At 37.6% G+C, this 144,179-nt stretch overlaps 6 protein-coding genes across 7 annotated transcripts; 5 read left to right on the forward strand and 1 right to left on the reverse strand.

Annotated features, from left to right (window-relative positions):
• The first annotated feature begins 24,616 nt into the window (after positions 1-24,616).
• Positions 24,617-41,293, forward strand: capn7 (calpain 7). The gene is made up of 21 exons (XM_056270844.1): positions 24,617-25,042; positions 25,260-25,368; positions 26,436-26,593; positions 27,349-27,416; positions 27,511-27,717; positions 28,149-28,235; positions 29,631-29,757; positions 29,931-30,016; positions 30,268-30,361; positions 30,489-30,635; positions 31,357-31,463; positions 32,923-33,043; positions 33,138-33,282; positions 34,218-34,317; positions 35,070-35,205; positions 35,295-35,370; positions 35,463-35,608; positions 35,695-35,757; positions 35,881-36,011; positions 37,086-37,178; positions 40,708-41,293. The coding sequence occupies exons 1-21, from the start codon at positions 24,941-24,943 to the stop codon at positions 40,850-40,852; spliced, it is 2,448 nt and encodes an 815-aa protein (XP_056126819.1). The 5' UTR covers positions 24,617-24,940; the 3' UTR covers positions 40,853-41,293.
• Positions 41,294-43,726: 2,433 nt separating this feature from the next.
• Positions 43,727-62,809, reverse strand: sh3bp5b (SH3-domain binding protein 5b (BTK-associated)). Its single transcript, XM_056270874.1, has 9 exons — positions 62,539-62,809; positions 61,725-61,787; positions 57,251-57,379; positions 50,349-50,513; positions 50,141-50,271; positions 48,683-48,725; positions 48,061-48,280; positions 47,026-47,331; positions 43,727-44,364 (listed from the first exon to the last, which is right to left on the reverse strand). The coding sequence occupies exons 1-9, from the start codon at positions 62,617-62,619 to the stop codon at positions 44,186-44,188; spliced, it is 1,317 nt and encodes a 438-aa protein (XP_056126849.1). The 5' UTR covers positions 62,620-62,809; the 3' UTR covers positions 43,727-44,185.
• Positions 62,810-71,807: 8,998 nt separating this feature from the next.
• mrps15 (mitochondrial ribosomal protein S15) lies at positions 71,808-76,250 on the forward strand. The gene is made up of 7 exons (XM_056270872.1): positions 71,808-71,949; positions 73,410-73,485; positions 73,668-73,716; positions 73,870-73,954; positions 74,066-74,124; positions 75,855-76,046; positions 76,133-76,250. Exons 1-7 carry the CDS (start codon positions 71,865-71,867, stop codon positions 76,223-76,225), a joined length of 639 nt encoding a protein of 212 aa, XP_056126847.1. The 5' UTR covers positions 71,808-71,864; the 3' UTR covers positions 76,226-76,250.
• Positions 76,251-76,823: 573 nt separating this feature from the next.
• LOC130104382 (cornifelin-like) lies at positions 76,824-78,448 on the forward strand. Its single transcript, XM_056270873.1, has 4 exons — positions 76,824-76,933; positions 77,703-77,871; positions 78,071-78,207; positions 78,325-78,448. The coding sequence occupies exons 2-4, from the start codon at positions 77,763-77,765 to the stop codon at positions 78,421-78,423; spliced, it is 345 nt and encodes a 114-aa protein (XP_056126848.1). The 5' UTR covers positions 76,824-76,933; positions 77,703-77,762; the 3' UTR covers positions 78,424-78,448.
• Positions 78,449-79,032: 584 nt separating this feature from the next.
• Positions 79,033-90,867, forward strand: oscp1b (organic solute carrier partner 1b). Its single transcript, XM_056270856.1, has 10 exons — positions 79,033-79,349; positions 84,502-84,656; positions 85,028-85,195; positions 85,498-85,578; positions 85,743-85,846; positions 86,648-86,776; positions 87,008-87,077; positions 88,474-88,613; positions 89,476-89,539; positions 89,769-90,867. The coding sequence occupies exons 1-10, from the start codon at positions 79,238-79,240 to the stop codon at positions 89,886-89,888; spliced, it is 1,143 nt and encodes a 380-aa protein (XP_056126831.1). The 5' UTR covers positions 79,033-79,237; the 3' UTR covers positions 89,889-90,867.
• Positions 90,868-93,510: 2,643 nt separating this feature from the next.
• Positions 93,511-112,744, forward strand: stk40 (serine/threonine kinase 40). 2 transcript variants are annotated; one of them, XM_056270832.1, is made up of 12 exons: positions 93,511-93,734; positions 94,744-94,776; positions 96,439-96,565; positions 96,929-97,014; positions 99,191-99,334; positions 100,556-100,780; positions 101,448-101,500; positions 105,549-105,664; positions 107,946-108,090; positions 111,171-111,290; positions 111,522-111,606; positions 112,126-112,744. In XM_056270832.1, the coding sequence occupies exons 2-12, from the start codon at positions 94,771-94,773 to the stop codon at positions 112,342-112,344; spliced, it is 1,326 nt and encodes a 441-aa protein (XP_056126807.1). In that variant the 5' UTR covers positions 93,511-93,734; positions 94,744-94,770; the 3' UTR covers positions 112,345-112,744. The 2 variants fall into 2 exon arrangements, with proteins under 2 accessions (XP_056126807.1, XP_056126808.1); XM_056270833.1 differs by lacking the exon at positions 94,744-94,776 and having other exon boundaries at positions 93,512-93,734.
• The last annotated feature ends 31,435 nt before the right edge of the window (positions 112,745-144,179 follow it).

A 144,179-nucleotide genomic window follows, 5' to 3' on the forward strand; every position in this document is an offset into this window, starting at 1 on the left:
ACTGACTCGTTTCTCAACATTTTAAAGGGGTGGTTGATTATGATTTCACTTTTCTAACTTTAGTGTGTAATGTTGCTGTTTGAGCATAAACAACATCTGCAAAGTTACAACGCTGAAAGTTCAAAGCAAAGGGAGATATTTTCTTTTAAAGAAATTGCTTTTTAAGGACTATACGGCTGGTAGGACACAAGCTTCCTCCCGGGCTAGTGACATCACTAACCCTAAAATGTACATACACCCTGCCCCTGAACACAAATAGATTATCAAGACAGAATTTGCTAATCAATGACTAGAAGATAACTTCACAACAGTTTTATTTTGTTGCTTTTGTGGCATGGAAAAACCATCTGGACAAACTAAGAATCTATAGTGGACAGTTTTTTTCACAAGCAATCTTAAAATAGATGTATATTGTATGTAGTTTACACAGTGACTGTGAGACATTTGATGCAGTTATTATTATTAATAGTTTATTTGTATAGGGACAGTACAAACAAAATATTAACTGAAAAAATACACAAAATACATGAGTGTACAAACACTGAACATACTTGGAAATAAATAACAATGATTAAACAAATTAAACCAAAAATGGTTTGTAAATAAGTGAAAATGAGGTACAGCTCTGGTTTCCTTTATGCCAGATCTTAACCATTGTCGTAGAAGATTTTAAATAATTTATTACATGTCAGGATTCAGACCGCATCATAGCACAGAAACTGTGCTAGTTAAAATTACAAATGATTTACTTTTACCTTCCGACCAAGGCTGTATCTCAATACTAGTTCTACTCGATCTTAGTGCTGCGTTCAACACTATAGATCATAAAATACTCTTGGATCGACTACAAAACTACACTGGTGTTCAGGGACAGGCATTAAGCTGGTTTAGATCGTACTTATCCGACCGTTACCATTTTGTCTGTTTAAATGGGGAAAAATCAAAGATAACGTCAGTAGACTATGGAGTGCCGCAAGGATCGGTGTTAGGCCCTCTGCTATTCTCAATATATATGCTGCCACTTGGTAATATTATAAGAAAACATGGAATTAATTTCCACTGTTATGCTGATGACAGTGACACTCAATTATATATTTCATCATGACCAGATGAAAACACTAACTTATCTAAATTGACAGAGTGTCTTAAAGATATAAAATGCTGGGTGACGTGTCTACTACCCACAAAACCTCTTACAATACAACTTTAATTTAGAAGGATGTCCTGTTACTTTATCCACTACAGTAAAAGACCTGGGTGTTATACTAGACCGCAACTTGTCTTTCGAAAATCATATGTAACGAGAACAGCCCTTTTCCACCTTAGAAACATTGCTAAGCTACGTAACATCATGCTATCTGTTTCTGATGCAGAAAAGTTAGTTCATGCATTCATGCGCTCGAGACTAGATTACTGCAATGCTTTATTAGCTGGTTGTCCTGCATCCTCAATAAACAAGCTACACTTAGTGCAAAATGCAGCTGCTATACTTACTAGATCAAGAAAATATGATCATATAACACCAATTTTATCATCTCTACACGGGTTACCTTTTAAGTTACGTATCAATTACAAAGTGTTACTACTGACCTATAAAGCCCTAAATGGTTTAGCTCCTGTGTATTTAATGGACCTTCTATCGCCCTACAATCCATCGCGTTCTTTACGGTCACTAAATTCGAGGCTTTCCTATATCTAAGTCCACTAAAGGAGGGAGGGCATTCTCACATTTAGCTCCTAGAATAGCCTTTCTGATATTGTTCGAGGCTCAGACTCGCTGTCCCAGTTTAAAACTAGATTAAAGACGCATCTCTTTAGCCAAGCATTCACATAATGCTTACCTTTTACACTACTGTTGAATCAGATCGAATGCATTAATATTATGAACAGCAGCTATGCTAATTATTTCCCATCTGCTTCTCTGCTGTTAGCGTCCCGAGGTAAATAGCGTTCGTCAGCTTCAGTTTGTATCCAGCCTCTCACGGAGACTTCAGATGCCCCAACACCTGCGATGAGATGACTAAACGCCTGTGAATAGACGACTCGACACCTGTGAAGAGACGACAACTCAACGGCGGCGATATGTTATGCCCTAAATTAATACATGATTTACTAACTGTATTTTTTCTATGTACATTTCTGAAATGCACTTTCTGTAAAGCTGCTTTGAAACAATATGTATTGTGAAAAGCGCTATACAAATAAATTTGAATTGAATTGAATTGAATTGAATACTTGGCTGTAGCAGTTTTAAAATAGACCCAAATGTCTGACAGCGGATTTCCTCTAGTTTCATAAAATGGGAATTGTAGCTCTCACACAGAGGTGGAAGGAACAAGATCCTAGAAGTATGTTTCTGATTTAGCAGTAAATGTCACTTTAAAAATAATGATTTACTGGACAAGTGTGATTAATATCATGCTTCGCCAGCTCCCTGCCATACAGCTTATAAACACATCACTCAAATTAAATGACTTGTGTCTTCCAGAGAAGATTTTCTCTGTCTGGCATGAGGCAAGGCGGTAAAGGGCCAGAATTAATAAGATGTCATAATAATGAAATATTATGAAAAATAATGCAGTGCACAATGCTAATTTATCTTACAGTAATATTTTTTTAATATATATATTTTCTCTGCTATTATAGTTTTGTTGTTCATTGTTATTAATGGTCTGCTTTCTTTCTCTGCCAATTCTTGCTGAGCAGTTCCTGGAAATTTACTCTTGAACTCCCTTATCAAATTGCAAAGTCCTTAACCCAGACAAAGTCCAAAATGTGTCTCAGTACATTGAATTTCTTGTTTGTCCTTTTGGCTTTAGCCCATAATTTATAGATTATCTTCAAGCCAACTGAATGACTTAATACTCTAAATGTGTCTTATTGGAGAACGTCTCAGGTTACGACTGCAACCCTAGTTCCCTGAGTAGGGAACGAGACACTGCGTCGATGACGCTTTGGGAACGCCCCTGCATGATTGCCTCTGAAGCACATCTGTCAACTAGTCCAATGGCGAGAATGAGCATCACTGGCGGGTGACGTCATGACCAGGAAAGCATAAAAGGACATCCGGTATGACCGGCGCTAGCTTCGATAAGGCCGAAGCAAGTCGATCACAGGGATGTAGGAAGCATGGCAAAGTGATGCAGCGTCTCGTTCCCTACTCAGGGAACTAGGGTTACAGTCGTAACCTGAGAAGTTCCCTTTCGAGGTAACTCGCGCTGCGTCGATGACGCTTTGGGAATGAGAATGTCCGAACACCATACGACCAAGAACCTGTCGTGTTAAAACTGTCACGACATGAGAACTCTAGACCCAGGGGTATCCATGTCTAAATCGTAGAATCTGACAAACGTGAGCGGAGAAGACCAGCCTGCTGCATCACAAACTTCTTGAAGGGAAACCCCAGAAATAAGGGCCTTGGAGGTCGCCATACCCCTAGAATGGGCTCTAGTGACCAAAGGTGAAGGCTGGTCTCCTCATAACCTCATACGCAAGTGAAATAGCCTCAACTATCCATTTGCTAACAGTCTGCTTGGATGCAGGAAGTCCTTTTTTAGGGGGCCCAAAGCAAACCAGCAGCTGATCAGACTTCTTCCACTGGGAAACTCTGTGGACATAAGTGTCCAGTGCTCTGACTGGACAAATGAGGTTTAATTTCTCCTGATCCTGATCTTTAAAAGGAGGAGGACAGAATGCCTGCAGTACAATAGGCAGTGGTACATTGGTTGGAACTTTAGGTACCAGGTTTAGGATAGAGGGACGCTTTGACCATCCCAGGTGCAAACTCAAGGCATGAAGGAGATACCGATAGGGCCTGAAGATCTACTAAGATCTACTAAGGGAACCAGCCTCTCGAGGCTGGCCTCTGATGACATAAGAGCAGTCACTTCGGTGACCTGAAGCAAACTGGCAGGAAATAACCGAATTGACTGACTTTCGACCCTCCTCAGAGGGTGCGAGTCCAACGCAGCGTCGTGGAGGCGCTGAGTCAGAAGCTCGCTGGAAACCGCTGCGCCCCGAGGCACAGAGGGTGGCGGGGTTGGCAGAACGGCCTCCTAAGGGCCTTGCGGTGGAACGGGCACCGTTCTCGAACCACGTCAGGCCCTGCCCCCTTGCTAGTCTCCAGGTCCCTCAGCAGATCAGCCTGGTATGCCTGTAATATAGCAATAGTGTGAAGGCATGCACCAGCCTGACCTGCTGCCATATATGCTTTACCCACTAACATAGATGATGTTTTTAACGGCTTAGTGGGCAGCATAGGGGACTTCAGGGACGATGCCGATGCCGATGCCGGGGATAAATAACTGGCTAGTGGCTGTTCAACTTTAGGCATCGTCCCATAACCATATTCTTTTAGCCCCCTTATATCAGAATAAACTTGCACCTGGGGGCTAAATACTCTGGCTGAATAAGGTTTGGTTTATTCCACGTCCTTGATATCTCTTTGTGAAGGTCGTGAAAAAATGGAAGTCCCCTCGGTGGAGGTACAGTGCTTGGTGTTAAAAAGTGCTCGTCTAACAGACTTTTGGGACGAGGGCCTTGTTTCTCGGCTGGCCATTCAATATTTAATTTATATATAGCGCGAGATAATACCTCAATCAGCTCTTCATACTCTGGGGAAGAAGCTGGCATTTCTTCTTCCCCCATTTCGATGCTCAGCACATCTAGTTCCTCGGAACTAGACAGCTGAAGCACCTGTGCCTCTTCCAGAGAGGAAGGAACCCGCGGGACACTTCCAACTTCGGAGAGAGAGCACTGGATCCCACGGGTAAAGGCTGAGAAAGGGCGGGGCCTGTCTCAAACCCTGCCGTGAGATCCATTTGCGATCCCCACGTCAAGAGCTTTCATGCTGCCTCGGCAGCAGCGGGGCCCGGGCCGCAGGGAACGCTCACTTGAACACCCTCCTCGAAGAGTGACAAGCGAGAGCGTCATCGATGTAGTGCGAGTTCCCTCGAAAGGGAACCAGAATGTTAATCATTCAAAGTCTGGAATGTGCAGCACTTCTCCCCTCTTAGAGTCTCCAGCCAAACTTGGCAGCTGAAGGATAACACTCCTTTTAACATCCTTGGCCTAGATTGTGCTGTTATTTTCTGTACTGTTAGAGTACAGTGGATACTACATCAGCAATAACCATCTCCGCACTGTTTCTTGTCATAAGATACTACAGAGGGCTTTCTTCTTCAAAGCTGGTCACGTTTTAATTATGTAAACTTGTGTCATATGGCCCAGCTGAGCGATTTCTTTGTAGATCACAGATGTTGTATGCTGTTAATGTTGCAATGTGGATTTCGCTGTGCAAATAAGATTTCTTGCCAGAGATCCAGGATTTGGACGTTTCGTAGAGAATAATTTTAAGTTAATCTCTTATATGCCAGTAATGTTTGTATGGATTTAATATGTCTGGGACTTTTTAGGTCTACACGTGAGGCCAGTAGCAAGTGAACCGGTGAACTGAATGAACAGTAATTAAATTTGATGGATAAATAATAGCTTGTTCAAAAATCTGAAAATTAGACAGAGCTAGAAAGACAACATTGACTCTAATACACATGTAGTCACTAAATATTAGTTTTTTTATTTCTGATGCTCATTTGAATGTGTTCTTGATCATGGTTCTCGATTGTTTTTGCATTCAAATGTAAACAGTTTATGTTGCCTTTATAGTTTGAATGTTTTGTTTCTAAATGTTTGTGTTGTTGTTTTTTTTACTTTTGATGGTGTCCTTCTCTTGGTCAGCAATAATTCACTGCACAAAACAAATGGACCACCATGTTTATTCTCATTGCAAATTATTCTGTATTTATGTAGTCTGCGTTGCATTTCTTTAAATGCAATGTTTTTAGAGAAGGACATGCATCATGATCATGCTGGTTGCATAACTTGCATTGTATAATTTGGCGAGCATTTTCCGATGGAAAAATTAATTTGTGCCAAAATACCATCAATAAAAGATGGGAAGTGTTTCCTTAGTGCATATAGTTCTGTAAGGGGTATACAGTCAAAGACCCAGAACCAGATATGAAGAATGAAGACCCGGAGTCAGAATTATAAAAAATTAAAGAAAAGTTTTACTGAAGATAGTTTGCATTTTCATCAGCAGAAGTCAGCTTCAAGACTCACACAGGAGTTCGTAGGCCGCCCCGCTTACAGTTACAAAGATCACAGCAGTTATACCATTTCCAAGGTCTAAGCTACGTCATTGCTTACAGGTTGAATGATTCTCATTGGCTAAGAAACATTAAGAGCCTAAACAATTTAACACATGTGAGGAGATAGGGGTGCCTATCGCCATTAGTAAAGATAGTTGTCGTCCACTCATTAGATTTAGGTCTGTGGTGGCCTCGCAGGTTAGAGAAGGGCGCCGGGGTGTCTGGTCCGAACGTCCAGAACCTACATAGAATGTCATACGCACACACACACAAATAACAGACACTAGCAAATAACAGCTCCCATCAAGGCTGAAGAGAGTCTGAGCTCCTTATTATCAGTTAAGTATACCAAAACATAATGCTAAAACATTCACTCATTTAGGAGAAAAACAGATCACTGGCATTTACTCCCAAGGAAGGAAATACACTGGAAAGAATACATTTTAATACAACAATTAAAGTTTGATAGTAACGCTCAATATAGCTTGACCATATGTCCAGCGAAGAATCATATGTGCCCACGCTGCCTTTAGGACCCTCTAACCTTTCTACTGATCCCAGAGAAAGAGACAAACGGCCTTGTGGGTTACGTGGCCTTCGTGTCCTGCGTGTACTACGTGCAATCTCAAAGTAAGATTGGGATGCACCTAAAAGAAACTGGTTACTTGCATCCATGCATTTAAGAAAATATAATTTCACAGGCACAAGAATATAAAAATTATTATGTGATAATGAATATATTTGATTATTGATTTTTATAAAGGAAGTATATAACCATTCAAAATGATATATGATTATATATGTATTTGAAGAGGCAAGGGATTTTGACCAACCCTTCAGTCCCCCGTTTTAGACCAATGTGGGGTCCAATACCGCCACGTCTGGTCTAACCAGTGAGGTCACTACGGAAGGGAGGAGTGGTGACGCATGCTCCCCTGATGGGTCACACTTGTCTCTTCACCTCGTCACGGACATGCTGGATACTAAAAATTCCAGTCCCCATTAAGAGGCTCTCCCACCTTCCACTCACAACAGGACATCAATGTCATTCTTCCTCAGTTTATCAGTCAGGTTAAAATTTTATAAAACACATAACTGATTACGAAACAAGTACATATTTTTTTCTTTGGAAGCCAGGCTAAATAAGCAAGCACTATTGCTGTATTCCTAGCATGGGCTAGATCCACAGTCACTACTCAGATCCTAAATAAAGACATTGTCTGTAATCATGAGTACCAGAATATATGCACTAGTTTTTTTTTTATTTATAAAATTATGATTTCCAAATCCTTTTATTATAAACAAAGTTGGATGGTTAATCCATTATTTTCACTACCCCTTTTATAGACCCTTTAGGTTTAAAACACAATGGTTGTCTAACTAAAAATAAACAACAAACAATAAAATATTAATAATTAAGACCCATAATAATCGATGTAAGCACTTTAAGTCTTTACTGAAATCATCCTTCAGTTTACAGTCACATAGCATGTACCATTTTAATTGTATAACATCTTATACCCTTTTTTGTTTGTTTCAAAAATAGAAATAAAATAAAACAAATTCACATCATCATTTCAGTCATTATTTTACCACTAAAATATAGGATCGTTCCCCATTCTGCTTAATAAAGCTTTTGTTCATTCCTTATCCTTATATAACTTGAATCCCTGTCAATCATACAATGTCTAACCCTAACCTTTTTCATACCATTTAAACTTAATTTGACTTCCATAAATCCTATCAGAAATTGTATTTTCATAACATACATTTTTTTCTACTATATTTCTTCCATCTTGCCCTACATGCCAGTTCCTTCTGCATCCGAGTCTCTCACCACTGTCAGCCTAGTGACACTTAAAGTTCCCTCGTTAGGGGAAATCATGGTATTTTATTAATTCTTCAAAAGGGTTCATGTGTCAGCCTCAACGGCTCCAACTTACTACACGCCCTTGAAGCAGTGTGTGTCCCATTCAGGAATGTAAACAGAGCCACTGATAAGCAGTTCTCTGTATTCTTTTTACAGTCCACCAATGGTGGATTCAATCATAATAGCCCAATCATAATCTTCATCATTATTATTGGCAGAACATTAATTTTCATAAGCTGCAAAATATTCTAAGTTGTTTTCACAAAGTGTCTGTTTAACTTTAGTCGCTTGTCCAGGGAAATTATCCCTGACCCAGAATTTCTTTCACTTGCTTCTTGTAATCATCGTAAGCAATACGAGGCTAAACATTTTAATTTTTCTGTTTCTTTGTTTGTTTGTAGCCAGTCAAGTTGTTTAAATTTCCAATCAGAATCAAAATCCTGACTACCATTTACTTAATCATTTCTGCAAATTTATTTAAAGTGAGGGCTTTAGAGCACAGCTGCTTACAGCGTTTGCTTTTCCTGTCTCACTATTTGTTTCAGGACTCTTCAGGTTACTGATTAAGTTATTACATTTTTTTTTTTTTATCTTAATCATAGTTCATACTCACCTGAAGTTATTGCAGAAATGGAGGCGGCGATCTTTGAACAACACAGCTTGGCTTCTGCGTGATGAAACTGCAAAGTATACTCCAAAATCACAGTTACATATACTGGTCCATGCCAATTTGGGTCACAACTTTTTAAATTTTTCTCTCGGAATTGTTCCTGATGCATCCCTGGCAAACAACCCTATTATTGTTAGTATCCCTAACTGCCTGATTCACTTCACTAAGTTCGGGGATCCCCTATCTGAGATGGAAGAGATTGAGCAGGTTTACGGTGCCACTGGACCTCTAGCCCAGGGACGTGCTCTGCTGGGGTGGTGCTACACCAGTAATGCCCAGCGGGGCCCCCACAGAGCACGCTTCGCTTGCGCTGTCTGCTGCCGTTACCCTTAACGACGCTCTCAGCGACTTCTTATACTCTCAGCAGTATAATTAACTTACTCCTTCACTCGCCTCATCGGAGTGAAGCTTCACTCGCCTCATCGGAGTGAAGCTCTCCCGCTCTCCTTCAAAATCTCTTCCAGTCAGACAGCCCTAACAATTAACAAAAGCTTACTACCTTGTTTGTTGATTTGCCAGGGGTGTCACCGAGAATAATTGCCCGCATTCTCCACCATAACTGTAAGGGGTATACAGTCAAAGACCCAGAACCAGATATGAAGAATGAAGACCCGGAGTCAGAATTATAAAAAATTAAAGAAAAGTTTTACTGAAGATAGTTTGCATTTTCATCAGCAGAAGTCAGCTTCAAGACTCACACAGGAGTTCGTAGGCCGCCCCGCTTACAGTTACAAAGATCACAGCAGTTATACCATTTCCAAGGTCTAAGCTACGTCATTGCTTACAGGTTGAATGATTCTCATTGGCTAAGAAACATTAAGAGCCTAAACAATTTAACACATGTGAGGAGATAGGGGTGCCTATCGCCATTAGTAAAGATAGTTGTCGTCCACTCATTAGATTTAGGTCTGTGGTGGCCTCGCAGGTTAGAGAAGGGCGCCGGGGTGTCTGGTCCGAACGTCCAGAACCTACATAGAATGTCATACGCACACACACACAAATAACAGACACTAGCAAATAACAGCTCCCATCAAGGCTGAAGAGAGTCTGAGCTCCTTATTATCAGTTAAGTATACCAAAACATAATGCTAAAACATTCACTCATTTAGGAGAAAAACAGATCACTGGCATTTACTCCCAAGGAAGGAAATACACTGGAAAGAATACATTTTAATACAACAATTAAAGTTTGATAGTAACGCTCAATATAGCTTGACCATATGTCCAGCGAAGAATCATATGTGCCCACGCTGCCTTTAGGACCCTCTAACCTTTCTACTGATCCCAGAGAAAGAGACAAACGGCCTTGTGGGTTACGTGGCCTTCGTGTCCTGCGTGTACTACGTGCAATCTCAAAGTAAGATTGGGATGCACCTAAAAGAAACTGGTTACTTGCATCCATGCATTTAAGAAAATATAATTTCACAGGCACAAGAATATAAAAATTATTATGTGATAATGAATATATTTGATTATTGATTTTTATAAAGGAAGTATATAACCATTCAAAATGATATATGATTATATATGTATTTGAAGAGGCAAGGGATTTTGACCAACCCTTCAGTTCTAAAGCAGCTTTACAAAAAAAATCACGTTTTACTAATATGTCTTTGGGACCTAATGACCAGAAAAAAGCATTAAATCAAGAAAACTCTCTTTGAGCCCCAATGAGCAGCTACAGGTGACTGTGTCAAGGAAAAAAAACTTTGTGGTGAGGTGTTAGACAAATCTGGGGCCCATATAGCAACAAAATAATGTCATATAACATTTTCATCAGAGATTATTATGAGGTGCATTTTATGAAAGCTTGGCTAACGAGATGTGTCTTTAGACTCAGAGTTAGGATCTCTATCTCCTATCATGGATTTCGATAATTAATGTTCTCTCTCAATATAGTTTTTTCTATCAAATGGGAGTTGCATTTTTTTATTTACATTTTTGGCCAGGCTTAACCTATTTGAGAACCACTGTTCTAGATTATTAAACATGATGTCACGGTGCCTTGGAAGCCTGTCTAAAACCAATTAAGAGGGACCTTTACAAAACGCTCCCCGTGAAGTCACTAATTGCAGAACTGTGATTGTTGCCTTTAAGTACCATGGTGGAGGAACAACAATTTATGTTTTAAAGAGTGATGTTAAATTACCACTGTAGCAAAACTTTTTTTACACCATCATCTGTTTCAAAACGTATGTGTTGTGTTCAGAGAGCACTAGGGGGGTATTCCAGATAATGTAAGTCAAGTCGAGTCACCTTCATTTATATAGCGCTTTTTACATTACAGATTGTTTCAAGCAGCTTTAAAGTGATAATAGGAAATTAACGCAACAAAGATTATTTTGGCTGTACAGCAGCTCTAGAAAAAAGTTGTTGTCATAAGTTTTTGATTGTTTCATTTTCGTAGTCAAAATCATTAGTTCTTTATTCTTCTTTTGTTTTATTGAGATTTACATTGCCACCTACGGGGCAATTGCACAATCATTTTTTAATCTTATCTTTTAATCTTAAATCAGTTTTTTATTACTGTGAACAAGAATTATAATATTTGAATATTTTATGCTAATTGTAAATGCTTGCAAATATAATATGACTGTAAAAGTTTATTTTTTGTTTAGCCATTTTGTTTCCACGTTTCTTACTGTAAGGTGAGATGTACATGAATTTTTATTACAAATACAATATAAAACGCCTTGTTACAGCAAAAAAACCTTTTGAGTGCGATGTGTGAGATGAGAATAATATATATACATAAAGTTATCATACATAAAGTTACCTAAGGTTTTGTAACCGAGTAAACTTACAAACAAAGTTTGCGTTCTCAGGCCACTAACGCCGTTGTCGTGTAAATGAACGGCCAGAACGCATTACAAGTTTTCTGTTTTCAGTCAGGCCTAAGTTAATAAGTATGATTTACTTAAAGTAACACTATGTAGTTTTTCAACCTTCATAATATATTTCCAAGACCCTTGTGATGGTATGTTCATGGTACCCTCGTATCGTTCATGACTCCTTATTTTACTTTTTAAAAAGTGTCTAATGTCCATAATAGCTACCACCAGAAGCCACAAACAACAATGACAGTCAAGGCCTAAAGCTGTAAGTTAACCGATGGCTGTTTCAGGCTCTCTCTCCTCTGGTGCGCACTCTAAATGCAAGCATGCTGTAACCATAGTAACCATATAACTTTGATCTGCTTGAACACACGTCAATTTTTTTTAAATAAATACAAAATTATTTAAAAATAATAACAATTATCAATAAATTCAATTTTTTGAGATCCGGGGCTATAAAAAAAACATCCGGGGCTTCAACTATTGCGCCTGTGTGACAGTAAGTTAACCTTGTTTTCTGGAATACCCCCCAGAAGGGAAGAAATATTGAAATGAATGTCTCTTTAGTTGAATCTTGTTACAGTTGCTTCTGGTTACTGTTCCATAATACTTTTATCTCTTGCATGCAAACGGAGTCTTGTTCCATTTATTTACTTTTCTCACACAACTGTGACTCCGAGTCCTTTGTATAATAACATCCATGCCAACAGAACAGTGAGGGATGAATCAGTGGCCAGCATCTGTGATTCTTCAGAATTTTGCTAATGCACCATCTGGCCCTCACCATCACTCATATGATTTTGTTTTACACTCAAAAACATTTCTTGAAATATCTTATTTTATGCTCCACAGGGGAAATAATGTCATACAGATTTGAAATGACATGAGGAATGATATGAATTTACATTTCTGTATGAACTAACCTATTAACTTATTTTAAAAAGTCAACATAAGATTCCATAGTCTCTGTACACATGAATTAAGACTAAGTGTTGCTTTAACGAAGGTGGCTTATGGGTCTTTAGTCTATTACTGTAGGCTAAATAAAATAATATATTACTTTGAGGGATATTTCCTGAATATGTTTCTGACACAAAACCCTTGGCTAAAGCTTAGAACATTGCTTTGACAAGATGATAATACCCAAAGATCTTTTGATTAAAGTTTGCTTAATTACATCAATTATGTGGAAATGAGTTTCCTTTGTTTACTGCCAATGCGGGATAAACACTGAAAAGGGCATGAAACGTCCCTTTATTTACATTTGCAGTTTACAGCGAATAGACTAAAGACTTAAATGTTTTCAGGCTGAAGTTCTACCAAATCCATCATGTTTGAGAGCTCTGAAGGATTAGGGAGACAGACATCACGATCTCGAAACCTTACTCTCTTTCTTAAAATACTCAAGTCTTGAAACTCGACTTAGACATTTAATCTTATTCAAAGTCATAAAGTCGGTATTGCTTTAAAAGGAGCAATTCTTTTAGCAATGAATGTTCTCTGATTACAGCAACTGTTGATCTTGGCTTTTGTTTTTGGACAGTGCAGTAACATTGTGTCAGTTAGACCGATGAAATCTGATGCTCGTGTTGAAAATAAGTTAGGTTTAGAGTTTTTTAACCTGAACTTGTGGTTACCTGAAGTTGAGGTCTTGCATTTAATTTATGTCTACTCTTTGTTTTGCTTTCACAGTTTAGTGAGTCAGAGTTGTGACATAAGAAAACAATTTTACATTATTTATTTGTGTATTCCTCACAGTCTACAGAGGGTTGGACGTTTTCTGTGTTCTACGGTCTTGACATGGACCTCTATCAAAAGGGTAATGAACAGGCTTTTTTCTTTTAAAAACAAAGTATTTCAACATGGAATGGTTTTGTGTTGTTTATAATGTTTTATGCCTTTATTCTTCTCATTTAAACCAAATGATTTGGTTATAAAGTTAAATATAACCTTATAACCACAATATAAACTTGGTACAAACTAAGCACCAAAACTGAAATCAGAGTATTCCAAAAAAAAAGGGTCAGCCAACTAGTTTTAGAACAAACAGATTAATAGGTACAACAGAACAGATTTACAATCTGGCCAAAAACAACAGAAAAAGTATCAAAAGTACAGATGAAAGAGGGATAAGGCCAAAAATGTAAGTTAAAATGTAATTTATTCATGTGATTTCCAGCCGAATTTTAGGCAGCCATGTCTCAGCATTTTAAACAGCATTTAAAAAAATATATATATATATATATATAGTCATTTTGGTCCCTTTTGATCAATTTAATGCATCCTTGCTAAATAAAAGTACTGATTTATTTCAGGATTTTTCATTGAAAAATTTTAATTTAACTTTTTTTCGTTGGGCCTAGGTGTCCACTTTTTATATTTGAACTGATTTTCACTCTTGTTAAATGAATGATGTGTATTTCTAACATACTTAAAGGCCACCCAGAAATGATCCAAGATGTCGACCATATGGTGCTGTAAACTGTTCTAGATTAGGGGAGACACTGACTGGAGATAATCCTCCCTGTCTCAGTCACTCTTTATCTTTCTGTTTTTACTGAGAAAGTCACCCAGTGGGTTGCCAAAGTGATTTTCATGCCTAACCAACAAGCTGTGATTTATGTGGTGCAAACAACTAACTTAAGGCAATGATGTTTCTCACACAGTTAAATATAGTTTTTTGTTTTGCGGCCATTTTTAAGGATACACAGACCAAAACAGCATATTTTTACCAAATGCACAATGGATTGTGAAAAATTTAATTTCATGTTTATGTAAAGCGGGCAACTTTTTTCTTAAAAAAAAATCTGGATGTTTTGACATTTAAAACATGTCAAATCATTGTTATGTCTAAGTCAGAGGAAAAATTTATACAAACCATTTTTCTCAGTGACATGTTTACAGTCTTAGGACAGACACTTTTTACTGTCTGCATTTAATGCACTGTAGACTTTAATAGCCAGCTCTAATGGTCAACTAATGTCTTATCTGAAATAGACATCAGGTGATAAGTGAGTCCATCTGCAGTGGATGTTATACTGTGCCCTGCGAAAGAAAAAAAATGGAACAAAAAATATCTGACACTTCCCTTCAATCAGCAGGATATTCAAAAATCAAGAGATATTCATTTTTACGTGTTAGTGTTATCTGGAAAAGTATTTTGGTTATGTTAATAGTTTCCTTTTGTTTTTGTCCTATAAGCAATAAAGTCAAACAGTCCTTATGTTTTTTTTTCTTTCTCATAAAATCATGAAAGGCTCATGGAGGGAGGAGTATTAAGTAACACTTTTTGTAACACTAGGGGTCAGGGTTTACAAGTTTACTTCCTATTAAACAACATTTTATTGACAACAGCACCTTCATATCCAAGCCCGTAGGCAGGGGGGGTTCGGGTGGTTCGAACGAACCCCCCTTCACTGCCAAAGGTCCAGAATTTAAGTCGTTTTTTTTTTTTTTTTGTGATTATTGTCATTATTGTTTTAATCAATGCTTGTGACAAATATTCTGTGTTGCTGTTTCAAATTAATATGATTATTGTAGCTTGACGTGTGTGTGTGTGTGTGTGTGTGTGTGTGCGCGCGCGCGCGCCGCGCGTGCAGTTCAGAGAGCGTTCTCGCAATACACTTTTCAAAGCAACGGTGAAGAAGCATCGCATCTGAATGATAGGGCTGGGGATCGAGTCCAAAAAGAATCGATTCCTCGATTCCGAGGCGTTGGGAATTGAGAGTCGATTCCAAAGGTTCAAAATGCAATGGTTGGAATCGATTCCGGGGAATGATCTTACTCGTTGTAGTTTAGGTCAGGACAAGTAATACATCTGATTTATGAAATCAATCGACAAAAACAATCAAAATCATTAAGTCATTAAATTCAAGTTCACGTAAACGTTTCCCTCCGCTGCGGCTGTCAGTCATTCTCCATTCAGCGTTCAAACAGCGCGTCGCGTTCGGTTACGACAGTCAACATGATGAAACTCTCTCCAAGATGATTCACTGTTACTATTATTGTACTTGATCTGTAGATAAAGCTCTATGGTTTCGCATAAAATGACTATATTGCTGGACTGTATTGCTGTATCTTAACCATGTTCCTTTCTACCGTGTGTCTGTTAGAACACAGGAGAGCACTATCATTCTTCACGCGCACTGTAACTGAAATTTAAAACTGTTAAAAGAAAAGGCTCAATAAACTATTGTATAGATAGATGGCAAAAAATGCATCTCAAAATGCATCAGATTGATGCTTTAAAATATGGAATATTTAAAATTTTCTCACGGGGGAGCATGCCCCCGGACCCCCCTAGAGGGGTAATAATACTACTCACCTGGGGGAGGAGTTATTTTATATATGTACATATATATATATGTGTGTGTGTGTGTGTGTGTGTGTGTGTGTGTTTATTTATTTATTTTTTAATTAAAAGGATTTCTATATTTTATCCACTCAATAGACTACAATATAATAGCCATATAAACGTAGTGTAATTATAATAATAAAATATTTTAATATCGTTAACCAGCAGACAAGCTAATCCAGCACAAATTAGTGCATAAAAGGTCACCAAAATGAAGTATTTGAACCTCATAATTAAATACAAAAGGAGGAAAAAAACGGCAAAAAGGTCCACTTTTTGAAAAAAAGAACCCCCCCTTTAATAGGCTGGCTACGGACCTGATATCAGGTTCAAAGTACACAGCGTTAGATGAGTTTGTTATGTGGGTATGTAGGATGTGCTCACAGGTGAACACAGTAAAACCAGGTGTAAACTGGGTCTAAATCTCACATCATTGCAGACCTATTTGGAGCAGTAACGTGCGGTGAAGTCTTGTCATGGGTAGGCTGTGACCTATCAATGTGGCATATTCACAGGGGCGTAATTTGCCGCTGCGATCGGTGGCGCGGTTACAGTGTATATCTCGTGGCTCACGCAGTCTTCACATGCACGCGCGGAGACTTTTTGTTCGTTTCGGTGAAATCACAAAACAAAAATGTACACAAACGTGTCCCTGCTTAATATAATACAACCACTGATGAACATATTCGGTTTTGATGAAAAAAAAAAAAAAAAACTATACGAGTGCGGATTAGAACCCCGAACCTCTGACATGCTCGGCAAAAGTTCTACCACTGGACCATTAAAGGACTCACTTCAAGTACAATTATTCACGGCATTCATTCATTTATACACACATCCGCGCACACACATACACCTGTCCCACCCACTTTTTAAAACAAAGTTAAGCCACTGTATATTCATTCAGGTAACTTAGCAACCCAAGTTAATATCAGGCATCATCACATCGCTGCCTGCATACAGAGCAAAGTCAGAATCGCGGATTGAGTGAGAGCGAGTGGATCACGTGATATGAAGCAGTCAATTCAATTCAATTCAGAAAGCTTTATTGGCATGACAAAAAAATACATTTTGTATTGCCAAAGCATCAAAACAACATAGAAAATGATTTAGAACATTTAGTACACAAAATAATAATACTGATAACATAAAACCATAATAATAAAATAAACAAAGATTAATAAATAAAATATAAAGGATTTAGAAAACATCTCTGTACAAAACAAAAACAAGCAAAAAACAAACGAACACTGAACTTGGAATTGAACATATACATGTGTGTAGGTCTTAGGCTGTGAGTGTGTGTGTGTACTGTGTAGGTCTTAGGCTGTGAGTGTGTGTTTATTGGATGTTTGCTGGTCTCTGGTCGTCCCTCAGGATATGGCAGGATGCTACAAATTTTGCAGCTATATTTGAGCATTTGGCTTCTTCGCCAAGAATGAAACGGAGTTTTTGGGTTGGGTTACAGGTGTTAAATTGAGGAAATATTTGATTAATTTTGGGGTAATAGTGGTCTCTGATATGTTCATATTTTGGGCATTCTGTGAGGAAGTGCAGCTCGGTCTCCGTCACTCCCAGGGTGCAGTGCGGGCAGAGTCTGTCCTCACGGGAGAGCCAGGTCTGTCTGCGCCGGCCCGTCTCTATGGCCAGGCTGTGCTCGCTGAGTCTGTACATCGTCAGGGTTCTCCTGAGTCTCACATCACTCACTGTGCTCAGGTAGTTCGCAACAGTGTACTCTCGATTTAGTGCCGAATAACATTCCAGTTTGTGTTGGTTTTTAATGGAAGTCTCGGTCTCGGTCTCAGTCTCGGTCTCTAGCCGTTTCTCAATGTCAAGGAAGTATCCTTGACATTGAGAAACACCTTCTGCCTCAATGTTGATAATTCAAAACAGCATGAGAACTGACTGCGCATGCGCAAACCTCCGTAAACTACGTTCTATGGACCAAAGAGGCACTGCGAACCTCTGCCTCAATGACCATGGCCTTGAATTTCCTGCATGAAACAATGGTTTTTAGGAGCAAACTATGGCAAAAGGAGTATTATATAAGTATTCCTGATTATTTTTGTTACAAAAATTAATATTTGGAATAAAATAAATGCAATTAATAATGTGGTGAATTAATAAAGCTCTTGGGATTAATAAATGTAATGTCAGCATTTCCTTTGGTGAGGCACTGCCTACCCTGACCGCACGTCCCTGATTTGGAGAGTTATAACACAATATTATTTTGTAAACTTAAAAATAAATATAGCCTATATTTATATAGCCTATATAGGATGTGTGTACCGCTACCATAAATCATGGCATTTGTTATGTTCAAAAACATTTTCGTCCAGATTACATTTTGTTTGGAGCTGGAGGCATCATCTAACAAATAAACACCGTACACAGAATTTGGTTTGTAGTATGGGGCATAATTAAATGACTTGCACGTATGCTTGTGTACAGTTATTATTCAACAGCTACTACAACATGAGCGTAATATTTCCGTTCACGGGGAAATTTTTAATAGTTACGAGAATAATTCCAGCAGATTTTACTCATTTCTGGGCAAGAGTGGTGGATTTTCCCACACACTGCTTCGCGAATCAGGATGATGTTCGATTCGTAAAAGAATTGTTCTTTGTATCGGATCTTTTCGGTGGATTTAGAAAAGCAGTTAGAACAATTTGTTCACGAATCGGACTGAACGTTTTGTTCACAAGTCTGAATGTAGTGGTCTTCTCGAATTAACAAACAACTCGTTGAACTAACAATCATTTTCTGTCAAACATATATGTCCTTTTCGTTAGAAGCAAATTAAGCGACAAATGAGCTGGACCATAAGTTAATGAAAGCGTCGAGTGAACCGAGGATAATTAAACCGGTTTTGAGACTATTGTTTATTATAAATATTATAAATTATATTTATTTTCAAAATGACTTTCTTTTTCAAAAAGTGTCTGTGTCCCGGTCTCGGGAAAATCGCCTGTTTTTGTTTTTTTTATCGTAGCCTACTGGTGTCACCAGAACGATTGAAATTGAAAGAAAACGTCTCCGGTTACTATCGTAACCTCGGTTCCCTGAGAGGCGGGAACGAGACATTACGTCATACTGACGTATATGGGAACTCCTCCCTTCTCCATTTTCACTGAAATCTTATAGGATAACGCCAGCTGGAGACAGCTGGCCAATTGACGCAAAACATGCAAATGCTGACCGGTCCGCGGGCAGTATAAAATGGCATGGGCGCGACAATTACGTCAGAATCAAGACTGAACGCTAGCACAGCTGATCAAACGGCGAGCACGTCGGTTGACGTAATGTCTCGTTCCCGCCTCTCAGGGAACCGAGGTTACGATAGTAACCGGAGACGTTCCCTTTCAAGGCGGTCACTTCGACATTACGTCATACTGACGTATATGGGAACTGTATAGAATCCCGCCGTGAGCGCAGTGAAGATAAGCCCTGAACGGGGTCAAGCTACACTCCCACAGGAACAACAGTTCTAAGCCAGCAGCGCCGCTAGGAGCACTCAAAACTGATAGGCGAAACTAGACCAACGTCTGCTCCGGCTTACCAAGTTGCGCATCCACTGCAATGAGGCGAAGGCTGCACTGGACAGGGCAGCAGAATACCATAAGCACTCGAGCACAAGAGCTAACACAGTGTCGACGGCATAGCGGTGACAGCTGCATAACCTTAAGCCACACACAGAGTTAACAGTACGTTGGAACTACTGCGTAATGTGGAAACAGCTATGTAACCTTATAGTCATAACACAGAGTTAGCAGCAATGGTAACTCTGCAATACAGACTACTGCACAGCTGGTGGTAACAGTTTCATGAGTACATTGATAAAACTCACCGAACCCACGACGCTAAGGTGGTGCATCAAACTTGGAACCCTGGCGAATGTGTTCTGAGAAGACAGCCAGCATACCTAAATCCCGTAGGCATTAAGCAACCATATAAGCATCGAATTCAGAGAGAAGTCTCTGTATAAAACAGCACGTCCCTAGTACCATCCACCAAGCACACAACAGCTGGTAGACTGCTGCCAAGTGATCCACGTACATCCACAAATCCCTTACAGGGCCAACATCACTCTGAGCATCGGCATCATGCGAGGCTGAAACTCAGCAGATAAGGCGGGCAGGGATCAACCTGTGCTCTGAACGGTGTAAGCGACTTCGGAACGTAGCTTGGTATCGGACTGGGAGTGACGCTGCAGTCATCAGGTCCGAGACAATGCGACAACATTCACTAGAATGAGCGTTAGTCTCCAAGTGCTTCGCTGGGGCGAGAGCCGGTGGTAAGGCCATCTTAGGGAGAGCTCCGTTTCTCAGCACTTGTCAGTGTGAAGTGTCTTGCTCAACTAAGGACCCAGCAGCGGACACACAAGAAGGTTCCACAGCTTGGGGCTGGGGTGCCACCTTGCAGAACATAGCCGATGTTCTATAGCCAATGTACAGAAGTGCAAATCAACACATAACTGAATGTACATAAACACAGTGCCAGTGGCCGTAGCGACGACAACTGTGAATATACGCAGTTAGAAAATAGCCCCATAATAGCATAGCACCTCAGTAAGCAAACAAACAGTCATAACTGTAGCTACAACTGTGAATATATGAGTTTGCACAGAATAACCAGTTGCCCTGATAGGAACGGGGCAATATAACAGCGTAGCACATGCACGTACAGCATTTTACAGAAACTTAAGATGCATAGTTAGATTAGGATGGCTAGCAGCACTGAAGGAAACAGGGCAGCATTACTAGCATAACACATCCGTTTACGTACATACATCCAGAACTGTGAATATGCACGGTTAGATAGGATAGCTAGTTTTGCACTGAAGGAAACAGGGCAACAAAATAGCAAAAACACGTCCTTGTACGTGCCGTGTAGTCGCCATAGCGACAGAACTGAATATGCAGTTAGAAAGCAATGATAGCTGGATGTTGCACTGAAGGATAGAGGGCAACATAACAGCATTACCCATCAGTGTGCACATATCAAACATCTGAGTGTATAATGCGGTGCAAGTCGATGAAGCGACCGAGACTGCATGAATATGCACAGTTCACATAATGGTCAGTTATGTTAGCAACATAACTGCATAACGCTTCAGTGTGGACACAGATGCAGCGCAAGTCGCCGCAGCGACACACTGTGACTATGCACAGTTAGATAGGATAGCTAGGTGCACTGAAGGATACAGGGCAACGCGATAGCATAGTCACATTAGTGTGTACAAAAACACAGCGTCAGAGGCATCGCGACATCGACTGTGAATACATAGTAAGTCAGAATAGCCGGTTGCACTGATGATACAGGGCAATATTTGGCGGCGTAAACATAGCACATCAGTGCGTAGCGTGTACACAGCGTCAGTTGCACCGCACAACAACTGTGTACGTAATCAGAATAGCCATTTGCACTGAAGGATACAGGGCAATGTACAACGGCATAAGCATAACACATACAGTGTGTAGAGTGTACATAGACACGGCGTCAGTTGCATACAAGACAACTGTGAATATGCACTGCGTAGTGATCAGAATAGCCATTTGCACTGAAAGAAACAGGGCAATATATAATGGCATAAATCATACACATAACAGTGAGTTGTATGTACGTAACACAGTGTCAGTTGCATCGCACCACACTGTGAATACGTAGTAATCAGAATAGTTATTTGCACTGAAGGATACAGGGCAAAATACAAAGGCAAAATTCATAACACATAGTGTGTAGTGTGTACATAAACACAGCGTCAGTTGCATCGCACAACAACTGTGAATACGTACTGCATAGTAATCAGAATAGCCATTTGCACTGAAAATTACAGGGCAACATATAATGGCATAAATCCCCACACATAACGCTGTGTAGTGTGTACGTAACACAGCGTCAGTTGCATCGCACAACAACTGTGAATACGTAGCAATCAGAATAGCCATTTGCACTGAAGGATACAGGGCAACAACGGCAAAATTCATAACGCAGTGTACGGTGTGTACGTAACACAGCGTCAGTTGCATCGCAAGACTGTGAATACGTAGTAATCGGAATAGCCATTTGCACTGAAGGATAAGGAACAGGGCAATATATAATGGCGTAAATCATACACATAACAGTGCGTAGTGTGTACTTAACACAGCGTCCGTTGCAACGCAACAACTGTGAATACGTAGTAATCAGAATAGCCAGTTGCACTGAAGGGTACAGGGCAATATCGTGGCATAAGCATAACACACACATATCAGTGTACATAAACACAGCGTCAGTGGCATCGCACAACTGTGAATCAGAATAGCCAGTTGCACTGAAGGATACAGGGCAATTTATACCGGCATGAATCATGAACACATATCAGTGTGTAGAGTGCACGTAAACACAGCGTCATTTCATCGCACAACAACTGTGAATACGTGGTAATCAGAATAGCCATTTGCACTGAAGAAACAGGGCAGCATATAACGGCGCAAATCTTAGCACATATCAGTGTGCAGTGTGAACAAACACAGCGTCAGTGGCGTAGCGACAACAACTGTGATTACGTGGTTAAATCAGAATGGCCAGTTGCACTGAGGGATACAGGGCAAAATATAAGGGCATAACAGTTAAATCATAGCACATTTCAGTGTGCAGTGTGTACATAAACACAGCGTCAGTGGCGTAGCGACAACAACTGTGATTATGTGGTTAATAGAATAGCCAATTGCACTGAGGGATACAGGGCAATATATAAGGATATAACAGTTAAACCATAGCACATATCAGTGTGCAGTGTGTACATAAACACAGCGTCAGTGGCGTAGCGACAACAACTGTGATTACGTGGTTAAATCAGAATGGCCAGTTGCACTGAGGGATACAGGGCAATATATAAGGATATAACAGTTAAACCATAGCACATATCAGTGTGCAGTGTGTACATAAACACAGCGTCAGTGGCGTAGCGACAACAACTGTGATTACGTGGTTAATAGAATAGCCAGTTGCACTGAGGGATACAGGGCAAAATATAAGGGCATAACAGTTAAATCATAGCACAAATCAGTGTGCAGTGTGTACATAAACACAGCGTCAGTGGCGTAGCGACAACAACTGTGATTACGTGGTTAAATCAGAATAGCCAGTTGCACTGAGGGATACAGGGCAATATATAAGGATATAACAGTTAAACCATAGCACATATCAGTGTGCAGTGTGTACATAAACACAGCGTCAGTGGCATAGCGACAACAACTGTGGATACGTGGTAATCAGAATAGCCATTCGCACTGAAAGAAACAGGGCAATATATGACGGCACAAATCATAGCACATATCAGTGTGTAGTCTGAACATAAACACAGCGTCAGTGGCGTAGCGACAACAACTGTGGATACGTGGTTAAATCAGAATGGCCAGTTGCACTGAAGGATACAGGGCAGCCTGACGACATAAGCTGTAAGCTGTGCATCTCCATTACCAGAGCGGGGCGTCCTGACGCGGCGCTCTCCGTGGCCTGTGTCGCCACATTCCCGGTCCCGCCCTCTGCCAACGGTGAAGATCCGGTTCGTTACGGGTTCGAACCGTTTTGGCGGATGTAGCCGAATTAGGCGGGACGAGGTGCCGACGAAGAGAGACATCGAGGAAGGCTGGACGTATAGAGATCAAAAGTTTCGGTTTAATGTCTGGCCGCGGCGCGACTAGATTTTATCTGCTGTGAGAGCTGGGATCGAACACGGGTCTCCCGTGCGACGGCTTTGGGGTTCGCCACTGAGCCACAGGGGGAAACAACCAATTTCACGCCTTTAGACACAGAGCCATCGCCTTGCCTCGTCTCTCTGGATGCGTCTTCGCATGACTTACCATAGGACGTCGTGAAGACGGAATCTTTCTTGCAGTAGCCTGGCTGTTAGATACCGGGCTAAGTAAAATAATAAAAGTATCCTTCCGACGAAGCCTATCGCGTCGAGTCCGTCTAGCGAGCCCGCGAAAAGGACCGGAGAGGCGACGGGCAGGTTAAAAATGTATCTGCTGCGAGAGCCGGGATCGAACACGGGTCTCTTGCGCGAAGGCTTCAGGTTCCGCCACTGGGCCACAGGGGACAACGACTGTCAACTCTTCTTTGGGCGTTAGAGGGCCCACCAGCTGCCGCTGGCGGCAGTGGGCCTCATCCCTGCTGATGCCCGGAGTTTATGAGGGCGCGCACTGGTAGACCAGCACGTATGCCAGTCGTCCGTGAGTGCGGCCTCGGTAGATCCTTGTTTGGGTAGAGCGAGTCAATACCGCACATATCTGGCATGTAGCAGCCATCGGATGCGGGGAGGAAACATGGTGAGTAACCTCTATTGCAACTTCCACGATGACTTCAGATAAGACTTCTAGCGTGAAGAAAGAGATTCTGACGTAATTGTCGCGCCCATGCTATTTTATACTGCCCGCGGACCGGTCAGCATTTGCATGTTTTGCGTCAATTGGCCAGCTGTCTCCAGCTGGCGTTATCCTATAAGATTTCAGTGAAAATGGAGAAGGGAGGAGTTCCCATATACGTCAGTATGACGTAATGTCGAAGTGACCGCCTTGAAAGGGAACTCGATAAGATGTGTTTTAGACTAGATATTAGTGGTAGAGGATGTCAGGTACCGCTTATGAATGAAATAAGAATTGTTTTTCGAACCGGTTCTTTGAAATGAACTATTTGGAGGAACCGATTCGCGGAAATGAATCGGACGGCGGCCGGGCTGAAAGCGAATGACGTGTCGTGACAAAAGCAGGACACGCCCATCGCATCCGGAAGTACTGCGGGCTTAAGCATTTGTTTTGCTGTCATAATAGCAAGTTAAAGCGTTATGTGTTCACCCCTTAATAAGAGTAACTAAGTTTGAAAGCTCCTTAAAATCAATAATTTTCAGTCTTTCCTCATTTTATTTCGGAGTTGGAGGTTGGGAAGTTCACGTAACGAGAACAACTCAAGAAAGGAACGCAAATTCTCGGAGGAACAACAGCACCCTATAATGAAGAACAGGATAAAATGATTTGTCATATAACGTTATCCGTTTAACGTCTTTAAACGTCAATCATGGATTGTACAGCTCTTGAACTCGATGCTGTTAAATTTGCTAAATCAGCTGTACTGAATGATCAGCAGGGGAAATACAATGAAGCTGTCTTCTACTATAAGGTAAGCTTCAAGCTCTCCTTTTTTGACATTGCAAGCTGATTTAATATAATATTTACCTTAACCTTTCTGAAAAGGCTCCATTCTTTAATGTAAATGTTAACGCATTCCACACTATGGCAATAAAAGCTGTCATTAAACAATTTTTACTTTGAGCTGGATATACATTTTTGGATAAAACTCATAATTGATCATATTTTGTATTTTGGGTTCTGATTAGGAGGCTGCCCAGGCTCTCATCTATGCAGGCATGGCTGGATCCAAACTAGAGAATATTCAAGACAAGGTGAACGAGTACATGGACAGAGTACAGGCTCTACTCAGTGCCGGTCAGTTTACATCATCTAATACAAATATGACCTTATCAAAAAGCTGTTTTCCTCTATTAATACTCAGTGTCAAGATTTACACCTTTTAAGTTGATCCTCTAGGGCTGAATTTTGTTTGCTGTTCTCTGTGGTCAACAAGAAAGTGAAACCTACTCCTCCTCCCTATTGCAGAAAGAACAAATGATGCTCATATTTTCCACAGCCCAACCTTTAGAAAGCTTACATACCTTATTTGAAAGTGGCATGACTAACGCAGCAATTGGGAATCACAAATGAATGCGTAATTCACAGCTAAAAGTAATTTGCTTCCTTGTTCTGTTGTGTTATGTAATTTGAGAACAACATAATGTTTTTCTACATTAATGTTCTGTCATTACTCACCTTTAGGATGTTCCAAAACCCTGACTTTCTTCAATGGAACAAAAAAGGAGGAATTGTACCGGTGCTCTTTTCCAGTTTATGAATGATGAATGGGCACTGGAGCTTTCAAGCTTCAAAATGGGTGCAAAATCATCATAAAAGTGTCATGAAAGTGACCTAAACAACATATGCTCTGTATTCCAAGAAACCATCTGTTTTGAATTTTAGGATTTGATTGATTTGATTTGATTTGATTTGATAGGATTAATCTTCACTTCAAGTGAACTGTTAACCATTGCAACAGAATCATTGAGTCTGAGTTGAATTTGAGAACTCAGACCAGTTTTGTAAACTGCATCAATGGATTCCTAAAAAAGATCAATAATTAATGCTAAAATGCTTAAGTTATCGTATGACTTCAGAAGGTTTGGAATATAGTACACAAGTCTTATGAATCACTTTTATTGTACTTTTGAAGTTTGCAAGCTTAAGTCTCCATTTGTTGTAATTGCTTTGAAAAGAACGACCAGCACAGTTCTTTCTCCTTTAGTGTTCTGTTTTAGTGTTCTTGTACAGAAAGGAACTCACATTGGCTTGTAACAACATGAGGTTGAGTAAATAAAGGCACTGATTTTTGGATGAACTATTCCTGTAAGGCCTATCTCTGTTGGAAGCCCTCAGTTAACTGACTGAATCTCTGTGATCAGTTCAAGCACAGAGCAGTGACCCTCTGAAGAGTAAGCACCAGTTGGATCTGGAGAGGGCGTACTTTCTGGTGACACAGGCTTTTGAAGAGGATGAGAAGGAAAATGCGGATGAGGCCATTGAACTCTACACTCAAGCTGTGGAATTGTGCATTCAAGCGGTGAGTCGCCACATAAGGAGAAAACGCTTACATTAGTGTTCAAAAGTTTGAAAACTAAAGAAATTAATACTTTTATTCAGCAAGGACACATTCATTTGTTAAAAATTGGCAGTAAAGACATTTATAATGCTACAAAATATTTTTATTCCAAATAAATGTCCTTTTGAACTTCCCATTCTTTAAGTGAATGATCACAGCTTCAAAAATATTGAAAATTATAAGGGGAAAAAACAACTGTTTTTAACATGGATAAAAGGTTTCTTGAGTACCATATCAGCATATTAGAATCATTTATGAAGGGTCATGTGACACTGAAGACTGAAGTAATGATGCTGAAAATTGAGCTTTGACGTCACAAGAATAAATTACATTTTAAAATATATTCAAATAAAAAAGTTATTTAAAATTGTAATAATATAGTATTAATAGTATTACTGATTTGCTGTTTTTTTGATCAACTAAACACAGTCTTGGTGAGCATAAGAGACAGTGAACATTAAAAACATTAAAAAATATTAAAGAAATCGTACCCCAAACTTTTGAATAGTTGTATAAAAATTATATAAGTATACAGTGTTGACTCAGATACTAGCAGCAGTTCTAACGTAACAGTAGTTAGTCTTTGCAACAGGTGGTGGTGTTAAGTTGGTTGTTTTGGTTTCATATCTCTGACTGGTGCTTATATGGTCTCCTCTGGTAATTAGAAACGGAGCCGCAGCCCTGTAATCTTTGAACTCTTTCTCTCTCCCACACAGTCCAATGAGACGTCAGATCAGGCACTACAGGGGAAACTGAAGCAGCTGGCTCGCCAGGCTCTGGACAGGTGCTTCACACATTTGGAAATAAAATGATGTACAATCAGTATGATATACATTTGACCTATAATCCTTTGTTTTCATCTCTTTTTCCTCATCCAGGGCAGAGGGACTGAAAGACTCTGTTAGTAAATCAGCAAACCAGGACAAGCCCGTCTCCTCTGCATCCAAAGGCCCTGCTCAGGTGAGGCAGTTCTTCCCGCTAGGCCCAGACTTCTCCCTCCATGACAAATCTCAGCCGGTCCGAGCAGTGCAGTCCAGCGAGCCTCAGGGTCAGCGTTACACAGCGGAGGAGATCGAGGTGCTCAGGTAGGCTCAGAGCAAACATGATGTCAGATGCTCATTTCCCCATCACCTTTACGTGGCATCTAACTAAAACTCACTAAAGTTAATCTTACTGAAGCACTACAAATGTAATTACACTGTTAAATGAATAAATGAATATCTGTTTGTTTTTTTCATACTGTACATTTATAGTGTTGTGATGGCTAAATTCACTTGTGGCATTTAGAATTATTTATTTTAGTTTTATTTGGACAAAGTAGTATAGAAATTGTAATATTGGTTTTTATTTATTGGTTATCAGTCATAACATGAAAAATTATTATTGGCTTATTAATATTAGCCACTTTTTTTTAGAATGATTTCAACATAATGCATGTAGAAAAAAATACATTTGTTGACATTTTTTTAATTATAATCAGTTCTTTATTTTTCATTTTTGTGTGTGTGTATTTTAGAAAGACCTCCAAGATAAATGGAATTGAATATGTTCCATTCATGAGTGTTGACCTTAGGGAACGTTTTGCTTTTCCTGTTCCGTTCTCGTGAGTATTTATTTATATTCTTTGAGTGTAATTTCTAAATAATAAGTGCAGCTGCTTCACTCACACACCCTGCAACAGCTGTATTTTCCTTTGCACTAACACTTACACTATGGCTCAAAAATTTGGGGTCAGTAAGATTATTTATTTATTTATTTTTAAAGAAATTAATACGTTTATTTGGCAAGGACACGTTAACCCTTTGGTGCTGTTTGGTCATGTTTTGTTAGAAGTTTTTACTTCATCGGAATGGTATGAAACTTGGTAAAGGTTTTGGCACTTGCTATGTGAACACAAAAAAATCATGGACATGATTCGAAAAGGTTAAATGGTTCATAAAAAAATAGTCACACTTGTATTGTTCGTGGTCAAAAATGACCGTATTTGAAATTAATAGGAGAATTTCATTTATTGGAAAAGTTTGGTAGTGCGCCAAAACAAAGTCTTACTGAAAGCATTTTTTGAGATGTCAACCTCAAATTTGGAACACAGCTTTATGGGTTTTAGAGTAAAATGTGTTTTTGAAAGTTTGTAGTTCATATAATAATTGAAATGGTATTTTTTTGTATTTTTCATAACATTAAATGTAAAATTGTATAACTTTTTTCAAGTCCACTTTTGAAAAACATTTTCACTTCAGCAATAATCTGCCATTTGTCGTCTTTAAAAAGAGACCAAGCTTACGTGTATGCTCCAAAGCATTCAAGATTTATGACAGTTTAGGTCCATGCTCAAAAAGTAAATAAATGGATTATAACTACTGTACTGTACTTGTACCATAAAATTCCCTAAAAATACAAAAAATTCAATAAAAAACATTATCGAACTAAAATATAGTACAATCATTTAATTTCATTTAAATACAAAAAACAATCTGTAATTTTTGACCGACACACTCAAAAGTGTCAGTAAAGACATTCATAAATCATAATGTTACAGAAGATTTCTATCTCAAATAAATGCTGTTCTTTTGAACCTTCAATTCATCAAAGAATGCTATAAAAATGTATCACAGTTTCCACAAAGATAATAAGCAGCACAACTATTTTCAACATTGATAATACATAATAATTAATGTTTCTTGAACACCAAAACAGCATATTAGTATGATTTCTAAAGGATCATGTGACACTGAATACTGGAGTAATGATGCTGAAAACTCAGCTTTGCCAGGAATAAATTACATTTTAAAATATATTCAAATATAAAACAGCTTGTAGTAATTACTATTTTTACTGTATTTTCGATCAAATAAATGCAGCCTTGGTGAGAATAAGAGACTTAAAAAATGTTACTGATCCCAACTTTTGAGCGTTAGTGTTTTTAAGAGCAGTAGTCCGACAACACTGAGTGAAATGTGGAATAGTTAAAAGATGGCATGATTGTGTTTACACATAGGGACAAATGCGGGAAACTGGCTCTGTCGCCGAAGCAAAAAGCCATATTCTCACGCTGGGTTCGTCCTGATGACATCTGCAATAACCCCACCATGATCTTCACTGTGTCCAGCTTCAGCATCAAGCAGGTCTCACTTTATGCGTCATTGACTAAGTTTGCTTCTCAGTAAAACTTTGCTAATCTGTTAACTGGAAACAAATTAAACCGTGATGGTTTTGCCTATTGTTTAAAGCAATACCGGTAATTGTTTTTTGTAACTTTTTGCTTGCGTAATGTTGTTTTGTTTGCTCATGCTTGCAGACGGTTGTGTCAGACTGTTCCTTCGTTGCCTCATTGGCCATCAGTGCAGCATATGAGAGACGCTACAGCAAAAAGTTAATCACAAGGTACAGCGATGTTACACTAATAGTGTGACTCATGTGTTACTGTAATCCTTGGATTATCAGGCTGTTTTTTGGATGGCTCATGGACTGAATCAAGCTTGTGAATGTCTGGTGTCCTTAGGCTGAAATGTAAAAAATGTCCTGAACAAGCACCTTTAATGTCCTGTAATTTTAATTAATTATAACAAGTATATAATTCAATGGGAGGTACTACCCATAATGATATAAAAATGTCTATTTGTGTTTGTATGTAGCATCATCTTCCCACAGAACAGGAAAGGAGAGCCAGAGTATAACCCCTGTGGGAAGTACATGGTGAAGCTGCACATTAACGGCGTCCCGAGAAAGGTACTCAACCTCTCTAAGCCCCGCCTCCTCAAATAGACTACCTTTAATCTGTTGCCTTCATCATTGTTTGAAGATGAACAAGTTCTTGAGACTATTGTAATAGTTCAGGTGCGTGTTTCTCTATCAGGTGATCATTGATGATTTCCTACCCGTGGACCGCAGCGGTGAGCTGCTTTGTTCCTATTCCAGTAATCGCAACGAACTTTGGGTGTCGCTCATTGAGAAGGCCTACATGAAGGTCATGGGAGGATATGATTTCCCAGGCTCCAACTCTGTGAGTTGCACTTCAGATTTAGATGCTGCTCTAAACAAAACCTTCTGTGACCAAGTCTATATTACTCACCAAGGCTGCTTTTATCTTATCAAAAATACTGTTAAAACAGTAAATATTTTGAAATATTATTCCAACTTAAAATAAATATATACTATTTTCATATATTTTAAAAAGTAATTTATTCATGTTATAGCAATGCTGAATTTTCAGCATCATTACTCCAGTCTTCAGTGTCACATGATCCTTCAGAAATCATTTCAAAAATGCTGATTTTGTGCTCAAGAATAATTTCTTATTGTCAATGTTGAAAACAGTTGTGCTGCTTAATATTTTTGTGAAAAACCCTGATGCATTTTTTTCAGGATTCTATGATGAATAAAAGGTTAAAAAGAACAGCATTTATTTGAAATAGAAATCTTTTGTATTATTCTAAATGTCTTTACTGTCACTTTTGATGTTTAATGCATCCTTGCTGATTAAAAGTGTTTATTTCTGTCAAAACAAATCATACTGACCCGAAACTTTTGAACGGTGGTGTATACTGTTTTGTATAATTAAACACTAACAACACTAATTTACACTAAAATCAATCCTTTTACATGCTACACGTGAATTTAGGCAGCACAAGTTTTTTTAAATTATATTCTGCATTATTCTGAATGATACTGCTTGGTGACACGTGTTTTTTGTTTGTTTGTTTGTGTATGTTTTTTATTTGTAGAATATCGATTTGCACGCTCTCACTGGCTGGATCCCAGAACGTATTGCTATGCACTCAGACAATCAGTCCTTTAACAAAGATGATACTTTCCGCATGCTCTACCAGAGGTAAGCGCACACACTCACAGTACACACGTCCACTGGTGTGGATTGATTTTTAGCCACTGTAAGGTTATATGTAGCTACTTCAGTACTTTACTGGAATTATTCAACTTGCCTGTCTTGATTCTGTGCATAAATAGTTTGCATGTTGCAGTGTTGTTTTCATATTATTTATATATTAATATAGTATATATTCATATTTTGAATTAGCTTTTTATTTTATTTTTTTTTATTTTATTTTTTTTATGTCTATTTAAAGGTACAATATGTAAGAATTTTGTATCAAGATATCCAAAAACCAGTGTTTATATATCCAGTAACAGTGTTTATATATTTTTTTCAATTGTGTAATTCCATTATCCAAAATGTTTCCAAGAATTTGTAAATTAAGAGAAATTCACAATTTTAAAAAGTGCCCGTCCCTGTTCACTTGTCACCTGTCAGTGACGTAATATCCGCGTTATCCCTGGTTTCCGCTTGTACTGCCATAGTAACCATGGCGACAGACGTGGACAACTGCGTAGTGCGTAACGTCTAGCGGCATGCTGTTGTTGTTTCGTTCAAACATTATGGATCATGGCAAGCAGACTTTGGGACAAAAGGAGAACTAAAACGGGGATCAATACCAGTGTGGCGTTTTCGAGATGCCTAGAGCTCCACGTCCGCGACTAACTTGAACTTGACAGAGCTCTTACATGTACTTTATTAGACAGGTGAGCAATTGTACATAAAACTAAACAATGTTACATAGCTCAACATATGTTCAGTATGTTATTCTTATGTTGATCTAGCTTACTGCTAGTCTCATATAGCAATCAAACTAACACATAGAATAACATTATAACTTTCAACACACTCAAATGCTGTTTAGTATGATAGTGTAACGTTAGACCAAATGAAACAGCGCTACGTTACCTCACAAGTTTAATTTGTCAAATAAACTGACCTGTGTGAGTAGTAATTCAGCACTTGCGGGTAGTTCGGTAGAATTAAATTCCTTTATATCCGCGGGACTCGTGTGTGGCGCTGATATCTGTCTCTAAGTAATCGTGACCTGCTTCATACCACAGTCATGTTAAAAAAACATGAATCTTTTCACTCATCCATAAACATTATTCGATCCATCAGCTTGACAGCAAGTCCCATCATTCCGCTTATCACTGCGTCATCAACCTACGCTACACCTTTGTTTATTTTAAGAGGTTAGCGACCCCTGGCGGCAAAAAAAATGGCATATTGTAGCTTTAACTTGATCTTTATTTCAGTTTTAGTTTAAATAATTTTTACTTATTTTATTTCAGTTAGTTGTCAATGCAACATTTCTCTTTTCGTTTTTTTAAGTTAGGTTTTCATCTAATATTTTTTCCGCTTATGCTTTTCTGCTTTATTTCACTCACTGAATTATTATTTTTTTTAAATAGTTTCAGTTTTAGTTAACAATAATAATACTGATCTATTCTGGCAGGTTTCACAGAGGAGATGTTCTCGTCACCACGGCGACTGGGGTCATGACTGAGGAGGAGGGGGAGAAGTGGGGTTTAGTGCCCACACATGCTTACGCTGTTCTAGACATCAGGGAATATAAGGTGACACCCATGACCCCTGGTCAGTGTTAAATATCTTCTGCTTAGAGAGGTTTTATGACTGCAAAACATCATCATCTCCTCCTTGTTCTCACAGGGTAAACGCTTCCTCCAGCTGAAGAACCCATGGAGCCATCTCAGGTGGAAAGGTCGCTATTGTGAACGTGACGAAAAGAACTGGACACCAGATCTTCTCAAATACCTAAATTTTGACCCCAAAACCGCACAGAAGTTTGACAATGGTAAGCCAGTGCTTATCCAACAATTGCCAAGTTTCCATCCACTTCGAACTATCTGAAGTTCGGTAAAAAAAACTCATGCGAAGCTGATGAAAGTGTGTTTCCATCCAACGGCTTTAAAGCGAATAAAAACCTGTGCGTAATGACGTCACATGCTGTTTTGCGATCAAATTGGTATATCGAATTGATTTGAGACATTTTAAGGTGTTTCCATTCATTTTCGCACTGAATTGCCCAACATTCAAGCAAACATTTGCGAACAAAGTTTTGCTAGACAAAATGGATCGCGCCATCTACCAAAAAATGATCAATATTGCACAAGTTGTAATAGTGCTTATGTGCCAGCTGATAGCGACATATCAAGCTATAATAAGAAAACAACGACGCTATCAACACATTGCTATGATGATGCAGATGCACGTAAATGCCCGACGACAACGGAGGATTTTAGATTTAGAATTTTTAGATTTTAGATCAAAAACTTAGATTTTTGCTTTCTAAAATAGCCGTTCTATTTTTCTGGTAAATTAAATTAAAAAAGTATCTCGTCTCCTCGTTTGTCCGACACCCGCCATGTGTGCGCAAACAGAGCGGAAATACTGGGTGGAAATTAACTAAAACAATTTCTTCTATGTTTTGTGGCGGGTTGCAACCATAAAATAATCTAAAACTTAATCGCAATTCATTCTTTATTCGGCAAATAACGTTTCCATCAGCGTTGATCACATAAGCCGTATATCGATCAAGATAAAATCCGATGAGACCGAACGTATTTTGGAGTCGATATATATGAAATTCAATCGAATTTTACTTTTTCCATAAGGCATTTTTCATTCGATATCACTTAATTCGGATAAAAACGTGTGGATGGAAACATAGCTATGACACAGAGACAAATGTTGTAAAAGTTCTTATTCACCTGTGTGTTTTTCTTTAAGGGGTGTTTTGGATCATCTGGGAAGACTTGTGCCAGTATTACGATGTCATCTACTTGAGCTGGAATCCAGCACTGTTCAAAGAATCCTCATGTATACAAAGGTCCGACTCCTTTTACATCATCAATAGTATTCTGTCAAAGTCTTTGGTGATAGGCTATGTTTAGACTGGGAAAAAGTGGCCCACATTTTTTTGCTCAAATGTGACTCCGGGACAGTGAAGTGAAGTATTATTTCAGCAGTTCTATACAAGCAAATCTTGAGGAATTGTATTGTAAATATTTAAATATGATCTTTTTCTTCATCTCAATCGTCTGTGCACGAATCGCTGGCTTCCACGGCACATCAGCTTAGAAATTAAGGCATAAACACTATTCAGTGGCCTTCCATATGACAGCGTGTCATTTTGTTATTGTTCTTTGTGTGTATGCAAGTCAGTTTAGGACCGTGATCAGTTCACTCTCAAATCTATGGAAGCTTGTTTCCGCTACAAAATAAAAAGTGTAATTGCGAATTTTATCTCTTTTTTAAAATCTCAGACTTGTGACCTTATATTTCTCAATTCGGACTTTATAACTCCCATATGCAAGTTTATATCTCACAATTGCGAGAAAAAAGGCAGAATTGTGATTGTGCAAGTTTATATTCCACAATTCTGACTTTCTTTTCTCAGAATAGTAAGATATAAACTTGCAATTGCAAGAAAAAGTCGCAATTACCTTTTTTTTTTATTGATGGAAAGGCAGAAACAAGCTTACATACAAATCTGATATTGACCACATTTAAAAGATAATGTGAACAGCCAAACAACAAAAAAACTAGATCTGAGAATATATGTGCATTATGCTATTGCAGTAGCTGGGATTGCAAACAGGGACCTGTGAAGGACGTCTACAGTTTGGCCAATAACCCTCAGTACAAGCTGGAGGTGCAGTGTCCTCAAGGGGGCGCTGCAGTATGGGTGCTACTCACCAGACACATCACTGACAAGGTAAAACCACAGATTAAAGTGCAGTGCACTACAATCAGATTGAGAGTACTAGTTCTTACAATGTTCTTACTTTCTCATTCGCTCTCAAGGATGACTTTGCTCAAAATCGGGAGTTTATTACTTTAGTAGTTTACAAGACCGATGGAAAGAAAGTCTATTATCCAGGTAAAATTAGACACTGAAGAAATTGTGTATATCTGATTTCTTTATAGTTCATTACTTACATTTTGTGTGCCCTGGTTTGTGTTTTTCTGAAGCTGAACCTCCTCCCTACATTGATGGCATCAGGATCAACAGCCCTCACTACTTAACCAAGATCAAACTGACTAGTCCTGGAACTCACACCTTTACACTGGTGGTCTCTCAGTATGAGAAACAAAACACCATCAACTACACACTAAGGGTAAGACACATTCAAGTGTGATGGTTTTTATTTTCATACTAATTGAATCCTATTATTAAATGCTGTCATGAATATGCCCTTTCCAGGTGTACTCGGTATGCAAGTTTAATTTCTTCAAAATCCCAACACCCTTCACCCACACCAAAAGAGTGAGTTCAAACTTCTACTATCACTTTTTATAGTGTTTGTGGTGGTGGTGGTGGTGGTTATTGTTGGAAGCTATTTCCAGATTGTTTTTAACATCTCTCTCTCTTTTTTGCTGTTATGTATAGATAAATGGCCAGTGGAAGGGGGCCAGTGCAGGAGGTTGTGGAAACTACAAAGATAGCTTCAAGAACAACCCCATATACCAGTTCAACATAGAGAAAACAGGCCCTCTGCTCATCGAACTCCGTGGCTCAAGGTCAGACTGCTTGTTATTTTACTCCACACCACCAGAGGACACATTTCCCTTTGTTTCATTACATTTCAAAGTAACAGTGGTACCCCTAAAATAATCGTGATAAACACCTGAACATCAAAATATGATCTGAAGGCCTTTATCATGTAAGAAAAATTTGTATTTTTAAATATGTAATTTTCTTCATTTCCATAAAGGTTTGCTTTGATTAGGTGTATTTTGCATAGGTTATGTTAGCTTAGATAACTAAGCAAGCTGAACACTCAAAGACAAAGATTGTGATTCTGTTTTAGAATGTCATATTTTTGTATTCAAAATTTCCATTCAAAATTTTGGGGTCAGTAAGAGTTTAATACTTTTATTCAGCAATGATGCATTAAATTGATCGAAAGCGACAGTATAATGTTTCAAATAAATGCTGTTCTTTTGAACTTTCTTTTAATCAAAGAATCCACAAAAATATTAAGTAGCACAACTGTTTTCAACATTGAAAATAATAAGAAATGTTTTTGAGCATCAGATGGCATATTAGGATGATTTCTGAAGGGTCATGTGACACTGAAGACTGGAGTAATGACTCCAGAATGAAAATTCAGCTTTACCATCACATGAATAAATTACATTTTAAAATATATTCAAACATATCTAAATTGTAATTATATTTCACAATATTACTCTTTTTACTGTATTTTTGATTAAATAAATGCAGCCTTGGTGAGCATCAGAGACTTCTTTCAAAAACATTAAGAAAATCGTACTGACCCCAAACTTTTTAACGCATAGTGTGTATGTGATAATATAAAAGTTATTAATTGCTGTATTTTGTTAAATAAGATGACTATAAATATAAATTGCTATAACATGCATGCCCCAAAAAAGTTATTTTAGCCGTAAGATTTCCCTTGACACCAGGATTGACGGGGCCGTCCTCTGTAATCACTCCTTCATGGAAGAAACACCTACGCATATTCAGAACCCTTCTGTCGTTGAGTGTGAGAGTGTGTTCTCAGTGATGTGAGGATGTATGATGTAGCGTGATGTCTGTGAATATAAACGAGTTTGGCTTTCTCACTCCAGGCAGTACAGTGTGGGCTTTGAGGTGGTGACCGTTTCGACTGCAGGGGATTCTGGATCATCAGGCTCTCAAAAGAGGGGCAGTGGAGATTACCGGTAAAGAAATACTCTCTTTGTGATGAAGAAAACTAGATGCCTATTTTATTGCTTTGAAGATAATTACATTGTCTGAAATCCTGTGTCCATTTCCATTCTCCCATATTAGGCACATTGGCTATGTTTGGGATGGAATGCCAGTGTACTGCTTTTTGCATTAGTGTGAAACAATGGGCATTATGCAATAAATTTCAATCAGTAGACTATGCTTTTTCAGATAATACCTTAGTTTGTATGTAGTGTGTAGTATAGCTGTTTGTGAATGGTAAAGGTCTGCAAAGTTTCAACGATCAAAGTTCTCCCAATAGAAAGAACAGATTCTGAAATTCCTGAAACGAGTCATCAGTAATTCCAGTCTTACTTCCTCACGAACCTACGTAGGTGTGTAACAAATTTGAATAATGGCTACCCGCGAACTACATCTTCTTTGACCCTCAAACACTGCAGCTGAGGCCTGGAAGAGTTTGATTTGTGTTGTCGGAGATGAAATTCAGATGTTCAGATGTGGTAGTAGCCGTTTCATTTCCGGCACACTCTGAAAGCGGTAGACCAATCAGAGCAGAGTAGGCTCTCGGAAAGGTGGGGTTTAGAGAGACTGAATCTTAGTTGTTCTTAGTTGTATAATACAGATTTTAGATGCCAAGGCCCCCAAATATGATGATTCCCTTTTGAGGAACCTCCCTTAAAATTTATCATTTTAAAATTTGAAGTTGGTACGATTTTTTTAATGTTTTTGAAAGAAGTTTCTTATGCTCACCAAGGCTGTGTTTATTTAATACAAAAATACAGTAAAAACAGGAATATTGTGAAATATTATTATAATAATACACTTATATAATATAATATCTGTGATGGCAAAAGCTGAATTTTCAGCAGCCATTACTCCAGTGTCACATGATCATTCAGAAATCCTGATTTTAGGATTCTTTGATCAATTAAAAGAACAGTTTTTTTTTAATAAATATAACTTTTTGTAACAATGTAAAAGTCTTGTATTCTTGTCGAATAAAAGTATTAATATCTTAAATAAATAAAAAAATCTTACTGACCCCAAACTTTTGAATGGTAATTTATACATTTTTCCATACCCTCATAAGACCCTTGACCCAGTTGCCACTCCCTTGGTATATTTTGGTATATATGCATTAGCTACTGCAGAAATAGCATGCTATTATGAATACAGGCTGGTATATATTTATTTCAGTATACTAACAGGCAGCTGGCCTGTTTATATCCCCTTACGTGCATAGATCGTTCCACTTTAGCATCAGCATGCAAATGCTTGAAAAGCACAGCCTTGTCTCACAAAGAAATCTAGGTCAGACATTCAGTACAGTAGTTGATCATTTGTAAAATAGTCTTGTGACTGAGGAAAATGTTTAATGGTTTATCCACCATCTCATCTTGATAGCAGGAGCATGGTTGTTAGCTTTGTTGATGGTCTGCATAAGTGGTTCAAAGTAGGGCTGTCAAAATTGCTCAAAAATGACGTTCGAATATTCCCTCTAAAAAAAACCCATATATTCGAACTATTCGAATATCTGGTTGCGCATTTTGTCAATGACGCGCATTACGTCAATAACAGGACAAATTAATACAAAGAGACACAACTACTTGTATAGGTAGTTTATTTAAGTTTAAACATATTTGACAACGTATTAACTTACACAAAACCAAGTAAATCAACTAATGGCCAAGACCGCAGACCTTACTCTCGCTCGCACTCGCAGGCACTCTCTCACTCTCTCTCTCTCTCTCTCTCTCTCTCTCTCTCTCTCTCTCTCTCTCTCTCTCTCTCTCTCTCTCTCTCTCTCTCTCTCTCTCTCTCTCTCTCTCGCCCTCACGCTCTCTGCGCATAACGGTTTAAATGAACAACAATAAACAAATGTTGAGTGCTGATCAAGAGTTTTGTGCAAGCAATTTAAGGTCGCGACTCTTGTCCTAAATATAGCAGGCTTCATTCGGTGATTGAAACAAATATTATTAACATTAATTGAAGTTTTACAGTATATAGAACCGACATTGAACGCTCCGAGCGAGCTGTGCTGTGGTAAACTCATGGGTAAACTGCTGCTAGCTAGCCTGCTACTATGGCTATTTCGAGGGCGTCTGGCCACGCCCCCTTGGCGGGCTCTGACGTGTCTGATGTAATGCTAGCTCAGTCCCTCCAGAAAAACGCGATTATGCGATCGCTGAATTCAATGCAAAATCAGCCAAAGTCCGCACATTTTTGCGGGGGCCGCATTTTTTCAAATACGCCGCAATTTCGCCGCATAAATTGCTGATTTCCGCGCAAAATATGCGGGGCTTGCATGATTTCATAATCCCCGCATTTTCGTCGCAAAAAAAAAAAGAAGCTGTAAAACAGGAGCACACTTTATTTTTAAATATTTCATTTATTAATTTTTACTGAAGTTGTAGTATATTCCTCTAGTAAAGCTACAGAACTTGTTTGACTCAGCAATGTTTTGTAAGTTTGATGTGTTTATTAAGGTCTTGTAACGCGTTGTGTCGGGAAGAAAAATAGGGATATCTCACAGCTGAAGTTATTGCAGAGGCCAGACAGACTCACGGAGGCGCACTTTATTCCCAAATCGCACTTTATTCCCAAATCGAACTCGTAACTGTCTGTCACACGTTCTACCATCCACATCGTTACTTAAACAAAATAAGATAAAAGTAGCATCAAACAGAAATTACCCGCACACATGGGGTGTTCGAGGCGCATGGCACATACATTATAATAACGTTACTGCAGACAGTTAGACAGGGAGCAGCGCGCAGCTCTTAAAGGGCCACACCTTATTTCCACTCGTTACAGTCTGAAATAAAACAAGATGAGAAACTAAATATTTCCAGCACTTTCTGTGATGTAGTATGCTTGCTTATCATAGGAAGTAATAAGAAAGGACTCTTTACATTAAGGTAGGAGCCTAGTGAGAACAGGGCGTTGGGGAATCACTTTTTTTTCTCTTTTTCATCAAACCGCAGTTTTTGCAAGTTCCCGCAATTTTTGCAAGTTCCCGCAATTTCATCGCAAAAAATTGCATAAGTATCCCGCATATTCCATCGCATTTTTAAAGAAAACGGGCCGCGTAATCAAGGATTTTTGCCCGCAACAATCACAAAAAAACTCCGCGTTTTTCTGGAAGGACTGCTCATTGGCGCACACGTTGGAGGCGCCCGTGCCATTGGATGTGCAGTTGCCGCAGCACAGCCAATGAGTGAGCCAGACACTCACTGTGTCTGTGCAGCTGGAAAATGCGTTTTACATTTTAAGCTTCAGAATTTTGCCACTCGCAAAGCAGACAGCCCCGCCTCTGCTACCGCGCGCGTGTTTTTCCACATGATTCGAATATTATTTTTCACCTTCGAATTTCTGTTTTTTAAAACTATTCGAATATATATTCGAATTTAGAATATTCGTTGACAGCCCTAGTTCAAAGATTAAGGCGCATTTATAATGTGTACTCAAAAAACGGTTCATTATCCTACCTTATATAACAGAATCTGATCTCTTTATCCTCAGATGCGGTTTCTGTTATATGGATGTTGAGAACTTCCCTGCTGGGATTTACAATGTCATCCCCACTACCTTCCTGCCCAAGCAAGAAGGCCCATTCTTCCTGGACTTCAGCAGTGTCATTCCACTGCGCGTATCTCAGCTGCAATAATGGCTCGAGATTATCGGCCCACCGGATTGTTCTGCAGACTGAACAACAGACACTGAAGATGCTTTAGCCAGTGCTTATTGCTCCCGACGGCACAAACACTCTCGCTTACCAAAATAAATAATCCCCACCCACAGATGGTACCTGACATAGTGCCATGTTTGTCATGTTAGTGTGTGATTGATAGCGTAGGACTGCTCATGACAGTGCCATGCTCAGAGGAAGTGTGTTCAATCAGCCAAAAATACACTCCTCTTACAGTAGTTCTGCAGTCCAAAGTTTCATTCAAAAACAATGTGTGCACTTGAACTGAAATGACTGTTTTTCACTCAGGAGACTTGCATTAAAGCAAGGCTGTATATTAATGATGTCTGATGATAGATCAGAGGGATATGTTTTGTGTTCATACTAAGGGCTCTTCCTCTGGTCTGTTTGCTCATGTCAAGGTAGAAAGACTCAGTTGCAGGGCTTCTCTCTTTAGTGGGCAGAGAAGGAGTGCACTTTTATCAAAAAAAGGAAGAAAGAGAGCGAGATATGCATCTTATATAAAGCATAATTTTTGGGGGTTTTTTAGCTTCCCCCACCGCCCATCATGCGCATCAATTGTCAACTTGAATTGTTTATCAGTCACTATCTACCAGCACAGTACTGAATGTTTACAGAACATTATTACAATGACCTGGATGTTCTTACATCATAAAGGGACATGCATGATTGAGGATGATGTTCCGTATTGGGTATTGTACAAAAGTTCTTCTGTCTAACATGCTTTTTGATTTATGTTCATCTGCTCTGATGTATTTATTTGCAGAGATTAAAATTGTGTACATGTCATCAGACATCCCACTTTTTATAACAGAATTACCTTGGTGACTCTACAAAAACAAGTTTTTATTATATAACAACTACTTTTTACAGCATTTATTCCTCATGGTTAATTTTTAGATATTTACATTCTGTGTCTAAAACCTTTTGCCACGCCTTCCAATGGCTGGTGACTTAAGACAATTTATAAATATTTTTTTACCAGCCATTAAACTACTTTTGCAAAAACATGCAGTTAGACACCAACATTTGATATACCCTACCGGTGAACATTCATAATTCTCTATTCATATTTCGATACCACAGCTAAACCTACTAGCCTAACTAATAATACATTTAAAACAAGTAAATACAAGTAATTTAAGTTTTCAGGTAGAGACATTGAATAAATAATCAAATGTAAAATAACACTGGACAGTCTTCACTGAATAAATTAAACAGATGAATCCTTATAAATGTTACAAAAGTTATTCAGTCAAGAGCAGTGAATTTGTTTTCTTTGCCCTTATTAGGCTGCTGTCACTTTAAGACCTAATGCACTGATCCAATACACTGATACTGACTCATCTTTCAATTCTGTCTACGTTCACCGATGTTTCACAACGTTGCATTGTTAGAATTCATAAAAATGATACCGGTCAACTGGCGATTGACACAGTTTCATATATTCGCCAGGGCCTATTTTTACTCACATTTGACACTGGGCAAGTTTTATATTGTTCAAGGTTTATATATCGGTTTTACCTGTGTTCTCTGGGAATTAAACCCATGAGCTTGGTAGCGCCATTCTCTACCATAGGCCTATATTTCTATATATTTATTTATATTTACACATACATACAATACCATTCAAAAGATTGGGGTTAGTACGTGGTTTTTTTTTTGGGAAAGAAAATAATGTTTTTTCTGCATGTATGCATTAAATGGATCAAAAGTAATCAGTAAAGACATTTATAAAATTACAAATTGTTTATATTTTTTTAAATGCTGCTCTTTTTAACTTTTTTATTCTTAAAAAAAAAAACAGAAAAAATGTGGCACTGTGTCTTTAAAAAATATTAAGCAGCACAGCTGTTCATCATTGGTAATGTTTCTAGAGCAATAAATCAGCATATTAGAATGATTTCTGAAGGATCATATGACACTGAAGACTACCCAATATGTTTTATTAAGTAGAGAGCACAAAAAGAATCCAAGCCGGTACTCAAACTGAGGCCGGAGTGGCATTGCACACAGGTTTATCGACTCAGACACGGAAAATGGTTTACGGCAGTAAGCTAACAGTGATTTTTTGACTTACTTGACTAATAATTGTGCTGTAGGTATCATTTTATTTCAGTCTGAAAACAATTACACAAGCTTTGTAAACAACAAAAGACTAGACACCATAAATCACTTAAATACTGCTACAGGGTTTCTTTTCTTACCATCGTTTCTCAAAACGGCAACAGATCAAAAGAACTAACATTTGAGAAGAAATAAAAAATAAAAAATGAGACGAGGTCACACAAAAACACAAAGCCTAATGACTAGACCTGAAGCTGTGCCATCAGTGTCGAAATCAGTGCCTACTGCACCACACAAGCTGGATGAAACGCTCCGTAATAGTCTTCTTCATCAGTGCTGAACGTCCCCCACCGAGACCCATCAAAGGATTCCCATAAGCCTTCTGCCCCCTTCAGAACAGTACAAATCCAGCTTTTTACACTACTTTCTGAACCATTCTTCCACAAAACTATTGTGAATCTGTTTCTATTGCTTTTTTTCTATTTATATTGAAAATGAAGATTGTTCTTTACGTAGAGAGACAAAAATGGAGCGGCATGCACACTGTCCACCCGTGTAGGGAAGCTCACACTTTTGGCTTGTGAAGGAAGGTGAAAGTGACCTGTACGGATCAGCCTGTAGCTGCTGCAGGTCTCCGGATGACATCCTGTGATGCAGTCACTTCCTCAAGAGTCACCGATGCAGCGCAGAGGTTCCTCAGATGATTTTGAGTCCTTTTTTAAGAGTTTATGAAGGACATGCAGGTTCAGGCGCAGATTGTTTAACATTATACTGCCACACAAATCTGACTCTGTATATTTTCCATGACAGTTACACAGATTTTAAAAAGACAACAAGTGGCATAAATCTACAGCATAACTAATCTCTTATGCATCTTAATTAACAAGTGCTAACGTCATCCATAAGTGTCTTCAGACTCTTTAGATCTTAACTGGAACGTGTGGGAACGTTGATCTCACAATTGATGTATTTTATAGAGATTTGTTGTCTTTTCAAAGCTTAACCCAGTTCCATTCCCCTTCTAATGGGATATTTGCCTCCTCAGCACATCGTGTCCTTGGTTGCTTTTCTCACACCTGTGAGATCGAGTGAAAGTTCAGTCTGAAAGTTGGCGGAACGGGAATGGGCTGGGATGACACTAAAGTGAAGGACGAGTGGCTGCCAGTGCCTTTCCATAGCACACAGAATGTGGATGAATACATCAACGCCGTGGGAATGTTGCAGTCACATCCCATCGAGGAGGATTGTGGATTTCTGAGCGTTTTTTCTGCTTTCATTTCGGCTAAGTTTTAGAGAAAGCAGGCGGAAACGGCTATCCAGGCCAAAGGTTGTTTTAGTGTTGCTTATACGATTGTTATTGAGAACGTTGTCCAGTACGGTCTCGGCACCTTCTGCTCTGTCACCTGTACACAATGAAGCTGATTAAATCAACCACAGTAATTAAAGAGCAAAATATTAGTATTATTATAATTAACTTTTACGTATTTGTCGCTTTTATCCAAAGCGAACTACATTGCATTCAAAGTATAGATTTTATCAGTTGATGCATTTCCTGGAAAAATAACTCTTGACCTTGGTGTTGCTAGCATACAAGTAATAAATGAAGAAAAAAATAAAGAAAAATACACACTGTATATATATACACTCACCTAAAGGATTATTAGGAACACCATACTAATACTGTGTTTGACCCCCTTTCGCCTTCAGAACTGCCTTAATTCTACGTGGCATTGATTCAACAAGGTGCTGAAAGCATTCTTTAGAAATGTTGGCCCATATTGATAGGATAGCATCTTGCAGTTGATGGAGATTTGTGGGATGCACATCCAGGGCACGAAGCTCCCGTTCCACCACATCCCAAAGATGCTCTATTGGGTTGAGATCTGGTGACTGTGGGGGCCATTTTAGTACAGTGAACTCATTGTCATGTTCAAGAAACCAATTTGAAATGATTCGAGCTTTGTGACATGGTGCATTATCCTGCTGGAAGTAGCCATCAGAGGATGGGTACATGGTGGCCATAAAGGGATGGACATGGTCAGAAACAATGCTCAGGTAGACCGTGGCATTTAAACAATGCCCAATTGGCACTAAGGGGCCTGAAGTGTGCCAAGTAAACATCCCCACACCATTACACCACCACCACCACCACCAGCCTGCACAGTGGTAACAAGGCATGGTGGATCCAGGTTCTCATTCTGTTTACGCCAAATTCTGACTCTACCATCTGAATGTCTAAACAGAAATCGAGACTCATCAGACCAGGCAACATTTTCCAGTCTTCAACTGTCCAATTTTGTTGAGCTCTTGCAAATTGTAGCCTCTTTTTCCTATTTGTAGTGGAGATGAGTGGTACCCGGTGGAGTCTTCTGCTGTTGTAGCCCATCCGCCTCAAGGTTGTGCGTGTTGTGGCTTCACAAATGCTTTGCTGCATACCTCGGTTGTAACGAGCGGTTATTTCAGTCAAAGTTGCTCTTCTATCAGCTTGAATCAGTCGGCCCATTCTCCTCTGACCTCTAGCATCAACAAGGCATTTTCGCCCACAGGACTGCCGCATACTGGATGTTTTTCCCTTTTCACACCATTCTTTGTAAACCCTAGAAATGGTTGTGCGTGAAAATCCCAGTAACTGAGCAGATTGTGAAATACTCAGACCGGCCCGTCTGGCACCAACAACCATGCCACGCTCAAAATTGCTTAAATCACCTTTCTTTCCCATTCTGACATTCAGTTTGGAGTTCAGGAGATTGTCTTGACCAGGACCACACCCCTAAATGCATTGAAGCAACTGCCATGTGATTGGTTGATTAGATAATTGTATTAATGAGAAATTGAACAGGTGTTCCTAATAATCCTTTAGGTGAGTGTATATATATATACACACACACACACGTATATATTACTATACCTATACATACATAAAATGTTTTAATATAAAATCGATGTTTTGTTTGTAATATTATATTTTACTACTAACCCTGTTATAATTCTGTTATTGTATTGTAAATTATTATAATGCAATATAATATTTTACAAAATTTTATTATATATATATATATATACACACAAACACACACACACAGTACAATGTATACAATACATACAGTACAATACATATATACATATATAGAGAGAGAGAAATTGTACTGTTTATTTAATAGCATAATATATTACATAATAATTTATATATAATAAACAATAATAAAATGTTAATTATAAAATATAATAATGATAAGGATATTATATATTTTTCAATAATTTTACTAAATGTACTCGTGTATTAAATTATTATTATAATAAAATGTTAATTATAGAAATTATAATAATGATAAGGATATATTTATTTTTTTTACAATAATTGTACTCGTGATATAAATGTAAAAATAATAGGGCTGTCAAATGATTAATCACGATTAATCACATCCAAAATAAAAGTTTTTTTTACATAATATATGTGGGTGCACTGTGTATAATTATTTTGTATATATATATATAAATACACACACATGCATGTATATTTAAGAAAAAAAATATTTATATATAAAATATTTATATTTATATATAATATAAATTATATATAAATCTATATACAAGTATATACATGAAAATATTTCTTAAATATATACAAGCATGTGTGTGTATTTATATATATAAAATAATTATACACAGTGCACCCACATATATTATGTAAACTTTTATTTTGGATGTGATTAATCACGATTAATCATTTGACAGCCCTAAAAAATAAATATTATAATGTCATTTTATAATTATTCTAGATATTTATATTCATGTGTAAATTAACAGCCCTGCTTTAAAAACATCACATTTTAGCAGATACATTTGTGTTGGACTTATTTAGGCGCTGAAAAGCCACGCAGTTATCCATCAGTGAGATTAATGAACCCCCCTAGAGGACACAGGTGCAAGCAGGCCGAAAACAAAGAAAAATGGCATCGTCTCACAGGAGAAACAAGAACAAGCCTTAATTCAATCCCTCACGTGCTAGTGCAGCGTTATTTGGGTCCCATCCGTCAACGTAAACGCATCTAAGAATATCTCACCTCTCTCTAGGTCGCACTCGGGGGAGGATGCGCCGCTGCATTCGCTGCGTGGGCCGAGGATGGGGGACATCAGGCTAAAATCAGACAAAGAGACGGTGCTGGGCAGGTCCAGACTACAGGGGCGAGAGGAGGGGGAGGTGGAGGTTGGAGAGGCAGAGGAAAAGGAGGATGAGGAGGAGAAAGGGTAAGGCAAGTCCAGAGGGCTGTTCGTCCCAGAACTGAAGCTACTGTTGGACTGAGTCTCAGAGTCTTCCTCTGACATGGCACTCGTGCTGCAGTTTTCATCCTCGTAGGACCCAGACGCCACTGCAGGAAGACAAAGGACAAATCTGATTCTGGAACATGTAGATGGTCAGGTCATGGTTTTGAATTTTTATATAAATAGACATTTTATGTAGACATTTATACTTTTTTACTAAATGTACTATAATAGACACAGAAATAAAACCTTTATATCCAAAGGTTTTTAAAATCAATGAACCACATGATCTTAATCAGGTCTTAATCTGAATCAGGTTTCAGAACGACATGAGAGTGAGCAAATAATAAAATAAGACAAAAATGGATCTCATTCAACAGTTTTGATCTATTCAACTAAAGAGTTGTTTAAAGTTAATAGCTTAAGGAGTGCTTAAGAGTAAGGACAAACATTTAAAGGGTAGAAAAGACCTAGAATACTGAATTTACCTGAATAAAACAAAAGAACTGTCACATCCCAGTCACAATTAATGCATTCCATCAACAAATATATATATATATATATATATATATGCTATTAATATTATATTAAATAAAACAACTATTTAGTGAAAATATCCATTTGAAATTAAACTGAAACATTTTTATCATTGCTTTTCAGTATAAGATATAATCAAAATTTCTTTGTTGCGAAGCATTCTGGGAACGGGGCCTTATAATTGCCCACAATGATTTTTAAAAGGCAGCCTAATTTTGCTGCCTAGCATCTATGCATCTATGATGAGCATCTATGATGCCTAGAGTGCTGTTTAGAGACAGTATGTTGCATGGACTCACTTGATATTCCATCAGACTCCATCTTAAAGCCAGACAGGTCTTCACCAATGACACCGTCCCCCTCTGCACCCACACCTCTCTCCCGCGGGCCTATGACTGAAGAACGTCTGCGCTCATGGATCTCATCTGAGATCATCTCCAGGTTCCTGAGGGCTGACTTATATTCCCCTTTAGCCTGCGTCAGCTTGGCCTGGAGGTCATCCACATTCTTCTTCAGTTGCTTAAGAGGGAAGGACAAAAAACTGAGTTGACATTAAACAAGATATGAAAAAGGAACATGGACAAAAAATCGAAAAAGTAAGGGCCAACACATACAGGTAAATAGATTAAATTATAAAAAAACAATTAAACAATTAAAAATATGTATTTTTAATTTCTGTATTAAATATTTGAGAAGATTGTTTTTGGAGAATATGCTAAATTAGCTTTCGAACTCCAATGGCAAAGTTTTTTCTTGTCTTAAGCAAAACTAAAAAAAAATTTTTAAATGTTAATGTTAAATGTTAAGTAAATCTTTAATAGCTTTTTAGATTTTGAAATTATAATAAAATCACTAAAAATGTTTTATGCATTTAAAAAATGATTTATCATGTAGCACTTATCATGAAACATCCATAAGTACCTCAAGCTGCAAGTAATACTTTGCCTTCATTTCAAAGTAGGGCCTGAAAAAGAGAGTGAGAAAAAGTGATTAGAGCTACTGTAAAGGCCTATAAATATAATCGTACATATCACCATGGCAACCGTTCACATGCTGACACATTAATCTAATGATGAGTGAGAGGATTAATAAGGTTCTGGAGCCTGCCGAGTCACCATCACGTGTGAGAAACCCCCCTAAAACTGATAGTTAAGGGTTTAACATGAGCCTAGTCTCACAGACACAGATGGCTGAACTCTCAGCATAAACTAATTATGGACAAAAACTGCCTACGTAGAACAATAACAATGCAAAAAAAGTACGGTGGTGCATTACAAATTGCGTTGTAACATATTTCATACTGACTTGTGTAGGAATTGTTTCGGACCTTGGAGTGGGTAAATCTGGAATCGCTAGTAAATTAAAGGTGCATTGCGCAACTTTTCATGTTAAAAATACCTGTTTTTCTATCCTATACATGCTTAAAGAACTGCCTGATGGGCTGAATGAGCCCTTCTCTGCGCACTGAGATTGCCTCTATAATCCTGTACAGTAAAATATATAAGAGGGATTCGGGCTCGAATTTGAGACTGGGCGTGACATCATGCGCGTTCACGCTCACCAGGCTATGTCTCGCAGGTTTGTGTATTCGCCGGCGCCGCCATTCTCAGCATCAGCGAAGACAACTCGTGCGTCAAAGGTAGAAGATGGATTCAAAGAGACCGGCTTGTAGTCCATTCCAAACCCCAACGCAAACTCCACGTAAAGTAAAGAAAAGAAAAATTTTGTCTAGTGCCACCAAAAGGTCCAAATTGGAGTCAGACAGGCGTCGGAGTAAGACGAGAGTCAACCTCGGGAAGGCATTCAACAAATGGAGAGATCTCCGGTCTGCTCTTGGTCTCAAATGGGATCCTCAGTTGGCTTTTTTCTTGATAAAACGGTAAGATATAGCCCAGTCTCTAATGTTTGATACGGCCAATCTATGTATGACAACAAACGACGATGCGTAAAATGTGTAATGCTTTAGCGTAAGCTAGATACATGTACAATCAGAATTGGTTTTTCTACCATTGTTAGTGAACAGTTTCATAAACTAGGAATTGTGTTCGGAAGAATAGTACAACATGAAACATAAAACATATCCAATAAAAGATGCGTGTGGTCCATGAGCGTGCACAACTCTGGTTGCAGTTTTGCTTGTCGCCAGAGGGGGCGTAGTTCTGCAAAAACTCAGAGACTTGCGTTTTGCACCTTTAACTATAACAACAAAGTAAAACTTACAGTCCCCATAAACATACAACATAGCAACCATCCATTGGCTGTTTAAGGATCCTCATGCCATTTTTGTGTGCAATATGCATCAGACATGATAAGCGAAGACTACTAGCCAAAATGGTTTCACTGAATGCTTGTGCGTTTAACAAATTAATCGGTGCATACTTAGACTTGTTGATGGTGCGTTTGAGCTTCTTCTCCAGCTGTTTCATTCGGCTCATGGCGGCAGTGTATTTGGCAGCGGTCTCCTTGTGCAGAAGCTCACTGCGTGTTTTTATCTGCTCTGCCTCCATCACCTATAAACCAAAACAGGGATGTTAGAGTACTTCCTGGTTCACCTCATCCTACCATCCCACAACTTTGCATCACTCACTCGCTGTGTTGCGTGGTTGAGCATCTCCTGCCAGGCCGAGTCAAACTGCTTCTTGTCGTCCTCCAGCAGCCTCTCTTCAGCCAGGGCGATGGTCTCTTTGGCCGCCCGCAGTACCTCCGTGGCCCTGTGGAAGTCTTGCGTGGATCTCTGTGCTTCCAGCTGAGTCTAGGAAACAGGCAGAAGGCATTTACATAAACAGAGTCCAATGCCACAGTAAACAACAATGTGGATAATCCATGAAGCAATCAGTGCAAGAGATGGAGAAACTTTACAAATGCACAGAACTTCCTGTATGGTGACATATTAAAAGTCACCCTTGAACTTCCTTTATGGTGAATTAAAGCAAGCCATGCTAAAGTCGTGCAAAAAACGTAATCCTTTCCTATTCCATTACTTTTTAACTCTAATCTCCACGTAACTCCCACTGACAGAAAACCTCAGTGGAAACCTCTTACCGACATAGCCAAACAAAACAGGATAGGTTTTTAAACCAACCAATGGCAATGAGGCAGTTTCACACCAAGTTTGAAGAGATGTAAAGCATAGAGAGAGATCATATAAACCAACTCAGAAATTTGGAGAATATGCCAGTAATTCATTCAAAGTTTATTATCTGCATTACGCATTAATATTACTTACTATCTACATATCTATCTACACACACAAGCACAAACAAGTGTAAAACATTATATGGTTATTTTTGAAATGACAGTTACATTTATTATACAGGTAAAGAGCAGTGTGAACATTCACAATAAAACAACATTCTTGTTATGTCTGTCACCCAGGGAAAGTGATACATATCTCTACTATAAGACCTTGAATTCTATGAGATTCAAAACTGAATGTGCACTGTATCAAACACTGGCAGTCCAATGGATACGCAATAATCCCAGGGATAATCTCTACCTTTCATCCAATCTGTCCTATTATAGCCTTTCATTCTTCATTTGAGACAGCTCAATTCATTTACTTTTTCTTTCCCTTTTCCTCCATCCCTTCTTCACTCACACACAGGCTATTTTTAGCTCAGGCTTTACAGTTGACATGATGCTGCCGCATTGCCACAGAGAGCTGACAACAGGCGATCGCTGCAGATGGCAGGACAGATCTCCAGTCCACCCAGGAAAGGACAAGATCGAAGGGCTGGTGTAGAAAGTTGTGAAATGAAATAAAATAAAATGCATCAAAGCCACAGCTAAATGTGATATTTATTATAAAGCCTAATAAATGTTAAAATTCAAAATTGCAATGTTGAAGGGCTACAATTAATTGCTAAATTTGAGAAAAAGAATCAATTTCATTAAGACATCAGTAGCAGCATTGGTATCTGAGACACTGGCCTTCATTTGTAAAAAAATAAAAAATGGCATTAAACAAATATTTAAAATATACGATCATTATGTTGTTTCAACATTCATTTGGAAATGTGAAATGATTACAATATAAATAATATATTAAAAACCAGTGATCGTGATTAATTACAGAAAAATGTTGATTAATTAGTAACTTTTTTAAATCGATTGACAGCACTAGTGTGTGAACAACATAACCATAAAAAGACAACAATCAAGCTACAAAGTCTTTAAAATGGCCAGTACTCTTAAGAATTCAGCAGATGCCAAAACTTTAGAAGCTTTCGTATTTATGCAGGGAAAAACTTGTTAAAATATTCATTCAAATTGCGCTCAGAGGTACTCTTGAGGTCTAAAGTTATTTCCAGAGGAGTAGCGTGTTAATACTAACTGCTTCAAATCAGTTTCGCAGCAAAGAGAGGCATTGCAATAAATCACATCTAATATTTAACAAGCAGCACAAAAATAATTTGATTTCATTCCAGGAAACAGAGAGAGACGACGATGATTATTAACTTTACTGCAATTAAATGGACAGAAAAAGTACTTCTCTTTGTTTATGGAAAAGTCTTAGGCTATTACATCAAAGCTTTATCCTCCTCCAAAAATTACACAGAGACGACGGCCTCATAATGAGATGTTCTGGGTCGATGGTGACCCAGTTGACATGCTGTTTTGATGTCATTATGCCAGAACCAGGACAATTGGTTAAAGTCGTTTGCAATGCTTTTGTACATCTCATTTGACTGGCATAAAAACAAGATCATTTGTGGCTCTTTTTGACCTGGAGATCACCCCTCTCAAGACTAATGCTTTCATTGCTTCAACGCACACTGGCCTACTGGGACTTCGAGCTTAAACATGAGACTATAGAGTTCATCTTATCAAACTTTTCTGTAGCAGAAAATAAACCATGAGCTGATTTGGGGCCAAAAGGGGTTTCTACACAATACATTCTCATTAAAAAAACCAAGTGTAGCTGTGATAAATATAGCCATTATGAAATTCTCCAACTTATTCTTTAAAGCTTATTGACTGAAGGCGGAAGGCAGCAGAGGGGTTATGACTCATAAACTGATTGCAATAAAACTGCTTTGGTGCCATGCAGTCACCATTAAACAGCTATAGCAATTTACCACCAAGAAAGCATAATGTTTGCAAAATATAATATTCCCATAACCAAAAAAGTTTAAAACTTAAAAAAATAAAAAAATAACGTTTCATAACTTAATGGGAATATTAGCAAACCGTTCTAAGAACATATTTTTTGTGAGCTGGGAATGCTTCACAATATTACAATATGTCTTATAGCGTTTGAGGAAAAATTCTTATCGTAATGCTTTTGACTTACCGAGCAACATTGGCCTTTGTGTACTATTAGTCTAATTGTATCCAACTCAATCATCAAATGTATGCGTCATAGTAATAATAACTGCTAATTTGCTATGAACGTCAACAATATTTAAGGGTAAATGTCAAAGCTGTAAACCAAGCATTTTCTTAACAAATGAACCACATTATTTTTAATTATCCCATCATGGCGATTGCGATACATGAAACATTGCGATAATCCAGGCCTTAGGAAAACACAAGTTCACATTTAGGACATCTGAGGTAGTCATAAAGCGAAAGAATTTATATTCAAGCTACTCATATTTTTATGAGAAGACTGCAGTGGCGTTCTGAGAGAGTTTCATGACACCCACACATAGCTGCAGGTGTTTTAGCTCTGCTGGCGGGACATCTGACAAGAGCGGGACCCGCTTCTCAAACTGAAGTGCTGAGTGAGACCATTGAAACCATCATTGGACATGACAAATCGGCAGGAGAATGGTCCTTCCCTGTGTTCAAGTGTGCTCCGAGGACACATCACGGCAAAATGATTTCCCTTGCTCTTCTAAAACAGAGCAGTTCAGTGTTGTATCTAGACAGAGTCTAACGTTCACAGCACTTAAGCATTGGCACTCATTTCCACACTCTACATTGTGGTTATATACTGATTAGCTAAACACATGGCTAGCAAATCATTATGCAAGTTATTTACATTCAGAAGTCTCAAAGGTACAACAGCAAACACAGCCTGTTTAAATCAGAGAAATAAACAGACTTGCTTTTCGATATTTACTTGCTTTTATTGGGCAAGTATGCATTAAATTTGAAAACGGACATTAAAGACTTTTATATTGTTACACAATAAAAACGCTATTCTATTGAACTTTCTATTCATCAAAGAATCCTAATCCTGGTTTCCATAAAATATGAAGCAGCACAACTGTTTTCAATATTGAGCACCAAATCAGCATATTTGAATGATTTGAGAAGGATCGTGTGACACTGAAGACTGAAGTAATGATGCTGAAAATTCAGCTTTAACATCAGAGGAATAAATTACATTTTAAAATGTATTCAAATAGAAAATAGCTCTTTTAAATTGTAATAATATTTCACAATAGAACTGTTTTTTACTGTATTGTTTATCAAATAAATGCATTCTTGGTGAGCATAAAAGACTTCTTTCATACATTTTAAGAAAATCGTACGTACTAGCAGTGTAAATGGCCAAAACAACATTGGACCAAATTGACTTTCACAAAATATCTTCTTTTGTATCCTGCAGAAGAGAGATTTGGCATGACATGATGGTGAATCAATTATGAAAATGTTCCTTTCTGTGTGAACTATCCCTTTAATGCTACCAAAATAATTGCGTCAAAATATGCAACTTCGTTAATTTAATTCGCCTTTAAAATATATTTCACGGCTCTTGGCAATGAATGCTGATGTTGAAGTCTTCACAAATCCATCCCAGCAAAATCATTTTTTACAAGCATACTGGAAGTACAGTAGCCGGAAAACCAATGTATATATGAGAATGAGTATGTGTGTGCATTATTCAGAGGAGCTCTTAATGAGAAATGTGTTCTGAATTATTAATATGAGAACAGTTCTGAAAAAACTTCAATCCACGAATCAGCAGACCGGTCATACGTGGTGCTTATACGGTTTCCTGCATTCATTATACCTCATCACTGATTCCATCTAAACTCAAGAGTCTTCAACTGCCATCAGAGCTAAAAGATTCTGACAACTGCCGCTGAAGCCTCGTGAGCCATGCATATTTACAAAGGATTGTGATGGACACTTGACGATTGTATAAGTGTAAACTAGACTTTGAAGTGGGCCACTCTAAATACAGATTGCGAATAAGAAATCACATTTGTATGAGAAAATATACGGCTAGATGAACAAGCTGTTAACTTTTGATCAAGAGCTTCTTACAGTATAGCAAACTGACCCCTTTTGAAAACGAGACAAGGCCTTTTATTTAGAGAGACATTGGAATGCATCAGATCTGCGATATGCTGTAGTCTAAAACAGCCAGCTGCTTCTCTGAATATAGCACATATACATATATAAAGAAAAAGGATGTTGTCTATTGCAGAAGTAATTTCAAACCAAGAACAAGCTCGACGTAGGCGGGATGTAGCTCTAAATAAGGTAACAATTGAATTAGGGGGGATTTCCACTGATGCTTGCGATAAATAAAACTGGCAGAAGAGGTCATAAGTGGTTGTTTGAAATTCTTTTCTAAATATATTGATGGAAATTCAGGGGGAGATGTTCAGACAGAGACAGTGGTGGGGGGAGAGAGACATGGCAAACTGCAGAGACACGAAACAGTTAAAGCTTCACTGCAGTCAAGTGTTCACTGCAGAGAGACAGCACAGAGGAGAGAGAGAGAGAGAGAGAGAGAGACTGATCATGCAGTGTAAATCCTGACATATCTGTTACACATATGAAAACCATAAATGTTACGGTCTCACTCTTCTGGGAATTTGGGTCAGAATATCCTGTCCACATAGACAAAAACAGATATTACATAAAAATGGTATATCAAGCAAAGATAAATTATAAATATTTGTGGTATTATTACTACTAATAATAATGATCATATTCATCATCAAATGGCATAAAAATTGTACAGCAAGCAAATATTATTTATAAAGAATTTTAAAGATGATTCTTATTATTATTATTTCAGTAATAATAAATAGCATAATTGTGCATCAAGCAAATATTAATTTAAGATAATTATGATAATGAATATTATTATTTCAATAATAAGTGGCATATTTGTGTATCAAGCAAAGATTAATAATAATGAATAATAAATGACATGGTTGTAAATAAAGCTAAGATTCATTATAAATATTAATATTATTTTTATATGTGTAGTACTATAGTAGTAGTAAGTAATAGTAAAAAAAAATTAAACAAAAGGGTCAGTTCATCCCAAAATTTTAAATCATCTTCGAGCCTAAATTAAACCTGTTCATTATATAAAGTGAACGAATCCCTTGAGAAAATTTGGTCTAAATGTCTCAATTAATATGGATTCGTTTTACGATCTCTTTATGAACTTTTTGAAGCGTCAAAGTGGTAGTTGCGTAGCTGTCAATGAAGAGTACAGAAAGCTCTCAGATTTCATCAAAAAGATTTGTGTTCCGAAGATGAACGAAAGTCTTACGGGTGTGGAATGACATGAGGGTGAGTAATTAATGACATAATTTTCATTTTTGGGTGAACTAACTCTTTAATAATAATAATAATCATCATCATCATCATCTCTCACCCATTTGTTTGTGCAATTTTGAGGGGTTTTCTCCCCAACAGAAGAAGTTTATCATTGACAATGTAGCATAATGCAAGACATAACACTTCTCGCTAAAAGGCAACTGGTGTTTCAAATTAGAATAACCTGTCAGTATAAAAGCTCATCCTTCAGAAGAGCGAAGAAAAATTTAAACCAGTTTAAATGAATCATCTCCACATTTTTCACTATAAAGGAGCTTGACAACCCAAACGGGACTGTTTCCATAAAAACACTTCTGTTTGTCCCTGAGGAAAATAACTTCAAAGGGCACATCGCTCTCCTTCACCACCAAGGAAACTGAAGAAAATCAGGTGCTTTGTCAGTGAAATTAAATAGGCCACCAAAAATTCTTCCTTCATGGAGTGAAAAGCATAACACTATCTTGCCCCAGTTTCAGGACTCTTTTCAGGACTCTTTTCAGTTGTTACTGATTCAGTCACATAAAGTTCACCAAATGTTGTATACTATAAAATCAGAGGAAGTTTGCTTTTACAAGTCAAAGCAAATGAGAAATTTTACAGCCCCTTCTCCCCCCTTCAACACCCCAGCTGCAATTCACTAACCGAGATAAACTGATAATCTGCTCTTAGAATAGCACAGGCCTTTGAGAAAAGGGAACTGAGAATTGAGCATTTAAAAATTCTCTCTCTCTCTCTCTGCAAAGTCTTTTACGCCTTGTTGAATGAAGCCAACCACCTGTGACAGATCTAGAGTTAATGCTACTGTGCCATCCAGCTCAGATAACAAGCTGATAGCACAATCTCCAGAGAGGGATAAAAGAAAACACACCGCAGACAAAATGGTGGAGTGCCAACTAAAAACAGACGCTGTGTGGGTGAAGTTGGCTTTAGGAAGATAATATTGGGTTCTTGTTTTGATTTTCTTGGCCTCACCTGCCGTGCCACCCGCCGGGCCTCCCAGTACGGCTTCGATTCCTCCACCGCTTTTCCAATCTTCTTCACCAGCTCGTCCAGCTTTAAAGTGGCTTCCACCAGCACAGAACGAAACTTCTGCCTGGCATCCTAGACACGTACCAAAACATGAACAATCAAATGGCTATGTTTAGGGATGCACAATATATCGATACCAGCAAATATTAGAGACTTTTTTTACTTATCGAATCTGTCGGTATTGTACATTTAATTGTAATTTGCTTATTTTCTCTATTTGTGTATTTTGAATACTTTTGCTGTCATCTAATGCTCACTTAGGAGGTGTTTACAATTTCAACCATAAACAGAAAACTTTTTATCCGTTTTGACCGTTCATTTACAGTACAACAGCGTTTTGGGGGCCTGAAAACTGAAACTTTTGAAAACGTGCAAGTTTTTTAAAAACGATACTGTTATCTTCTCTGTAAACTACAAAAACGAATTTGAGAAAACTGTGACGGAATGCACATGCGTATTCATGTTCAGGCTATAGTCGCGTAGTTTCTTTACAAAGTCACATCGCCATCTACTGGTCTGGCAACATAATACAGCGTATTAGTCATTTTCGCTGATCTGTGACAGGGATCGTTTTGACAACGTTGTCGTCTGTGAAAAACGTCAAGTAAAAACTTTTCTATTACATCATCGTCGTTTAAACGCAAACTCAACGTTAATCTTAAAAAAAAAAGAATTATATTTATTATTAATGATGATATCAAATGGCATAAAAATTTTACATCAAGCAACACAAAAAACATAATTTAATAACACCATTAAAAAAAAACTAGCAAATCTCAAAATGAATTACCATTTTTTAATTTGTAGCATTTCATTTTATTTAATTAATTGCATATTTATTTAATTTATTTATTTTAAGTTATTTAAACAAAATATATAATTTTAATATTGGCCATTACATGAAAATAAATATGAGCTAATTTAGCTTACTGGTATCAACCATAATTATAATTTTAATACAGTTATGTAAAGTTTTGAGTTATTTCTTTTATGAACATAGTTCTGGATCAAAGGTGATGCATTGTACACATCATACCAACCAAAACAAACATGCAGAGTTGAGATGGCACAAACAAACTTTATAGAAATTACCACATTGATTTATGCTGACAACATCTGAAATCAATTGAGTACTTGGAAACACAAGGAATGCTACGTATAATTATATTATGTATATAATAAACATTAAAAACAAGAATTATACAGTGAAATGACTTGTGCCATTTGGATACTTTTAAGATTTCAACTTGTCATGGCATTATGGTCAACTACTTTGCACATGAAAGGTGCTATACATAAAAAGGGAGTAAAATGAGTTTATCTGTAATCAGATTTTCAAGAAGATTTGTGAAGATGTCTGAAGGACATGGAAAAAATATGCTTTTCGCTTGAGTTGTAAACAAGCTTTTTCCATGTAGTTAAATCATTATTTTCCATTTATTGCCCAAGGCAAAGCAATTAGATTAAATCCCATAAATCCCCCATCAACACAGATCGATTATTTGCAGCACTTGCATTCCAGGAAAAAGAGAACACCAAGAGTTAAATCTTTAGTCCCCTTTGAAGTGCAACATGGCCAGTGATGCAAAAGCAACACTAATTTGGTTGACAGACAAATAGCTCAATTAGGCTATATATGGGATTCTCAGAACAATCATCAGAGTTGGACTGGGTCATGAAAGTCTGCATAAACAGTGACAACTATACTGAACTTTCTTAACTTTCTGTGTGTATAAAATAGGTACAGACTATTCATTAATGCTCTGCTATGACGCTTTAAGCTTGACGTCGAATAGTCGCGCTGATCATGTGAGTTCTATTAACTTATTAAAGGGGTCATATAATGGTACATGCACTTTTACAAGTTGATTGTACTGAAATGTGTGTTGGCAGTGCCTGTACACAACCATCATATAATAATAAAAATCCATCCAGTGGTTTTGTTTTAATCTCCTTATATGTTTTCCACGGCCTCAAATCGAGCCGTTCGAGCCTGTGACGTCACAAGCTCGCACGCCCCTCCCACGATTGTTGATTGACAGGAGCGTTTCAACACAGACCCGCCCTCGCTCATGAGGGAGCTGTCAATCATAGTCTGCGCGGCGCGGACCGGCGCGGTCATTGTTGATATGCTGGAGCACTGTCTATGAGCAGAATGGCGTCTAAGCGATTGTGGTGTTCTGTTCTTGGGTGTAATAACGAACACAGCAGTCATTTTAATGTTACTAAATCCGAACCGCTGAAGAAGCAGTGGCTGAGTTTGTTTTCGAAGGGAATATTCCCCACGAGCAACGTCAATGCTCTCATGTTTGCGCGAATCATTTCTCACCAGACTGCTTTATAAACGAGGGTCAGTATAAAGCTGGATTTGCTAAGAAGCTGCTCATGAAAAAAGGATCGGTACCAGATATTCGTGTTCCTGCTGAATCTCCAGAAGAACGGAAGTGAGTGTAACGTTTTATTAAACTTTATATTAATATATTAATCTTTGCAAATCGCTAGCTGGACGCTTCACAATGAATGCGTCTAAGGTTTACACTCAGGGTACATTACGGCATGTTTGACGTTCTCAATATAATTCATAATCCCACGTTTATACTGAACAACACGTTATGGTTATTGTGTTATTGAGTTACAAATGGTGTATGCACAGCACAGAGAGGCGGGGTGAGCAAAGCTCATTATCATTTAAAGTCATATGCACTGAAACGGCGTGCTGAAAACAGAGCTGTTTTTGACCAGGTAAAATAAGTGTTTTCTTACAATACTAATGAGAATTTTAAAGTATATTACAAACTTTTAATTTAGACCCTAAAGAATCATATTAGCTTGTACAAAAATGGCATTATATGACCCCTTTAAGCAATGTAATGTAGTTGTGTGTTATAATGACCACTAGGAGGTGCTCGAGGCACGACAATTTTCCTCGTTTGGCCAAGCTTTGCAAAAGATTCTTGGCTGTCCCAGCTACCCAAGCGAGAAAATTCTCTCACTGGCTAGGAATAGCTATCATCAGCCGACAGCGGGCGAGCCTCCATCCAGCCCACATCGATCCCCTCATCTTCTTACATGCAAACCAGGGTCGAAAAGCAAAAACTGTGACTGAGCAGGACTGTGACAGCGAGTAGGCTTATATTTTGCATAAATGTCATTATGTTATGCCGACATTGTGCATCAATAATCTTTTACACTAAAACGCATTGCATTGTTGCCGTTAACTTTCAACATGTTATGAGCTGTCTGTCAGCATCTGTATAATTTTGTGCTTATAAATTGCAAATTGTGGCATGTTGCAAAGTATTCCATTCCCTTGTGTTTTTATTAATTACGTCATCAACGATTAGTCGACGTCGACTCGACTTTTTCAGATAACAGTCGACTTCAAAAAACAAAACAAGCCAGAAGCTTTCCATTATGTTTTAAGAAGTTTAGAGATATCCTAATCAATAAAGATCTATAAAAATCTTCACGGCGCTCTTCCAACTCTAATATTACTATACAGTTAGCATGTGCCCTACTTCATTTTTATCTGCAGGAAACAACTTGCTAATGCTATGTTCAGAGTGTTTTTGCTTCCGGAGCTGGGCTGCCAGAGAAATCGGCAAACAGGCGATTTTAAGACATTTTGAGAAAGTATTTCTCTTTCGGCCTCTTTTTGACTCACAATCAGACTACAGACTAGCTAAGTCATTTTATTAAATTATTACATTAGGACATGCCTAAACAATGAACTCAGTGGCATCGGGACAATTCAGTGCGACCAAAGTGACCACATGACTGATTCTGAACAGCTGAGTGTGTTTTTGTCTAAACATGTCCTTGTTTACGGCATGCTGCATCTCTGAGATCTGTGCTGGACTCTTAAATAATGGTCTGCATAAAAAATGTAAAGGATATGAATGCCAAATATCAACAAAAATAGGCCTATCATATTCCTTGTCATTTTATTTTTTTGGCTTTTGATCTTTCATCAACTTTTTGTAAGTTTACTTTTTACAGTGAGTGAAGCACAGAATTCATTACTGGATACAAGATTCCAGTCATTTATGGTGCTCAAGGAACACGATCTATTGCATAATCCTGATATTATAACACATTCTGTTCCTTGGTGTGCCATGGTACAAAATCCAAACTTAAGACAGGTGACTTCTATTAACAATTTGCCAACTGATACATTTTAAGAAGCGAGAATATGGCATTATCATATTAGAAAAGTAATAATTGAAATTCCTGGCAAAAAGAAAATACATTATATATAGTGTGTGTGTATGCACACAAATGAAAAAAAATACCACCACCAATAAGCAGTCCAAATGGGCTTTCATTCATTAATTAAATAAAATGATATCTATTCTAGAAATATTATTTGACCATTCATTTAGTCCAAACTTTTGGATGTTGGATCGTGCAATCATACCTCAAGCTCAGTTTCACATCTATTGATGTCATCTGTGGACTGATTCAGCTTCTCAAGCTCGCCCTGTAAAGAAAACTCAAGAGTCAGAAATCTAAAATAGAGACATATCCCATTGAGGGATTCACTTTCATTTGGATCTCATTGACTGCAGTAGCGCAAACAAAGGAGAGAAAGAAAACTTGGTTGATGCTATGCCTATATGCACATATTTAGACCGGCTAATCATAATCAACAATACAAATCAAAGTCGATCAAATATGGACAGTCTCGGATTGCAATTATTATTATTATTTCATAACTGCGAGTCGTGACATCCATAGCATAAAGAAGCATGATCAAGAGTAATAGCCTAGCAGTTGTCAATTTATTCGCTATAGTTTCCACCCGTTTTCTTGACTTTTCCCGGTGATTCTCCAAATGCATTTCAGGTCTATGCTAGTAGGCCTACATCAAATCAAATGGATCTGGATATTCTCTTTGCTATAGAAAAATAAAAAACCTGGCTTCTCGCTTCTTTCACGCGTATTTGTGTGTTTTGTCAGATCAGGTGGCTTGTTTTTCCAGCGGGATCTGGCAACACTGAATCGAGGCACCAGTGCACTCAGTATCGCAGACGAGCCGACAATAAAAAGCAAGTTGCGGCGAATTAATCAATAATTCCCCCTCAGTGTCAAGAAGTCAATAACATGCAGTGTCACCGATAAGCAAAATATGATATGAAACCAATCAATTAGGCTTCCTCAATGTGTAATAAGTGTGTTTGAAATCATCACTCTTTTCATCTCGTCAAGCACAAAAATCAATGACAATCTACCTGAATTCTCGGGTCTACCTCTTCTTCTTCGGGTGATTCAAATTCTTCATCCGACCTGTTCTCCTTGTCTGAGCTGTCCATTTTATTTGATTATCTTGCAAAAAAAAACAGAAAAGAAAGAAAGAGATTCCCTCCAGTGAGGTGATTATGCGCCCGTTAGAGACTATTACACACCAATCGCCGATATCAATCCCCGACACTGTCCGGATTCCTCATTTAAAGAGACCCACACGCGTGTCTGGATCCCCACACACACACACAGCTGTGCTGAATGGGAGCCGTGAAGTCTATGGTGAAGACAAGGTGAAGTCTGTCCCCGCCCCCATCGCTTTCCCACTGACTCTCTCTCTCTCTCCAGCTCAACACTTATCGGCAATGAGTGTCAAATTGTTGGCAATGACAAAAACGCTTTGTCTAAAGAAAGAGCATAGGCTTCCTCTGTTGGACCTGATAAGTACAGGTGCAGGTGTCATTCCACGAAATATGTTACCTGTTGTGTAGGCCTACATCATGAATATAAAACCAGTAGGCCTATAAAAATTAATAGCCCAGCTGACCAAACTTTAAGGCTGTGTGTTTTATAGCCAGTTTTCCGCAAGTTAGCAAAAAATCCAACTTTACTGTGTTTGTTTTCTTTCTTCATAAGGATGTCCAGGAGATGCACGTTTTGATAAAAACAAAACAATTCATCATATTCCATTTAATTTTATTATATTTTAATTATTGTTGTCTCCATGTTATCATCATAACTCCATGTTATTAAAATGATCAACAATTCCATAAATAAAAAAAGTATCATAATGACATTATCTTATAAGATAATGTCATTATGATATTTTTTTTATTTATAGGCATAAAACATTTCCTATTTTTTCACTCTATCTTGTTCGTCAGTCTGGGATCTTAAACTGTTACCAAGATTTTGTACAGTAAACATGTAGTCTATCCTTGAGCAAAGCTAAATGTCAATCTTGTTAGTTTTTTAAGGCATCTATATCCATACAAATTATTAAGTGCACTTGAAGTCCTTAAGGCCTTTAAAAACATATAGGCACCCATGTTTGGAAGGATTTGAGAAAGTTTTCCAAAAACATTCATCATTATCTTAATTGTATTATCATATCTCCAATGCCAAAATGTTCTCAAGGCTGTGGGTTAAATTGAGATAACATGTGCCAGACAGATCTTTTAACCTTCCAAAAACTGACATTAATGACATCAAAACATAGGCCTATATCATTAAAAAGGCACAGGATGGTTTGACTTGTGATTAAAGGTCAACTGAACTTTATTAGAACAACTCTTCAGGTCTTGATATAATGTGATTTGATATCACTTATGCCGTTTTGTGACATGAAATTTGTGACATGAAACTGTTTTACACCACAAGAGGGCGGCTGATGATGAGATATAATATCCCATATAGGCTTCATTTGTGCTGACATATCATATTATAATAAAATCATTAGAATAATTACACTGGACTGCATATTGATTGCTTATTTTGGCTAAGGAAATCACAAGTTTGTTTTCCTGAAATTTTTGGCTTCTGCCAAAGATTTGTTGTTCAAAAATGGACTAATGTTGTTGAGACAGACAGATGTTGATGTGCGTGTTTACATCTGTAAGACGTATTTTTTTAGAATGTTTGCTCATCTGCAATGCGTCTATAGGACGTTTCCTGTCAGATGTCAAATAGATGTTCAGAAAAGGTCTTCAAGATGTTTATGATTTAGAATGTAAAACTGAAATCTTAAATACGCCTATCAGATGTTAGTAAACAGAATGCTTTCCAGATGAAGTGATCTTTAACTGACATCTTGCAGACGTACGTGTGCTATCTGCTATCATATTGTCATGATAAAGCCTCCATCATATCTATCTATAATGTATTTTTGCTATAGGGTCAAATTACCTCAGAAACCTTACAAACAAATTTACTATCCAAACGATGATCTTCAGAAATGTGAACAAAGTTAAAGTTATATAGAATAGACTTCTTAAATAGATTTTGAAAAGGCAATATACAGCAAAAAAGGAAATTACAACAGAACATTATAAGGTTGAAAAATGATCACTATTTTAACTTCTGTGAATGATCTCTGAAAGACAAGTGGGGTGTCATGCATGGCCTTCAAATGACAGAAGGCCAGATAATAGTAGATAATGATAGAACAGTACAATCGTTGTTCTATTCTCTTTTTTATGTCATAAACAAAACGTATCTTCATAAGATGTTCACAATGCAATGTCATAGGAAGGAAACAAAGGCTACATCGATTCAATCGTCGCTCGATTGCTTTTATTTACATTACATTTTCTGCGTAGATTACTAATGTCTGTTTAAAGATGGCGACTTACTTGAACTGAAGGGGCAAATGCGTTCTGCAAGAGCATATACAAACTTAAGTCGATTTGTTTGTATATACGGGAATCATAATGGTTTTAAAAAATGTTTTTCGAACTACGGCGTTGGGTTTACAGACATGGAGTGTATTCTCAGGCGCGAGGCAGGCCAGTATTGCCGTACCCGCTGCCCTCAGGCAGTCTACATGCAGCTCTTTTTCGAACTGGACGTTAACCCGTAACGTTAATTTTAAAGGTAAGTATGTTTTTGACATCAGAGATCCGAGTCAACGACTAATGCACGGCTTCAACATGCTGTCATATATGCATTCACAAACACTTGAGAGACTGTTACAATAATTTAGATATCGATTGGTAATCAATTTATCCGTTTTTTATTTTTTAAGTTGGACACATTATTAAGCATTTCGTGCCACTTTGAGGTGGAGTTTTCTTTATGTTAGCCAGGCTGGGTGTCAGTTACTATGGTTGTATGTTTGATTTTGTACATTTTGGTTTAGAAACGTTTTATTGACAGCATATGCAGTTAGAGTATTAACCTCTAGGGGGCTCTAAAATCTCAGTCACTGCATTTTCTTATTAAATGGGCATCACATCGTTAGCGTTTTGTTCAATATGACCTTGATGTTTAGTCAAGTCCACATACTTTTAAGATCTAGATCTGTATCCTATAATACCTATTTTCAGTTTGCTTCATCGTTGCAAATAGCAATCCTTGTTATTTGGAAAAGGCTAATTTTACTTTACTAACTCATATAATCACTTTTTATATACTATTTGTGACTGTGGCTTGTGATATATCACTATTTATAAATAAATAAATAAAGCAAGCCACCTCTCTTGAGGGTCACACTGGTGGTCATCGGCAGTAAAAAAAACCAGAAGACTATAACAGTAACGTTTTCTTTTCTTTTTTTAATCAAATGAATATTATATTTTTGTTCAATGTATTTTTTAAAAATATTATTTTACCACGTGATGTAAAAGAAAACGACTCATTGGACCAAGCAACCTTCTTCCATTGGTCCAATTGCGTCACTCGTTTGCCTATTGTTGGTGCTTTCAACAGAAGACTGGTCATAGGCACTCTGATTGGTCTGCGGCTACTCATCCCCATACGCAGCATGTGTTGTAACACATTTCTCCTATAACAGTCATTAAAATTTTGTGACTTGTGCCACCTTCTGTTGGCTCGGACCAGACGGGATAGCCTTCGTTGCCCTTGTGCATCAATGAGCCTTGGAGGACATGTCGCCGGTTTGTCCCCCCTCGGACCACTGTTGGTAAATTCTCTTCACTGCTGTGCTGACTGGGAGCAACCCACAAGCCTTGCCATTTCAGAGATACTCTGACTCAGTCGCTTTGCGATAATAATTTGGCCCTTGTCAAAGTCACTTTATTCCTTCCCATTTCTCCTGCATCCAACACGTTGATTACGAGAACTGATTGTTTGCTATCTAATCTACCCAGACCTTAATATGTGGCCTTGTCACGAGATGATCAATGATATTAACTTTATCTGTGACTGGTCAATATGTTTTGGCTTATCAGTGTATATATACAGGGTTGTGCAATCCCTAGTTCCTGACAGTGTTTTTAGACATAATTACCTACCCTTATTAGGTTTTGCATTTGGATTCAGACATTTAGACCTTGTCAAAGACTGTTTTGAATCTTTCTATGTAGTTTCGTATTCCCTATTAATTTCTTATGGCGGACAATGTTGACTGTGAAGAACATAAGTGTGACTATTTTTTTACAACCAAATAGCCTTTTCAATTCAAATCATGTCCATTTTTGCTCTGTGTGTTGACTGTTCACATAGCAGGTGTCACAAAAGTCACCAAGTGTCATAAGTTCAAGTTCAATTTTATTTATATAGCACATTTACAACAGCCACTTGGCTGACCAAAGTGCTTTACAGAACAACAAGATTAAAAGAAGATATAACATGCATAACAATAAACAAAACAAAAAATAAGAGCAACATAGCTAAGAGTAACCATAAAACAGGAGTAGCAAAACAGTATCAGACTCAAATATAAATTAGTAAAACCAACCGGAAAAAAAAAATCAATATTCTAAAGAGAACAGGTAGGTTTCTTAAAAGAGACTTGAAAGCAGACAGATAATGGGCCGTTCTAATCTCAAGAGTTTCAGAGTCGTGGCCCTGCCACCGCAAATGCACGCTCCCCTCTACGCTTGAGTCTAAAGCGAGGGACTAGCAGCAGAGCCCGGTCGCAGGATCTTAGGCCTCATAACATTCAATGAAGTGAAACATTTTAAAATTTCTAAACATTTTTTTTTTTTTTTTTGAAATGACTGAAGACCACCAGAGGGTTAATACAATAAAATGGTGACTAAGACAAAGATAGTGAGGTGAGAAAAAGAGAAAAAGATGGTCATGTATGTGCCTGCGAGTACCGATATGACTAAGTGTCAATTGTCAAGTCCCAGCAATGTGTGAAAATTAATGGTTGTGGGTCTAATTTGATGTTGCAGACTTCTTAGGGGGGCTGGTGTAAATTTGCTTTCTGAGTTAAGGTTTGAATCCTCCCCCACATTAATATTATCACAATCTGCTACTAAAACAACTGTTTCTCTTTTCTTAAAGCTGGAGTCCGTAGCTTTTTTGGGGTTAAAAATGATCCAATATAAATTTTTGAGCAAATACATAACCAGCCAGTGTTCAAAACTATCTGATTGCCTTAGCTTAATTCAAAACGGTATGCTTGTAATAATGTTTTTAATTCCAGTGGTACTGGTGGATTTCCGTGGGAAATTCTTTGTCTTTGGGTCATTACTTCACATCTGTACACATAAAGAAGGAGTCTCGGCTAGTATAAGCTATATTGAGAGTGAGGATGTTGGAGGTGGAGATTTATAGCCTTTTCTCACAGCACTTGATAGTTGATATAATTAAACTTATCAATTTGATGGCGGATTCAGAAAGGTTCAAATGACAATCACCAGTGACAACTGGAGAGTCACCCGATGTAAAATGCGAAAGACTTCGGAGTGGCTACAGAAAAAAGAGACTGCAACCAGACCCATGCGAAAACAAGGATAATATCGGAAGGGCATTAAATGTAGTCACGCTAGGGCTGGGCGATATGGCCTAAAAAAAAATCCCCGATTTTTTTCACAAAAAATCCGATTTACGATTTAAATCGATTTTTTTCTCTCCCTACTTAAAATCAATCTGTAGATGACAAAGAAATTGTTCAAAACAAGTTTTAACTTTATTTTGTTTTGATATTCCCTTCTGGGATATTATCTGGATTAAAGTGCAATCAGAAACATCAAGCCAAAAAGACAGGGCAGGCCCTGTCATTGTAAATAGTGTAAATGTAACATAACATAACATTAAATGGGTGGATTGGGATTGGGGGGACGTGTAAAAAAAATTATTTGGTAACTAAACATAATTTTATCAAGTTTATTAACTATGTAAACACAATGTTTACATGGTACAAAGACTGGTATGCTACTGTTTTTATTATTGCTTAACACAAATTTCACAATTTCAATTCAATTCTTGTGATTTGATTCGGATACTGATTCAATATCAATTCCTTTGGGTAAATATTAGGTACAGTAGATAGCCTACCTTAATGTGTTATGTTAATTGTTCTCCAAAAATAAATCACCTAATGCTGTAAACATACAGAGAGACCCTGTCAGCTGGTATTATTAAAGTTTAAAACTAACTCAAATTAAATGTGTTTTTATAATAACAAACAACGTTATAATATTTTAATGATATAGGTAAAAATATAATAAATGTGTAATATAGTTATCATATTTAGCTAAATACTCCTCTCTATAGCAATTATTTTAAGTCCAACTAACATGCGTGCTATGGCAATTAAAAGGCATTCCTGAGGTAAATGTAATGTTACGTGACATGTTGTTCTCCAGCTGTTTTATGGACATCTTTCCGCGGTTGAAAAACACTGATCGATCAATTTTATTACATTTCGGTAAGTTAGTAGTGAAGAGTAACAGATGATCGGCTCACGTGCCCCTTGAACTGAGATCTGTCAGCAATCTTTCACGTCACATTTACAAGCGCCAAAACGCTTGAATTTCGTAATAAAATTGACAGAATCTGAGAGCTGAGAATCTGTTTCATATCAATAGTAACCTGCTCTGTCTAGTCTGTCGGTGTCAGTGTGCTCTTTGCTGCGCGATTTTTCTCTGCGTGAGAAAATGGATGTGTGCGTGAGAGCGTGCAAAAAGCGACAATTGCGTCTCTCACAGTGAACTCGTGAGAGTTGACAGCCCTGCAGATTCAGTTTGTAAATGTTTTCGGCGGGTGTGCTTCTGCTGCCGCGGTCTTGATCATTTGCCATGTTGTTTTGTGTATCTCTATCATGGCAAGCGCTGAGCCCGGTCGGAACTACGGGAGCCCAGATGGGCGCGTCTGCGGTTGTTAAAGAGAAAACCGATTTTCATTAAAAAAAATCGGCGTAAACTACACATTCGAGTTAATCGATTTATCGCCCAGCCCTCAGTCACGCAATGCTGATATTGTTAACATTAACAATTTGAGAATAAAGTATAATTTGCATGGTTTGACGTGATATGATAAGCAACCGTTAGATTTAATCATTGCGATTTACTGCAATGCTTTTTTCCCCTTAGTTGGTCAGAACAAAAGTGGATGTTACTTACTTGTTCAGATGACATTTTCCGGTGAAAATTATTATGTTGGTCATACTTCCAAAAAGTAAAATCTGTGAATCCGAATGACAGTATCCACACCGGCGCGGCGACTGACAGCCGCACATTCTCCTCAAAACATTGGATTCATCCGCGCTGTGCCGTGCCGAGGCACAAACCCACGTAAAGTTGATAATTCTGCGAATGACTGCAATTGCAGATTTCGAAACAGAGATGGCGACAAAGAGGAAAAACTACGGACTGCAGCTTTAATACTGTGAAACTGTGATATTTTTTGAGATGGTTATCATACCGTAAAAATCTCATACCGTTACAACCATGGTTAAGTGCTAGTACTTATTTGCTGACTTAGGTACTGGTAGTTCTTGTCTCAAAAAGATTACATACTGTACACTTTACTGTACATACTTTAAGGCAGCATATTGTGTAGGATGCCAGACAGGTTATGAAGTAGCCATACTATAGATTGTGATCTATGTAGGCCTATCCGTTGTAGGTTGTTACTATTAATTGTCCTTTTGCTGATGCTTTCTTATTCAAAGTGTCTGACAGTACGCTTACTACAGGGAAAGTCCCTCTGGAGTAAACAGGGGTCACTAAGGAGTGATGTTTCATACATTTTTCTTCTCCTCCTGTGATTTGAACGTACATCATGTTACAGAGATAGATATTTTTACACAATAAAAAAATTCTATTCCATTGATAATACGAAATGTTTCTTGAGCACCATTCAAACCATATAATTAGAATGATTTCTGAAGGATCATGTGACACTGAAGACCGGAGTAATGATGCTGAAAATTCAGCTTTGATCAGGAATGATTTTAAATTACATTTTAAAATATATTAAAATAAAAAGTAATTTAAAACTGTAATAATATTTTACAGTATTACTTTTTCTACTTTATTTTTGATCAAATAAATGCAGCCTTGAGCATAAGAGGCTTCTTACATGAGTAAATTCTTAACGACCCCAAACTTTGGAACGGTTGTTGTAAGTTATTAATCAGATGCTTTTATCAAAGCAGCTTGTAGTACAGGGACAGTCCCTCAGAATGTGGTGGTAAGTTGTTCATGGCCCGTTTTGTGTTGCTGTCAAACTGGCAACCTTCCGACCTGAGCCTTACGAGACGCCCTTACTTTTTTATTTGCAGCTCTGTTCTTGCTCATGTTTTCTTGGGGCAAAAAAATAATGTGTGGGGGAAAAGAGTTGAATTACTAGTTCCCGCAAGGCTTGTGAACTATGAAAGAGTGGGTGTATAGGTTATTTAAAAAGAAAATGTATGGCTTATTTGTAAAGCCATACTTTTACGATTTTCTCAAATGCTCACATTTGCATAGTAATACAACAGAGATGTCTTAAGCATCAGCAAAATGCCTACCAGTTTTCTGGAAGTCTTTTACTAAGTAATCAGAAATAACTAGGTCACTGGTTTAGCCATCTTTGGCACATTTCCTTCAGATAACCAGTACGATGCTTAATGGGATAGTTTACCCAACTCCTCCCACCCCCCCAAAAAATGAAGATTCTGTTATTTACTCACCAAGTAAGATTTGTTGTTCCAAACCTGTATGACTTTTTTTCAATGGTAACCAAAACAGTTTGGTTACCAACATTCTACAAAAATATCTTCATTTGTGTTCCACAGAAGAAAGTCATCCAGGTTTTAACGACTTAAGGGTGAGTAAATGATGACAGAATTTTTATTTTTGAAACCTTTTTTCAGGTTAACCTCAAATTTATTTGCTTAAAATCTTAATTAAATGTAAAATTTTGCGCCCAGTATCCAGTGTTTGACATTCTAAAGTTAAATGATATGACAATGCAACAGCTCAAAGTAAATGGCGTAAAAACACTTTACAAATTTGTCTCAAGTTACCTGGCTGTGATGACGGCTCTTTTTCATGACAGTCTCACAGACGTGTCTTTTCCTTGAGTGGGTGTGCGGGAAGGATGTGGCCAACCAAATCACCCCCACCCTAAGTGACACTTTATCACCATTGACGTGTCTCAAATAGTCTTTCTTGAGCTTCAGAGGAGAGTAAAAAGATTTGTGACTTACAAATGCTTTGAAATGCCTCCTAATTAAAGGGGTTTGCATCATGAATACTTACAATCATTAAAGTAGACTTGAAGTGATACAACAGACACCAAAACCAAATAAAAACAGTCTTCTCCTACATGTTTTTTTTTAAAGAAATCTGTAGTTTCTGCAATTGTGCATTATACATTTTTTTTAGTAAGCAATTTTAAATTGACTTAGGCAATATATATGACTTTACGGTTTGTTTCAGGTGATGAAACGCTTCCAAACCAACCAGTGAGGCAGTATGCTCGGCCCTCTAGAAAGAAACAAGGTAAGAGAAAACAATTGTGCCAAAACCCAGATTTACTAACAGCTTGCGCCAGCGCAAACCCTCTTACTCTTACTAAAGACATGCAGTGTTGAAATGAGAAATGAGCGTTGAAAAGGCGTGGTCACAGTTGTTTTTACGCCTGACCTTATTTCATATGCAATTGTAGGAGAGTATTTAAGTGATTCATGGAACTATATTTATTTTGTCAATCTAGTGGTATTTGCGCCATTATTTCAGGCCCAAAAGCATGTCTTTACCGATTTTGCACCTGACATGACACTGTGAATTGCCGCATTCTCAGTAGATCACCCGCAGAACTTTCCTCTACCATTGACACTTTTATTAGATTGTGGCTCCACACTAATTTGTCGTTTAGTAAATCTGGCCCCAAGTGTAAAGGCCCAGACACACCAAGGACGATAACTATAACGCGGGCAGTAAAGATATCGTTCTAAAAAAAAAAATCTAAATATAAAAGAATAGCAGAGTCAACACCACAATTATAATAAGAACTGCAAAGAGGAACTATATTGTTGGAATCACTTTCAGAAAAATGTTTTTGAGCTGATGAACAACAAAAACACACAGCCAATCAGAATCCATCCTGCTTTAAGAGCTCGAGCATTTAAAGTGGCAGACGACAAAACTGCAGTGCATGCCTATAATAAACAGTAAGACATTGTGCGTTGGTATGGACAATAATATAGTTATCGTTCTTAGTGTGAATGGACCTTAAAGGGTTAGTTCACCCCAAAATGAAAATTCTGTCAGTAATTACTCACCCTCATGTTGTTGCAACCCCGTAAGACTTTCGTTCATCTTCGGAACACTAATTAAGATATTTTTGATTAAATCTGAGAGCTGGATCATTCTTCCATAGGCTTCTAAGGGATCGAAACTGGCCGGCCCAAAAGTTATTAAAGACATCGTTAAAATAGTCCGAGTGACTACAGTGGCTCAATCTTAAGTTTATCAAGTGACGAGAATACTTTTTGTGCGCAAAAAACAAACAAAAATAACTACTTTATTCAACTATTCATTTCCTTCTCTGTGGGCCTCGAGATAGTTCATGTAGTGTAACTGCGCAGCGCTTCTAGGTTATACGTCACACCACACGCATCACACACATGACCAGCATCGGCCAATAGTGGGCCTACGTGTGGCATACAACACAGAAGCGCTGCGCAGTTACACTACGTGAACTATCTCGAGGCCTAACTATCTCAGATTTAATCAAAAATATCTTAATTTGTGTTCCGAAGACGAACGAAAGTCTTACGGGGTTGGAACAACATCAGGGTGAGTAATTACTGACAGAATTTTCATTTTGGGGTGAACTAACCCTTTAATATTGACGGGCCTTGAATTTAAATTAAATTATGCAAGTCAATTATATAGCCTGCCAGTTTGATATCAGTTTTGATAGGAGTCATTGGCTCTTTGCTTTATTTTCTTCCCAGAATTCCCAAGTCAGCTTCAAGACCTGCATCCATCCATGCTGAAGCATGAATATGCATCTGTCCCACTTGCACAATCGTACGTTTTTTTTTTGTACTCTCCATTGTTGCATTAATCCGCTCATTATTGTATAAACACTATGATTGTATATTTATTATACATTGTATATGATTGCATGTATAAAAAGTACATGATTACTTCAGACTACCTTTATGTTCTTGAATGCAGAACGGTTGCAGTATTATGTCATATCTTTGCAGGGTTGACGATGTGGTGAAGAAACTGCTTACGCTGGAGTTTGCAAATCATGTGCGGGTTTTTATTTCCTTTTAGTTCTTTATTGAATATTTTCCAATTTAAAAATATTATGGAGTGGGACTACAAGGAACTATAAAAGGGTGTTGAATCAAATTTTAACTCAAATATCTGTGCGTCTATATATATATATATGTCTTTCTTTAGAGTGAAAAACTGCGTTTGAAAGAGGAACAGCTCATTGCCAAGGTTCAGAGGGATGAGAATGACCGCAGCTCAACAGAAGTCAAGGGCAAGTTCTCTTTTTTTCTTTCTTTAAACACTTGACTAAGCCACTGCTTTAACCAAACTGGAATCTCAGAACATGACTCAATCATGCGAAATGTCCTTGTTTGCGTTACAGTGGCGATTATGACAGCGCGTATTCGCAACTTCCAGGAGCACTTGCACAAACACCCCAAGGTAAACAAAAAGCTTCAGTAGCGTGACTTTTTTTCAGCCTTCAGTAAAGGTGTCAGAACATTTGTTCCCACTCCATTTGATTAACACCCACAGAGAAACAGGAAATCCTGTGCATACGCTCATGTGTTCAGTAGTAATGAAACCATATACACTACCATTTGAAAGTTTGGGATGAAATGAATACATTTATTTAGCAAGGATACATTAAATTGTTCAAAAGTTACATTAAATACTTGTTATTGTTCTAAAGATATATATTTTTTACTTTATTTGAAAGATATATTTTTTGGAACAATATATATCAATATATATTTAGAACAATAACAATGAATGAATGAATGAAAAAACTGTTCATTCATTCATTCATTCATTTTTATTGTTCTAAATATATATTGATATATATTGTTACAAAAAATATATCTTTCAAATAAATGCTTTTGAATCTTTTATTCATCAAAGAATCCTTAAATGGGTTTCACAGTTTCCACAAAATTATTAAGCTGCACAACAGCTTTTTTGTTGGTTTAAAGTTTTTTTTATAAAGATAAAAATGATTTGGACTCTTTCTGATTGTCTATTTTTAGTGAAAATGTTCTTAGTTAAAGTGATGAACTGCCCCTGTGGTTTAACTGTGGACTTGAGAGGAAATTACTTCATACCTCTGGAAAAAAATCTACTTTTTACTGGGTGGTTAAACGTTATTGCAAAAAAGCCTGAAATAAGGAAGTTAGTTGTGGGAGAAACTCTAGAATAATTTTCGTCTGATGTCACTTGATTTGATGATATGTACATATGTATGAATTATTTTATATGCTAGTTTCTAATCATTTTAAACATTTATATAATTAAGCATAGTTTTCTGTACCTAGTTCTGTTATTTAAAGCGTTAGTTCACCCAAAAATGGAAGTTCTCTCATCATTTACTCACCTTCATGTTGTTCCAAACCCTTAATACGTTTGTTCATCTTCAAAGTACAAATGAAGATATTTTTTATATATTTAATATATTTTAATACGTTCAGAAGACTTGCATTAAACTGTTTGATTCATGAAAATGTTGGTTGTGTGGACTTTCAATGGATCGACAAACAATAAGAGAATATTAAAAATATCTTTATTTGAGCTCCAAAGATGAACGAAAGTCTTAATTATTGGTTTGGAACAACATGAGGGTGAGTAATTAATGACAGAATTTTCATTTTGGGTGAACTATGCCTTTAAGAAAATGTGGAAACAATTGATGCATCCCAATTCGCATACTATCCGTCCTAAATAGTATTCGAAATTAGAATTAGTTTGTCCCAAATCGTAGTGTGTTGAAATGAGTATTCCGAAGATACCTGGATAGTCTTCTAATTCCGGTTTGAATCTGAAGTGCAGATCTTGCACACTCTAATGGCTAATATTGCCCATTGCGCATTGGACAAGGATTCGATTAGAACTACAAACACGAATAAAAAGTGCTTAAAACTACAAACATGGCGGATATGCGAGAAGTTAAGTAGAGAGCTTTAGATAAAGGGGATTAATAATCAGTATCTAACCTAATGAAAAGATATTTATTCAACATTATATTTCATCTGCAACAACATTGTGAAAAGATATGTTTGGTCATTTACAAAAACAGTACATACTTTTAAAGCATAGTATGAGTAGGCGAATTAGGATGCAGCAAATAAGTGAAATTAGTGTACAACATCATCAAAACCTCTTTTGTCATATTACATTAGGATAAAGCCAACAAAAGATGGATGCTCATGACCATCGACAGCAGGAAGAAAAAGTTGAAGTTTCTGAGAAGAACCCGTTATGAATCCTTTGTGAAGGTGTGTCAAGAGCTCGGAATCACGTACACATTCCCTCCTGAATTCTATCGGCGGGTCACCCGACGTTGGCTTGCCAAAAAGGCCTTCTGCAATAAGGTAAGTTCTCAGCTCTTACTAAAATGTCCCAATGTTCTTTGTAGAGTTCAGGGTTTGTGTTTGACCTGTGGTTTTCTTCCTCTCAGGTCTTTAAAGAGGTCCAGAAACAAAAAGCAGAGCAGAGAGAGAAACAAAAAGCAACGGAGGCTAAAGAAAAGGAGCTAACGTCCTCCAAATAACCACAAAGAACTGCAGTGTAGAGACCTTCAGCCGGCCATGAACTGTGTGCTGACAAGTTCAGAAGAACAATCTGATATGTCCTCTTTTGGTTCATGTGACGTTCAAAGAAAAACCAAACAGAAACATGATTGGCATCAAATTATCTGTATGCTGTCATTTATTTCTCAATGGTAAAACATACAAATTCCTCTGAAGTCTATTCTAGCTGCACCAAATAAAAGATCTTAAAATGTATTGTTTGGTTATCATTCCTCAAAGTACTGATGATTATATCAGAATAACTTCATAGAAATCCTTTGACATGTTAGTTTCGCACACTCAAGAGTTTTGGATCAGCAGCTGATGAAGACCTGTGTCATATGCAAGACTGATGCATTGTGGTTGTGTGGCTAGTGCAAATGGTTTGGCTCCTCTCAGTTCCCTGAACTCTATAATTTTACAAGAAATGCATGACACTGATCAGGTACATGATCTGAGGTCAAACTATCAATGCTTTACTCGTGTGAGATTATCCATTGATTGTAAAGAATTCTTGTTGGTCACATTTCCTATTACAACTCAGACCTCCCCCTGTGATCTGCTTTGTGTAAAGCTTATATGCGTGAATCGGAAACGATGCATACGAGAGTAGCAAGCGTGGTGTGTTGGTTTGTGTCACAACTTCCTTTTCAGCTGCAAGCTGATCAAGAGGCTCAGAAGAACACGAGGTACTTTTTTGTAGTCTACAACTTGCTTTATATTATAGAACTTTTTTTATCGATTTAAAATTAAAATAATTTTATAGCCTTAAACTCAAAGCTATTTGTTTCTAATTATATAAATTATTTCATTTTATTTGTTTAATATTGGTGGGATATAGATGAAAAATGTACAAATTTAGCAGTGTAATAAGAGCTGGTCCAGATTTATTTGCTTTCTATAGTCATTTCTTGCGTATCAAAATGTGTGTGTTTGAATGTAAAATATTATATCCTGTAAAACAGTGTTAAATGATCGTTCACCCTCATCTCCAAACCTATAAGACTTATATCAGACTTTTATCATTTACTAACCCTCAACCATCCTTTATGACTTTTCAGTGCAACACAAAAGATGATATTTTGAGAAGCTTTTCAATTGTTTTTGCCCATACAATGGAAGTCAATGGGGTTCAAAATAGCATTTCATTGTATTGACAAAAAAGAAAGAACATAAGTATTTTTTATAAATATCTTCTCATGTCACACAAAAGAAATATCATCATACAAATTTGGAATGACATGAGGGTGAGTAAATAATGACAGGAATTTCATTTTGGGGTGAACTATCCTTTTAATAGCACAAATCGCTCAAAAATTAAATGGAAAATTATATGAAGTCAATATTTTTCTTTCTAAAATGGTGTTTATTTCGTAATTAGGAAGTGGTAATTAGTATTTTTTTTTTTCCTAAGAATTGATGGATATAATTTAGTCACTCTTTTTACAAATTACCTAGGAAGAAAACATCTCGAGCCATTCTCTCGGCTTCCTTGCTGGACTGCTCGTTTTGATTGACATGTCAAACCCAGTCATCACTCAGCCTGGTGCTGGCTCTTATGGTACAAATGTGCAGACTGGAGAGTGGAGCACTGGTCTTTGTTCTTGCTGCAGTGACCTACTTGTCTGTAAGTTTTGAGATCAGCTGGCAAACCATCCAAATTATATTCAAACTAAAGATTTTATTGGTATATTTTAGGTGGTTTAATATTTAGCCAATGAGAACTCTGTGTTAGTCACTTTACTGCTTTTATCAGTGGCACATTGTTAACAAAATGCATGATCTTTGAGCAATTGTCTGCTTTTTTCTTTCTTTTCATTGTCTAGGTGCTCTTGGCTGTGTCTGTCCAATAGCCCTCAGCTGTTACACAGCACACAAGTATGGTGAGAATGTATGTCTCTCATGTGTACCTGGAGGAATGGCTGCAATGAGGACACACATGCGTCTAACCTATGGAATACAGGTATGCTGAAGATTAAGGATCAGATTTCCCACATAAGAATTCTTATCCATGGATTTATTTCTGTCCACTTGTATGTGTTACTCAACGGCCATTCTTTATTTTATTTTTTCCCTGCAGGGCACAATATGCAATGATGCTTTGATGACCTGTTGCTGTGGAATATTTGAAACATGTCGAATGACCAGAGAAATTCGTATCAGGAATGGAGAGACCTAGTGACTGTCATTACTGTTTCAGTTTTCAAATTATTTTATATTTTTGAAAGCATTCAAGTCATATCCAAATCACCAAATCATCCTATGAGGCAGGATAATTAAAACAATGATAGAATCCATAAAAACATTTTTTTGGAAATAAAAAAGGTGACCAATTCTGTTTACTTGATAAGCAAAGTAAATTGTGTTACAATATATTATTGGAGTTAAGTCTTGAATATGAGTGAATTTAATATTGTGTGAATGCTTGCAATATTCATTAATACATTGTACGTGGTGACAAATTTGCTATAATGCTTAAAATGTGCCAACCTGCAGCATTAATGTTACTGTACAGGAGCTGTCTCATATTTAATATTCACCTCAAACACAGTACAGTGCAATCGCCTATTCGTATGAAATAAAAAATAAATAAAAAAACAACAGTATTTTCACATTTATTTACAATTTGAACTGTTGCTGTTGATTCTAATACTTTTTATCTTTATTTTTTGCTTCACAAACGACCATACAAATTATACATATAACTTCACGTCAACGCATAAATTATATAAATGTAGCCCTACAAAATTGTTTTTGTATTAGGCCTACCTGCTTTTCATGGAGAGACGTATTGCGTCATCATCGCACAGCAGTACGAGCGCCTCTGATTGGCTGTTGTTGGCGGTGACCTGGCAACCGAGAGAGGGTTTACAGACGCTTATTATTCTGCAGGATCTTCAGCTACAAACACGCAGAGCGCAGGTCGCGACTTTTTATTGACAGCCAGTGATTGCTTACCGATACTAGCTGCTCTTTATCCATCTTCAGTGGGGATGTCGACGCGAACGTTGCCTCTTCTCTTCATTAATCTGGGTGGAGAAATGCTGTACATCCTGGATCAGCGCCTGCGGGCTCAGAATATCCCAGCAGATAAAGCGAAGAAAGGTAACGTTAGATGGCAGCTAATATGCCAGGGAGTTAATAAAGCAAGTCTGTTCTGGAGTCCCGGGTTATGATGTAAACGTTGTATTTATGATCATCGTTTGTGACCTTTCTATAAGAAAGTAGTTGTTGGATCTTCTGCTATTGCTGTACATAATTAGCCAGTTAGCCTGTTTTTGAATACAGTGATCCCTTCATTTAACTTACATGCAGGAAACATGTCATTTTTGCATTGGTATGCCATCCCTTGTAAAATTTTAATGAAAGGGGGGAAAAACCCATTTTAATTATGCAAATTAAAAGATTGTCCATGGAAACATGCAGTGGTAGTGGCCCCTAAAAATGTGATCGTCATTGCATTAGAAAACAAATATAATGTCACACTTTTCTGACAAAACATTACAAAAGTAATATTGTGTATTAAACTAATAAAATAATATTATTCAATTTACAATAGATATAGGCTACTATAGATATCCATGTTTTTTGCGGCCCGCAAAAATCAAGAATGTTAATCAGAAGTTTTGATAATTGGAGGTAATGACGTATGTTTTAAGTTGATTTATTTATTTATTTTTAAATGCGTTACTTTCTGTTGCATGCAACACTGTCGCTCAATTACATTTGCTCAACAACAGCTTATGCCAGTGTCATGGTTTCCTGTCTAATTTATGTTCCTGTATCAGGGTTTCCTCTCATTTTGCATTCTTAAATATTAATAATGAAATTTGTAGTTGTTTTCCGACATTGCCTTTGGTATCAAAATGTGCCACAGAGGTCACAAAACAGTGTGAATAAGTTGCTTGTTGCTTGCATGTGATGTATAGGCCTATATACACAATAAATGTAGCCGATGCCGTACCTGGTACTTAGTTAACTTCCTTAGAGGATAATTTTAAATATGTCCTTTTGATTTGCAATCTTTGTAGCCACTGTAGCAGATTGGCTAGAGGAGGACAGAAAAAGAGGTATTGTTAACATTCTGCTTGCTTTGCTGCTGGCCATAGAGCAAAGTAGTGCCGGCTCTTATAGGCACTTGCTGTGTAGCGGGAGATGGGTTTTTTGTGCTACTTTAAAGGGTTAGTTCACCCAAAAAATGAAAATTATCCCGTACTTAACTCACCCTCAAGCCATCCTAGCTTTATAATGGGATTGAATGGTTCCTTCGATTTTGAAGGCCCATAAAAGCCCATATCCAAATTTTATTTAATTTATAAAGCACATTTAAAAGTGCTGTAGGGCCTACATGAAAGAAAAAACACAAAAAGCTAAAATGGATAGAAAAATTAAAATTAAAATGCAGAAAAAGAAACGCAGTAGAATTACAAAGAATTGAAAGCACAAGAGAAAAGATGACTTTTAAGCAAAATCCAGCTAATGTAGAAGCAGTTCTGACATGTAGTGGCAGGTTATTCCACAATTTAGGGCCAACCACTGCAAAAGCTCGATCACCTCTGCATTGTAAGCGAGATCGAGGGACAGACAGAAGATGTTGATCTCTTGACCTAAGTGATCTGGATGGATTGTGAGTGACAAAGTCAGAGAGATATTTAGGGGCTTGATTACAACGAGCTTTGTAGGTGAAAGTTAAGATTTTAAAGTCAATTCGATATCGAACTGGCAGCCAGTGTAGAGAGCACAGAATTGGGGTTATATATGATCATGTTTACGGCTACCGGTGAGCAAACGGGCAGCCGCATTTTGGACCATTTGAATACGAGAAATTGCAGTGAGAGGAAGCCTGACATATAGTGACTAAATAAAAAGCGAGAGGGAAGAATATCTTGGGGAGAGAAGGTGGACTTTAATTTCAAAGTTATTTCCCTGCATGTCTGGAGGGAAACTATGGAAGCTTATGTGCAGCAATATTCAATTTGAAATGTAATATGCAAAATGATAATTAAATATGTAAAATGACAATGCAATATGTAAAATGGCAATGCATTTCTGTATTTAAATTTACATTTTCCATTACATTTGTGCAACGTTTGGTGCAAAATGAAAATGATAATTCAATTATATAATTTACATTTGCCATTTCATACATATGTTTTAATATGTAAATTGAATACACATTTTAACGCTTTATAAGTTGCGAAATTAAAATGAAAATTTATTAAAGAAATTTTTAGATCTGTTTAAAATGTTCAAGCAAAAACTGTAGCAAAATGATCATTTAAATGTTATTTTTCTTAATTGCATTTACACTCTCAGTTAAGACACTTGCGATTGCATTTTCATTAAATGTCCCGCAATGAATGTAGCAAAATTCAATGTGCAAATTGAAAATGCATTCCGAGCCGATCACGCCCCTGCCCCGCCCCCTCCCTCCCGCTCGCTCTTGTCAATCACTGCGTCAAGGCGGGGCTCGGCAACATTTTGAGGTGTTGGAAGGAAACATGGCGGCGGCAGAGCTGATACGAGCGTAAATTTACTGGCAGATGAAGGGAAGCGTGAACAGAGAAATTGTAGTGTTTCCGAGGATTATTACGCGTTTGCAGGTGATACCAGTGCATTGTTGGACCGTGTGGGAGAATGTTCTGCCTTATCAGTATCACCCGTTTGATGTCAACATTATGCTGCGCTGTTGTTGTCTGATGCAGGACTCTGTTAATGATTGTTTCGTTTTGTATTAAATATTCTCATTGTCTGATACACATATGCTTAACTTTATTCTTATTACTATTAACTATAATTACCCAATAATGTTGGAGATCCTACAGGTTTTCTTTACAAATGCACCTACTCTGAGATCACAGAATATGATGGGTCAAATTCAGCTCTTCCAAAAAATTTGACCGCTCTTTATTTCTTCATAACTGACTGTAATGTTCAATAAAGTGTCTCATGTGATGTTTAACCATCTCCCTTTTCTATTTTATAAAGCATATTGATCAGATATTTATAAATACTGTATATAGGGTCATCACGGAATCTGACGGGTTTTGATGCCATCGTCTATAATTGGTCTAATATTTTAAAAACCGAAGCCGCACAACCGGCACAAACGAACGAGACTATTTTATTTGGAGGATGTGGGGGGCTGGGTGACCTCAGAATGACCTATAAATATTCTTTAAATATCTTAAAAATCGAAGCAGAACAAACAATAAAGCAAAGTAACAGCACAAATGAAGTAAAAACGATTGAGCCAATTTTGCCGACGTTTTGCATTGGGTGGGGGCGGGGCCAACTTCACACAGTGATTGACAAGAGCGAGCGGGAGGGAGGGAGGGGGCGGGGCAGGGGCAGGGGCGTGATCGGCTCGGAATGCATTTTCAATTTGCACATTGAATTTTGCTACATTCATTGCGGGACATTTAATGAAAATGCAATCGCAAGTGTCTTAACTGTGAATGTAAATGCAATTAAGAAAAATAACATTTAAATGATCATTTTGCTACAGTTTTTGCTTGAACATTTTAAACAGATCTAATAATTTCTTTAATACATTTTAATTTTGCAACTTATAAAGCGTTAAAATATGTATTCAATTTACATATTAAAACATATGTATGAAATGGCAAATGTAAATTATATAATTGAATTATCATTTTCATTTTTCACCAAACGTTGCACAAATGTAATGGAAAATGTTAATTTAAATACAGAAATGCATTTCCATTTTACATATTGCATTGTCATTTTACATATTACATTTCAAATTGAATATTGCTACACATAAGCTTCCATAGTAAACCAGCTCGATCATAAAAGTAATCCAAGGGACTCCGGGGGGTTAAAAAAGGCCTTCTGAAGCGAAGCTATACATTTTTGTAAGAAAAAATATTATAAACTATAATCACTGGCTTCCGGTAACGGCTGTACGCCAGTCTAGTTCCGGTGGAAGAGTGAACTCTGACCCGACGTTGGATGTAGGAGTAGCATAAGCTTAGTTATGAGTAGACGCTGGGCAACAAACTCAAGCTTTTCCGACATTTCTCTTTAAAAAATCTTGTTTTAGACTTCTAATACCTGACTGGTGTTTTGTTTACAAAATAAAAATGTACAACACATCTATCGAAAGCTTGAAATTTCTATTTTTAAATGAACCGATTCAAATGGAATACAAATATTCTCAGATTATGTTATGAAACGTGCAAATAGATGCAGACTGCTGTTTTTTCACGACACATTCATAATCATTACTTTTGACGGTGCGCTGTGGCAAGCTTTACGCATGCGCTTGAGCACTGATTAGGCTATAGCCTATATAGGCAATTAAAGGCTCATTATTATGATTTTTCTTATTAATATACACGTGCGATTAGTCGACTATTCGCTTAAATGAACGACTAATAGTTGACTAGAAAAATCTTTAGTCGAGGGCAGCCCTAATCCTCTGCGTTCGTCAATACGTCATGCATTGCGTCAGATTTCGCTCTTCCGCCGGAACTAGACTCGCGTACTGCCATTACCGGAAGCCAGTAATTATAGTTTAAAAAACTATAAATATGGATTTTTTTTTTTTACAAAAACACATCGCTTCGCTTCAGAAGGCCTTTACATTTAACATACACATCATGAGACTCAACCAAGCCTTTATCAACCTCCTGGAGCTGTATGGATTACTTTTATGATGGATGGATGTGCTTTTTGGAGCTTCAAAAACTGAGGTATCATTCACTCCCATTATATATATATAAAGGCTCTTGAAATACCCAGGATCTTTTTTTTAATATAACTCCTATTGTGTTTGGCTGAAAGACGAAAGGCATGTACCTAGGATGGCTTGAATGTGAGTAAATTATGGGATCATTTTCATTTTTGGGTGAACTAACCCTTTAATTGTAATTTCATATTTTGAATGTTTTCGCGTGAGAAATATACTATTGTAGAATAAGAACCCCAAAGATTCAGGAAGCTTATACAGTTATTTTTAGTACTGAGATATAAATGAAATCCTCCATTTGACAGTATCTGTTTCTAGCATTGGTGTTTTCCTCAGTCAACATGTAATGACAGTTTCCAGCTCGCTTCTCTGTGAAAACATCTGCCAATTTTGATTTATATTATTTTTGTTGATCTATCTTTCTTGGCAAAACGGCTTTCTACAGTACAGAGTCAGACTGCATTGTGTTGGCTTTGTGGTCAGCTTCATGTTTGCACAGAATTGCTTTTGACTCACTGCAACTCTGTCTTTGTGTTGTGGTAGTTATGAATGATATCATTACCACCATGTTCAATAAGAAGTTCCTGGAGGAGCTGTTCAAGCCACAAGAGCTGTACTCCAAGAAGGCCCTCAGGACGGTGTTTGACCGACTGGCTCATGCCTCCATCATGAGACTCAACCAAGCTAGTATGGACAAGGTGAAAACTAAAGTCAAGGATACATTGTCCTTTTCTTGAATTCTGATAACAGATTGTTTGCTTTATTTTTATTGGTGTTGCATATTTTCCTAGTGAGAACTTTCTACAAAACTCTCTGTATTCTCAGTAAACCAATCAGCTCTTATGAACTTTTTTTTTTTTTTTTTAGTTTTGAAATTCAGATAGTTCTCACTGGAATTATTTTATGTTGATCTTTGCTTTGAAATTCTCTTTCATATTTAATGATTTTCTAATTTATATATAAATATCACTACATTTTATTAAGGATAATAGTGATAAATGGCTCCCTCTGGTGAGTAATATGCTGAAATATGTAATGGCTCCTTTGTTGTGCTTTTTCCCATGCACAGCTCTATGACTTGATGACCATGGCGTTCAAGTATCAAGTCCTGCTGTGTCCTCGGCCTAAAGACATCCTCCTTGTGTCCTTCAACCATATGGATGCCATCAGGGACTTTGTGAAAGACACTCCCAGCATCCTCAGCCAAGTGGATGAAACAAACAAACAACTCGTTGAGGTAATTGCGTTACTGCTCAGAATTATACATTTTAAGATTGTTTTCAATTATTAAATGTAATAAGTATTTTTTTCATTGTTAATATCGGTTAATTTAATATTAATATTATTTATTATTATAATTTAATATTATAATACATTTTCCATTGTTTTGTATATAATAATAATATATTATATTTTTATTTAATATGAAAGTTTCTTATTATGCTTATTATTATTATTGGGCAATTATTTTGCTATCATTGTCAGCTCCACTCTGATTTTGGCTTTGAAATGTTTTATTCTCTTGCTTGTAATGTTTAGATATATACCCCTTTATCTGGTGGAGAGTTTCAACTAATTAGACAAACACTCCTCATCTTCTTTCAAGATATGCATATAAGAGTAAGTCTTTTATTTTATTTTGATTTATGTACATGAATACAGAATACTCCGGGAAACCCAATCTGAGAATTTACCAATAATATTGGTCATGTTTATGAAGGTGCATAATATTCAAATAATAATAGTCAAAATATATTTTAAACATATATGAACTTGTTTTTTAGGTATCAATTTTCCTGAAAGACAAGGTACAGAACTCCAATGGACGATTCGTCCTCCCCACATCAGGCCCTGTTCCGTATGGGACGCACGCCCCAGGACTCATGAGGTTAGCTTCATAGGATAACATCCATAGCAAAAAAATAAATAAAATAATTCCTGTATTGACATGACCAAGGCATTAAAAGGCTGAGAACGGCAGGATTTGATTTGGTTTAAACATTATAAATAAATAGCCTCTAAATTTATAACTGAAGTTGTGCTTATCTGAAGTTTTGTGAAATCACCTCTGTCATTTCGAGCCGACAGAGTCTGATGGTGAGGGTTTATAGTTAATTGCATTAACTTAACAAGAGACTTGGACATATAAGAGAGCTATTCTAAGTATAGCAGGTTCTGTGTTTAGACTGTGACTGAAAGCAGTTATTCTAATAGCGCTTAGGGGTAGCTGACATATAGCATGTCTGTGAACTATTTTTATCAACAGCAAGATTTAGCTTAAAATTTTTATGAATTTATAATATGACCAGGTGTTGACACTGATCACCATTTGTTTTAGGCACGATTTTTACTTGTGTCATCTGTGGTGGGAGAAATTTATTTGTAACGTTTTATATATATATGTGTGTGTGTATATGTTAGTGCTATCAAATTGATTAATTTATTTATATTTATATATATATATATTATGTTAGATGTGATTAATCGTGATTAATTGATTTGACAACACCAATTTATATTGCATCACGTCTTTCAATTAATATAAGGTCATAAAATGGCATGAATAAAATATTTCTTTAAATTTTCTAAAATAATTAGATCATTTATAATAAGAAATGCTGTTTAAAATTATTTTAGATTTATTTTATTATTTATCAATAATTTTTTCATGACTGTGTTTGATTCCCAGGATGTTTAGCTGTAGTGGTGAGGAGGTGAGAAGGATGCAGTTCCGCGATGGGGGCAACTACAACACCGCTCTCCGTGAGGGATCTTTTGAAATGTATGGTGATCGAGTCATCAAACTGGGCACAAACATGTGAGCATCAACCACTTTCTAATAATACTCCTGCTAATATTCAAAAGTGGAATCATATGACTCACACCTTCTGTGGATCTTCAGATACAGGGGTGTAATTCATCCGTGTTAAGTTTTATCTGCAGCAAAGCGTTATCTCTAATTGATTTGTGAATAATTTAGCTGTAAACCGGTGACAAGTAGCCTATCACTGGCACATCAGCTGTACAATTGTCCTATTTTTACTTTCAGGTACAGTGTGAGCCGTCCTGTTGAAACACACATGTCTGGAACCTCAAAAAACTCCTCACAACACACCAAGGTAAGATAAAAAAAAATTACTTTCTTAGTACTCTTTTAAAGTGCCCCTATTAAGCTATTTTAAAGGTTCCTAATTTAGTTTTTGAGGCCTCCTGTAATAGGTTTACATGCATCCAAGGTCAAAAAAACGTTTTTTTCTCATAATATACATTGCATCATCACCTTTGTTCTCACAGTGCCTGAAACAGTTCAGTCTCTCTTAACCTCACCTTTCTGAGAGCCTGCTCTGATTGGTCAGGTAGCCCAGTCTGTTGTGATTGGTCTACCCTTTACAGCACATGTCGGAAATGAACCCTTACCATATCTGAATTTCAGCTCCGGAGGCTTCCTTAGTGCTTGATACACAGTGATACTTTCCTTTTCTATTCTATAGACCTTATGCACCAGAGAAACGAGGGCGCCGCCATCTTTAGAATATTGTTTTTGAACTTCCGTTTTTGCGGTCGCTCTTTATATTTCTACGGCATCGCTGTCCAGGAGTAATAAGCTGGTGAAGTTGATTTACTTATTGTAGAGTTAACGAAAGTTATCATGAGCATTGTAATGTTTATGATAAGCATTGTAAAGCATATGTCTTAACAAATGGACCTTGGGAATTTTTTTAACGAGCCGTTCATTCATAACTACGAAGATCGCTGTGAAAATACAGACCGTAAGTCAAAAGACAATGAGCTCAGCGCTGAAAAGGGGCGTGGCTACATAAGGTCTATACTATACCATTTGTTTTGTTTTTCTGATTTAAAAAAAAAAAAAACTTGTTCTGTGCTAGACTAGACTAACTGAGACTTGTTACAGCACTTATATACTGTTGCCCTCTTGCTGGTCTGATTACTTCTAATGTTTTTAGTAATCAAAATCGCTTGGGATAAAAGCGTCTGCTAAATGATTCAATGTAAATGTAACCAAACTCTTCCAGTCTCAGCTACAACAACAGTGTTTGAGGGTCAAAGTAGACATTGTCCGCGGGCAGCCAATGAAGATCCTAGGCGGCATTATTAAAATTAGTTACAAACCTATGTAGGTTTGTGCAGGCAAGTAAGACTGGAATTACTGACGAATTGTTTCAGGCAGTTCAGAATCGATTCTTTCTTTTGGGAGACAATAGCACCATTTATTTGTGTACTTTGATCTTTGAAACTTTGCAGACCTTTTACATTCACAAACAGCTATGTTACACACTACATGAAAGGTTATATCAGTACAAGCATAATAGGGGCACTTTAAATAACCTAGTTGACATGATAATTCGCATCCTCTTCATATACTCAAATCTTATTAAAATATTTTAGAATGTTGGTTCATTAAATACATCATGAAAACTAATGGAAAAACAATTTTCAGAAAAATGTGTAATGTAATTAGCATGCATATTTGACTGAATTCATACAATCCTGAAGGTCAACACAACTCCGAATCCTTTGGCAAAAGAAGAGTTGAACCTGCTTGCTAGACTAATGGGAGGTCTGGAGGTGCAGAATCCAGCCGGCACTGACTCTGGCTTCCGTGTTAACCTCTTCGCCACTGACGAGGAGGAAGAGTGAGTTTTTATTTGAGTTATAGTCTAAATTGAATTTGACTAGACCGTCACAAATAGATTTAAAGATGCATCTCAATGAAACATGTCTAGGAGGTCGTATTTCACCCCAAAATAAAAACGAAATCATGCCATTAGTGTAATATGTCTAGACATTTTACTTGCTTTCAATTATATATATTTTCAATAATGTTTCTCATTAGACCCTCTTTATTGGAATATATATTGTTTGGGGTCAGTACATTTTTATTAAAGAAATGTATACTTTTTTTTCTGCAAGGTTACATCAAATTGGTCAAATGTGAAAGTGAAGAAGATTTATAAATAATTTTCATAAATGATTTCTATTTCAAGTAAATTAAAGTAAACTTCCCATTCTTCCTATTCAAGAATATCACAAAAATATTAAGCAGCACAAATGTTTTCAACATTGATAATAAGAAGTTTTTCTTGAGCACCAAATATACGATGCAGCAGCATATACGAATGATTTCTGAAGAGTCATGTCACACCGAAGACTGGAATAATGATGCTGAAAATTCCGCTTTGCCAACACAGGAATAAATTATATTTTAAAATGTATTAAAATAATTTAAATTGTAAAAAATAATTCACAGTTTATAAATAATTACTGTTTTTGATCAAATAGATGTAGCCTTGGTGAGCATATACATATGTATAAAAAGTGCAAATAAATGATTGATTACTCTTTATTGTGGGGTAAAATGTGACTCTGCCATGTTCTTGACATGTTTTGTGGTTTCAAACATGAGAGTGCAGCTTGGAATGTCAATGAAATAGATGATGTTGTTTGTTTTTTGCATGAGATTTCATACAAAAATTGAAATACAGATTTTCCCCACAGGGAGGCTTTGATATCAAGACCGGATGAGCTTTCTTATGAAGTTATTAATATCCAGGCAACAAAGGTAATGCTTAATGTTTGTACGCTTGTAAAGTAATACACTTAGGTTGTTCCAGCACAATGCTATGGGATCCTTGGCCTCAGAAAACATTGTAATGCCTGATTACCAGTGATCCACCCACACTGAGACAAAGCTCTCAGCTTGTCTAATTGGTTTTTGAGTCTTAGGTCAACTTTAAACTGCCAAAGTGGACCATGGGAGTAACAATATACCTCTGGCTGGCTCATTTCAGGACAAACAGACCAATGCTGAGCTGGCTAAGATCATGGGAGAGTTCGGAGAGACGGGAGAACCTTCCCCCAGTTCCAGCAGCAAGGGTGATGACCTCCTGGCCATGATGGATGGACTGTGACTTAAACTTGGTGTTCCCTTTGACTGATGAGAGTGACTGAGCAGTAAAACAGGATAAAGTGCTACAATGTTTTACTCAGTCAGCAAAGAGGCCTTTTGTCTGGAGCTACAGTGACAACCATATATATTCACAACAACGGCTAAGCTCGATGAGAAATTCTTTCTTTGAGAATTTCGTGCAATTTTTGTCTCCTGCCACCCACTAAATGCGAGAAATGCAAATAGCAGGTGTAGAAATGTGATATGCGTCTTGCTGTGGGACCATATTTACTTTTCCATATTCGTTCTGTGAAGTTAGTTTGGACCTACTGAGGCGGCACACTCCATGCCATCACATACTTCAGCAAATGGTTTGATATCAGTCTTCACAGTAGGGTCTGCTGGCAGTGTGGGCTTTGATGCCGCAGACACTTCTATGGCATTTAGATCAGTGGACCGAATGAAACGCCTTTCCTAGACTATCTTAGTTGTCTAAGAGGACAATCTGTGCACATGGAATTCATTTAAATTCATTTGATGTGCAACCGAAAGGTGCGGGATATGTATCCACAAAACATGCGCTGCTTAAGACAGGGTAATGGAGGAAACCGAAGTGCACTTGTGGTAAATATTGAGCACAGATCCTAAAACTGGTTTACAGGAAGCCCCAGGACAATTGGTGTATGTTTGTTTTTGCCTTTATTCAAAGGGAACGCAACAAAGTCAGGTATTTCAAGAAATTCAAATAAAATGTCTTAGAGTGTACAATTGTTGCATTATATGTTACATGACAATGTATATGTGAAACCAGCCACCTTCCATGGAAAGAAAGCAATGCAATATGTGTGGTGGATGAAATGGTTTATATTTTTCATAAGCAAAATAGAGCTTATTTATTGAAGTTAATGTACTGTATATGAATGTTCATTTTTGCCTGTTTACTGTTTCATTTTATTGAAATAGATTTGAATGTGAAATAAAGTAGATCTTTTTGCAAATAATGACTGGTCAACATAAAGGTTCCTATTTTATATTGATTGATTGTTTTTGTTTTTTACACAACATATTAATATCAACAAAGCATAAATACCATTTTTTAAGAGACCTAAAAAGTCAAAATAAAAAATCAACAGATCATGAATTAAAAGCTGAAGTCACACAAAATCGAGTATTTTAGGGCTTCTTTGTGAACACTAGATGGCGCAATAGAATAATTCAGCATTGTTGTTGTGACCTAACAGCAGAAAGATCACTTTAGTTATCACAAATATATTTGGAATACCTAGAGAAATTAATAAAAGGAGTTGTCAATTCATTGTTAGCTTGTGCAGTTTAATACACCACAGTTTTAAACATTTTGAACTCCCAGAACAGCATTTTGAATCAGCAGTCTGACAGTGGTTTCATGTGAAAAGAATGTAAAAATTATGAAAAGAAGCTCTGTTGTTGCATTTTCCCCCTTAACTCTGCAAGTGTCTCTCTGGCACATGCTGTTTAAGCACTTGATCTGTTATGACTTTTCCAGACTAGCAATACTGAAAACCCCTGTAATCATTTGAATAGTCGTGGGAGACGTCTCTCTCACCCACACAGTTATGAATGAATCGCTGTCACACTTGTTCCTCCATGGGAAAGAGCTTTTTGATTTTCATTACCTGTGCTTTTTTAAACTCCCACAGCACAAAATATTTTGACATGATGTGACTCTGCACTGCTGCATTTGTGGGACACTGCATCTTCCTGGACATTATTGATATTATATATATTTTTTTAAAACATTCTTTCATTTATTCATTTAAAGGTATAGTTCACCCAAAAATGTGTCATCGCTTACTCACCTTCAAGTTATTCCAAACCTGTTTGAGTTTCTTTCTTCTGCTGAACACAAAAGAAGATATTTTAAAGAATGTCGGTAATCAAACAGTTGATAGCCATTGACTTCCATAGTAGGAAAATAAATACTATGGAAGTCAATGGCTACCATCAACTGTCTGGTTACAAACATTCTTTACAATATCTTCTTTTGTGTTCAGCAGAAGAAAGAATCTCTGGTTTGAAACAACTTGGGGGTGAGTTAAGTGATGACAAAATGTTCATTTTGGGGTGAACTATTCCTTTAAATCATTCCATATATTTGCAAAATATATAAAGCAAATTAAATAAATCTGTATTGAATTAATAAAAAAAACAATTGCTTTCATATTTCAGTGCATTCTAGTCAAACAAATATAAATAAAATAAGACAAATAAGAATCATTTGAAATATTTTTTTAAACAAATAAGAATCATTTGGAGACATCTCAGACCTCAGTATAATTTTTGTGATATAAAAGTGAGTGACTCAAAATGTCTTGTAAATATTGTGAAAATAAAATACATTAATCATATTTTGAGAAACTGGTTGAAGGCTCACACAATATATACATGGTATATATATAATATTAAAGCACAATTAAAATGTGCTTCAGAATGTGTTATTTTGCCGAGTAATATTTTAATAATGACACTTATAACTATATTCTTAACATTTTAAATGTTTTGTTATTCCAGTATTTGACAAGATATGAAGGAAAGTAAAGAACTAGAGGTAATTACGCTAAGTCCAGGCATTAGGTTCATGTCCTTGTGAAATTGTCCTTGCAATCTTTTTCAATACCACTTTTTCTTTATCAGGCATGGGCACTAGTAAAGTATGATTCACAGTTTCCACCCCACACACCGTGGGTTGGCCAATGTTTAGCCACAGGCTTATAAAAGTGTTTCATGTGGTTTAAGGCAAAGGCCATGCTGAGTCAAGACAGGAAGACAGCACAGCCTTAAATCAGTTACTGCCCTTTAAAAACACTCTCTGTTTGACATGCAGCGCTGCACCAACCCACTAAATTGAAACTTAATGTTGTGGGTGCAGCTGTTTAGTTTTGGGGGATCTAAAATTGGATACGATCTCGAGGGTCTTGTGCATGCAAGAAGCCCCCGGAGGTTTGCTGTGCTCATGTGAACAGAGATACATTATTATTTATCTATTAATTTACCCTTTAGTCTTGGGTGAAATTCATGTGCCATAGGGCTCTGATGTCTGAGATACGTCCCACTGCTTTAGCAGTTTCTTAAAGTGACAACATTTCCACTTTTATATTAAACAAAATTACTAGAATGTTCTTTAGCCTACACAAATGCAACATTTTATTTGATTGATTTTCTTTATTTTTTGCAAAATAATGGCATTATATTATGACTCATAACCTTTAAAACCACCTGTCTGCAGTGCATAAAATATGAATAGGCCTCTGACTGAGCATGTTAATATTAATCTAAAATAATTTCTTACATACATAAACTGTCCGTTTTGTAACTTGCTTTGTTCCAGTACTCAAGAATAAATGGGTCTAGTTTGTTAGTATAGGCCTACTGCTTCATACGTGTCTGAGTGAGATCAAATTATTATTTTATTCCAAAGAACTGCACATTTATCAAAACTTGACTAGAGTTATGCAGTAGTACTCTACTGCTCGTTTACATAGTATGTACGTTTATCATTCCACGCCAAGCGAAGAATGCCAATCTCAAGAACGCACGTAAGGGGGCGGGAACTCCAAAGAACATTTTCTATTGGCTGCGCCGCTCCGTCACTCACAGCATGTGCGTCATTTCCGTTGTCAGGTGGTGCTGCTATGGAAAGATGTGATCAGTTGTCCTAAGAAGGCTTTTCCCTCAAAACCTCTGTCGGTAATCGTGAAATTTCTCCAGTTCGCGTGAAACAAACCGCTTTGTGGTGGAGTGTAAATGTCGGTGCGTCCCTGCTGAACATTTAGTCGGCCAGAAATGAGTGAGAATTAGTCTACGACAGAGGATTCCCTCGGCGGTTTTGGTAAGTTGTTAAATGGCCCGTCGGTCGGTTGAGGAGATTTTCACAGTCTGTTAAAAGGACACGGTGAACTCACTGGCTTTGTGGTTTTTAATTTCGTCTTGAAATGCACGCTTTTGCAACGATTCAATTGTCGTCCGGTTAAATATGTTGAGATATTGACTATACAAGCAAGAATACAAATAATTACAAGTTTCGCTTTCAAATGCTAAGGGGAGTCAAATAGGCTCGTTATTTTAAATAAGTGCACGATCTTTTGTTTTCTTATACACACTCATTAAGTCATTTATACTAGTGGTTGTTGTTATTAATTTTCTTGGAGCTGGTTGACAGCGTTCGTAAGTGTACGCCGTGTACTTTGTTGTGATCGCACTGCAGTGCTATTCTGCTATTCTATTCCCTCTGCTGTTGTTTAACGTTAACTATTAATGGAAACATTACACACCACAAATCTTAGACATCCAAATATCAAACAAAACGTGTGCAAAACGCGCATCTGATACGGGTTGCATCAAGCTGTCAGCCGGTGCCAGGTTCTAAAGTTTGTATGCAGTGACAGCTAGTATATTTAGATCTTATAAAATATTAAGATGTTCTGCTACACCGTGGATCAGAGCGTTTAAATCATGCAGGGATGATATTTCACCTCTCCAATGACTGTGATGTGTGCATAATGCCATAAGATGACCACACTCCATCCATTCATTTTGATGAATGCAATGCAGTATGAGTAATCTTTCATATAGCATGGTTTCATCATCAGCATGTTGTTGTTAAAGGGACAGTTCACCTAAAAAAAAAAGATTCGGTCATCTTTTACTCACTGTCATGTTGTTCCAAACATGTATGATTTTTTTATTTTATTTCTTCAGTGGAACACAAAAGGAGATGTTAAGCTGAATATTAGGCACTGACAACCTTGGTCACCATTCATTTTCATTATGTTTTTTTCCATTCAATTAAAGTGAATGTTGACTGAGACGGTCTAGTGTCTCCTTTTTTTGTTCCACAGAAGAACGTCATCCGGATTTGAAACAACATGAGGGTGAGTAATTGACATCCTTCCTGAGAATTTTATTTACTAGCTCTGAAATGGATTCAATATTGTGTCTTTGTATGCATATGTGCATCTTAGTGTCAGTGAGGGAATTTCCACCACATTCATGTTTGGCATGACCTAAAATTATTACAGATGGTTTAATACCAACCCGTAGATTAATTCTTTTCCTTTCAGGTTGCAGGTCAGATTTTCAGTCTTGGTGTTTTTGAGATGTCAGCTCTCCAATAATGCATGTCAAAAGAGTTGATGAGAAAGCAATCACGTCTCTCACCCCCGTCTGTCACATTGTCAACAGTCTGGGTCCAGAAAGACAAAAAGCTGTAAACGTGTAAAATGATCTGCGATAACAGCCAACTGTACCTCCTCCTACGTCCTCGAGACAAGCTGTGTGCTCTGTTGCAGAATTACATTTGAATTTCTATTTCATTCAAAATTACAATTCAACTAAGCTTATAGTGTAAATGTGAATCACAACTGTCTGTTGTAACTCTAAATTCAAAATGTGGGTGCCTTTTTAGCTCGGCTTTGCATGTATTCACTATTAGAGCACATCGATTGATATTTTATTACTGGGATTTCATGTCCAGTCTCTGTATTGTCCCTTAATTTAAACAGAGTTGAGATTGATTTTGAAGAGCCCAAGGTGTGCAGAACTGCCCGCGATGCTAAATGCGCTCCCCCACCCCCTGTTCGCATTGTGATATGATGTCTGGAGGCTGCGTGTGTCATTCTACCATTGGTGTCAAACAGCAGGATTTCATATTTCTGACAAATTGCTACCAGTGCAAACCCCAGGGCTTGTGTGAATCACACTAAATCCATCCATAGCACCACTTGACTTTCTGTAGGACCACAGAAACAGTCATCAGATTATACAAGAACCCTTTATACAACAAAACAAGCAGGCGCCCTCTGAAATAAATAACTCTTTATCATAAATATTTGTCCATTATTATTGCACTTCGTCATGTGGTCTCTGAACATTTTTGCTTTCGAAATGTTCCCTGTTACAGACCGTTCAGTATGAAAATCTTGTAATATGCAGATTACGCCACAGAGATTTGCAGATAAACCCATGCAGATTAAGGAACGGAAGGATTACAAATAGTGAAAGGGGGAAAACATGAATCGCAGCAGCAGAGTTCAGAGTTCCCCTTTATTTGAGTTCATTTGAGCTCCATCGGTGCTCAACGTTTGCCTTTCTCGAGCAGGTTGTGGTCTGCGGCACCATTTGTAAATGGGCTTCTATTGTCTATTATGGAAGTCACATAAACAGTTCACACCTGCTGCTAATCTTTGCTCATGCAAATGCAGGTGGCTCTGATGGGTTGTCATTCATACAGGGGCAGAGCTGTTAATGGCGTCTCACTGATTTGAGGTGTCAGGGATGGCATGGCTTTTGCTAGATTTCCTTCCCCCACCTGTTATTTGCCCTCTTTATAACTCACACTTTTTTGGCAGTGTACTGAAAGACCTCATTGGGTTGGCTATTGGCCCTCAAGGCAAGAATGGAATGGATGAGTGTCCTAGGGTTACATTGTTTTGGTGCGCTTGAGTTTTGTTTTTAGTCAAGAAGCCACGTTTGCATGTCAGGTTGTTTTTATCAATTGAGTATTGACGCAGACTCAATGTTTTTGGCCTTTTCAGATCTGCAGAATGTCCAAACGCCGTGCTTCGGAACGAGGGGCCGGAGAGTCATCCGGCAGACCCAGCAAGCTCCTTTGTCCTGGGATATCGGGCAACAATGCTAAGAGAGCCGGTCCCTTTGTTTTAGGTAAGCCACCTAGGGTAATGCAAGTGAATCTTCAACACTATCTTTTTGTGTTTCTATTCAAGCAAGAGAAGGAGGAGGTATGACTCCATTCGGAAGCCTGTGTTTGAAAAGAATTGCAGGAATGTTTTGGATTGACTGCTTCACTTCTGAATCCGCAGGTCTTTCCCTGTATGTCACTATCACACTGCAGTCTTGCCTTTGAAATGCACCCGTCACAGTTGGAAATAGCAGTGTGACGTGGTAGTGCAGGGCACTGTAATGAGTGTTTATGATTGGCTTCAAGGGGGATTGCTGTGCTCTGCACTGACACTACCTTTTGCATCTTTTCACACTCCTTTTCTCTATCCCTCCCCATCTCGACAGGCCCTCGGCTGGGAAACTCCCCCGTGCAGAGTATAGTGCAGTGTTTAGCCAGAAAAGATGGGACGGATGATTTCTACCAGCTAAAAGTGAGTACTCTTTTAGGCCTTGTTTACATGGTATTAGCATTGAGTGGTCAGGTGATCCTTCAAAAATTGTTCTAATATGGTGATTTCTTCTTATTCTCAATGTTGAACAGTTGCTTAATATTTTTGTTGAAATAAACTAGGGGTGTCGCAATATACCGGTATTGACGATAATCGTGATATTCAAAGCGTGAAATATCGACATCGTGTTAATTTAGAGTGTGGCAATATACCGGTATTGGCGATAACCACGATGTTTAAAATGAATAGGACTTTTATGATAACATGACACGTATACTCCAGCGCCCGTTGAGGTGGCAGTATTGCACCCGCGACATCTATCAAATGAGAAGAAGACGCAGCGCGCGCCCGCGCAGCCACTCTGGTATGGGAGTTCTTCGGCTTCAAAGAAAACAGCACTTTAAAGGGGGTCGCACACCGGACGAGAAGCGCAGAGAATTCTTTAAAATTCGAACACATTATTTTCTAGGAGTTTACACACACCACCGCCGGCACCATTCGGCGTCTGTCCGCGACGCCCAGCAATGGCTCGGATTTTCAGGTGAGATTCTCAAATCATTCAGTTAACGGATGCGCTCTGACTGAGGTAAAGTGTTCAGACTGCAGACTTAGCAACGATTGTATTTAATTGTACAGTACAATCATAACATAGTACAGACATGATCTTAATTTCATAATGTCCTTAAACATAACAATATTGCTGGCCATGAACTGAGAAAGTGCGCGTCCGGTGTGCTACACGCGACGCGGCGCGGAGCTGCGCTTCTCGTCCGGTGTGCGACCCCCTTAAACCCAATCTGCAGAATGTGTAGCCACCAACCTTTTTACCCATCTCCGTGTCCATCACACTGCGGATTACGCTATTTTACAGAGAGTAAATTGCGATTATTTTACTAGTCATGGAATGGGAAATGTGACATTAACCTGTTAACAGTGGGTTTTTGTTTTCATATGTTTAAATAAAGGGTGATTATTAAGTACCCCGTTTTCTTTACTCGTCTTATTTTTGTATTTGCACTTGATTTGTTTTGTTCAAATCTGCATGACTTGCACCGGCGCAACAATAGGTTTAAGAGCTTTTCAGTTCTTCAGGAAACATTCAGACAGTGTTTCGCTCCAGTTTGAAACCAGATATACTTAACATGCTTGTCTTACTTCACAAAAAATGTGCATTCAAATATAAGAACGCAAGAAGTAAAAATGCAAAAAAGAAAAATTAAATAAAGTAAAAATTAATTTGACTGATTTAACATTTTTCAAGGTTTCTATAGATATCGCGATATATCGATATCGTGAATTATTTTGGCCACAATAACCGTGGTGTGAAAAATCTAACATCGTGACAGCCCTAAAATAAACCTTTCTGGACATTTTGATGAATAGAAAGTTCAAACAGCATTTATTTGCATTTTATTTAAAGTTTTTTGCTGCCCCTTTTGATCAATTTCTTACCTTTTTTTATTATCTGACCCTAAACTTTTGAACGGTAGTGTGTATGTATAAGTGAAATGTAATTATTTATTCAGTAGCTGCTGTGGATTCAGTAAGTTCGTTCAGTGAATGATCCGTCAGACATCTTTGTGAAGATCTTGATTAATTGGGGATCCCGGTTCACTTTCTTTATTGGAGATCAGATCAGCAAAAATTGCTTTTTTTGACAGTCTCCTTCTGTATCACCTCACAAAAACCCTCCCACGTGATTCAAACGTGTCCTGACCAGGGAAGTGAGACTGCTTCTGAACACAAAAGCCCCTGTATGTCTAACTGTTTGCATGAACCTTTGACCTGCCTCAACAAATCTCTACAATCCTGTCCAATTGATGACCAACTCTGGTTCAGAGATGACCATTAAACTTTTTTGTTTATGAACCAGCCTGTTACTGGAGGGGCTTGACTGAAAGGTGATTGTCAACCTTTTGACCCTACTCTTCCATGCCCTGGTCTAGTGTCTCTCAGATCGTTGTGCAGATGTGTTGAAGGACATGTGAGGGACTTATCTTTGTCTTCTCTGAAGATAAAGCCTTTAATGGACCCTCTGTATTGCCTCAAGATCGTTGATAGCTTAGTATTCCATCACATTGAAGATAAGAGACCCCCAGGAAGGTTTAGAACAGGATCTAGTGGTGTGGTGTCTTCTTACCTTCGACCTTTGTTGTAGATTCTGACCCTGGAAGAACGTGGGGACATGGTGGGAGAGACACAGGAAGAAAGGCAAGGCAAAATGCTCCTGCATACAGAGTATTCTTTACTGTCACTGCTCTCCAACCAAGAAGGAGTGGTTCACCATCACGGCCTCTTCCAGGTAAGACCAATTAGGAGTAGCTCGTGTAGAATGTGTCATTACAGTTTTTTAATAACTGTCAAGATGCATTATTTGTGCAGCTGCTGGAATTGTTTGGCATCTTGTTCATCAGGACGGAGTGGGAAAAAGTAATTCATTGCATCATGATTCTTTCTCAAATGGTTCTGCTTTGAGCCTCACAAATAGTATTTATTAATTATAAATCATTGTGAAAAAACAAAACAATTTAGCATCATGCATTTACACAGGACGAAATGTATAACACAATTGAAAATTGATCATCCACAGAAAACATGCTGATTGATCTCAAAATTTACTATGTTTTGCTATAATGGTGCATTTCATTTTTTTTCAGAGCTGAACCACCTCTTCTATTTTATTTATTTATTTATTTATTTTTCTATTTCTATTGTTGGATGAGAGTACACAATCAGCCTTGACTCATCAAAGATTTGTCTTTTGAAATTTGATGCATCAACTTGTTTTGGAATCTGTCTGTGACACTTTGTATCAAAATTGAATCGATTTGAGACGCCTAAAGATAGTCCCTCCCCTTGTGTATGTCCTCAGTCTCACAGCTTAATTTGTTCCTTCAGTTATTTTCATTTTCATCACAAAGTGCTAGCAGTGACTCACCACTTACTTTCTCTTTGAGATGCTTTTTCCCCTCCCTCTCTTGCGTCGGCTTTTAACTATATCATAGACCTCTCCTTTCTTCCCTGGTGAAAATCGTCTGCAGAACAAGCTGTACTGTGCTGTCAGGGCCATTCATTGAAGCTTGCAGTATTGATTGGTTTATTATAGCTTGTCTCTAGAGTGGGCCAGTTAATTATGGATCGCCTCTTGTGTTCAGAGGCGCAGTCATTGCAAACACAAACCACACTGCCGATCGATTTGTGGCCCTCGTTTGACCCCGGTCTCAGGTGACCGAAAGAGGGCTTTTATCATTCAAGCTGTTGCACATGCCGAGTCATACAGGAGAATCGCTGCTTTCCTTTTTGTACCACCTGTCCATTAGCGTCATCTTGTACGTGAAACACAGTATTTTCTTCTCCGCGCCATTTAAAAGCTTAATGGTGCGGTTATGTATCCGTTTTCTTTGTTAGACACTGTTAAATGCACTGCTGGGTCGGCCGAGGCAAAGTCTTTTATGCTGTCCCTGCAATTATTGTCAGCGCAAAACTTTTATGACGCATTATCTCTTTCACTTTTCTGTCTCAGGACCGATCCTATGAGATTGTCGAGGACATGGAGGCCAACAAAGTGCGGAAGATGAAGAGACGAATCTGTCTGGTGCTCGACTGCCTCTGTGCCCACGACTTCAGCGACAAGACGGCCGACCTCATCAACCTGCAGCATTATGTCATCAAAGAGAAGCGATTGAGCGAGCGCGAGGCTATCGTTATCTTCTATGATGTGGTGAGAGTGGTGGAGGCGTTACATAAGGTGAGCTGCCATGGTGATCTGGTTTTAAAGGCAAGACCAAATCAAAACCGGGCGCATTTCTAATTTTCGTTAAAGTTTTTTTTAATCTAATATTTATTTTTTTATATCTGCCTTTTCGATTAATAGTTTCAGTATTAGTTCATAACTTGATTGCAATGCCAGGCACATTGGAATGACTTGATTTTTATTTATTTTTTTAGCTACTTTTTTTTTTTTTGTACTATGGTTTGGTTCTGATGGATAAAATGTCCTGCAATTTTTTTTCTCATTGAATTAGTTTGTTTTTTGGGAAGTTTGTCATATTGCAGAAGTAAAATGATTGCACATTACTTTTTTTTTTTTGTTGATTTTAATTTGTAATTCACCTAAAGTAATGTGGTGGATGATGCATGGGATTTATTTGTAATATAATATAATGGTGATTGTCAGGTTGCATGCTGTCCAGCTTGTAGCCCATATCTTCTGGTATATATTGTAACCGTATTTATAAAAGTAATTGTGTGCACATCCCACCTTCTGGCAGGTGCTGCAGGACAAAAAGAACTTACTAAAGTGAAAAGAATGTAATGTCCGCTACACAGCTTTAAACTGCCATCTTTAATATAAAGGCAGCATTTCGAACCTGCTGGGTATATATTGTAACCGTTCACTGTTCTTACCATTGTAGAAGAACATCGTGCATAGAGACTTGAAGCTTGGAAACATGGTGCTCAATAAAAGGTAAGACGTCTTTCCTCTTCCTTTTACCTGCTAACGCTGTGCTAGTGGAGTTTTCTGTGCGCTCAGGTCTCTGTTGAGGTTTCATGGAGCACCGTCTGGCCTCATTGACCCCTCTCCTCTTGAGCTCTTAGTGTGAGTGTGATTCATCCCCACAGGCAGAAGAGGGAGGGGAGGGAGCAGCGGGAAACTATCCCAGTTAAAACGAACAGGCATGGAACGTGCCCCTGGTTCATTCCCTGGAAAAAAGGAGAGGGTGATAGAGCCAGGGAAGGGGGGGGCTGGTAAAACCGCACATGTTTTAGCTAGCTTGAAGGCATCTGATGTCGGCAAGCACTGTGAATCAGATAGGTCTAGTGGAATTCCCAATCCCTCATCCATAAAGACCCTCTCCAAACACCATATGTGCCGTGTGCATGTGTTTCTGCCGTTTGTGGAATGGGAATGCTTCTAAAAACAGCTCTTTTGTCTCTGCCATTTTAACTGTCCTGAGGAACGAGAGAGTTACTGACTAATTGAAAATCCTCAGTTCTGCCTGTCACATTTGCCAGCATGTGTTGCTCGCCACTGAGTTCTCACATATTGTAGTTCAGTCACATAAGTGCCCAGCTTGTCTAATTACGAAACCCGTCACACCATATAAGCTCAGTGGCATGTGTAAGAGAGAGGAGGAGTGGGTCTAGTTTCTTTCATCATCCTCTCTCTCTTCCTTGTCTCTTTACAGGCAACTGTACTTGCGTTCTGGCTGGTTGAATAGATGGTATGCATTATGCAGCATTTTTTGCATTAACCCCTTCAAGTCCACAGAAAAACAAAGCCTACTGTTTTATCTAAAAATGCTTCTAACTTACACTACCTTTCAAAAGTTTGGGGTCAGCTTTTTTTTTTTTTAAGAAATAAGCAAGGATGCATTAAATTGATCAAACTTGACAGTAAAGACCTTTACATTGTGAAAAAAAATGGGATCACTGTTTCTTCAAATACACTGAAGACTGGCGTAATGGCTGCTTAAATTCAGCTTTGCCACACAGGAAAATATTTTACAATGTATTTTAAATTGTAATAATATTTCAAAATGTTACTGTTGGAAATGCAGCCTTGGTGTGCATCAAATATTTTTTTTATAAACATTAAAAAACAAATCAACCCCAAATTAATATCGCTTGGTAAAACTTAGGCTACCCATATGCAATTCTAAATTTTCTCTGAAAAGAGTTGTCGAGTTATGAAATATGAACATTGAGTAACACGTGAGTTTCAGTGCATTTGTTTTTGCCTGGTGTGGCAGTGCATTTTTTAGTTTTCTTTTTTTTCTCTTTTTTTTCATTTTAATTTCTTGCATGTGCCATTGTTGAGTCAAGCATTTTACGCTTGTTCCATGGGAGTCAATTAAAAAGACTGGTATTGCATTGATGAACAGCAAAAGAAAACATCCACACGTATGCACACTTGTCACTGGACCCTATGGTGATGAAACCGAGCAGTCTGGTCTGTCTGCTTCAGTTCAGCAAGAGAGCAGAACACTGTGTCCCAGCTGGAGATAATACAGCCCTCTGCCAAAGGATTCATAGCTCAGAGCTGAGTCACACTCATGTAACGCTGGCAGACCTCCCCCCCTCGCTTTTTCACTCTCCAAATACCCTTCTGATTCGACTGTCTGTGTGACCCTGCCCAGCCGGCAGACTGTTGGATTTGGGTGGAATGGAAAGTACTCGGTATTGGTCATAAGTGGTCCATGACATGATACTTGGGCCTTCGAAAATGACTGCTGAATGTGGTTCTGACATGTAATATCTGTGGAGCTTTCTGCATGCTGCAGAATCAACCTGTGAAGGCTTTATCATCAGCATTTTGTCAATAACTGCCATGTAGTGCGGAAGCTTCTCTCACATTTCACAAGCGTTGGTGCCATCATTTCATACCTCTTTTCCCTCCTTCACAGCTTACACACTTCGCTCTTCAGGGAGCACCATATGGCTGTCACCATCAAGGCTCTATAAAAGTGAACAAATTGCCTGATCTGCACATTTGCTTTCACTATTATCTTTGTTCCTCGTACAGCACAGATTGCCCAAGCAAAGGAACTCCAATACTAAACAATTGCATCAAAATCCCACATTAACCTCACCCTGCAGAGGCAGTTCTGACCGGATTTCAACATCGAGACTTCCTCTTGCGTTTAAACCATTTAACTTTTCCCATCAACGGGGGCTAATTTTAGCAGCACTGAGAGACTGGGAGGCTTCTGGTCTCTTCACTTGAGCAGGAAGAGGAGAGTGAGCAATGAGAATGTCCTGAGGAGAAACACTTGCTGACTTTTTTTCGTTCGAGAACCAAAGCTCAAACAGTCATGGAGTCAGATAAAAGCTTCCATTTAGAATAAAACTATTATGAAGATTAAAACTATTATGAAGATTAAATCTAGCAGGAATTAGATGCTGCATGTAAAGAACGTCATGGAAGACAACCAGTTTGTGACATTTAGGAGCATGTCATTTGAAAATATTGCCACCATGTGAAATTGCCGTGCAAAAACGACGCGGTCATCTCCATTCAACACAAAACTTTTGAATATATTATGTATTCAAATACCTTGAAACGCATAAACTTTAGCAAATTGTCGATGAGTGTGTACCATTAAAAGTAAGCTGAAATTGAAAACTTAAACAGATTATAACTGGTACAGATGCTGTGTAGAATGGATAGCGTTTTTTCACATAGTCCATTGTGACTAATCTCAACTCTCTTTTCACTTCTAATCTAATTTAATCATGACCCTCCTTTTTAAATGAAGATGGTAATGAGCCTTAAACCAGTAAGAAATTCTTCTGGGAAAAACAAAGCTTCTGGAACGAGCCTGTTTGTAACTGTTAGGCGTAAGTGTGACAGTCACTTTCAGGGTGTGAAAGTGAGAGCGTAACTGGGGAAGCATGGGAAAGAGGATGTAGCTGAGAGATGTAGCTGTTGTGGTGGATTTTTTGTTTTGTTTTGAGTGAAGGGAGATTACAGCTCTTGACTGTGTGAATTCTCACATTGGAGGTCCCCCAGTTCAGCTCAGTCAGCTGACGCGTTAGTTTTGCTCATTGTAAATGTGATTGTATTTTTTTTTTTACATGGTTCTCTATGTTGGTGTGCTTGTTTTCATTGCATGCCTGTCACTGAAAAAGTGCTGTTCTTTCCTTTCTGAGGTGCAAAGATTAGTCATCACCGAGCTTGTGAGAAGCCACAGGTGACTCACTTGTTTGTCAAGTGCAGTCACGGTGTGTTCTGTCATGTTGGGTTCTGCTTTCTGGAAAGGCAGAATGGCTCCCTGCCATAGATTAGATTTAATGACAGAGACAAAAATATCAAAGGCATGTTTGCACAGATAGAAACACGACTCACCTAACAACAGTTTCATTTTGATATGCATATATATAGTGTGTTTGTGTGTCGTAAAAATGAATTGAATACAGAATTTTAGAGTGCCTCTTTGAGGGTGAATCTAACAAAAACAAATATTTCTGAATCGGATTGCAATACAAAATTCAAGAATTTTATTTAAAGAGAATAAATAAATGCCTTTTCTTTAGACAAGATAGATTGTCATGTAATGAAAATAATGTTATGCTGCAAAGGAAGGGATAGTTCACCCAAAAATTTAAATTGTCATCATTTAATAACCAAAAAACTGATGGGCCCCATTGACTAATAGTATTTTTTCCCCCATACTATGGAAGTCAATGGGGCCCTTCAATTGTTTGGTTGCCTATATTCTTCAAAATATATTTTGTGTTCAGCAGAAGAAAGAAATTCAAAAATACAGAAAGTAATACAGGTTTGGAACAACTTGAGGATGAGTAAATGACAGAATCATTTTTTTTGGGTGGACTGTCCCTTTTAATATTTCTGATTTTCTTTATATAACATATAATTTTGTCTTTTTTTTGTCGTTTTGATTTTGTGGTAAATTATGACCTTTATTTCACAAGCTGTCTTTTTAATAAACAGTGCGACTTGAATTCATGGTTGTTTTTTGACGTCATCGGCATGTTGTGTTTGTGTGCTCCAGGACCCATCGGATCACCATCACAAACTTTTGCCTTGGCAAGCATTTGGTGAGTGAAGAAGATCTGTTAAAGGACCAGCGAGGCAGTCCAGCCTACATCAGCCCAGATGTCCTAAGTGGTGAGAATCTAGCTTCTCTCTCTGTGTGTGTTTATGTGTGTGACTCACCCTTCATGTCACCACTGTAATCAAAGCTCATAAACCCAACCACCTACCCGGCCCTAATCAGGACAGCAGTCACAAACCGTCGGCATGGATGAGCAATAGTTACTTTTATTGAAGTCATTATTTGTGTTGTGTGCCGCAGGACTGACCTGTTAGCTCCTCAACGACTCGATACCAAAACTCTTCCCTTAAGCTTGTTGTCATGGCCCTCGGGCAGATCTCAGCAGTGCTACAGATAAAATTAACAGCGGTTTTATCACGAGGTTTATCTTTCCAAACAATCTCTTTCTTTGTGGAACCGAAGTTCACTCAAGTGATGTAATTTCAGTACATGAGACTTGCTGTTTATCTTGTGTCAAACATTTATGTAGTCGAAAGAGGTATATGTATATTTATGTAGTCAAAAGAATAAATATTTGGACCTTTTATATAAAATTTTGTTTCTAAAAACATGTGTTAAGAAATACTTACGGTGGATGTCTATGGAGCATTGCACACTTGCCCCGTGTATTTTTATAAAAAAAAATCCACAAACTTAAATGTGGCTAGTCAATATTGTTTTTGTCAGTGGGCTACATATGCTGTCAATTGTTTAGCTTATGTTTAATAAATATTACTAAATATTTATATTCCTAAAATATAAAATATTCAGGGGTCTTCAGCAGGCCAAATATTGTATCACCAACAATTGTTCTGGTAACAATTAAAGTTACTTTCAAGCCACTAGAAGCTGACATTCAGCTAAATGTCTCGTTGTCCCTCCCACATTAAAATGTATGAAGTACAATAATGACTCTCTTTGTTTTTGTTTTTTACATTGCAAAACAAAGTATGTAAATATATTCATATAGTTTCAAAAACCTGTGCATCAAGGCATCACAGGCTTCTATTCCAAAAGGAAGGTTGCCTCCTGAGATACCTATTTTTTGTTTTGCCTAATTCAAAGACGCCATCAGTTTAGTGAAAAATTAAATAAAGCGTAATGACATTGATAATTAAGTACAAGTATGATTCATTCAAAACTAAATTGGCTTTTATCCAAAATCAATATTTGTGTACTATGTATGCTAATGTCCCATGAACAGAGTGCTATTTGTATGAAATGGTTAAAAATTCCTGTGCTTTCAAATCTTTTTCGTTTAGTTGATGCACTAGCTAAAATATCCGACAACACAACCTTTCCAAAACTGTCTTTCATGTGTTTTCTGGGTTTTTCCGAGACCTCTGTGGATGTAGGCTCTGGTTAGATGGTGCATTCCGAGCATGCATGTTAAATAGAGGCGCAGTCGAGCTCTTGTTTGTGGTCTCCATTCACAGTAAAATGACAGAAAGAAACCGGGAGTAAATCAGCCGAATATGACAGCAGAACAAAGGGAGAGCTGCTTCAGTGAGTCATCACAATGAGTCATGCAGAGAGGAACTACTCTTCCTGCTCTCTCTCCCTATCTCTCTCTCTCTCTTCCTCTCACTGTTTTCCATCGCTCACTCTCTCTCCTCTACCTCTCTTTCGCTTTCTCATGCGTAGGGTCAAAGTAAAAAGAAATAATGTGTACATTACAGAAAAATATACCATGCAAATCAAGCTGTTTACCAAACAGAAACCTACCCAATTAACCCCTCTTTTAAAACAAGCTCCCATGACTCATTTGTACTCTTCTGGCATGTTGTGTTCTGTTGCCCATTTATGGTGGTAAACAAACCAGTATGGTGAGTGTGAATAGGTTTTGGGGGACTATATAACATATGGTACCAAGAGTGTCACTATCTTTTAAACACACCATTCATAAGTTTGGGGTCAATTAGATTTTTTTTTTATTAATACTTCAGCACGGATGCATTAAATTGATTAAAAGTGACAGTAAAGACATTTACAATGTTATGATCACAAATGACAAATGTTACAAATGTTTCTATTTCAAATAAATGCTGTTCTTTTGAACTTTCTATTCATCAAAGAATCCTGAATTTTTTTTATCATGTTTTGTTAACAAAAATATTTAGGAGCACAACTGTTTTCAACATTGATAATAAATCAAATCTTTTTGGAGCACCAAATTAGCATATTGGAATGATTTCAGAAGGGTCATGTGACTGAAGATTGGAGTAATGGGTGCTGAAAACCTCTAACGTACTTGTGTAGCGTTTGATACTGTGCCAAGAGAAAGTTCGAGTCTGATTGAATAAGCAATCTGTTGTAGAGCTGCCTGCTGAAATTGCACTTTGTGTTTCCATGTAGGTCGACCGTACCGCGGTAAACCCAGCGATATGTGGGCACTCGGAGTGGTGCTGTTTACCATGCTCTACGGCCAGTTCCCGTTCTATGACAGTATACCTCAAGAGCTCTTCCGCAAGATCAAAGCAGCAGAGTACTCCATCCCTGAGTGAGTCTCTCCATTATCTCTGTGCTTTGATATTCATCAAATGTGTTTAAACATGTTAATTAGCAAATATTGTGTTGGCCCTTGTTTAAAAGGATAGTTCACTCGATAATAAAAAAAACCCCACTTGTTCACATCGTGTGTCAAGATTTTCATTAAATTTTCTTCTGTTCCACACAAAATTGTCATATGACATTTGCCGTAGTATAAGTAAGGAATAATTGATGATGGGCTGTTGAATTTTTAGAAAATAATGCACACCCGAGGTGGTACATAGACCCACACATAGTTGGAAAAAACAAATAAGGATTTTGCAATGTGTATAATACTAATAGTAATTATAATGAAATCAATTTCACAAGAAGTAGTGGAGAAGTTAATTTGCGGGTGATTGCATGTTAGCGGCATCTTTGTTTCCATAGCGACGGAGTCTAGAGAACATGATGCGCCGTAAACGGGCGTAATGCATGGTTTTTTAAAACCATGTCGAGCTCATGTCCTCTCCAGATATGAAAAAGGTTTCAATGGGTCTGTCCAGTAACTAATGATGAACGTAAGGCGAACTACACAGTTTCATTTGCTCACACGGTGCGATGTGAGCAGCATGCCGTGACCGACAAATCTGTACTTTTAAAAGTATAGGCCTATTGTTTTTTTGTTTTTGTTTTTAAATTTGGATAATCTCTTAAAGGCACAATATGTAGGTTTTTTTCACCACAAGAGGGCGCAGTTTCCAACAATAACAAAGGCGTAGGTTTATGACGCAGTGATGAGCTGAATGATGGGACTTGCTGTCAAGCTGATGGATCTAATAATGTTTATGGATGAGTGCAAACATTCATGTTTTTTAACATTACAGTGGTATGAAGCAGGTCGCGATTGCTAAAGAGACAGATATCACACGCGAGTCCCGCGTATATAAAGGAATAAGGACATTTAATTCTACCGAACTACTCGCAAGTGCTGAATTACTCACACAGGTCAGTTTATTAGACGAATTAAACTTGTGAGGTAACGCAGCGCTGCTTCACTTGGTCTAACGCTACACTATCACACTAAACGTCATTTTAATGTGTGTTGAAAGTTATAATGTTATACTACGTGTTAGTTCGTTTTCTATACGAAACTAGCAGTAAGCTAGATCAACATTAGAATAACTGACCATATTCTAACATTTCATCATGTTGAGCTAACGTTATATAACATTGATGTACATTTGCTCACCTGTCTAATAAAGCTGTCAAGTCGTGACTCGTGAAGCTCTGTCAAGTCCAAGTTAGTCGCGGACGCTAGCTCTCGGCATCTCAAAAACGCCTCGCTGATATTGATCCTCATTTTAGTTCTCCTTGTTTGTCCCAAAGTCTGCTTGCCATGGTCTATGTTTGAAAGAAACAAGAACTGCGTGCCGCTAAACGTTGCGCACTACGCAGTTGTCCACGTCTGTCGCCATGGTTACGTCATGGCTGTGGCAGTATGAACGGAAACCGAGGATAGCGCGGATTTTGCGTCATTGACAGGCGACATTTTTTTCCGGGACGGCCACTTATTTAAAATTGGAATTTCTCTGAAATAAAAAATCTTTGGAGCCTTTTGGGATATTGTAAGTACACAACTGCAGGAAATATATCACACTGTGCAAGTGATTTTTGGATATTTTATTACAAAATTCTTACATATTGTACCTTTAATATAATATTCCATACATTGTCAGAGCTTGGTAGACAGGTAACTATTATATTCGTAGATGTTATTAGACAGATTAATTAATAGATGATAATTAATGTTATTTATTAATTTATCGTTTTAAATATTAATCATATGCATAGTAATTGATGATCCTATCTGTCATACACAATGTATGGCATTTAAAAAAAGTTTGAAAAAGTGCTAAATTATTTAAATAAAAATGGGACAAATAATTGCATAATAATGTTGTCATAATTTAAGTAGTAAATAAATTAAAAATGGAAAAAATCATCCCATCCCGGCAGAATTGTTAAAAACATGATTGCTGGTTCAGAATGACTGCTTAAGGCACACCAACATATATTGAACATATACGGAGTTATGTAGAAATAAATACAATAATCAAATGTAATATAATAATGTGTTCTGTTGCAAGCCGCTGAAGGTGGCAACCCTACTTGCCAATTCTAAATGCAATTTTAGTGCTAATAATGGAGGTTTGAGCCATTGATAGCAGACTAAGGCCGGATTCACATATAGCGCCTAAAAACGCGTAGAAAACGCTGGGCGTGCTGCATTCTCCTTTTTCCAAGCGCTAGGGCGGTTGCGCTCCGGTTGGTTCTTGTCACGTGACCTACTGTGCTCTTATGGTGCGGTTGCGGCATTCTGAAAAATTGAGATGTTTTTATCTCGATGCGGCACGGACGCGCTTGGAAAAAACGAGCACGTGGCATCGCGACCGCGTCGCATCTCTAATAGCAAAACTGTAAGTGTATCTGCTTCAAGAACAGAGCCATTATTACCTCGCTAGTGAGAAATGTCATGTAGCTTTTAAGTTGCTAAACGATTTTACTGATAAAATCGTCAGAGCAGCACTGACAACATGTTTCTGTGCGAGTGTGTGTCCGTACCATAGACTGTAAAAAAAGATGGACGACACCCCTTCACTCTCTTCCATTGGTGAATCATCATTTGGGATATCAAGGTCCCGCCCTCACTCTCGCAGAAACCTTTAGTACAGTTTACGCTTTTGAGTGGGAGAGAGAGAGAGTATGTGCTACATAATAAAACATAATTTTGTGGCAAAAACATGGAAATAATTTTGACGTTTTTATATTGCTTACTATATATTATTTGGTTGGTCAGTGTTGTTTTTTAGCTGTTGTAGGCTGTAAGGACCTTTGTAATAACTGAAATCATTTGGCGAAGTGATATGGAACTGTAATGCGGTCAAGACCTGCCTGGAATTACTTTAGCCGTGCCTTTCCCTGAAAATAATTGCACACCTTAGAACTTTTATTTTTATTTATTTTTATTTTTGGTGAGCTATTACATTCAATGAAGTCTGTGAAATGTTAATGTAAATGCTTATGCGTCTTTGTCTTTTGTTTGTGCAGGGATGGGCGGGTATCAGAAAGTACGGTGTGTTTGATCAGGAAGCTTCTGGTGCTTGACCCCCAGCAGAGGCTCACTGCCACCGAGGTGCTCGAGTCTCTGAGCGCCATCATCGCATCCTGGTGCGTCTCATCTGATATGAGATCAGCTTTATAGTTCCATTTTTAGCCAAGAGTTCTTGTCAGACAACTTAGGAATTCATGTGATGGGGTGATGTCATGTTGGGTCAGCCATGTTGTCTCGCCACAATTTTTGCAATCCATTGCAGTTTTCAATGATGCATTTAAAGCTCCCTTGGCTATACAGCTGAAAATTCCTATGTGTCATTGAAAGATTTTTATTTTTTTAAACAGGCAATCTGTGTCCTCGCTGAGTGGCCCTCTACAAGTGGTGCCAGACATAGATGATCAGCTTAACCACCCCGAACATCTTCAGGAGGTCAGTACCACTCGTTGGAATTACAATTATATGAAAGTTTAAGGGTGAAGGACTTTTTTTATGAAACACAAGGGGCACAGGTTAACTTAAAATTATTTAGAACCACTGCTTAAACTCTGTTGCATAAATTGTTGCATTTAAATGAATGGGACAATTTATGTATGAACTGATTTGTTAACATCGTACGTGTTTGTTTTACTTGTGTCTTATAAATAAGGGCCAAAATTGTGTAGTGCCTCTTGTAGCTCTGAACGAAATTGTAAAAATATATTTTCAAAACGGGTTAACTGATAGTCCCACCTTAAACTCACACCATTGGTTGGTTTGCTCTGCTTGAGAATCCTGCCAACCTGACAATGTTTTGAAAGTGCCAGTGTTTCAACCAACCAACCAGTGGCTTGTCTGCAGTTGTCTTTGCTTATTAAGTTGGGATTGAGAATAATAGGAATTACTCTTTAACTAGCATTACTATGATGAGGTTCTTACTGGCTCTGAGACAGTCTTTTATTATATCCTCAGGCGAAAGTGACAGAGGAGTCGTCTCAGTACGAATTTGAGAACTACATGAGGCAACAGCTCTTGTTGGCTGAAGAGAAGAACACTATACACGAGACCAAGAACTTCCTCAGCAAGAGGCATTTCGGTAACGTGCCTCCAGTGAGGCGCCTCGGCCACGATGCACAGCCCATCAGTCCTCTGGATGCCGCAATACTGGCCCAGCGCTTCCTCCGGAAGTAACACCGCCTTTCTGTCCATGGGCGGTGGTCACCGGGAGTGGATTGAGCCTCCGAACTAGGCGCACACTTGTATGTACGTTGTGTGTGAGAGAGTGTTTGTGAGTATGCAGCATGAGTCTGGCAGACACAAACAAGGGCCAAGGAACAGCTCAGTGCTCTGTTGCTCTATTCATCCACACAGGACACAGACTCTGCCTATGGGCGGCACAAAGGTCTAATGAGACTGACCACCAACACCACCTCCACCATGCCAATCCTTGCCCAAATCTGACACACACTGACACACACACACACACTTTCAGCAATACCCCAACAGAATCATGTAGCAGATGACACACAACCACCCTTCCCCACCCACCTCTCCCCCAGCACTTTCTACAGAAATGCCTCGGATCACATGATCAACCCTTTCGTTCTGTTCCCCTCAACCAGTTTGTCTGTTCCGCTCCCATCTGCATCTATGATTGCAAATCTACCTCTTACCATTTTTTCTATCTCTCTATTTCCTCCTTTCTTGGTCAGTTTTTAACAATGCTCTCCGTTCTTATGAAAGCAGGACTCCTTATGTTGAGGGGGAGACAAGCACAGGCTCAAGAGCATTAGGATTGTGGTTGTGTAACTATTCTGTGTCAAAACCAGTGATTGGTTTTTCCTCAATCTAAATAAGCTTTTTCCCCTCCTCTCCTACAATAACAGTAGCATTTTAAGTAAGATTATTCTCTTTTTTTGCCATTTGAAGATGTTAAGTGTAAGTTAGAAAGCTAATAACCTCATATTACTGAAATCATAGCAGCGCATGTTTCTCATTCCTCTATTTGAATGGGTTTCTGTTGGCAGCTAGCATCTGTGTCTGGATGCATACAACCAAAAGCTTAACTTGGCATCTAAACCGGCGTTACTGGTACGTTACTCTCCCCGTTTGCTTTCGTCCAATCAGAAGGCAGCATATATATCAAGACCACCATTTCCTGTGCATTCCTCCCAACTGTAAACAGAAATGTACATTTTAAACATGGTATATGCCACTACAACGGGCTCTCGAAAGCTGAGCTGGGTGGGACAGCCATGGATATTGGTGGGTATATCACATAGGGACTCTTTGTGGGGCTGTGCTTGGAAAAAGATGAGGTATGGGACAGCTGGTGATGGGATGAAACTGTCAGGAAGCAGGGCGGCTGAGCCGGCAGTCATGCGGAAGTCTAAGCCAAGATAAGCCCTGTAAGCACAGCCCTTAAGCCCTCCTTTCCTTTTGTTTCCCTCCGTCTATAGCGCTCACCCTCTGATAGCATGCCAAGCCATCAAAGTGCATCTTCTGCCATGTCCTCTATCTCCGGTGCTTTCGTTCCCCACACAGATTTCAGCTGCAGCTCAGGGATCGAGGATTGGCCGCTAGGGAACGTTTTTGGCCACCGTGATACAAAGAAACCAATTGCATAGGGGACTGTTTCTTTTTGTGTTTCTTTTAATTTTATTCCCTCACCTACCCCTCATTTCCATGTATGGTTATTCAATATTTCAAGCTCATCAGGAAGGAAATGCCATCAAACTCACTCCTCTTAGTCTGTTTCTTTTGTGAGAATTTTGCAAGGAAACAGATTCTTAATCTCATTTGACTTTTCCAATCCCATTTAAGCTACCCCATTTGTATAAAGCATAACTGTGGGATATCTTGCCTTAGATTATCAACAGATTCTCAACCATGAGCAGTGAATATGTACTTTTGATGCTAGAATATATCTTAGTATACTAGGCGGTTGGCTTGCATGGACCTGTGGCTTAGTTTGCAATGCCTTTATGTCTGGCTCCACTCATGTCATTAGATGAAAAGGTCATCCAGTACTGTAGGTCTCTGAGCTCATGACTAGCAGCTTGACTTGTCCTTTTTAATCTCCACCTTGATTTCCTCTCTCAAAGACGTAAAGGCTGGTAGTACTTTCTTACCGTTCTGTTTTCCTTTTAATTTATTTGCTGTTTTAATTAATCTGCCATAGTAAATGTAGAGATCATATATCACTCGAAAGCATTGCTGTGATCTCTCACGTTTTTTCCCCTTCTATCTTCAGTGAAGGTTTTGTTTTATTGACTCTCTTTCCTTCTTTTTTTAAATTCTTGAATAATTATTGCAACAATCCTGTCGGTATATTAAGCTACACTAATTAGGAGACTGACTTTGCATAGCTCTATTTTAAGTCAATGTGCACATTAGCATGACATGTAGAATCGATGTAGAGTTTATCTTGCGAGGTAAGGATGATACCGCACTCTGGCCAGTGTGAAAGACATCGTAATGGCGAATGGGCATCAGTAGTGCAAAACCCAGTACAGGGTATTATTATTTTGAAGAATCACACCAATGTTCCACACAAGCCACCTTTGAAAGCATTAGTTTTTCCCAGCTCAATGTGAATTTATTTGGTTATAAAGCAGTATTGTAGTGGATAATATGTGACTCGATGGTGAGAGGAGCTATTTGTGAGCAAATCAAAGTCCTTTCCATCGATACAATAAGGAGTGCCTCAAGGCTATATACTAGGTCAGCGTAGAGTTCTCACAAAAGCCATTATATCATAGCAAATCTGTACGGTTGCAATATGACTGCTGTTGATGTGGTTGTGTAGTCTGTACCCAAAACCTAGATGAAAGAAATTAGTACATTTTTGTTTAATATGCCCCCTACCTAAGTGACTGCAAGTGCCCCACCCCCCCACCTTGCATAGACAGTTTTGTGATGTCCAAATTCTGTCTGCAGCATGACAAGCGTACTTTGTTGAGCTCTGTATACAGTTTAAAAGCAATTAGTGCATGATTCTAATTAGCAAGACGTGCCATAAGATGCAGCAGATATTGGAGTGAATGTGGGTGTTTTGCAAATGATGAATACTCAAACACAAAGACAGTGCAAGGGAAGATACCGAACATTAAGTTTGACTTTGAATTTCTTTTCTTTTTTTGGCCACTTTGTGCAGATGTTTCATAAATTGGGAGATTTCTCTTTAGAATGGTTACTTTTTTGCATCTTTTACTAAAACTGGAAAATCTAAATCTGATGTAAAACGAAACATGATGAAACTTGCCTGAACGTTTGATGTTGTAAGCTGCTTGGTTAGAATGGTGTCAAAGAAAAAAAAAAACTGGGTAATTGTACAGAGATGAAAAACAAATTTGTATAAAAGACATATTTTTGTACTTCATCAAATCTCTACATGCATGTCAGCAATAAAATTTGATATGGAAAATCTTTGTCTCTCTGTAGTTGAAGTGTATAAGTTGTTTTTTTAGGTGTGCATTTTAGACCAGTATTTAAAAAAAACCAAAAAAAAAACCTGTATTTAAAATAATATCTTTAGTAATAATAGCATTAGACTTTGTTCTATTTGAAATAATCACTTTTTATTCATTTGAATTAATTCTCAATGACCTTTCATTTTAAATGAATTTAAAATGTAGGGGGTTTTTACCTTTTTTTTTTCTTTCTTTGCATTTTAGATGCAGTTCTGTCCTCTTGTGGTAGACGTATGAAATGACATCCACGACTGTCTTCTCAGACTATCTTTTCTGAATTAAATTGATTTGTTTGGGTGAAGTGATATTGAGAGCAGTTCCGAAGTGTTTGTTGTAATGTCATCCAGACTAACCCTTAAGATCTAATTTTTTATTATTTATTACAGATTCTTCTTAAAACAAAAAACAAATCTGTATTTATTTTGAATGTTCTTTTAATCAGTTGTTCAAGTATCTGTTTCCCCTTTTACAGAAGACTTTTATTCAGTGTGTGTGTTCATTTGTTAAGCATCTGAACGTCTGTGTTGATGTTGGAGCTCTTAGGTTGCTGGTCACTATTCACCTTGCTCTCCCGTGTGCCAATTGTGTGTGCCAGAATAAGCTTCAATGTGGACCAAACCTTATTAGTCAAAGACCTGGACACAGAACTATTTTAAAGCAAATCATATCAGTCCAACACATTAAAGTACATCTCCCAGAAGAGTTGCAAAACCAAATAGCCTAATACTTTACAAGCCAATTATCTGTTGAAAGCATATTTTGATAGCAATCACTCCCCTGACATATTCAACGCATGTGTCCTGTTTTGTTGAGCAATTTGATCAGCAAGAAACATTCACAATGCACACAAGGCATCCATATGAGCTGTTGAACAAAACTCTGCTGCTCGCAAAGCAAATTCTTCAGCTGTTTGTATTAATTTCGCTGTGCCTGTCCCTAGTGTGCTCAAAACAACACATGGGAGTGTACATGCAAGCTCTCCAGAGCACAGTTTAGAACATCCTTTATTGATGATCTGGTTTCCTGTGAAACCATGCTCAGAATATGTGCTGGACATGCTTCTTTATAAGGCTCTTGTAACAGCTCAGGCTGCCTGAAGTTAATGTAGCAAAAATGGAAGTGTTTGAATGATGTTACTGCAACCCTGGCTGGAGTTCAGTATAGTTTTACGACTCAAAATCAGCTTTATCCAATGTGTGAACCGCTACGCCTCACAATGCCCACATTAAAGACAGAGAACAGTGCTGGCTAACTCAAGACACTGGGGATAAATTGGAGACATTTATAGCGAATGCTTTGGTGTGGGTTGTGAAAATCTTGTGTACTGCAGACATACACGTTTCCTATCTTATAATAACCATTCTAGCTCAGTTGGCAGTGGTTAACATTTTATTTTAGTTGTATTTTTATTTAATTACATTTAAATGTTTTAATTTCCTAGTAATTAAAAAAAATATATATATATATATTTATAAATGACATTTTATATATTTATTCATTTATTTGGTGACATTTAATTTAATATTTGACATAATTAGTGCTGTCAAATTGATTAATCCAGAGGTGGGCAAACTTTTTAGACCAGAGGGGCACATCAAGTTTTGCTAACCAATTGAAGGGCCACATACTAAATCCATGATAAAATAACTTTTATTTACACTGGAGGTATGCATGAATTATTTATTTAAATATTAAATTATTTAGAATAATAAGACATATAGGGCTGTTACCCTATAGGGCTGATCAAATTAAATCATTTACACTGAAAAAATACAATTGGATTAAATAATGTAATGAGATTGTTTTAAATATACAAATATAACTTAAGCAATGTTGGAAAGAATGATACTTTTAAACATAACACTAAACCACCAGTAGGTGGAGGCAGTCGATTCGACTGTCTTAATGAGCGAGTCATTAATTCGTTCGTTCAAACGATGAATTCATTCAAGAATGTTTATGTTTATGAGTGGGTCATTGAATCTTTGACTCAACCGATTCGTTCAAAACTCTGAATCATTCAGTAATGAAAACACGGCTGAGTGTTGCTGTAAGATGCACAATGGATCTGCTGAGATCTTTGTTTGGAACTATTTTTTCGCTGCTGAAACAGAACAAAAACAGTTAATATTACATCTACAATGTAAGTGACTTAATTTTAACTGTTTATTGAACCGTTGTATGAAATCAATGTCACATTTTCAATCGTAAATTGGTATTCAGGAAAAAGCACTCGTCGTGTGAGGTTGCTTAACTATATCATATATTAAAAAAAACTTCACATTTTGTTTTTTATAGGCAGTATGTTGTTAACTGAGTTTCCTTTGTGTGAGCTGCGCTCATTTGTGTAGATTTTTCCAGCGCAACATTGTTACCTAAAGTAATAATATTTATTATCCACTATAGATTGCAACTTAGGCTACAATAAATGTAATAAGATCAGAATCATTCTCTCGTTTTAGTGATTCCCTTGTTATTTTATTTTCTGGATACCAGTTTATATAGAGTTTCCCTCTGCTGTGACGGTTACATTATAGCTAAAAAATTTCTGACTGTTTTAGAGAAAATGCTTTCAGGGAAATCATTTAATGAAAAATATATTTTTTGATTTCTAGTAGGCTAAATATAAAAAAGAAAAAGAAAAAAAAAGCCTGTTAATCCTCGACTGTCAGCTTTCACTGTAAAGAGCAGTGTGAGAAATCTTAAAAAACAACAACTATTTTGTCGTACAGGTATGGAACAACTTGAGGGTGAATAAATGAGGTAAAAGACCTTTGGGGGAACTCTCTTGGTCTATCACATGTGCTTTCATTCCTCTTGAACACATAGCTTTGGCTTTGACAGGATGCAGGGGATTCATGACAGGATACATTTGTTTCCCCCTTCTGAGCAGCACTGAAGTTTTATGTTGTGTAACTCCCTGAATATCTGTCTTTCTCAGTGACAGCTGATCTAGTATATTGTCTCTTGAGTAAAGTTTGACGTCGTTGGGTCTTACAGATTTCTATCAGACCATTCTTTTACCCAATTAACCGCATATGATGACATGATGATGTTCAGTGGTCACTCACAGTTCCTAATCCCCAATTTTTAAGTGTAAGCAAGAACATTGGCCTTAAATAATAGTCTTCTTGCTCTGTTGAATTAGGAAGGTCGCCAAGCAGTAATTGAAGTCTCTGTCGTGATCCTCCAGAGAGGATCATCTTTGTTGTCCATTCCATTCTTGACTCTTCCCAGTCCTCCATTCTGAGGCAGTATCCTCCATCCGACCCGAGAGCCCCATTGATTCCATTATCCGCTGGATGAGATCCAGACTCTGCTGTAGTGGAGGACGTGCTGAGTAACCTGCTGTGTCTCTGTCTCAGGGGCTTTTGTGTCCTTGACCTTGAGCGTATGAGATATGACCGCTCTCACTGCTTTCTCAAAAGCTTTGACACTGATTTATCTGCCACCCTGCAAGCATTATGTGTGAGCCTCACGGCCCCCACACGTTTCTTACATGTTTGTTCCTGTATTAAAATTAGGAATCCAAACTTAACTTGAACCTCATCTATGAAATATTTAAGTGTCAAGTGCTTTGTCGACAGTGAAACCCAACTCACCTGTTTTTGGAAAGTGTTTAATTAGCTTTAAAATCATGTGTAGCAGAATAACTGAATGATATAACATGGTGTTCATTATGTATTAAACAGTTCAAAGCAGATCAAAACTTTAACATAGCTTACTGTACAATATTACACACTTTACCAAGAACATCAAATCACTACCAAACAAGGTGCGTTGTCATCTATTATTCTTTTTTTCTTTCTTTCAGGCTTTTCAAGATCACTTGAAAACCTTCCATGAATGGGGTACACAGTGTGTATTTTTTGAGTATTGGTGGCACTACATTTCATGTTTTTTTTTCTGTTGTGAAAACTATTAAATATATATACAACGTTTTTTTTTACCAGAATTTTCTGAATTTATATTCAATTCATTGTAGTATTTTTATACTGTTCTTTTATTAATAACTGATTAACATATAAACAATAATTATAATAACAATAATAAGAGTAAAAATAACTTTAAATGCAACCCACTGTGGTACTAGTTTTTGCTCACTCACTCACTCACTCACTTAGTTTTCAATTTAAAAATGTCTATTTAATTAACAAAATCACATGAGTCCGGGCTACATTGTATTTAGTGCCACAAATTATAGTAACAAGTTTGCAAAAATCGCAAGCCTCATGAAATATGCAGCAAAATAAACGGCTCGTGTAGACAATCAACATTTCTGGAGGGGTTTTTTTTGTACTCCATTCATGTAAAGTGCTATATTTTATTAACTCGTCACAGTCCAGGTATTCATTCTCCTAAGTCTTTTCTTGCCGTGTCTGCTTATTACATGTGTCTCCGTATATTTGAGAAATTGAAAACAGGCTTAGAGTGAGGCTGTCTTTCTGCACTTGCCTGCTTACTGTGAACATCTGGTTTTGGGGTGAGAGTGACCTCTTCAATGGGAACCCATGTCTCCTCTGTCAACACTGAGGGGTGCCAGAGCTGAGAGATGGACAGGGATGCCTATATGACTGCATATGTATATGTGTCAGAGTTTATGGCCCGAGTGTTCAGTATCCTGAGCTTTCTTTTTTTTCTTCTTTTTTTTTTAAGGACCCACTGGGGATTTTCTAAAATGTTCTTCCTGTTCTGGGCAATCTTAGAAACACTCAGCTGCTCAAAAGATGCGGTTTATGAGTATTTTTAATGCATAAAACATGATTGTGTTCATGAATTATATTAATAATCTCCATGATATTCTGGTCCCTTCATATAGGATCACTCCTTCAGTGTGAATATATGATAATTCCCATCTGTTTTTTTGTCCGCCAGGGAATATCTGATAATTTCAAAAACTAATAACATATAATAATAGACTGCGTGCTTTTTTTGGATATTCACGCCCACAGCACAAATTGTATGGGATGGGTAATGCTGAACATTTGTATTTAGGGTCAGATGTTTATCCAAATGTCCAGATTAATACAGTTCCATGGTTACCTGGTCATTTAACAGCAACTCTCTCTCTCACAATCGGCACATCTCATTGAAATCCTCTAGAGGTTTACAAAGTGGCCAAAAGTGTGTGTATGTGAAAGTATGTACGTTAAGAGAGAGAGAGTGATTACGACTCTAACAGCTGTCCTCCCTTATACATCTCTATGGAGAGACCCAGAGGAAGCACAAGTTCAGCTTCCAAGAGAACTGGGGAGAAAAAAAAACATCAGGAAAGGCATCTAGAGCTCCATGTTTGATCAATCCTCTCACCGCTGGGAGTCGAAACTAACTTTGGCAAAACACAGCATCTACATTCCTTTCAAACTGAAGGCAGGCATTCGTTGGTATGCAATAATGTTTTAGCCATGAGATGTGTTGAAAACAATGTTCCGCCACACCCGTGTCATTTCATATCCTGGCAACTGACAGTCTGTTGTTGTCATTGCCTTTGGCTCCTGTGCAAAGACATCTTATGAATTAAACTGATGAATGGCTGAATCTTGTCTTCTTTAGTGGGAGAAAGCACATTTGGTGAAAGCATTACAATTAGGAAACTGGGTTGAATGAAAACTCTTTTTAATCCTTCATCTGTATTGGTTACCAAGGATGTCTTTTTGTTTGGGGACAAACTGATATGCAGTAAATAATGAAAAAAAAAATGGTAAAGATTGCTGAAATATGAACAAGCTCAGATGTCTATCTGTACATTTGAAATCAAGTCTTGCTGTGTGGCCATTAACGCCCTGCTAAGCCTTTAGAATTTCCAGTCCTCTGCTTTTCCACGTACTTGCTTCCTGTTCTCCCCATTCTCTCCCGAGAGATGAGGGGGTCATTATTTAAGTTTCCTCTGTATCTAAAGCGAGCTTTGGTGTGGGTGGCTTGGCTGAAGAAACCTCCCTCGACATGCTATAATCAGAGAGCTAAACTTCAGAGAAACTCATAATCTAAGCAAAGCCCATCTTCATAGGACATATCAGACGCTGACAAAGAAAACCGTGTGTGTGTGAGTGTGTGTTTCCTCTGAAAGAGTTACTCATTACCGCTTCCAGGATCGGCACTGCTCTGACTTATCAAACAACCCTTTCAGTCTTTATGAGTAAAGCTTCCTCTTCTAAATCTCAATGTGGTGAATATTGCTCTCATTTGAACTAAGTTGTTGCTGTTTGAATGTTTGATGTCATGACAGTCATGTATTATGAAGTGACTCCCACTTTCCTGGAATCCTTTTTGCACAGGAGGGAAAAAGAGAGAGATAGAGAGTGCTTGGTGACATACACCAGCCTAGAGAAGAATGGCAACTTATGAAGCTTTGTGGTAAACAGCTATTTTTACTAAGCTTTTCCTCTCCGGCCTCTCAGATACTGCTACATGCTCATCATGGGCTTATGTGGGAAACGCTAAATAGTGATGGGAGCTGTCTGGGTTTGGCCAAACCACGCAGAGTGACAAACTGCCTTGCAGGGTGCAATTGTCCCTCTCCAAGCCTCACCACCATGAAACCAGGGTGGAGTACCAATGGCTTCTTTTGTCATAGTTTATGACCAGAGATGCCATTGTGACCTGCTTTTTGCCAACTGCCGTGAAGATAAATTTAGAGTCCATTGGTCCGGTGGAATAGTACTGATGTCTATTGAGCCTGTAGAAACAAATCCCTGCAGAATAATAATAATAAAAAACATTAAATTACATGTTGGTGGTTGCCAATGAAGGAGTTATGTGGTTGTTAGGGTGTTCTGGGTGGTTGCCAGGGTATGCTAGTGGTTGCTAAGTTTTTTTGAAAGTTAAAAATGAGTTCTAGGTGGTTGCCAGGTTATTACTATGTGTGTTACTAATGTGTTTTAAAATTTAGAAAGATGTTCTGAGTGATTGCCAAGGAGTTATGTGGTATATACTGTGTTCTGGTGGTTGCCAGGGTGTTGCTATATGATTGCTAAGTTGCTTCGGAAGTTAAAAAGGGGTTCTGGGTGGTTGCCAGGGTATTGCTATTTAGTTAACAATGTGTTTTAAAATTTAGAAATGTCTTCTGGATGGTTGCAAAGAAGTTATGTGGTTAATACGATGTTCTGGTGGTTGCCAGGGTGTTGCTATGTGGTTGCTAAGGTGATTTGAATGACACTTAGTGTGTTGTTTGGGTGTCCCGTGTGGTTGCCAGGGTATTGCTAGTGGTTGCTAAGGTGATTTGAAAGTTGAAAAGGAGTTCTAAGTGGTTGCCAAGGAGTTCTATTGTTGCTAATGTGTTCTGGGGGTTTTGCCATGGGGTTGCTATGTGGTTGTTAATGTGTTTAAAAAGTTATTGTAAGTGTTTTAGATGGTAGCCAGGATGTTGCTATGTGGATGCTAAGGTGTTTTGAATTAATAGTGTGTTGTTAAGGCTTTCTGTGTGGTTTCCAGGGCATTGCTAAGTTGTTGCTAGGTTGTTCTGGGTGGTGATTATTTGGCTTAGTGTGGTTAGATGCTCTTTTGATGTAAATACATGTATTCTGTTGGGTGTTTTTTTGTTGTTGCAAATTGTATTGCCTAACAGAAAAAATTTAAGTTTGATTGATTAAAAAAAGTAATAGCAACGAGATTTGTGGTGTCATACATACTAGCGCAACTATGAGCAATAATAGTGATGCTTGTCATAGCATGCAAAAAGAAACCTGAAATGTAAAGTATATATGGGGGAGCTGAAACAGTGAACGTAAGGAAAACCGCTCATCTCTGCTTCTGTTGGTGAGTTCAGTCCAAGTTTTCCCCCCCCCAAAGGTTGTATATATATACTCAATAGCAGCATATTTGTGTAATGTGAGAGTGTGTGGGAGAAGCCAGAACTCTTTTCTGGGTGAGACATATGAAACACCATAAACCACCATCTGCTGAAAGGACTTGGATGGGATTTTACTGTGTAATATTATGGGCTGTAAAAAGAACTCCCGTAAGAAGTTAACAATACATTACAGAATTGACGGGTGGATGTCTATGCCACATTCTGCCCTCTAATTCACGCTTCTCACGAAATCTTTTTTTGAAGGCTCTCCTACATGAAACTGTAATCCTTGTCCCATCTCAAAGTGAAGTCAAAGCACTGTCTTTGGGGTATTAGGCAATCGTTCTGAAATCCTGTGAAATCAATAGAAATGAAATCCAGTTCCTATGACGAAATAGCAGTAACCATAACACAATAGGATTTCACAAGTGTCCCTTGAGCACCTAGAAAGCTTCAAAGTGTGCAGTCATATTCAAGTTTCCTCTGGGGTCATCGTCATGCTTTCTGACTCATTGGGAACATGTCTGTGTGATGAGGTTTTGGACACTGGGACCTTTTTTTTCTTCTTCTTTTTTTAAAGGTTTCAGTTGACCCCAATAACTTGTGTGTGCGTGTGTGTGTGTGTGTGTGTGTGCGTGTGTGTGTGTGTGTGTGTGTGTGTGTGCGTGCATCTATAAAAGGAGGAAAAAACAAGTAACAGGTGTAAGGCAAGCTCCTAGGCAAAGATAAATAAGTGATTAAAGTAAAATGTGTGTTATATTTCCAGATGTGTGATTTTAACTGAAAATAGAAGGCATCTTTATTTACAGCTATAGAAATATGAATTTTACAAAAGCAGTTTGATGACACAAAAGCTGTGTCACGTGAAGGGCTTGAATAAGTTGAATCACTGAGAACAATTAAAGAAAAATATATAACTTTGTAAAAATATAATATCTCATTAAATGAGAAAATTCTAATGCAGTCCCATTTGAAGATTTTTATGTTGCAGCACAAAAAAGACTGAATGTTTAAAATATTAGAATGTAGGGGAAATGTATTTAACATTTTGCAATATTAATAGTACTTGTATTAGTATTATTTTGACAGTCATCTGGTACAATTTACCTCACAGCATTGCTTCATGTAATATTTCGTGGCTATTCTTTAGCCGAATAATTTGAATTTTTAAAAATACATTCGTAATTTAACATACCAACATATATGGTATGTATTTTTGGATCTGAATAAATGACAAATAAATATTAATTATATTATATTGAAATGATAAATAAATCTTATTTTACCTAAATTTTGACATGCAAAAATATCAGTTTTATAGTGAGAATCTATCAATCATGAGCTCTTTCTAGATATATGACCATGTGACAAATGATATGCAGTTTTCTAGATTACCCACTGACACATCTTACCCCAGTCTCCCTAAATTAAAGGCCAGCTTGTTCTTCTCAATGAATATTGCCTGTATATCATTTATAGTGTTGTTGCTAAAGAAATGTGACTCGTCAGCTTCTTTTGGATATGAATGAGCCTCTCTATTTTGCCAGATTCCTGACTGTGCCAGACTTTGAAGATACCTACTCTGAAGAAAAAGGTATGTTTCTGTTGGACAGCAGGGTCTCCTATATTTCTCATATGCAAACATAATATTCCAGTTGATGAGTTATGTTATTGAAGTTCTGAATGAAAGTGTGATTGTGTTAATATCCTATGTGAGTTGTGTTTATTTCCATATTTTTAAAGGCCAGAAGCTGCATTCATTTGTAAAAGATCCCCTTCATTTCCTGTCATAATGCATGTATTTGAAATATGTGATGGCAACAGTATATCTGTAGGGTTTTATGGAAGCTTTGCATGGTTCAGATTTAGAAGTCTGAAATAACAAGGATAGAGGAACTATTTCAGAAGTCCATTAAATTAACCCGATAGCATCTTTTCCTGTGTTAATTCAATTCAGCTACCAAAATAGGGTGGATTTTTTTTAACTTCGCAGAACCGCATAGCACTTTCGAAATATTTTGTTTGGATTAAAAAGCCAGAGAATTCAATACAGTGGAAAGTCCAGCTATCACAAGTATGAATATGTGATTTATATTAAGCTGGACCGAATAGAAGAAGAGAGAACCAATGAGACTTTTGGGAGAAGGAATGGAAATGCATGACCTTTCTAAAAGGGAGGCAGCAAACTCTTAGCATTTGCCAGAGTCACAATTATTTTACCTTCTCCTCTGTTGGAATGTTTTTGTCACTTGGCGCCGGCGCTGAACTTGTATTGCACAGCCTGGGCTTTGGTGCTGAAAAGCTTTGCTGTTAAAAGAACTGTAAAGGATGAAAGTGGTGCTTCTGTTATATATTAGCTGGCTCACCAGCCTGTTCTCACGTAAATGCGTCTCTATAGCACGCATTGTGTATTATCGTGCAATTTATACGCGAAAATGAGTTTTTATGTGCATTTGATACGCAGTTCATTTGCGTGTAATACACACGCACCCCACACCACTGATTCTACCCAAACGTATAATACACACGCACCCACTACTAAACCTACCCTAACCAACCCATGCGTATCCTATGCACGTAAAAACTCATTTTCGCGTATAAATTACACGATAAACACACTGCGTGCTATAGAGACGCATTTAGTGTGATCGGGTTGGGCTCACATGTCTTCACAATGAGAATAAAAAACATCCATTAAGAAAGTAAACATTCCATTTCAATTTTATGTTGATTATAAAATCTATTGCAGGACATAGAACAATACTGATGGATAAAATTGTGTCATCAATGCATCAGAAGTAGATTGAGGAAGTTTGGTTGTTTTTTTTCATCTGAACCATGTTGATGTCTGCTGCATGTGGTTTCCTCTCATGTGTAGTTGTTTATAGCTGGTTCTGAGTCAATCCCAGACAGGTGGAAGGAAGTCTCCTTTTTCCTCTTTCGCATCAGCTGTGTTTACAGTTAAACTCATAAATGGGCCACATACACCCATCTGGAGCTCTGGGTGAACATAAACCCTGTAATATACTGGTGCCGGTGCTACACACTTTGCTTTTAAAAAGCATTGGTCTTGAATTGATCAGAAGTTCCAAAAATGTCTCTCTGATTAAATTATTTGAAACCGTACTCTTTAAAAAAAAAAAAATTTTTTTTTAAAAATTCAGTGCTGACTAACCTTAAAGGGTTAGTTCACCCAAAAATGAAAATTATGTCATTAATGACTCACCCTCATGTCGTTCCGAGCCCGTTCATCTTCGGAACACAGTTTAAGATATTTTAGATTTAGTCCGAGAGTTTTTTGTCCCTCCATTGAAAATGTATGTACGATATACTGTCCTTGTTCAGAAAGGAAGTAAAGACATCATCAAAGTGGTCCATGTGACATCAGTGGGTTAGTAAGAATGTTTTGAAGCATCGAAAATACATTTTAGTCCAAAAATAACTGCGGACTGAACCGGAAGACAATACATTATTTCCTTTCTGGACAAGGACAGTGCCATACATACATTTTCAATGGAGGGACAGAAAACTCTCGGACTAAATCTAAAATATCTTAAACTGTGTTCCGAAGATGAACGGAGGTCTTACGGGCTTGGGACGACGTGAGGGAGAGTCATTTATTACATAATTTTCATTTTTGGGTGAAGTAACCCTTTAAGCCTGTATCATTGCTTTGAAAATGCATTTCATAGCATTTTATATTACTATTACTATATTAATATATCCATTTTAAATAACGCAAACCTGTAATCTAATGACCTTGTCCCAATTATTCCCCGCCATTATACATTTGAATATACAATAAATCAAAATTAAAATTAAAATTTCAATATCAAATTTAAACATCATGATATCATGGCTTTGGTGGAAAATTCTGAATTTAATTTTGTTCTGTTCAACCCTGTTACTTTATCTCCACCATTTAAAAATACCTCTAGAACCAATGAGGTTCATTCCTGTGTGTTACGTTTGAGCTTCCACAAGAACCAATGAGGTTTGTTCTCGGCCGTCAAGTAGGTTCGGTTCTGCTTCTGTTTATGTTCGCTGATCAATGTTTAAATGTGAATAAAAGCCTAAATTTAATCTGTTATTCATATAAAGCGATCGTGTCTCTTCCGAAAATTTGGACTAAACCTCTAGTTTTATGATCTCTTAATGAACTTTTTGAAGCGTCAAAGTGGTAGTTGCGTAGCTGTCAACTGAGGGACAGAAAGCTCTCAGATTTCATCAAAAATATCTTCATTTGTGTTCCGAAGATTAACAAAAGTCTTACTGTAAACCCGAATAAGTTGGCACAACTCAAAAAATTTAAGGCAATCTGTTGCCTCAAATTTTTTAAGTTAAGAAATTCAAAGTTTAAGTAAGCAGAACTGACATATATTTATTTTGTATTTGTACATTTGAATTGTTCTTAACTTGAAATGTTTGAGTACACTAATTCATACATTTAACTTTTCATGTAAATTTCATGTAATCTCAATGTGAACACTTTTATTAGTATAATAAACTATAAATAACCTAATAAACTAATTCACCATGATGGTAACTATCCTAAAACCAACATTAACAGAAATTCTTCTAAATTAGCATAACGAAACATTAATCGTTACTAAATCACCCGCTTAAAATTAATCTTGCACAAAAAAACATTGTATTACACTTAATTTTAGCATTTACTCTCCCTTTCGAGTGCCATCGGCAAAGCATGCTGGGAAATATACATCCCAGCCGTTTCAGTTAAACTTAAGTTCGTCTAAATTAAAAGAAATAATTTCATAAAACTCAAAACAATGAAACAGTTCAGTTTACTTAAAATATATCCATTCTGTGAACTTGAAAGAAAAAGAAAGTACTAAATACTCATAAAATTTAATTTGACTGAACTAATTAGTTTAATTTAAGTTTTTCCTACTCAAACCAATGAAGTATTTTGAGCGTTAGGGTTTACAGGTGAGGGAGAAAAATTGACGACAGAATTTTCATTTTTGGGTGAACTATCCCTTTAAAACAATACACTTTCAGCTACCAAATAAATCTGTGGTACTCTTTTCAACATATTTTAACTCTTTTTAAATCCATTCTGCAGAATTCCACAGATTTTGTCCACAAAGTCGGTTAGAAACTGCGATTAAAAATCCACAGATTCCATTTGGGCCTTCTGATGGGTTTTAAATGTGTAATAGAGCAAGTTTCACGGAAACATCATCATGGTGATTATGAGGCTGCTCTGTGCAGCATGTGAGCTGAACCATCTGCTTCAAAAGAGAAAGAGTGCTGCTATCCATCACTGACCTGTGTGATCCATCTAACCTCTGAACCACAGCTGTGCGACTGGAATGAGCTGTGAACGAAGACATGTCTGTCACAGAATTTCAGGCCTGAAATCATGAAAGTATCCTTGTTGATTGTACAGGGACAGGATTGGGTTATTTGTGACTGTTCATTCAGTATGAGTTTGAAATGCCCCATTAGCATCTCTTGTTCATGACCATAGAAAGCAACAGTATATGGTGACTGAAAATCCTAGGAAGGGCTCATGGTTGATAAATGGCATGTTGAAGGTATTTTTTCCCCCCTGTAAGATAGCAATGTAAACAGCCTGACACAGTAAACGCAGATTACAAGCCAAGAAGATAAGTTAACACGGCTGCAGAATTCCACTGACCATATTTCTGCATTCCACTGTCACAGAGAGTTACTTTACTTAAAAACAATATACAGCTCCATTATGTCCATGTACAACATGTCTTGTAAGCATATTAGGCTGAATATCACTTTTGTTTGTGCTGAAAGCGCCTTTCAAACTAAGAAATTTCACACTGTTCAAAACTTTGGCGTCGGTAAGATTTAAAATGTTTTTGAAAGCATTCTTTTCCTCAGATGTGTTATTTTCTAAAGGGGACATGTTTAAAATGAACATTTCAGTCTAAAACAGAAGCTCTGGATAAGTCAGCTGTGCATGTTTGTACTTGCCGAGTAGTTATTTTTTTCAGATGGAGGGGGAATAATGATTAGTCTTTTTATAGAGTGATGTTTAAGGTGTCCTCAGCTGCATGTGAGAAAGGAGATAGTGTGTTTGACTGATGTTTACTTCATAGACAGATGTGAGGGTAAATGGCAGCCTTTCAGAAGAAACACGAAAGTATGGGTGTGTTCAGGTAATCACAGACTACATATGCGTTTTAACCACCATGATTTGCATAGTATCGCTCAGGAAACTCATTTAGAATTATAGTGTAGAAGCACAAAAAGGTTAATCATTGTAAAAGCAGCCTGACGCAGTGTTTGTACGCCGCTCTATTTCAATAAAGTGACATTTTAGAGTGAAAAGGGGTATAGGGTGAAACAAAAGTAGGGTGGGATTTGATTTTATCCATTGGGAAATTACTTGATTTTAAAAATGGACCTTTAAATAACAGGAACACTGAGAGGAAGGGATGAAAATAAGGATAAAATAAGTTGTTTCAGAGGTAAAGCCAATTATTACATTTTGATGAAAGCTGAATGAAAATTTTGTGAAACTACAAAAAAAAAAAAAAACTTTTCATGTGCGATTTTTAGGGTTTTCTTTTGCAAGTAAGTAAAATGAAACAGGCCTTTATGAGAGAAGATACCTTCGGTTTTAATTAGAGAGTCCCATGAGAAGTTAACCACAAGATACAGAAATGAACTGCAGGCTAATGGCTGTAAGTTCACTGTGTGGTTACAACAATCACAGAGTGCTGTGGTCCAGCTCAGAGTGTTTGTTTTAATGAATGTTGAGTCAGTTGTAAAGGAAGTAGAGGACATGGCATTGGGTCTGACCGCATCATGACACATATTCCTGTTATAACAGGGAGTTATTCAAATGTGCATCTGCAAATGTGCATGTTTCTGTGCGGACCATAGCTTCCAGTTCGTCTTGAAATAAAGAGTTTACATTTTTCACCCTATATAATTCTGCTTTAGTGCATGTAAAAGTGGGATCCAAAAAATATCAAAATAAAATGATTTTATATTGCATTTTTCATTGCGATTTAAGTTGTCATCCTATTCGTTTGAAAATAAGAATTGAAAAATGATAATGCACTTCAGATTTTCAGTAACTATATGGTTTCCTCTGTACAAATTTGTGCAAAACCCATGTTTCTTTGTATTAAAATGTTCTAAATCCTTTGTTTATTTTTAGTTTTAAATTAGACTTTTTAATGAGGTCTCAGATTTTTAGACCCTATAATGTCAACATATCGTTATATTGACTGGGACAGGGATCTGGCTATATATGCACTTGAGCAGATTTTGGAATATCCCATCACATCAGTCTGTTTTGTGTCAGAGGTTGGGCTTGTTTGGCCCTCAGGCAGCGCAAGTAACGCTAACCTAACGTCAACCTGCAGTAAAGCTGCCAGCCTGGCTCCTCTCGACTTGCCCCATCAGTGCACCCCTGTAATATCCCAAAAGAACATCGTTCGCACACTGACTGCCCCCTGCCTGCCCTCGATGACCCATAAATCTGCAGCGCTGCTCCTCTTTTATAGTGCTGCTCGAGACTAAACATGCCACATGCACAGGATTTAGCTTAAAACACCTTCTGTTCTTTCTTTTTGAAGCTGTAATTTCCTGCGTTTGCTTATTCGAGCAATGAATCTATGTCACTTGCCACAAAATAAGTGACTTCCTGATTGCACAGGCTTTTTTTCGGTGCTTCTGAGAAAAGAATGTTGATTACCAAATAATGTCAACTCATTTTCTTAAAGAAAAAAGAAAAGAAGATTACAGTGAGGCACTTACAATGTAAGTAAAAGGGGCCAAATTTCTGGAGGTTTATAATTTTTTATAAAAGCCTACATTAATTTTTCTGTTAAAAGTTGTGTATTAACTGATTTGTGAAGTTGTTCTCGTCATATTTCGGTCATTTCAGAGGTTTAGGTAGTATGTTGTCATCAGTGTTGCCAACTGCTTTCAATGGAAATTAGCCGAAGCCTGATCAAAAAGTTGTTAAATGTCACTAGATGACATAATGCACCACCAACTGTCGACACTTTACATTTGTTTTCTCTCCTAATCCATGCTCACACACTGCATTTTAATATATTATAGTCTATATATCCAATAAAGCTGTTCTCATTTTCTGCCAGACAACAGAAGGAGTATGATACAGTGGCTCACCACATGTTGACCAGCAGACCAAAAAAAGGCTAGATTTGTCGCTTTTTTAAAAAAAAGTCTCAAGGGGTGTGAAAAGTCGCTGACACAGTTGCTAAAATGGCAACACTGGTTTTCACACTAAAATCATGTTAACACTCTTGTTGTTAATGTACCACTATGACTGCACTATTAAAAGTGTGAGTATTTTAATGTTTATAAATTGGCAATACAATTTTTTTTTGTGGTATAATCAACATTATGGCAGAAATGCTGTCAGTTGAGCTTAACTCGAACTGAATAGTCTTTAATTTGATGTGGGGAGTATTATCGACATCTCTCATTTATAAACTCAACATGCCTTTCGTGCTCCAAGAATATGTCTTCTCACTTCACGAGAAATGAGAATTAATAAAAGAGAATAGAACCTGCCAGGTATATAATTACATTCTACATCTGTAACAACACTCTTTGGGTGACAGGAGTCAGACAGTAAGTCTACCTCCTCGTACATATAGCACAAAGGAAAGGATTGTGTGTTTGTACAGTGAGGATGTCTGTGAGGACAGGCATCTTTAGGGAGAAGAGTGGAAACCAGGAAGCAAAGCAACAGAGCAGCGGAGCATGGAGGTTGAGGGTATCACCCTCAACCTCCATGCTCACCCTCAAAACCAACCTTTCCTGTGATGAGAATTTGACATCTAACCAGGCTAGGTCCCATGGGGGCATAAACAGTCAAGATTTGGGGTTTTATTCACAATGAAGCCCTGTTAAAGGTATAGTTCATCTTAAAATTACAATTCTGTTATTATGTATTCATTTTCAGGAAAAGTTTCCTTTGCGTCCTCATAAATAACTAATGATAAAACTTTTTTTTATTCTTTTTGCTTCTAATGTGCAAGAACTTTTACATTAATCGTTAGTTTATTTTTAAATGTTTGAGGCAATTATTTCCAGTCATCACACATTTTAACAATACATCAAACACATTTTTTTTTAAATGTACTTTTATTGAAATTAAAGGGATAGTTCACCCAAAAATTACAATTCAATGACAATTCAACAATGAACGAAAGTCTTACGGGGTTGGAACAACATGAGGGTGAGTAATTACTGACAGAATTTTCATTTTTAACGTTTCACTTTATTTTGATGGCCTTTAACACATTCTGTTGACTATAAGTAACATTGCACCTATATGTCTACTAACTCTCATTAGAGTATTAGTAGAGTATTAGTAGACTGGTAGGGTTAAGGTTAGAATAAGTTGACGTAGTTGTAAAGTTACTTATAGTCAGTATAATGTCTGTTGGGGGAGAATCAAAATAAAGTGTTAGCAGATATTAAGCAGACAGTCTACTAATACTCTAATGAGAGTTAGTTGACACATAGTTGCAAAGTCACTTATAGTCAACAGAATGTGTTAAAGGCCATCAAAATAAAGTATTACAGAAATGTAAATATCATGATATCATGGCTTTGGTGGAAAATTCTGAATTTTATTTTGTTCTTTTCAACCCTGTTACGTTATCTTCACCTTATAACATTTTTAATATACATTTAAAAATGATAGTTTGATTTTACAGACATCTTTTTGACCACATGGTTCTAACAGTAAGTTTTTCTTAGTCTTTATCAGTATCTTAGAATATCAGTACTTACATCAGCCTTGAGCTAAACATTCTAAAAAACAGCCCTACTGATCACATGAAGTTCTATGTCTGTTTTGCTTCATTATGTTTTGGTTCTGTTTTCCCTGTTCTGGTTTGCCCGAGTTCCCTGTGCTTATTAGTTTCCATAGTTCCTAATTTGCGCACCTCTTCTGTTTATTATTCAGTCGGTGTATTTAAGCCTTCAGTTCATTCAGGTCTTTGTTCGGTCTCGTTTACGCCTGTGCTTTATGTTTTTGTTATACTATTAATCTGAGAATAGGCCTCATAATGCTGCTATAAAACTGGAACAATACAACAAATTGTAATGGGTTTCTGCAGAATGGCTGCCCTGATAAAGGTAGAAGCTGATAAACAGGAACATTAGCCTAAAACTCAGTGCAGCAATTGTTCCTGTGGGGCGACTATGTTACCACAGCTGAAAATCACTTCCTTTAGGTATAGCATTTGGGTTTTACTGTGCAAGAACCATAAATAACCAGAGATTTCAAACTGACTTGCACTGGTTTCTTATTGGCAGACTAACTTGTTTACTCTTTAACCAAATTACAGCCCAGAACGCCACAAGGCGCCCACAGACGGTGTTTCCTTCTGAGTATAGACTTAGTGACTCCCAGCTGTGGCATTTTTGGGAAGGTTCATTTTGGGTCCTATACCTCTCTCTAACAGCGCAGTATCACAGACAGGTCAACTCTCAGGGAATGAGGCACTGTCTCTGGTCCTACACAACAATGAAATCTGCCCTAAAGCCTGCTAGTGAGTTCTGTATGAACATCTTGTTTGTTGTTAGTGGTATTTCATCTTTCTTGATGCAAATATGGCCTTCTGGTGAAGATAGGCATAGTTACGTTGATGAGTTTTTCCACATGTTTCAGAATGAGTACCTTTATTGAATTTTACCCACTTTGTTGTTTGCATGGCTGAAACTACTCATTTTGCCTTAAGGCATGACATTTTAATGCAAAGTTTGACAAGGTAACTAATGCAAAGGCTGTGGGACTTTCAAGAGGAACATATGCTTGAGCATGCCAAAGGATTTTATTAAGGATTGAATTGAGTCCACTGATAGTGCCATTCATTTGCATGAGCTGTTTCTCCAGAGGAATCATGCAAATCAGATAAAGGCACAAAATCTGTTTAATACAATTTTATTCACACCCCATATCTGTATATACATGCTTGATCATAATTTGATGAATAACTGTTGCCATGATCAATAGAAAATGTCCACAAATGTATTTTTTTTTAATTAGATTCTGCTACTTTCTGCTAATGGTAATAGTGCTAAATAAGCAAAAGTGTAAAATAGTGCCAATTTGCATAAAGAGCTGTGTTTGCACTGAAACTAATGACAATGGCATACAAAAGGCTATATATATATAGGCTATGTATTTTTAGAGCTGGTATTATCAAGAAAAGAATACAGAAAAGTGGTGTGAATGTGTCCTAAAGCAGGTAGGTTTCTAACACATTAGTATCCCGTATATTTATTTGCTTTCCATAGCTTTTCATGGTGCAAGATAAAACATTAGTACTTTACCACAGATCCTTTGAAATAAAACAAGGATGTGTCAAAAATATCGCGAGAAGTTGTTAGACAGAAAGACAGCTTTGTTAGCAGTCCTCATGTCACTATACCCGCTGGCTTCTCACAAGATCTTCTCAGGAGAATGTTGGTCTAGATGAGGATAGAGTCACATGGCTGCTAGCTGGAGGCTAACGTAAGCATTAGCCCTCTGTCTCTTGAGACGAGCAAAGTAAATACTATTGTCAACATTTATTACCAACAGAAGTTACACAGCAACGAATCATAGTTAAGATCTTTCATGTCCCCTGTTATATTTCACAGAGAAAAATGTTTTAGCAAGCTACTTTTAATTTTAGGACTCCTATGACCATGTTCTATATGCTGTTGGTATGGTAATGTAAATGTTAAACATTGAAACTCATTGAATGGCATTGTCAACCAATAAGATTATTGGCATTAAGCAGGCCGGGTTATCAAACCTTACAGAAAGCTAGAGCTATTTTTTACTATACTACGTTATAGTATGCCTAGACTTAAAAGCAATCGGTATACAGTAGGCATTCATTTATTCTCACTGCTGTAGGGCTTTCAAACTTAAGATGTCAGAATGTTGTGTTTGTGTTTTGTTTGTGTGTTGACATGGTTACAAATGTTATGCTGCACCAAAAATTGCCCTTTGGGCTTATAATAAACTTTTAACTTGAACTAAGTCATATAAAACAAGTAGGGTATTTGAAGCTTAGGGTCTTGTTTACACGACACTGTTTTCAACTAAAAACGGAAAACTTTTTATGTTTTGGTCATTCATTTACACAACAACAGCGCTTTGGCGGCCTGAAAACACAAACTTTTGAAAACGGGTTTCAACGTGCAAGTTTTTGAAAACAATACCGTTATTGTCTCTGTGCAAATTTGTGAAAACAAATTAAGTGCATATTAAGTGTTCAGTCTATAGTAGTTTTTCTTTACAAAGTGACATTGCCAACTACTGGTCTGGCAGGCATAATACAGCGTTTTAAATCGTTTTTGCGGATCAGTGTGAACGGGGATCGCTTTTACAACGTTGTTGCCTGTACACAAAAAAACGCTAAGGAAAAACGTTTCCGTTTTTAGTAAATGCTGTCGTGTAAATGTGCTCTTAGTGTGAGGCATCAGATGTAAAACTGTGGATTTTGATGATTCATTTCTAAAGACTGCAGTCTGTCAATACACCCTCGGCTCCCTTTCCTTCGCTGCTGGCATAATTACTGGTTTAGCCTTGTGAGTTTGTGACACCAGCGCCCCATAAGTGCTGATAATGGCAGCTCCAGCATTCCACAGGGGCTAAGCTACAGCTGGAGCCTCAAGGCTGACTGGAGAACTGGCCAACTACACACAGCCTCCCTGCACAACCATTTCCATTGCGTTTTTAATATGTCTGTGTGTTTTGAGGAATGGATCTGTCAGGTCATGTGTTTTATCACCTTGGGGCAGTGTAATTGGCATTTAAGCGCTCTTAACCCTCTGGGCTTCTTCATCCGAAAATGACCGAAAACGTTTACATTTTGAATTGTTTAATTTTTTTGCTTCATCGGATGGGGGTGAAACTTGGTGACTTTTGTTGTATTACCTATATGAACACACACAAAAATCAAGGAGATGATTCTGATATGTTAAAGGGTCGTAAAAAAAATAGTCACACTTAGCTTCCTCCCGGTCAAAAACGGGCGACATAGAAAATGAATGGGAAATATGAAAAAATAGGAAAACTCAGAGAAACTTTTGGTGGTACAAGCTACAGATCAGCCACTGAGCAGAAAAAAAGTGTACAGCAATGAAGGGGTGACACTCTAAAACATCAAGAGTGCAAATAAGACATCCCCCCCCCCCCCCCCCCCCCCCCCCCCCCACACACACACACACACCAACGCACACATACACACACACACATACACAGATATACTGGCAAGACTGCAACAGCAAATTTGTAGAATATGCAAAATAAAATCAATAAATGAAAAAAAAAATCTCGCTCAAATGCACACACACACACACACACACACACACAGAGAGAGAGAGAGAGAGAGAGAGAGAGAGAGAGAGAGAGAGAGAGAGAGAGAGAGAGAGAGAGAGAGAGAGATTAACTGGTAAGACTGCAACAGCAAATTTTGAGAATATGCAAAAATAAATAAATAAAAAATACCAATTTATTGCTAAATGTCTGTATAAAGTGTTTTGAATTATCACTAACCATCCCTTATTTTGTTTAATTATTTGAATGATCAAATACTGAGTAACAAAAATGTTTGCATTGTGTTCCCTTTCTAACCAAATGCTATAGTTTGATTTTAATCATAATGCAAAACCTGATACTGATCTAAAAAAATGTGTTAAAAAAATAAAGTAGTCTTTTAGAATATCTACATGTATATCTAAATTTAAAAAACAAAACGAATAAGATAAAGAAATCATGTCTAAAACAACAAAAGGAATCAAAAAGCCTTTCTATGTATTTATATAGGAAGCTATAGGCAGCCTACAGGACATTGCACACATTTAACTATTTTTTAAAGCCACTAGATGGCGCTCTTCTACTTGAACATTTTTTTTTTTTAGGCTGGCACTCTATTTTGATGTGAAATGTTGCATTTATTGAAGAAAAAAATTAAATAAAAATAAAATAAAAATATATATAGTAATTCTAATGGAAAAAATAGCTCATAAAAATTATATAATTAACGCAAAGTATCGTAAAAAATTCAAAAAATTCCAAATAATAATCAGAAAATATTATAGAACAAAACAATATTTGATTGGTTATCCTGGGAAAAAGTAAAGTTACATTTTAAGGCTTCGTCCGTTTTTGACCGGGAGGAAGCTAAGTGTAACCCATTTACGAAGAAGCCCAGAGGGTTAAGGGAACATCGCCTTATCTTGATTGCAAATGATGTGGTTTGAATTTTGTGGTGATCGTTTGTGAGTTGGTGTCTGCCTTTATCAATCAACATTTGAAAATATCATATCACTATTAATATTGCTCATACTTATGGTTAGGGATTTGAACAAACCCTTAAGTTTAAGTTTTTGTGTATATCTTGTCCCGCACTGTTCGTATTACGGACTTGAAATGAAAAATCAAAATGTGAGACTTGTGTGTACACTTCCGTTCAATACTTTGAGGCTGGTAAGATTTTATCACGTAATGTTTTTGAAAGTCTCTCACCACAGCCGCATTGTGTATATTGTGAAATATTATTAAAATTTCAAATAACTGTTTTCTATTTTTATACATTTCAAAATGGAATTTATTCCAGTGATGCAAAGCTGAATTTTCAGCATCATTACTCCAGTATTCAGTGTCACATGATCCTTCAGAAATCATTCTAATATGCTGATTTGGTGCTCAAGAATCATTTCTTATTATAATCAATGTTGAAAACATTTTTGTGGAGACTGTAATAGATTTTTTTTAGGATTGTTTGATAAAAGATTGACAGAAAGAAAAACAGTTTATTTGAAATATATTTTATTTGCCTTTACTGTCACTTTTGATTAATTTAATGCATCCTTGCTAAATAATAATAAAACGAATCTTAATTAGATCTTAAATCTACAGTTTCTGAAGCAATAATGTTTCTTTTTGTTGGTCTATTTAGCTTGTTTTATTTTGCTTATGGCATCAAGTGAACCATGCAGGACTTTGTGAGGTTTATTTTGTAATAATTAATTAAAATAAAAAATCGAACCAAAAAATGTATTAAAACATCCCAGTATCGCATAGCAACATCCTGCATCATGGTGGTTTTCAATTTTCAAGTCAGCATTTCTTCAAAACAATATTCAAAATCTATTTCTTGATTTTAGCACTTTTTTAAAACATAATTCTCATACCCATAATGCACTACTCCTTATGTTAAACTCAAGTTTTCTAGCATTATAGTAATAAGAGCATTATTTAGTCTGAAGACCCTCATACTTTCATAATATCTCCACAATCAGAAAGGAAGGAACTCAAGAAGGGTTGTGAAAGTGCTCAAGATTTTTCATCTCTCAACGATGCTTGGCTGTTGGGGTGTTGAGCTGTTTATCTAATCCCCCCAGCCATCACCCCTCCCAGCCTTTTAGTCCCACTCACTCTGGTTTAAACCTTGTACGCCCTTCTTTTCCCTCTTTTAGCATGGGGAAGAACACTGAGGCCTTGTACTGGTCCAGGCTTGGGGTTCCGGGACCGGTGCCGACCACGGGGGGACCACGTCAGTCTCCCCCGAGCCATTTCCTGTCTTAACCCTCCCATCTAATACCAAACAGACCTCATTCTCCTTGCGTTCCCCGACAGGACTGAGCCAACGGGCGTGCCAGAACCCTCCGTGCTCTTTGCACTTATCAAAAACATCAGAAAACAGAAAATGTCTGCATGGAGTGTAGCACCATCGACTCTTGCATCTTATATTTGTTGAGGGCAATGAGTATGATCACTTCTGCTATATATGGCTGTGGCAGTTTCTCACAAATAATTGTATGTATTTGTTTGTTATATAAGAGGGTGGAGGCTTTACCTGCAGGGAAATGTCCTTGGACATGAATGAGGTTAATTTGAAGTTAAGGTTCCAGGAATTCTCTAGCACATATTTGAGCATCAAAACATTGGTTTCCTATCCCAATTCTTATTTTTAAAGACTTTAGTGGCATGTTGACTTTCAAACATGTTGCTCTTTTCCAAATGCAACAAAATGCATGATCACTGGCTGGTCAGTCACAATTTTGTTTAGCTGCCTGAAAATGAAAGAAATTGAAAACTCTTTGCATTTATGTTGCTTTCATATTGTTTAAAAACCCTAGTCTCCTAGACTCTAAAAATGTAAAATCAAGTAAAAAGTATGTTTTCAACATATTTTCCTTTCACCTTGAATACAGTCCATTCTTAATATTTTTTTCCAAAATGTTTAAATATATTTGTTTTAACTTTTTTTCATTACCTGGAAGGTTCTAATTATTTTAATACAGAAAATTAAACATATAAGCGGCTCATCAAAAGTTTCCTCTAAGTAATTATATGATTGCATTGTTGTATTTTTAACAAATGAATAGATAAGATGAAAAAAAAATATCATGACTATACTGGTCTGCAGATTCAACAGAGCCGTGTTGAACCCTCTCCAGGAATACTTGGCATTCGTCTCAGCACATGGTATTTTTTTATGCAATAGACTTAGGCAATTCACTATCTTGCTCCTGTTGCAGCATTTGAAATAGCTTATTCTTTGCAGCTGCAATTATCTCAGTCAATTATCAGATTAGCTGTTGGCTGGAAAACTAGTGACTTCTCTACAGGAAAATTGGTCTCAATTAAAGACCTACTGTAAAAGGAGAAAGTACAGTGGCAAACATCATTGGTGTACATCCCTACAGCTCACAGCATTAGTCAATTATATTTGGTTCAATTGGTTAAAGCTATTTTACTCTGTATAGAATCCATATAAAATGTAAAAGATAGATAGATCGTTAGATAGATAGATTGATAGATAGATAGATAGATAGATAGATAGATAGATAGATAGATAGATAGATAGATAGATAGATAGATAGATAGATAGATAGATAGATAGATAGATAGATAGATAGATAGATAGATTGATTGATAGGTAGATAGGTAGATAGGTAAGTAGGTAGGTGACGGTCGTTGTTCCACATCTCAAGTGGGGTTAACTAAAGCATGACTTTGTTTTCATGCACATTCATCAGCTAACACACCTGGTGAGCTTTATCACCTCATTTCACCTCAGTTATGGTCTCAGCAGACAAGCTCGATCTTGCCTGTAATATCCTCCTCTCTCCACCACCCATTACAACAACTTTCTCACATGAACACGTTTGTGTGCATCTTTAGATCTAATGGTCTGCTTTTGACAAATTTGCCATTGATAAGTGCACATCCCCTCGTTCGGCAAGCCTTGGATATTCTTGTAATTTACTCCTCTGTGTTAAAAGGGAGCACTGGGTTTATGTAGGACAGGTCCAACCAGCCTTTGCCTCCCACTGGTCTGTCTCCAGTTTTGCTCCCCCATGCTCCCTACTGGCTTTGAAGAGCCGCTGCACTGGAGTGTAAATCAGCCCATGGGACAGGTGGAGATCTGCCAGCTGTGTGGAGATCCAGGCAGGGGATGGAAAGCTTTGGTAAAAACCACTGGATCTTCTCTAAAAGTGGAGGGAGAGGTGAAAGTAATTGAATTGGACAAACATCATTCATGTTCTCTATTACATCAACAGATATGATGCAAATGTGTGTCTGACAGATAACAATAACAAGTGGATTTTCTGGGGGGGAAAAATGGGAGTGGTGCTTGTAGACAGTGTTGTAGTTATCGAATCCAGACAAGACCTGACTCGGACCGTCTAAAGTCCAAATTCAAGACCATATTTTTATGAATAGTCAAGACCAGCTCATTTGAGTCAGAGTCCAAAAGCTCCTAAAAATATAGGACTCGGGTTTGAGTCCGAGTCAGGTCTCCAGACTCGAGTACCACAACCGTCGCCATGACCTAACCTTAACCCTGAAATCAGACGGAAATGATTGTTGAATAAATGATTTAGAAGCACCAAACTAGTGGTTATATGCCTAACTTGTCAAACTCCCTCAAATCTGATTGGTTGATTGGAATATTGTTCCAGGGTCCAGGGACATTTTGGATTTGTTGAAATCATATTCATGGTTATATTTTAAAATGTCATTCATTCATGTGATGGCAAAGCTGCATTAATAATAAATTAATCCAGTCTTCAGTGTCACATGATCCCTCAGAAATCATTCTAATATGCTGATTTGGTGCTCAAGAAACATTTGTTATTATTATCAATGTTACAGCTGTGCTGATTAATATATGATTGTGGACACTGTGATACATTTTTTAAGGATTCTTTGACAATTATAAAGCATTTATTTGGAAAAAAAATTTTTTGTAACATTATAAATGTTTTCACTGTCACTTCTGATCATTTTAATGCATCTTTGCTGAATAAAATTATTAACTCCTATTCATTCAATTCTACTGACTTTTGAATGTATTCAAAATGTAGTGGATGTATCATAAACATATCTTAGACAGGCGTTTACTCATTTTTGTGTTTTGATATATGCCACAGCTATATATAAATCCAAGTATTTGAAAAACCAATTACTGGTAGTAAAACATAAAGTAACACTCTAAGCTTAGATTTGGTGTTGTGTGTTTTAACTGAACTTATTTGAAAACAGTAGATTCAATTGTTGTTCTGTACTGTGAACTGCTTTCAATTATGATTAGCTTGGCAAGCTACAATTTCAAAGTAGCTTCCCCAACCAACACTGAAGCAAACTCTCCCCTCTCAAAGGCTCTTTTATTCTTCTGTTCTGTCATGTTTTATTCAGTGTGGAAAATCTTAGTTAATTGGTCTAAAGTTGGCTTTTCATGGCTGTTTCCTTAACAACAGGGGAAAGACCCTTTCTCCCTCCTTTTTTTTCTTCCCCAAACCCTGCCCATTTAAGGCTGGACCTCTTTTTTCCCTTTTCCTCCCTCTCCCTCTCTCACTCTCTTTCCATGTCTTTCTCTCTTCTGCGTGTGAGGACTGTGTGACAGCTTTTCCTGCTGCCCTTAGTGAACGGCTGAAAGGGAGTGAACACACGGCAGCTTGTAATGCGAACTAACCAGAGGCAAACGTATGTACTACCGAGCGGTCATTGGACGGCGGTGTAAAGACTCTTCTCAGTTTGGCCTGTGTAACGTATTGATGCCATCAGCTCTGGATTAAACTTCCCACGAAGTCTGATGCAGTGTGTGATGCTGTAGGAGAACAACTGAGATTTTTATGTGGTGAGTTTCTGACCTTTCAGCATGCCATATTTAGTGATATTAGTTGGTTCAACTTTAGTAAACCTGTTGCACTGTATGTAGAGAGATGAGAAATTGTTCTCTGATGTTCTTCACTGCAAAAACCCCCCCATGTTGTCTTGTTTTTCAGCAAAAAAAAAAGTAAATATCCTTAAAACAAGATGTATTTACTTGAGAAGCAAAATAGTCTAAGACTAAGACTATTTTAAGTCAAATTAAGTTTATTTTTCAATTGTTGTTCTTGTTTTAAACATAAACCTCACTTTGTAAGATTAAAATAAAAAAATATGAATTAATTAATTATTCTCTATTATATTACAGGAATTATTATATTAGAAATGTTATTTTTTTGCATATATGTTTTATATTTATATTTTTAGACTTTTTTTTCTCCGAAAAACAAAATGAGGATACTATATTTTACAACTATTTTATAACTAAATTTGCAAATTATTTATTTGTTTGTTTGTTTCTTTATTTTACATGAACATTTGTATGAATGTGATGCTGATTGTTGTAAATAGAACTCCGGCACATGTCACATCTGTATGAATTTATTGACTCATATTCTCATGAATCATGTCCTGGAAGGTTATGATTTATGAATCCTCCAATCCGAGATGTCGTCTGTGCAGATGGAAGTTATTTTTGATCATTTTGCACTCATCAAGAGTGTTTGTGTGTGTCTATGTATGTTTCCCTGCAGGAGAGTTCAAGTCCTGGACAGAAGCATCCTTAATTGAGTTACTTTAGGGCTAGAGCTGCAGCTGTAAATTGGTTAATGTTTTATCAATATAAAAATAAACACCCAGGCTCATTGTGTGCTTATCTGCGGGAAGGTCAATAATAATGTAACGTAACCAGGCAGTTGAGGTGAGGGCTTCATGCATGGCCGATGTGTTTCTTCAAACAAAAAGAGGTTTCCTGTATAGAGCCAAGTGAGTTGTTAAAAGCCCCTGTGTTTCCATGCCACACCTTTTTAGTTATAAAATTAATCTTAAATATACCTTTGACATGAAAATCTATACAAAGTTTCGCACCTTTGAACAGCTGATTGTTAAAGTCTTTGTTTGTTTTGGCATGCAATGTTAGTTTGATTTATATCCCGATAGAGAGATGTGTAAAACTCGCAGCTGCTTTTTGTTTAGAGATGTCTGACTTGTGTTCAAATCCATTCAACCCTGCTCTGAGCATCTGATCTCCTCTGCAAACTCTCTCTCTACTGCTGTTCAGTGAGCCACCGTATCTTCTTGAGTTAACGGTCTAGAGATTTGGAGGGAGGTCAGAGGTCAATCCCGGATCTAACTTCATTTCTGTCATGACAACTCTCTGAGTGTTTGTCATGGTAATGGGTATGACAATGTTGATATATTTGGTCTTGGCGGAATAGATCTGCAACGCTGCTGCTGCTGCTGTTGAGCAAGTACAGGACTTGCTACTGCCAGTACAAGACACACTGCTGTGAGCATGTAAGACATGCTGCTGCTGTACAATATAGCATACATAAATTACCCACAGCAGATTTATACAGGTGGAGCTGGGGAAGATGTAGGGTTTCTGAAAGCGCGCTGCACTGCTAAGGCACTGCTAAGGCTAACC

Source organism: Rhinichthys klamathensis, unplaced genomic scaffold, assembly GCF_029890125.1.
Source record: "Rhinichthys klamathensis goyatoka isolate OS25496 unplaced genomic scaffold, OSU_Roscu_1.1 h1tg000309l_1, whole genome shotgun sequence".
Taxonomy (NCBI): Eukaryota; Metazoa; Chordata; class Actinopteri; order Cypriniformes; family Leuciscidae; genus Rhinichthys; species Rhinichthys klamathensis.

Excerpts from the sequence above, each read along its gene's own strand:
- capn7 (XM_056270844.1), top strand. The coding sequence starts at position 24,941 with ATGGATTGTACAGCTCTTGAACTCGATGCTGTTAAATTTGCTAAATCA. Across the intron at positions 29,758-29,930 it reads CCAGCTTCAGCATCAAGCAG|ACGGTTGTGTCAGACTGTTC; the intron begins GTCTCACTTTAT and ends TCATGCTTGCAG. Across the intron at positions 35,758-35,880 it reads CCTTCACCCACACCAAAAGA|ATAAATGGCCAGTGGAAGGG; the intron begins GTGAGTTCAAAC and ends TGTTATGTATAG.
- sh3bp5b (XM_056270874.1), bottom strand. The coding sequence starts at position 62,619 with ATGGACAGCTCAGACAAGGAGAACAGGTCGGATGAAGAATTTGAATCA. Across the intron at positions 61,788-62,538 it reads AGGTAGACCCGAGAATTCAG|GGCGAGCTTGAGAAGCTGAA; the intron begins GTAGATTGTCAT and ends TTTTCTTTACAG. Across the intron at positions 50,514-57,250 it reads CCCGGCGGGTGGCACGGCAG|ACTCAGCTGGAAGCACAGAG; the intron begins GTGAGGCCAAGA and ends CCTGTTTCCTAG.
- mrps15 (XM_056270872.1), top strand. The coding sequence starts at position 71,865 with ATGACTTTACGGTTTGTTTCAGGTGATGAAACGCTTCCAAACCAACCA. Across the intron at positions 73,717-73,869 it reads CGCTGGAGTTTGCAAATCAT|AGTGAAAAACTGCGTTTGAA; the intron begins GTGCGGGTTTTT and ends GTCTTTCTTTAG. Across the intron at positions 76,047-76,132 it reads AAAAGGCCTTCTGCAATAAG|GTCTTTAAAGAGGTCCAGAA; the intron begins GTAAGTTCTCAG and ends TCTTCCTCTCAG.
- LOC130104382 (XM_056270873.1), top strand. The coding sequence starts at position 77,763 with ATGTCAAACCCAGTCATCACTCAGCCTGGTGCTGGCTCTTATGGTACA. Across the intron at positions 77,872-78,070 it reads CTGCAGTGACCTACTTGTCT|GTGCTCTTGGCTGTGTCTGT; the intron begins GTAAGTTTTGAG and ends TTCATTGTCTAG. Across the intron at positions 78,208-78,324 it reads GTCTAACCTATGGAATACAG|GGCACAATATGCAATGATGC; the intron begins GTATGCTGAAGA and ends TTTTCCCTGCAG.
- oscp1b (XM_056270856.1), top strand. The coding sequence starts at position 79,238 with ATGTCGACGCGAACGTTGCCTCTTCTCTTCATTAATCTGGGTGGAGAA. Across the intron at positions 79,350-84,501 it reads AGCAGATAAAGCGAAGAAAG|TTATGAATGATATCATTACC; the intron begins GTAACGTTAGAT and ends GTGTTGTGGTAG. Across the intron at positions 85,196-85,497 it reads CAAACAAACAACTCGTTGAG|ATATATACCCCTTTATCTGG; the intron begins GTAATTGCGTTA and ends TGTAATGTTTAG.
- stk40 (XM_056270832.1), top strand. Across the intron at positions 99,335-100,555 it reads ACCATCACGGCCTCTTCCAG|GACCGATCCTATGAGATTGT; the intron begins GTAAGACCAATT and ends TTTCTGTCTCAG. Across the intron at positions 111,291-111,521 it reads AGCGCCATCATCGCATCCTG|GCAATCTGTGTCCTCGCTGA; the intron begins GTGCGTCTCATC and ends TTTTTTAAACAG.